The sequence below is a fragment of the Tachypleus tridentatus genome, chromosome 2 (assembly GCF_004210375.1).
Source record: "Tachypleus tridentatus isolate NWPU-2018 chromosome 2, ASM421037v1, whole genome shotgun sequence".
NCBI lineage: Eukaryota > Metazoa > Arthropoda > Merostomata > Xiphosura > Limulidae > Tachypleus > Tachypleus tridentatus.
The window spans coordinates 36,637,300-36,781,478 of NC_134826.1; the positions used below are offsets into that span (position 1 = coordinate 36,637,300).

The 144,179-nt window shown below is 34.0% G+C and overlaps 1 pseudogene across 1 annotated transcript; it reads right to left on the reverse strand.

Annotated features, from left to right (window-relative positions):
* Positions 1–3,331: 3,331 nt before the first annotated feature.
* LOC143240997 (ephrin-B1-like) lies at positions 3,332–120,363 on the reverse strand (annotated as a pseudogene). Its single transcript, XR_013022132.1, has 6 exons — positions 120,053–120,363; positions 13,624–13,765; positions 11,134–11,303; positions 9,145–9,249; positions 8,168–8,404; positions 3,332–7,837 (listed from the first exon to the last, which is right to left on the reverse strand). The product of XR_013022132.1 is annotated as an ephrin-B1-like (transcript).
* Between the last annotated feature and the right edge of the window lie 23,816 nt (positions 120,364–144,179).

Below are 144,179 nucleotides of genomic sequence, written 5' to 3' on the forward strand. Positions count from 1 at the left end.
TTGATGTTGTGGTGTCTCAAGAAGACAGTGGTGAGTCGGGCTGTGTGAGGACGGGCGTTTTCATGTTGAAAAACGTCATTGACGTTCATCATGATAGGTTGCACATGGGGCCTAAGAATCTCGTCGACGGTTGCGTACGGTCTGATCGGAAATCCTATGCAGCCCTGGTATGGTTGAGGCAGTAGACGTCGCAGTGGTGGTCCTATTCCGAAGGTGACGTAACTGGATGTTGCGATCTTGTGCGGGCGTGTTCACACGAGGTCTGCCAGATCTTGGACGGTCACGAGTTGATCCATGTTGTTGGTGACGATTCCATAGCCTTGTGATGGTGCTTGGGTGGACATTCACAGCTTTGGCAACATCTGATCGAGATTCGCCTGCTTCCAAGCGACCAACGGCGTTGTTGCATTGTGCTTCAGTCAGTCTTGGCGTAACTGTATTGCGTGTCGGTGGCTTAACACTGAGCTATGGAAACCGAGAACCCGTCACTTTTGCGTTTCTTGTTTTGAAGAGTATTACACTGCATTTCCAGAACAAAACAACTCTTTGATGGCTTGATTTCAAGTTTTGCCGAGTCCAGTATAGAATTGTATCACGTATATGGGTTACTTTTATGAGGTTCTAGAGTTTTTAGAAACGACATCAAAAACAGTTCTCAAAATTTTCTTGGATTATGATTCTCATTGCACATCTGTTACATGTTATATTTAATACAAGTACTTAATGCACAATAAGTTTCAGCATGAGTTTTTTCTTTATGATCACTTTATATTTGTTAGAAGTGGACTGGTAATTGTTAGCACTTCTTTGTATCTTTCTTACACGTTGAATAAAATAAAAACTATACAATGTTTCATAGTATGCATAACTTTTATTCTGGATCATGTTTATCATTAACACCATGTTACTATTATTATTACAGTAACTTTGAAGAATCGGGTCCATTTTTGTTAATCAATGGTGGTAGCATTTTGTATTTATTGTTCTGTAAATGACCGATTGAACAAGTCCACATACATAAATACTTAGAAAATTAGACCTGGCTTGCTATACATGTTCTATTTATAATTGTGAATTATTTCTTAATTAGTCTTGATTAATATCAAAGTTCAGTATTGAAGAACCCCAACCTTAAACAGGAACAGCCGTACTTTAAAACTAATCCAGATTGTTTATCTTAAAACAATGTGTGGATTTATTGTGAAGAGTATTTTTTCTTGACAGAGGGCGCTTCAACCATTCTATTTTTCATATCATAGTATATTAAAGTTTCATATCATTGTAAAGATTTTTCGTTCTCTCCCTTACACATATATCGTTTAAGTTTGTTTGCTTGGTATTAAGTACAAAGCTACACAATGAGCTATCTGTGCTCTGCTCGGCACGGGTATCGAAACCCGGTTCACAGCAGTGTTTCACTGGTGGTGCGCCCGGCATGACTAGGTTGGCTAAGGTGTTCGACTCGTAACTGGAGGGTCGCGGGTTCGATTCCCGGTCGCACCAAACATGCTTACCCTTTCAGTCGTGGGGGCGTTATAATGTTACAGTCAATCCCATTATTCGTTGGTAGAAGAGTAGCCCAAGAGTTGGCTGTGATGATTAACTGCCCTCCCTCTAGTCTTACACTGCAAATTCGGGACGGCTAGTGCAGATAGCCCTCGTATAGCTTTGCTCGAATTTCGAAAAGAAACACTGATGGTGGGCGTCACTTTAAATGTATAAACAAGTCTTTGTTTCAATACTTTCTGTATGACATCCGTAATACAATATCCTATTTATACTACATCTATTAGTACAAAAATTATTTTGTACGTTTAATATTCATCTTATGTTGTTCAACTGAAAGATTACAGAAAGTAATAAAAAATAAGTTATAATGGTTTTTTTTTCGTTATTCAAAATCCTTAGTGTTAGTAATAAGCACTAATGCATAAGAGATATTTAATAATTATTGATTTTGTTTAACTGGTTTGACGTTATAACGTTGTTTACTAACCCGAAACTTTTCCTGACACGGTTCTAACGGAGCTAGAATAAAATATTTTCTATCGCTGATCGATAGCTGCATGCAATATAAACAGGAACGTTATGATGGACGCGTTTATATTCGTAATTTTAAGGTTTGCGATGCGTTGTTACGTATACCCAATATGTATTGTGTGTGTTTTTCGTATAGCAAAGCCACAAAGGGCTATCTGCTCAGCCCACCGAGGGGAATCAAACCCCTGATTTTAGCGTTGTAAATCCGGAGACATACCGCTGTACTAGCGGGGGGGCCAAAATGTATTGAATATGATGCTGGGAAATTCCAATTTCTTATATAATCATAATGACTCTCACTGTAGATAGTGTATGATCAGCTATACTTTGTGTAAGATTAACAACGGTTTTGTTATAAAATTTATGACCAGTGACTGTTGGAGTTTTCAATTTGTAAGAGTTTGTACTTATATACCTGTTGATTTATAAGTATTTTATAAAAGGTATATTTGTACTGAAGGTTGAAGTTTTTGTTTGCACTTCCAACATTTAATAGAACCTGATGACAGGTTTAAAGTTGTATCTTTGTTGAAACGAGGCACAAATTTATAAGATTTCAACATATTTTCTAATTCTGCAAGATGAACAATGATAAAATGATAAATAGTTCAGTTTTTGTTTTATGCCCATTAGAAAAAATCTTTTCAGTTCTGAGAAATATTTATGGACAAATGACCCAGTACAAAACTACAAAATGAATTGTCTGTGTTCTGCACATCACGGGTATCGAAACCCGGTTTCTAGCATAGTCAAAAAATGTCCCGCTGTGTCAATGTCTCAGTTGATTGGAATCTTCTCACCTTCTTATTGAAGTTCAAAAGAAACACATTATTAAAAACTGAAATATGAAACGAAGACAGCTTAACAAATAAAAAATACTCTATGACAAAAACTTGTTAATTAAAAACCCCAAACAATGAAGTTTCTAATTCAAATTTCACTTTCTTAAGACATTAAATGAATTGATAAAATATTTGGAGAGTCAGGTGAGAAATATAGGCTTTATTCATGGATATGTGTTCCTTTACATCTATTTAGGGTTATTTTTCAATATTCGTTTTTTATTATATGTAATCCAGAGTAATTGGTATTTTTATTCTGATCTGTACTTTTTGTGACACGCAGATTAAGCGGTTATGTTAGGGGTCCCAAGGTTTAGGCATAACCATATATTCCAATATCTAAAGTTAACAACAAACAAACAAACAATCTTGGTTTGGAAATCGCTTCATTTTATGGTTTTTGGTTTGATGTATTCAACTGCAGACAAAATAACAATAAACAATGAACCTGCGCTAAATATTACGCTTTATTTGATGCTATCAAAGACGTACAAAACCCATAGTTTAACAGAACTGAACTAACACCAGTTGAGACAAACTAGAAGCTAGATGAAGCAATGTCAAAGCATCAGTTAATGGCCGAGGTTAATGTAAATACCCTCGCATGTCTCGTCCGAGGAGGACTGTCGTAGAAAACAACATTGCGTTTGGAAAATAATGAGGACACTTGCCATATATTTTTGTTGTACATCTTTCAGTTTTGTGGAAAAAAATATGGAGTTACACTAATTAGTTACAAAAACAATTAAGATGGAAAACTTTGCAAAGCTTATACGATAAATAATCATGCAACCTTTAGAGAAAACAATCTGCTTTGTTTGCTTTTTGAGAACAATTGACAAATCACACTACTGCGTTGGAAATATAAATATAAAATGAAAGTATTTGAAGAAATACTTCTAACTTTACTCTTAACTATACAGCTGTGCCACTTCTATAGAACACATACACTTTCGGGTTCATGTGATAATAAATAGATTATTTCCACGAATGTTTTAAAACACAGCTTTTCAAATTCCTCAAAAATATCCATTAAATTTCTGGTTATATTTCCATAAAGCATTGCGAAGTTCGTGTATAATAGCAACAGTGATTTATCGACACCTAATAATTTTACACACTTCAAAAGCCACAAAATAAACGTCTACAGTTAAATATACAAAACAACTATACAGTTTCACATTTTTTTTACAAACCACAAGCGTATTTTAGTCTTGTTTTTTTTTTCAAGCTGACGTTGAAAATTAACAAAGGTACTTAGAACTGGTTCATACATATTTGTATTAAGAAATGTTCATTTACTTTTTTATTTTAGTTGATAAAATGAAACAATTGATATAAGAATCTTACACACAAATAATCAAACTTTTGATTAAACACATTTAATTAGGCTTAACTGAATATTACTGGTAATGTTAAAACCTCGCCCGTAACAATATGAAATACAATACGATGTTAAGAAAAAGGGAGAAAGATTTTATTTTGGTTAACATAGTTTTCGAATCAACATCCTACATATTACAGATAATATATCTTTAATTTATCTTATTTCTTTCTTTGCGTGTTAACATAGTTATCGAATCAACATCCTACATATTACAGATAATATATCTTTAATTTATCTTATTTCTTTCTTTGCGTGTTAACATAGTTTTCGAATCAACATCCTACATATTACAGATAATATATCTTTAATTTATCTTATTTATTTCTTTGCGTGACACATTCAATTCACTTACACAACACAGTTAACTGAAATAATACTTCTTATAGTTAAGATCTGAAATACGATTTCCAAAATAAAGGGGCCACCCTAAAAGTAAATAAGAAAATTACTTTAATATATTCTAATATGATCAACTTATTGGTGTAAGATGTAACATTATTTCTTTCGAAAGGAAGGACAGAAGAATGGAACTAAAAAAGAGAAGATACAGTTTTATTGTGACTTTCAACCTTCTTCGTGTTAATGTATATGATGTTACCGGTACCTGTATGATGTTACTGGTACCTATATGATGTTACTGGTACCTACATGATGTTACTGGTACCTTGCACATCGAGAAGTAAAACACGTCAGATTTGTTTTAATGTTTTCAGTGACAAACCAAACAATGTGTCGTTTTCACATGTTACTTCTAGACCCTTGTTCTTATTTTTTGGTTTCTTAATCACGAATTACATCCAAGGATAGCAAGACTTTTCTGCCAATGATAAAAGAGAACAACGTTCGTGCTACTTAACAGGCTTTATGTAAGAAACGATCCAATAATCCACCTATTCGTCCAACCTAATATGAATAGACTCCAGTCGAATGTAACATATTACACTCGGTGGAATGTAACATATTGCACTCAGTCGACTGTACCATATTACGTTCCATTGTCATGATCCCAGAATCGGAATGTTAAATCATAATAACTTAAATATCAACAAGTAACAAAATGTTGTGCAAAAATCACTTGCGAAGTTTGCACCTTTCTCACCAAAAATTACTTAAGCTTCGTGACATACTCATAAACCATTAGGGTACACGTGCTAATTATGAAGTCTTGGTAGTTTATTTTCAAAGTTCTGGCTTATTCATTATATCATAAATATCTCTATTACGATGTCAATTTAATTTCTGTAGCAATCTCTAACAAAAAGCAGTATAAGATCTATAGTTGTTGTTTTTTTTCCCAATAAGTTTAAATCACGTGTATTGGTAATCAATTTCCAATACTCAATGAAAATAACTTCAAGTTTTACTATTATACACCTACACCTACATATTTACTCCAATTTTATTTTGCACAATAATTTTGTAAGAAAGTAAAAGATTTTATGTAAAAACAGTATGGTTCCACAGGAATACTGTTGCAACAAATATGCAACTAGTTTTGCACAGATGGAACAAGTTAGGTAGTAATTATTGATAACTTGAAGCCATTAACCAACTCTTCCTATTTTATAAAATACTCTAATTATTTTCATTTAATAAAACTGCTGTATCAATGAATGTGTATTTTCCGATGAAAACTTACAAAATATTTCAAAAATTCCATGCCTCAGTATTGAAAAAGTTGTGTTTTCTATAGTAACAGCAAGCATCAGTTCAACAACAAAAGACTTGAAAATAGCTGAGTAATATTTTACTCAATGTTATGTCAGTGAATAAAAGTGAACTTCTCTTCAGTTTTGAATATCAACAAAGGTTATTTTATCGAATTACTTATAAGGAAACGAGCGCTTGGGCGAAAACAACTATAAACCTTTTGTGTAAATTGTGCTTACTAACCGTTTTTTCAAACATTTTAGAGAACAAGAAACTAAGCTAATTCTTTATCAAAAACATACTAAATATGCTGGCATTACCGTTTGTTAAAATGTCTTCAATATTGTTTTTGTTTGCCGAAAGTTTTATTCAAGAACGTTCCAGTTAACTTGCGATGATCGATTGCGCTAGAAATTGCCTGAAACGGGCTCGCTACAATTTTTAAGGCACTGTGCACTAGATAATAATGACTCTATTTGGCACAATAAACCTTCATAACAATACAAGTCTTCTGCTTCACATATCTTTTGTTCTTACATTGTTTGTTAATCAACGTAAACACATGCTCTATTGTTTTATTTCAGTTAAAGATTTCGGGACGACTCAAAACAGCCAGAATGTACCAGAAGAAAAAGAAAAACAAAAAACCTACCGGAGTTTGACTTCTAATTAACAAAGGTAAACATTGAATTTGACAGGTTGACTGTAAGTTGAAACTTATTACAGTTTGTTACTTTATTTTTCTCACAAGCAGCTTGTGAAAATAAAATGAAAACCAGTCATTAACCAACAACATTTGAAACACCAGCGACTCAAAATGTTTATGTCAAAGTCTACTGAATAAAGTAATTTATCATTCTAGATAATTAAGCTGACCTTTTGAATGTTCCTGATTTATTTCTCTACATGTTCCGCATTAGCGAATTGTTTCATATTATACTGTCAACTTTATTAAAAGATGTGTCTATCACATCTTAAGAAAACTGTTTCTACATCGTCGAAGGAGGCATTGAGCAAATTAAGGCTAACATGCAATGGATTACATTGTTTTTGTGTTTACTCAGCAACATGGACCGTTATCAACACCATAATGTTAGTGCCGATTCAAGTTGCAGCTACTGAATAAAAGTATATATTCATTTATATAGAATCTTACACACAACAACCTTCCTTGAGTCATGTAAGTTACTCTAGTGATACAGCATAAGAATATAAATAATTATTTAGTTAGAAATGACTGTTGATGATCTACTGATTCCCTTTGAAATAAACGCTTTGTAGGTACTGAACAAGGCAACCAGTTTTAGTTCCTAAACAATGATTTTTGAGTGTGTTCCGCTTAAAAACATTATTGTGGTTTGAAACACTATAACCTTCTCCCTACACCAGTAAACATGTGCTGATAATTCCTACTTGTGTAAAACATAGATTTGACATTTTTACCTGTGGTTCCATTAATTAAGCTGTCAATGATATTAGATCCTGTTTTCGAAGCTTGTTCAGTACTTTTGTATCACTGCAGGCTAATAAGTCTTTCCACTGACAGAAGAGTACATCCAGCTAGTAAATTCATTGCTAACCCTAATATTTAGCATAATAGAAACAGTCTCCTTTCAAAGGACTTGAGTTTTTTTTCAGTGACCAGATATCTACTGGCATCGCTTAGGAAGCCATACTTTTGAAAATGTCTATGTTACATGGCACTATGGTACAGCTGTACACAGCGAAGGGCTGAAAAGGTTTAGAGTATAGTTGTCGTTAACCTGCTTAGTTCACCTTGTTTGAAGGGCTACTAACAGTAACGATACTAGCGACACCACAGTCAAAGTCACGCGACCCATACGAAAGTAGGGCGCTCTGTTGTTGACCAGTTCTTGGATTTTGGTTCTTGTCTGATTGGGCAGTTTGTCTTTGTCTTCTGAAACAAAAAATGGAAATAACTTCATGAAGATATTGTAACAATCACTTAATTTCAATACCCACTGATGAACAATCTTATATATTTTGTTATTTTACTATTGTGAATATTTAACATTGACAATGAAATTAGAATTAGAGAGTAAACTTTTATTAAACACCATATTAGATAAACTGAAAATGTTTATACTAATGTATAGGTAATAATACATGTAAACATACATTATGTATGCCCAACACGTAAATTAAAAGGGAAAAAAATAGAGAAAACTGTTCTAATCAGAGGTTTGGATTTTCACTTTTCGTTTAGTGCTAGTAAGTTCATTTTTACCTTTTTTCTTGGGAATTGAGTTTTTCTTGTCCTCTTTAGTTGGCACTTCAACAAAAGTTTTGATGGTTGGTGGCTTTGAAGGGAAATTTGGGCGGAACCACCGAAAGATGGCGTCTGAATCGATGGAAGTTGGCGCTGCGGTGGAAGTAGTTGTAGAAGTGGTAGAGAAGGAAATTGCGGGCTTACCAATAGGCAGAGACACGCTAGACACTAAAGAACTGGTGGAAGTGGTGCTCTCTACAAGAGATATGAATTGTTTTCTTAATATGAGAGTTAAACTTTAACACGCTTCATACAAACAAAGTGTTATAAAAGTCGCGCGCCATTATGAGATTTCGAAAGCCCGCCCTTTTCTTGGTCATTTTTGTATTTCATTACCTTCTCTCTCTCTCTTTTATTGTAATCATTGGTTAGGATATGAATAATTTAGTAAGAACGGATATACATGAAATTGTGTGGGGTCTTGAACTGGAGTATTATTGGAGCCGAACTCCTTGGTCAACATAAATTCGACTGTTTGTTTGTTTTGAAATTTGCACAAAGCTACACGAGAGCTATCTGCACCAGCCGTCCCTAATTTAGCAGGTTAAGACTAGAGGAAGAGCAGCTAGTAATCACCACCCTCCGCCAACTCTTGGGCTACTCTTTTACCAACGAATAGTGGGATTGACCGTCACATTATAACGCCCCCACGGCTGAAAGGGCGAGCATCCTTGGTGCGACCGGGATTCGAACCCGCGACCCTCAAGTTGCGAGTAGAACGCCCTAACCCACCTGGCCATGCAGGGCCGGAAGATCTTCGAACAGCTAGCTTTAAGAGCAAGATTTAAAAAACATACATGATGGAGTGCGACTCTTACATTACTTTGTGTAAGTAACAAAACTAATGAATGTTCAGTATCTAAGATAAAGTACAAAAATACAGGTTCTAAGCATTATGTGTTTAGATTCAAAGCATCCTTTACTGAACTACTTACGTTTAGAAGGGTCGCAACAGACTTTGAAGATAATCTTCATGTTATGAGTGGCACAGCGTCCACCCATGCGCTGATGAAGTCGGTCAATTCCTCCACCAGATGTAGCTAAACGAAACATCAAGTCATGTTAAGATAATTTATTAAATGTCGCGTATACATATCAAATAAAACAGAAGCAATATTAACTGGGCATCAACACAGCAAATCATCAGGTGAAGTGAAATTAAAAAAAGATATTATTGTGGTTTAATGTTAATTAACATTTTCGAGTAGTTTCAATACATTTAAAATCAAAAGTTACAATGATTATAAATATAACAGTAACATCATTCGTGAATGTTTGGCTCACAAATAAAACACCAGTATAATTGATATGACAATGTAACTCTAACACAAGTAAAGAATGTTTAGATTAAAAACGTAACACTAGTACAGTTTTAAAATGTTCAAGTTTCAAATGTTACACCGGTATCGTTCAGAAATGTTCAAAATACAAAACGAACTTAATTCAAGAAAGTTAACATTACAGAGAGTGTCAGAGCATCAAGTGGATAGGGCGCTTGACTCCTAATCTAAAGGTCGTGGTTTCAAATCACCGTTACACTAAACAAGCTCGTTCTTTCAACCGTGGGTACGTTATAAAGTTCGGATCAATCCCAATATTCGTTGGTAAAAGAGTAATCCAAGAGTTTGCGGTGGGTGGTGATGACTAATGGCCTTCCCTCTAACTTAATTAAGGACAGCTAGCACAGATAGCGCTCGTGAAACTTAGCGCGATATTCATTAAACAGGCGTGACAAATGAAGCAACTCGGAAATGGCTTTCAAAGTGCATTTGACCTGTCATTATGTTGAGATAGTATTCATAAAATATGTTGGTAAACAGAACGAATTAAATGCTGATCGTAACTCGTACTAGATGAGTTGGAAACACTAAGTGTCCTTTAAAAGAAAACCGTCTGCGCTAATAACATATTCTGTCTTCCATGAAGTTTTAAGGATATTTTGTTTTTATTGGTAATCATATCGGTAGTAGGAAAGACACGTGTTCATCTATTATTAAGCACTGAGACTGTAATACTAGATAATCTATTAGTGTCACAGATTTCTGTAAGGCAGAAATATTAAAACCTAGTTTGTCTTTTGTTAATATTCATTCATCACGTGCTTTTTTTTTTATCACACCAATGTTCTTACAAACTCTGATCAAAATGTCAGATCTAGAACATATATTCGTTTCACTTTCGCTTACATAAGCAAAGACGCTTTTTCTCAAGATTTTAATAATTTTACTTGGGTTATTATGTTATAAAAGTAACAGTCATTTACTTTATAGCCCTTCAATATGCAAGCGCACTTCACAATGCTTCATGCAAATACGAGATTTTTTTTACTGTTTTTACTAAGAATATTTTGTTTTGTTTGTTTCTGATTAAGAACAAAGCTACACAATGGGCTATTTGTACTATTCTCAACATGGTGACCCGCATTGGTCAGGTGGTTAAAACACTCGACTCGTAATCTCAGGGTCACGGGTTTGAATCCTCGTCACACCAAACATGCTCGCCCTTTCGGCCGTGGGGGGCGTTATAACATCTCGTTCAATCCCACTATTCGTTGGTAAAAGTGTACCCCAAGAGTTGGCGGTGGATGATGACGACTAACTGCCTTCCATCTAGTCTTACACTGCTAAATTAGGGATGGTAGCACAGATAGCCCTCGCGTAGCTTTGGGCGAAATTATAAAAACAAAAAACTCACCACACTTTCTAGCGGTGTAAGCCCGCAGATGTAGCAATGTATCATTATTAAAAGTAGCAAAATACCTGTGAACTGAATGTGAATGTATGTGATGATTATATGTTGATAGAACAAAAGGTCTTGTTCGAGTTCCATTGTTAATGTCAGTAAAGAAGAAATCATTTGATAAACAAGTAATAGTTTCACAATAACCCAGAGAAATATATGTAATAGCATCAGCGTACACTCACATATGAAATAATAATCTTGACCAGGTTTAAATTCCAGTCCTCCCGGTTGAGGGGGTAAACGAACGGAAAGTAATGGTGAAGTACATGTGTAGATGTGGCTTATCACAGACGGCTATAACTCGGGCATTGGGATTGTTGATCCGACAAGAATCGTATTCTTCCTTGGAAACCTGTAACAAATGTAGCATACAAAGGTTAGTAGTCCTATCAATGAATATTTTGCAACGATAACAGTAGGGCGAAACTCGTAAGAACAAATTATTCTAATATATCATGGATTTTATATGTAAATGCTTTAATGGGATGGAAGGTATACTGCAACCCGATAAACGACGAATTCACGGAAAATTGTGTTAGTCTTCATGAAATGCGTGAAGAACTTCACAGTTATCTGTCTATAATGGCTGTGTGAACTAAGAGTGAATATGAACACGTGACACATACTTATCTGCACTAAGTATGCTGCTGACACGTATCACATAATGTGTACTAGGTATGCTGCTGACAATAATCGACAGAAATAAAAAACAAAGCATGGAGCATTTATAATCACAGTTAAAGATGTTCTCTGATGGCTTAGTGTTAAGCTCTGAGGCCTATAATGCTGAAACCTGGGATTTGGTCCCTGCAGTAGCATCCCGTAACACAAGCCTATGATATTTTATTTGTCAGTTATAGATGTTTTTCAGTAACTCCTATACGGTGAATCTGAAAATGATATCCACTTTTCTCCATCACGTACAGATCTTTCACAAAACGCCATATGCACTTTTACATAAATGACTTGTTCTCGTTGAAATCGGGTCACATTCTGTTGTGCTTGAAATGTTGACAACCACTCGCTATAGATTTCTCTAGACCAATTGCGACGTGAGAGCCTTATCGATCATTCTTAAACACAAACACAGAAAACATAATAATAATAAATGTGCATTGTGGTAAACGAAATAATAATTTGATGTTATAAAGTTTTGTCCTCTCGGTTTGTGAAAAGTCCTGATGTGGTAGTGAAAAAATGAATATTATTTTCGAAATATGTGTAGCTGATTTATATAAAATCCGTTATTAAAACCTAAACAACTTTTTTATAAAGTTTAAATTTCAGAGCCTTTGTAATTTGTTAGACGATTTAAAATTCACATTTAAAATCAGAAAATTGTAACATAATTTAATTAGAAATTAAGTATTTAAATGTAAACGAATAGTTTCACTTAACTTTTTAATTTAAGTATCAGTTGGAACTGTCTTGTACTTTAGTCAAACTGATGAACAAACTTAGTGATACATTTAGGTAGTTGTGAATAAGACAGTACTAACAAACTACAGCATTAAACAAGTGAATGAAATGAATCTTAACCTTATCACGATATATTTCTATTATCCTTATAAACGATCATACATTAAGTGTTCTACTGGGAAGTTGCTATTTATTGAAATATATGTTTCAGTTCTATCTTTCATTAAATTTAAATTTTTACTAGAAGGAAAAAGTAAAATATGCAAATAAAATAAGTTAATAATTACATTTATGGATTTTTAGTAAAAAAAATTATTATTATTTCATTTCATTAATTATATTGATTAAGCTTTAATCTCAAAATTAAACAATAATTATACCATAAATTATAAAGGTGTCTATTCAATTAAAGTAGAGATTCAAAGTTTCAACAAAACTATCAAAAGAATTCAAATGTCTTCATCATAAACGATCAATTAAAATAAGCGAAATACCAAATTTTAATCCAATTTTCTTTATGAGAAGCTATAAAACAAGTCCGTGTAGTTTATGTCGGAATGCACAATGTTAATGGATTCCTTTGATAATTAAATAAGTTTTGGAAGATAGCTTGTACGTGTATAAAGGAAAACAAAATTAACGCACACGTTCATATTTAAAATACTGCTAAAAACATAAAGAATAAATCCTGAAGCAACTGAAACACAAAACAAATAAAAAAATAACAAAATCATGAAGTTGCTCTAAGACCGGTTATTGTTCCCTATCATATTTATCTGATTATGTCTTCTAAAATTGTGCCTACTACTGCAACTCTCATAACAGGTTTGGCTAAAGCTTACTGGAGAATAACTAAAAATAAAAGGGTTCACGTTATCATATTATGTCGGCATAATGAATTACAATAATCAAAATTTATGTATTTCTGTCTCCCCCTTGATAAGGGTTTTCTTATCTCCTTAAAACAATTTCTGTTTAATAAAAAAAAATGCACCGGACAATGCTCATATATAAACGCTAACTTGTATCTGTTTTAAAACCGTTTTTATTGTTTTAACAATACAGTAAATTATGGAATATCTTAGGAAATGACAAAAGAACTGGTAATATAGTTTATATATGATGCATAAAGGTCAAAAGTCCTTTCTAAATCATGGTTGTTATAAAGTGTGCTAATATTTTAAATGAATTGACAATGACAGTAAAATGAGAAACAATAAAAACCAAATCCCAAGGACCAGATAATAACTCACGTTATATATTATATATCTCTCCACATCTTCTTCTCGTGTCCCCGAAGTATAGACTGGACAAATAATGTTGACCTGGTCGTATTCAAAAGGTATATTTCCCTTGTTGACGTCAATAATGTGATCTGTATTGTCTATCCGAAAGCTGAAGAAACGAAAATAAATGTGAAGAGTTTTATATGAAAACGACAAATTAACATTTCGGCTCGTACATGACAAGTTTAAATTAGCTACCAAACACATTTTAATATTTATTGTGTTACAAACTCACATTTTAATATTTATTGTGTAGCACCTGAACTTTACTATAATCTAAGATTATCTTTTACATTTAATTTTAACTACTGATTTTGTTCTTGTCTCTGCTCTACCTTTCAATAGACCTAACTGTTGATTCGCTTATTTTTAAATGCGACCACTTTAGTTCTTAGATAGTGACACATATTACTGTATTTTCCTTGTCTTTTTGTAAACCCCCCCCCCCTGTGCCTCAACAGTAAGGTCGAGGACTTATAAAACTAGAACTCTATGTGCAAACACTACAACTGAGTCAGCTTAATACATAGTTTTACTCTAACAAAATCTGAATCATTATATTTTTCGTTTCAATATATTTTACGACTCTTGGTTTTTAGAAGCATTTCCAGTAATTGAGGTTGTACTTACCACAGCACAATGATGTCTGGACTCGCTATTATTTCAAAACATGCTATGAATTATTCTGTGAAAATACATTTCTTTATTAATGTACTCAATAGTCGTATACTTCTGGCAACAAGGAAATGGGGCAGTAATACGTTATTGATCACAGTTTTAACTAACTTTATCAAAGGCAGTGTTATTTCAAACCCTTGCTTAAAACCTGTAACACGGTCAATGCTACAATACATCTGTTAAAGTAATATATCGCCTGATGAGTAAGATAAAGATAAATCAATAAGACAAAATTATCTCACACGTAGAAAAAAACAACAACTACGTATACACAAACTGTCATTCTTACACAGGTTGAACAAGTTGGAAAAGCAGTTTACTGGTTAATTTTACAAGATTGTAAAAAACCTGAGCCCAGTAATTGGAACATATTAGCAAAGGTATTATAGTGTGAAAAAACCATACATATTACGGAAATAAAACATTTGAACTTAATGTATATCGAAACTTTTCTATAATTTTCTGTTGTTACTTTAGAGCAAAGCTACACAATGGATCAAACTTGGATTCTAGCGTCGTAAGTCCGTAACCTTACTGGTTGCCAACTGGGAGACAATTTGAATGCAATCAACAGGCTATATGTTTGAGGAATAAGGCAGTAATCTATATGTTTAAGGAATAAGGCAATAATGTGTATGTTTAAGAAATAAGACAGTAATCTATATATTTTAGAAGATTATGTATAGAATACTGTTAAAAACAGATAAAAGAAATGATCGAGTTCCTGAATAACTATGTTAGTTAATAAAAATTAATTAATTCTTCACAACCGGACATAAAAGGGAAGTGTGTATTTTTAAGGACGGGTGGGGTCTGTTTAAATGTTAATGAGTCAGCGGTACGAGTACGGACTTACAAAGCTCAAATCCTTGATTCGATTTCTCGTGATGGACTAAACGCAGGTAGTTCATTGTGTAACTTGGCTCTGGCCCGGCATGGCCAAGTATCGTAAGGCGTTCGACTCGTAATCCGAGGGTCGTGGGTTCGAATGTCGCACCAAACATGTTTGCCCTTTCAGTCGTGGGAGCGTTATAATGTGACGGTCAATCCCACTATTCGTTGGTAAAAGAGTAGTCCAAGAGTTGGCGGTGGGTAGTGATGACTAGCTGTCTTCCCTCTAGTTTTACACTGCTAAATTAGGGACGGCTAGCGCAGATAGCTCTCGAGTAGCTTTGCGTGAAATTCAAAAAACAAACAAACAAACAAAAGCGTTACAGTTTTTTTTATACCACATTGAGCAAATTGAAATAGTTTATTACAGAAAATTAGTATAAACTTTACATTAGAAAATTCACAGAGCTGGACAAAATGTTTCAAAACCTAAATCTGATTCTTTATCATATGAAATAGGTTCTTTAAAAGGAAGCTTATAACTTAAACTAATCAAACTAAACGAATAATGCTCAGTTTGCGGTGGGTGGTGATGACTAGCTGCCTTCCCTCTAGTCTTACACTGCTAAATTAGGGACGACTAGCGCAGATAGCCCTAGAGTTGCTTTGCGCGAAATACAAAACAAACAAAACAAAATAAGTATTTTGCACTGTTATAGTTTCATCTTTTATTTGTGTTTATTAATTTTATGCAAAGCTATACTAGGACAGAATCGTCCACATTTCTAAACTGAAAGACTAGGGAAGCTGCTTGTTAACTTTATTTACCGCAAATTCCCTTCTTAACTTCTCTTGTCTGGCTGTTATTGTTTGTTATTAAGCTCAAAACTACACAAAGGGATATTTATATCCTGCTCACCACGGGTATCGAAACCTTTCTTTTAGCAGTAGGTATAGTATAAGTCCACAGACATTCCGCTGTGCCACTGTGGGGGGGGGCTTGTCTGACTGAATAGAAGGGTTTCATCATCACCCTTACAGATCACTAAAGACCCCAAACTGAGAAATAACTGTCTTTTTAAGTGATCATAAAATAACATTCACAGATTGAACAGCTAACTAATAGCCATCTGACAAAGTTTATTTTCAAGTGTATACAATGGCTACAAATAATTTAGTTATGTGCTTTATACTTTCAGATAAAGCATTATTAAACGACATATTCTCGCATTGAATGTTTCAACTTTTTATTGTATAGGTTCTACAAACGAAGGTGAAATTAAACATTTAAATTAACGTTGATTTTAGAAAAAGATAGTAAGATTTCTTGCTAGTCAGGCTTCGCAGCAGTTTTTCATGTAGAGGTCAGTGAAATTATAGGATTTTGTTTTGCATCCCATGATTTAAGGGAGCATATAGAAAATTAAAATATTCTATAATTTTACGGTTTATATACCTCAAAGTGCAGGTCAAACCTAAATTTATGATTCCAGAAAATTGTTATAACAGTTAAAGTAAATGGCTAACGAAAGAAAACTAACCATTAAAACCTTTATTCAATTGGAATTATCCTATCGAACATTAGAAGCGTTGTTATCTTTATAGTGGTTTCTGCCCCAGGCCTACTTGGTTATCATTGGCTGAGCTGTCATATGTACCCAGCAGTTATTACAGATGGGTAAGAAGGGTGCATAGAAACGACGTACTTGTGACTCCTGGTGGCGCTGTCTTCAACAAAGTTCGTATTTTAATTAGGCAGACTCCGGTTGTTTGAATTCAACCTCGAAACTTTTCAAAAGGCAACATCCTGGTAATAGAACTCAAGCGTGGCAAGTAAGCGCTTTATGATTCAAAGGTGTCTCGTCTGTGTGAATAACTAACGAGTCACAAGAACTTAACACCTTTTGAGAAGCTTGGAATGAGGTGATAGAGGGTTAGTTATAAAGGCCTTTACAGCTGACTTTCTGCATGACAGATGTGAAAGACAGAGGTTAAGCCTTTTAAGCATCATAGAGTGACATCAACTAAGAAAAACGTCTAGAAGCTATATTAAGTAAAACATTAATATAATCTACGTGAAGCTAAGCGAATCACAGGACAGTTTAAATACTACACAAATCAAATATTGTTTGTAAACTTTCATAATGCAGGGGATTTCCGTGGCCTCTGTGACAACCAGAAGTGGAGAATAGAAATTTGTTTACTTAAAAGTAATTAAAATATGTTCCATTATTGAATGTACTTAGAATTTTGTCGATGTTCATTAATGATGTTTTTATATTTATTAATAGCATAGTGCTCAATTTTTTTCTGTGCTATTTAGCATTTAAATGAATTGTTTTGGAATTCAAGATTTGTACGAAGCAGCAACTTGCTATAATATTACGATTATACAAAATAATTTAAATGAAAACGAACGAAAAACATTTTAGATAAAATATGTGAGCCAACAATATGCCAGACTTATCTTCAGTTGTGAGAACTAAACAGCTGCAACAGAAAAGGTTCACTGCACACGTGGATTCCCCCCTGCGGCCAACAGGCAAACAAGAAAGATCAATGCAAGATTCCACACTCTAAAAGAAGTAAAGGAGCCAAAGCCAACGGTCTGGGATAAAGTAAGGTGAGACCAATGTGTTATATCTCATTTAAGAAAAATGAAGTTTGGGGATCTGGTATTCATTGTTAACTTTCTATTTTGGTGCTTTAGGGTACTGGACACACGCGGTCTTCTTCGCCTTTGAAGAAACAGAAAGAATGAGATGTTTTCTGGAAGACTGGCTTATCTGAATGCTGAGTCTGTCTGTACTGCTCCACCTAAGGGTTCGAAGAATTCACTCTGCATCAAAAGAAAGTGGGTGTTGGGGAGAATAAAAAGAAGACTCCAGACCGCCTTCCCCTTCTACAGAAAAATATCGTGTTCAACATATTTTGTCACTTGAAGAATAACTTAAAAAGGAAAATAAAATCATGGAACTTAAACCTTATAAAATAGAATTTAAAGTCTAATACGCATAATAAATGCTCTGTTGTTTTTTTTTTGGGGGGCTACAGAAAACCAGACGACAAGAGAGACGAAAACAATTTATTGCCTTGAATTTCCAGAACCTCGGGGGGCATAATCGTTTCTAAATTTCTTACGTATTCCCATTTGATGGTTCTCTCTATGCACTGATTGATTCAGAAAAAAAAAATCCAACTAAATTGTAGGTAGTAAATAATACTTAATAACCTGCGGGCAAAGTATGAGAAATAAAATCCAAATAATAACATATATACGGTATCCAATTCGGATTATATATTATTATTGGCATTATTGGCAAGTATGTGACAAAATGCAAACAAAAATAATTCGGTAATAACAACTCGTAGTAAATCAGTTCCTACTGTAATAACAACTAGCAGGACATCAGTTCCTACTGTAATAAAAAAAAAGCTTTCGAAAAAAAGTATTATTTCAAGTAGTGTACATCATAGTTTAATATACAAGGTTTTATATGCTGAGACATTCCACTTACTTATTTGTTAGTTCTTTTAAACACGAAGTTACACAGCTGGTTATCTCTGCTGTGCAATCACAGGCATCAAACTCAGAATTTTAGCGTTACGAAGCTCTAGTCACCTGTGGGCAAAAATGCCTCTACTGAAACATACTGTTAGCGACTAATTTTATCCTAGCTACACGCATTCTGGACTTGAATTGTAAAAATCCTATGTTGAGACACTTACAAAATCATGCAAGAGCTCCCTGGTTCTTGTCTTTCAAAGCTGTTTCATAATAACATGAACAGTATTTAATATCTGAAAAATTATTTCATCGAATTGCCAACTGCAAAGAAAAACGTGGGGAAACCCCAATATGAACAAACTAAGGAAAGTCAAGGTTTACAATAATCTTCCTCCAAAATGCCTGCAAGGGAGACTCCCCCTCCGTGTTTCTCTCAAGATTTTTGGAACTTAAAATATAAAACTGTCCTGCAGTCAAAACTCAATGAGCCATTACATATATGACATCACTATTTACTACTCTGACTCATCTGTTGACAAACTACTAAAGTTTGTGTCTCATAGTTCTATCTCATCTCTGCTGCAGGGGATCTTTAAAGCATTAATATAATCCACGTGAAGCTAAGCGACTCACAGGATAACTTTACACGTTTCACGAATCGAAAATCGTTTGGGCAGTTTCATTGTGCAGATTCCCTGTATATACGTTTCCATTAGCGGCCAGTTACTACGAAGGATACGGTGATCATGTGGGGAATGCACGAGACCTGTACTGGTTAGGATATTAATTAATCTTGTGTTTGTTTATTTTTCCACAAGTCGACAGGTGTACGACTTTCGTTACTGTAGAAAACGTTTTAAAGTATTCCTCGTTACATAAATAACTGAGCCCCCTAGTGGCCAAGAATATGTTTGCGGACTTACAACGCTAAAAACCGGGTTTCGATACCCCTGGTGGGCAGAGCACAGATAGCCCATTGTGTAGCTTTGTGCTTAATTCAAAACAACAAACAACAACATAAATAACTGATGATAGAATTGGAAACTGTTTTTTTTTTTTTCAAAATTAAAGCAGTCAAACCATTTAGTATTGGTTGGATATAGTAACAAATTGTTATATTTCTATTTCATTAATATCTCGTGTTAAATTCAGTAAAAAATAGTGACGTGCGCTATTCGTTTACTTACATATAAAGTTTGATGCAATCCTCTGAAGCCTCGTGGATATAAATTTCTTTTAATGCAAGATTCGGTACAAAATACGAATAGATATCAGAAACATAGAAGCCAAACACATACATAAACAGTTGTTCAGATTACTGTGAAATACGTGTCATTTAAGAAAGAGCGGCCGATCATTTAAAAAATGAACTTACGGATGTGTTATCAACTATTCACAAAATAACAGCTGAAATGTACAATCATAAATTAGATGATTACGAATATTTTGTTTGAAATTGTTCGTTCGCAAATCTTGAAAATGATTATTGGATACTTAAACAAATATTGTGTGTAAATTGAACATTAATCATAATTTGGAAAAGAGAAAAAGTTTTAAAACCAAAAACCACTCCTCTGGTAGTTCAGACATTCTGCTTAAGACTAAATAAGACAAATAGAAAAATAATTATATAACGTTATAAAATAAAGTGTTATTTCTTTTAGATTTTATACCGTTCTACCAGAATAATCCATTTACTTGTTAAAAATACGATGTGGTCCAACCAAGACTCTCTGTAAGGAAATTCAGTTAATACGAGAGACGTGTGTGATAATTAATTAGTAATGTTGAAACATGCTCATAAGTTATGAACTATATGTAACTATACTTTGTAAGCTTGAAAAAGTTCTGTATTATTCACAGCACATGTCTATATGTCACTGACTGTGCATACTAGCGTTCACTGTGTCAGGAAGGTGATGGCGCAAAACATGCAAAAACAAACAAAACCTTCACGTCAAGAGAAAGTGCTGTTAGAATGTGATAAAGGTTTACTTGAGAGAACTTTGAAAAAGTGCCAGAAATCACTGTTATAAAGTCATTCTTAAAGTTTGCACAGTTTGTTCGACATGAATACGGTCATTCTGAAAAATTTGGATATTAAAACTTTACGTTATACAAGAATGTTTGATACTGTATCGGTTGAAGTTATAACAGTGACTACTAACCATGAGGTATGCAATTCGATTGCGACAGTTCTGTCAGTTGTGAAGAATTATACAGGATCTATATGTATGGACTGCGTTATGTGCATTGAGATGTGAGAGAATGACAAATCTAAACACCTACCTGCCTGTTGAGAAGATACCAAGAGATCTAAAATGAACATGTTTTATGGGCAATGGAAAAGTATCTCAATATTTTTCCAGTAGGATTGCGCCCTATATGATCCGTGTCTGGTATGAAATTTTCAACAGGATCAACGTCTTGGACGGATTTATACAGAGCCAGATTTTAATACTTACAGAATATCTTTGAGGCATCTGGAGGATTCAGCTCAAAATGTCAGGTCCCAACGTTTCGGTCGTTACCAGTTACCAAGGGCTCTAATGTTTCACAAAACATATGTACACAATAGCAGCAGCTATTCTGATAAGGTTAGTGTTACAAAAAAAACCTTCAAATACGAAACATTTCTGGATGTTTCTGACATGCTATTGTACAGCTTTCAAATTTTAAATACAACAATACTCGTTGTCTTATTTTGTATATTTACATGCTGGTAAAAGCATGTGAATTACACATAGAAAAATATATATTACAAGGAACCTCTTTGGTCACTATGTGTAACTAAGTCTATGCATGATTTTTGACATATCAGCTGTACAGAGGAAATGTTTATACCTGTCAGTTGGAGGTGTGTTCTCAACAATCTGATGTACCAAAATGTCAGAACTGTTCAATGAGAAAGGAAAGAGGCTAGAGTAAGGATTACAGAGTAATAAATGTGAAACGCCAAAGAGGAAATATATTTTAAACTTATTTACTTAAAAGCTTGCAATGCTACAAAGAACAAGATTATTTTGTTCTCAGAGTGGGGGGTATTTTATTCTGTAGGGATTATTTTCAAACCATACGTATTTTTGTTGTAATGACAAATATATTTTGCAATTTTTATGTTCTAATTTTGAAAAGTTACAACGTTTATTAGCATAACATCAATTATTTTTTTATCTTCAAGAGGTAAAAGAACGGCCATTATACTAAGGTAACCACAACCATCAAATTTACTTTCTTCGAGCTGTGTTGTCCAGTAAACGCCGTAAGTTGTCATGTCTTTAAGCTCAAAATGAGAAATACATTTCCAATTAACTACGGATGAATTCAGATTTTGCTGTATATTTTTATATACATTTTTCAAGTAGCCCACGGTCTCACATTGACAAGTAAAACTGACCATGACAAATAATAATTTAAGAAGTTTAAGAAAGAAAGGTTTACTAAGGACACAGAAATACTTTACAAAATATAGATAATTATTTACATGAAAAAAATGTTAGATCATTGTGCGCGAGAAACTATTATAGAAGATTACTTTTACTTAAAATAATTGAATATAAACGTATTTTAAAATATCCTAAAACAGGTTTTAAATACTGACAGTTAATCTTAATGGACGTTGCAAGAAAAAAAAAAAGAAACCCATAGAAAGCCATTAACTTCACATTCTTCTTGTGAAACAAACCTAACACATTCATTTTATTTTAAAAACACAACACATTTTAAATGGGCCAACGTTACCTTTTAGATAACAGGCCACTAATCTCTTAGATATTGTCTTGTAACGCACGTAAGAAAACCCATTACACCAGCATTAGCAGGGAGGTAAACGACGCGATCCTTCGTTCAAAGCTTGTACGGTGCAAGAAAACCGTCTCTGTTCCAATGTCATACTACGGAAGTCGTGAAGTGGTTCTAACAAATGCGTGTTTTAATGCTTTAGCACTGTCTGTAAAAACGATTTCGTTTCCAGAAGATTTTTGTTTTCTAAGCAAAATCTGTGAATTCATATTTACTTTCGGAAATAGTAGAACTGTCAATAGAAAAATAATTACTTTTTTCCAAGTAGCATTGAATTTTGTATCGAACAAGAATTCGTGGCTAATGTGTGTACGTGATTAATGCAAAGAATATTAACCCTTAAGGCCGTGTTTTACATAAAAAATCTTGCTCAAACTATTAACAAAGACATTCAAAGATAAGCTGTAATCAAATGGGTTTTGTTTACAAATCAGTGTAGAGAATTAATTTGGCTGTTTTACTAAAAGAAAAGAAAGAAACACATACTCAAATATACGAGATTGTTGTAAATGGAATAAGTTTAACGTTTCATCCAAAATATAAAATTTTATAAAATAAAGTTACTTTTATGCTCTTCACTTAATGTTGTCAGATACCTTTTAATATGTTGTCTGACACGTTCACATTATGTATAAAATAATCCATTAATCCATATTCTGGTAATAATGGAAAAAAATATTGTTTTTAACTTTAGTTAGTAAAGTATCTACTTATTCATTTTATATATCTGACTAATAACTGCTTTTGATGTGTTTTACCATACACTCTTGCATAATAAATATACGTGAAAATACCCAAGTTGCAATTCAATTTTGGAAAGTTATAAAAGACTTAGTTATGTTTTTTTCATAAATTGTTACAGTTGTAGAATAAAAAACGCTTTATGTAATGTAGATAAAACAGGCTTAATCATTATATTTGTCATGTAGGAATATAAAACGCGATACTAACTCTCTTCAGCAGACATAATTCGAGTTCACTTAGCAAATTTAACTAACCAGAAACCTCTTAAAATTGCTCTAAATTCATGCAGTTAATTAAAAACTTAACTGATCCGAAAGTCATCAACTTTTGTGTCTTTATATGCAAGTAATTAATTATGTGAAATTCCAGACTTATTTTAGGCATAAATTTCCAAAAATGTATTTGGGATGCTGCTGGTGGTGTTATATTCATAATGGAGTTTTATGTAACTCATTATGTAACTCATTTTTCAATACAAGTTTTTCCTTTTTGTTCTTAAGCATAAAACACAATGGACGATCGCGGGTATTCAAACCAGATTTTTATCTTTAATTGCATTTTTTAAAACTAGTATTAAGGTACAAATATTAGTCGAGGGTCTTTACAATGAGAGCGTCAAATAATAAAACCACTTGTTTGAATCATGTTTGTTTCAGCTCATAGCTGTGTTGTGCCCACCATGCAGGAATAGAATCCAGAACATCAGCATTATAAGTGTTAGATTTGTGGAATTTCTTGTGCAAGTACAGCATGTGGAAAAATCAGTTCCATTATTTTATTGGATAACTTTGTAATATTTGATGATGTCTCGTTAGTTTACGTTACAATTAAAACCAATTCCAATGCTTACATTCCTGTATAATAACTTAATATATTATTAATATATATACACACACATTTCTTTATAGTTATGAATAAACAATGTGGAAATACAACGTTTCACTTGTTTTTACAATTTTAATTTTGTAAAATTCATAAGAGAATTTAACTCAAAGATAGAATAATTTATATTATAGCGAATCATTGTTACATGAAACTAAATTCTAACCTCCACTATGATTTTCAATCACAACGGTTAGAAACGGTAGTCACTGATCACAGACGTGAATACAGGCTGACTGAAAGTTTACTTGCTTTTGTTTTTATGTACATGAAGTCTTTTTTTTTCGTCAAGACGATGACTGAGAAAATATGCCTTTGTTTTCTTATGTTTCTTAGTATGGTATGATTGGGGCGCTTGATTCGCCGCCCCACCATACATACTTGCCCCTTTCAACCATAGAAGCGTTAAAAAATGAAAGTCAATCTCATTTTTAGTTGGTAAAAAAAGAGTCGCCCATGAGTTGGCGGTGGGTAGAGATGACTAGCTGCCTTTCCATTAGTTTTTCACTGCCAAATTAGGAGCGGTTGGCCCAGATAACACTCGTGTAGCTTTGCGAGAAATTGAAAAAACCAAAAAAACCTCTCAGTATCTAATTTTGTCGAAAGCATAATATTACAAAATAAAATGGGATAAAATACCCTAATGATCACTCTCATGATTATTACGTGTACTTACACAAAGTTATACAAATGGCTGCTTTTTCGATGGATAGCTTTTAATCCGTCTAATGTACGAAACGCATCAACGCAAGTATCTCTTAGACTCCAGGAAAACTAACCTTTTAGCCTAAATGTACAAATTACTTAAATTAGGGATAATAATAAGATAATAGCCTAACAGATTGAGGTATAACAAATTTAAACTGATACATAAAAAGCAAACTAAAATACACAGCTAAGTCACAAAGTTACCAACTGTTCACCTTATTACGATGTAATATATATTTTAAGTGATATCTACATGTTTTGTCACAATAAAAGACAATTATATAAAACGTTCTTTTTAAACTTTACGTTCATTGTAACTCTGAGGAAGGAAATGTTAAAGTGAGAGATCAGTCACAACGGGAAGGTTAAAACAATAACAACAATAGCAAAGTGGCAGATCCACAGATACAGATACAAAAATTTATAAAAAACTTATTTAACGTGCGTTAACCAGTTGTTATGTCGTATATTCATTCCTTTGAAACGCCAGACATCACAACGTGACATCATAAAAGGACAAAATATAAATAAAGAGCGTTTTTGTAATCCCAACATTTAGGAAAAGTTACTTTTATGACCTTTTTCTTGCTCGAGACTTTCAAAATTATAACTGGGGCTTTAAAAAAAAAACATTTTGTTGATACATGACAATTTCAATTGTCGTGGAACAAGTTATTTCCTGTTTTAGCTTGACCTAACTAAATATGTTTGATATCAGATTCATGCAGTTTACGCATTATATATCTGATTTATCAGCTGTTACTGGGTATATTTGTAAAATATTAAAGCTAATAAGTTCCCCTATATAGGACGTATAAATTAGCAATTATACGATTACGCTGGTATAAAACATTGGCATTTAACATCTCTATGCATCTAACATCATAAAATGACCTCGCCGCCCGTTTCTATGATTAACTCTACTTGCTTCTTGTTCAGATATGAAATAGGATTCTGTTACCACTTACTCACATATCTTCTAAATACCCAGAGGAAAGGTTTTGAAACAAACAATGTTAAAAAAAAACCCGAAACAAATAGGTTAAAATGAATTAGGTTATATAAAGTTCAAATAAGTATATATTGTTATTCGCTGCAATGCGCTATCTTTATTCTGTACACGAAAATCCATTTTTAGAGTTATAAGCTAACGGGGGACAAATATAAATAGGATAATGTGGACTGTAAATATTACAATAACTAGTTGAAAATGGTATATTGCAGTAACAAGTAAAAACGATATAAAAATTATAATTAATAGAAACGGTAACAAACAACACTCATACGACATTTCGCTAACATTAAAGTGTCGACTCTTTCATTATACGATGTACTAACGCATTAAATACGCCTGACAAATGCCGTACAAATCAGCCCATAACATTAATATACATAACAATATTCTTTCGTTATATTCATAACAGGCTTAACATATATAACTTTTACATTAACTATTTTTATAGCTAGTAATTTTACTTTTTAATGTTATCCTTAGGCACACATATGCATCTTTTAAACTATTTTATCCGTAAGGGAAGTTTCAAGCTGAAATTAGCACAGGCCCTGCTAGCCAGACGTCCCTGAACTCAGGTAGTGGTACTTCCGACAAGTATATGTCTAAATGTTTGTATGCTTTCTTATAACAAAGCCACATCGGACTATCAGCTGTGTCCACCAAGGGGAATTGAATCCCTGGTTTTAGCGTTGCAAATCCGTAAACTTACCGCGGGGATATACGTTTAAGAGAAGGCGTAATTTAGGCATAACTGAACACTTGAACTTTGTTCTAGTAAACAACATCTTACCAACAGTTATTTAAATGACATTGCAATCAGAGATTGTTTTGTCAGTTTTTAAATAAAATATTCATATAAGATACGAGTAAGAATAAGTTAAAAAACTCCTCGTCCTTCGGTAATGCTTTCTATGATTGAGAAACAAAATCACGTATCTCTAATATAGCATTAACAGCTCTGAATATTTCGTCTGTTTCATATAAATAAGCATCAATCTTTCTACCTATAATAAATACTGTTTTCTTAAGGAGGCCATCTTTTAGAAATTTTAAATAAGCTCCTTATGATCTGTCGTAATGTAGAAATCTGCGATTTCCGGGTTCGAATCCCCTTCTCAGAAATTGCTCACCCTATCAGCAGTGAAGGCGTTATTATGCGACGGTAAATCTCACTATTCATTGGTAAAAGAATGGTCCACGAGTTTGAGGTGGGTGATGTTGACTATCTCCCTTTCCTTTAGCCTATCACGGCTTAAATTAGGGACGGTTAGCGCAGACAACCTTGAAGTAACTTTGCGCCAAGATTCTGAAAAAACCAACCTTGTGGTAATGTAGTTATTTGTCATTAATTTACTTATCACCTAACTCCTAAAGTATGTCTATAATAAACTAAGTGATTTTGTTGTGTTTATGTAACATGTATTCAAGTTATAAGGCAACTGCAGAAGTGAGGAACGCATCTTTCATTCACTCATCCATTTCTCTCTTTCCATCTATTTGATCCTTAGAAATATTTCTCCTTAGCGATTAGTCCCGAGGGACACCACATTACGTCATAGCACACCTCGGTATATATATCTAGTATTGTATGCTGATGTGTGGCGATTAGGGAAATTGGCCATGAGGCTCTGAATACTCGAGAAAATTGATTCATGGATCCATCTGCTTGTAAGTATAAAACAAAAAAGGAATCATGTTCCTTTGTTCTTTATAACAAATGGGAATGCATAAAGTGTGGTAAGGTTAATATTTCTTTGTACATAAACCCACGTGTTTAATTGCGTTTACCTTGTTTATAAAAGAATTATCAATAGAAAATTGTGTCCTTGGATTTTGGACATTTATTATATTACTTTACAGTGATTCGTGTGAACTATTCCTGTACTTACCAGTTACATCATACCCGAACGTCTGTTGTATTGTCTCTAAGTGCTAACTAAAATACGATTAAACAATCTAACACGTTAATGAACCTGATTATTAGCCTAACGAAAAAACATTCCGTCTCGTACTAAAAGATATGTGAAAGGTTTTATTTGCGTCTTAGAAATACATCTTAAATGTAGTAAATTCGTAAGTTATTCGACTTGAGTAAGTAATGCGTTTAAAACATAAAGTCATTCTAGACAATAGTTTTAACTATACCATTAAGTAGTCCTTTAAACAACATGGTTTTAAGGTTGATACTCGTTAGATTTAATTAAGATCGCGATGCAAAATTTTGATATATCTCAATGGGTTGTTTTTCGTGATTTATTGTAATTATTTTGATATTTGTAGAAAATGTAAGAAAACTGCAGAAGAAACAAAAATAAATCCGACTCTAAAGAACGACAAACGTTGACGTATTATGTCATAAAATATTTCCTATTCTGCACATATCACCATTAAGCATCTACATGTATAAGGGAAAGGCACAGTTATTTAGTCATGCAAGTAGTTTCAAACTAATAAAAGAACGTTACCCTCACCTACACAACTGGTAGCAGAGTAAAACATTTAACATGTGGGGAAAATAATAATACAGTATCACGTCATCACTGTCTACGTTCCCACTATAAAACAAAGTTTTGTATAGGGTCTTAAAGCTTAACTTCAAAAACGCCCTCGAATCTAAAAATTTATAGTTCTAGTTTGTTCAGAACGCGGATACTAGTACATTAATAATTTACAAGTCATTCGAACAACAGATATTTACGTGTAATATTCCACTAGCTAAAAGAAATTTGGTTGTGACACACTTCCTCCCTAGGGGACCGTGACTGGAAAACACGACGTATCCATAAGCCACTCGCCAAGGTTTATTGCAGTGGATATTAACGTCCCTACGTGTAGGTGATGTCCATACTTTGTCGTGTTTTGTTTTTTCCTCGTATTATGTAAAAATAGGAAATGTGGACACTTCTTCTAGAAAAAATGCAATCGCTGAACAGAATCAATTTTCTATTATTTATTTCACTCTTCCAGAACCGTCATCCTTCTTCGATTCTGATTGCTATTTGACCAGGGTAACGTCACTCTTCATGGACTTTTTGCTGAGATGTACAGTCAACCATTGTTCTACGGTCAATTAATACACATCCTGCGTTTTCATCTGTGTCATTCCGCTAGATCGGAGTTAACTGTTTGACTACGGCAGAAATTAATATGTTAAGGCTTCTTCCCTGTTGCTTCTGACAGCCATTACTGACAACCAAAAGAAAATAACATGTTTTATTATTTGTAAAACTAAGAAAATAAGGGTTAAAAGGAGGAACGTGTTTCACCAACGTTTTATTGTAGAAGTAACGTGTACCAAATAAGACACTTGGATGTTTTAAAGTTGGATTTTCGTTTAACTGCAAAAAACGAGAACCTTTATATTTCTACTAACCAATAAGTTTTTAGTGAATCATCTGAAACCGGAATTATAGTGATAACAGATTATGGTTATATCACGTCCTACATTAAAGAAACTTCGCTATCAAAGTTCCACTAGCTGACCTAAGTCGGCTCTATATATATTACATTTTATTACAGGCTAATATGTTATTCATAGCAAAATGAAGTAGTTATAAGGGTTACAGGTTTAGCGGACTCTAGTACCTTTCCCAATAGAACCGAACAAATTCAACAAAATATTTTATAATTAAGCTTATAAAACAGACAACTGAGAAAATAATCCTTTCAAGTTGCACCAATCAGAGACGACTCCATATTACCATTTGAACATCAGGCCAGCAACTACGAAAATATAAACTCTCTGGCGCAACACATAAAGATACTATGTGAATTCACTGCACGACAAAACTGTTAAAAATATACAAAAATGTTAACGTTATAGGGTTTAGCTATAAAAAAGGTAGACATGATGTTAATTAGAAATGTCATAATGCAGTACTGGACGGACTAAAAACTGACGAGATAATGCGTGATAAATAAATACTTAATTAAATTAGCTAAATACTTAACGACTGTTTAAGCATCACAGAGGTTTGAGTGTGTTCTGTTGAAACGATTTTAAACACGTAAATCAACAAGTCAACTATATCCGATATGCGTTAGGGAAACGATATGTAAAGTTGTTTAACGTTCATAGACAATGTGATGTTACCAAAAAATTGATCGTTTTGGGGAGTGTGATGTAACAGCCTTTTTAACACCAAATACTTATACAACCAGATCATAAGGATATTTCATATCTGCAATTTTTAAGGTGGATATATCCAGTTGTATTTAATGAATGGTATTAAAAACCAAAGGATCGTGATTCAATTTGGAGCACAACGAGCATCCAGGAAGACACCTGAAATACGTACACTTCAGTTTTTACATGAAGGGCGAGATCACTGGCCGAAGCCGTCCACGTGACCTAGGCAACAGTACGCAACATAACAGAGAAGTATATGTCAGGAAATGAGGGGAACAGAAAAGGGGTTCACTAAGATAATATTTACTGTCACGATTCCGTTCAATCTTCGTATATCTCAAGCAGCTGGAGAACGAAACAGTTATCAATGCTATTCCATATCGATCAGGTCGTCAAACAAAGCGCCTACGAATTTTTCTATACGATCTGTATAAATTGGCGCTGGGAAACTGCGGTCTTCCTACAACAGATGAATTATGGAAACCAACGTGTAATATTGACATGTGGGCCTTGCAACATTAAAATAGTTCTGTAAGGATGTTGACAATCAGCACAATCGTCATATAAAACACAATGGGATGTTGTGACATGGTCTGTGGCGACGTAGTGAGTCTCCAGAATCGTTTAATAAAATGTACTCAACCTCAGTACTACTCTGCATCTTTCTAAATCGATAATGGTGCAAACGTACATTGAAAACTGAAAAGAGCTGAAGATATGTGAAAGTATGAAATGTTGAACAGAACGTAATAAATAAATTAGAAGTTTTCACAAAAATAGCCAATATTTTATACTGTATTAAAAAATAATATAATTACAAAATGAGTAACGCCAGAAGCTCAAACAAATTTATGCCGTATTCTACGAGATGCACAAAGATAAAGTTTATAGTAAGATACCTATTTGAAGATGTATAATGTTTTTGCTTGTCTGTTTTTGAATTTCGAGCAAAGCTACACGAGAGCTATCTGCGATAGCCGTCCCAAATTTAGCAGTGTAAGACTAGAGGAAAGGCAGCTAGTCATCACCACCCACCACCAACTCTTGGGCTACTCTTTTACCAACGAATAGTGGGATTGAACGTCACGTTCAGCCCCAGGGCTGAAAGGGCGAGCATGGTTTAGTGTGACGGGGATTCGAACCCGCGACCCTCTGATTACGAGTCGAGTGCCTTAACCACCTAGCCATGCCGGGCCTGTTGCGTAAGTCTACAGACATGCTGCTGTGTCACTGAGGGTTTGATAAGTTTGAAGGTAAACGTATGTCATTTTTTAACGAATCTTGGTGGAAGTAAGTTATAAATAGATACGTGGACTCAGTAGATAGCCCAATGTGGCTTTGCCATAAGAAAACACACACACACACAAAAAAATATACAAAATACGATACCTTTTTAAAAGCAATTCTTTAAAAAAAACACAAGATATTAAAGAATTTTTAACTCCATGAATTCCAGCAAAAAAACTTTAAAATAATTTAAAGAAAAGTGGGTGCATTAATATTTAATTACACTAAAAAATTCCACAAAAATTATAATTAAATTTATCTCTATATGGCAGAACACGTTCATACAAGCACTATTCTTATTTCTTAGTTTTTCTATTTACTTCTTTTCAAACGATTTATTTCCATGAGATATCTTTTAATCCACGCCCTCCACTGGTGAGCTTAATTATTTAAATTCTGGCTCAAGGTGTTAGGGAAAGCAGCCAGGGGTGGAACCTACCTCTCCTACTGTTATCAGGTGTTTCATTAACTGATATGTCATTAGATGTCAGGGAAAAAACATTGAACGAAACCTGTATGCCAGAATAATGCACGGTCGCGCACCTTGTGGTGTCAACAAGAAGCATAAATTAACTCGACTTTATTAATGGTGAGGCGTTTCCTCGATAAGTGCTATGATAACAAACAATCCAGTTCGTCGCCTTGTTTTTCCTAACACCGTTTGAAATTCCATGTACACAATGAGCAAAAGTTTCTTCCTCTCGTCTCGGTTCATGCTTATTTTATAAAGAAAGACTGGCAACATGCCTTCTAAAGAAATTATTATTACTCATTCATTTATAACGGCAGAATAGGTAAAAGTGTTGAACACTAGTGTTTCGCTTAAGTAACTAAGTGCTGTTCACAGAAACGCTCAATATTATGTGCTATTCCAAAACACGAAAATTAATAATTTTGTCACTCTCACATAGTTTCGGTTAAAGACTGAGGGTTTTAACTCACGCACATTTAACAGCTTTCTTTTCTTCACTTATTAGATTTCTGGCATTGTTAAATATTGCAAAAGAATAAATTACTTTAATTACTACTCTAGCAAAGTTTATGTAGTGTACAGATGTTAGTGTAGATAGATAGATAGATAGATAAACGTACGAATAACTTATCAAGAAACATGCCGAAGTTAAAAATGATTGATTGCTATATATCGTGTTGTGAGTTAATGAAACTAAATTACAGGTTTCAGATGTTTAAACTTTTAAAAGATAAACTGAAGTGAACACTAGGCTGATAGTGAGATACGTGATGAACCTATATCCTTTATTTCCTTCCATCACTTAGCGATGTGGTTTATCACGTCGGTTATTTAAGTTAATATATATTTATAGCACTTTTTAAAGCCAGTTATCTCAATGTTTTGATTTACATCAGTATCAGTTATTCTTCTGACTACCTCTCTCGATTATTTTCCTCTTTCGAACTAACCAAACAAAAGATATATTCTATTACAAGTTTTGATTTAACCTTAAAATCCGTAATTATTACGCAAATATGTTACTAGGCACTTTCAAACTAAAACATATTTGTGAAACTGCTTTGTTTTCAAGAGTAAGTAAAGTGCAGACAGACCTGTGTCATATCTTTCACATTGGCCCGGCATGGCCAAGCGTGTTAAGGAGTTCCACTCGTAATCCGAGCGTCGCGGGTTCGAATTCCAGTCGCACCAAACATGTTCGCCCTTTCAGTCGTGGGGGCGTTATAATGTGACGGTCAATCCCACTAGTCGTTGGTAAAATAGTAGCCCAAACATTGTGGTGGGTGGTGATGACTAGCTGCCTTCCCTCTAGTCTTACACTGCTAAATTAGGGACGGCTAGCGCAGATAGCCCTGGAGTAGCTTTGCGCGAAATGCAAATCAAACAAACAAACAATATTTCACATAACCTGTATTAATAAAAAACGTTTCACCTCCTATACAACGCTTTGCTCGAAAGTATAACATGATTTGTTTCAGGATTTTAAGTAATATATCCTCATTGTTTACAGCGCTTATTGCCAAAATTCACAATTTATTGCTAACTCATATTCTGTAACTTAACACTGGGTTACCACAAGGTTCAGATATTCTGTGACGTAACACATGTCATACATAAGGTTAGAACTGTTTTTGATTTGCTGTTAACCACAAAGGTACACAAGGGGTTATCTGTGCTTTGCTCCGTACAGGTATCGAAACTCTGTCTGTAAAATTGTATAAGCCTCAGATTGACCGCTAAGCTACAATGAACGGAGGTTTAGATTACCTTTAGAAAATTTCACCTCTTATTCGCTATCCCTGGACAAGAATGTGATATGATGAAATGGAGACATATAACAGTTATTGTCATTTTCTCGCCATATAATATATATATATATATATATATATATATAGATATTGGACACACATAATCAACATTATTGCTACCAATTTTTTCTTTTTTCTGGTTTATTTTTCGCAGATATTAAAAATTTTGGTCATGAGAAAAACAAAATAATAGTTTGGTTTTGAAATGTGCGCAGAGTTACACGAGGACTATCTGTGCCAGTCGTCCCTAATTTAGCAGTGTAAGATTAGAGGAAAGACAACTAGTTATCACCACCCACCGCCAACTCTTGGGCTACTCTTTTAGTAACATATAGTAGGATTAACCGTAACTGTTGGGAAAATGGCTGAAAGAGCGAGCATGTTTAGTGTAACATGGGTTCAAACCAGTGACCCTTGGATACGAGTCGAGCGCCTTAACCACCTCACCATGCCGGCCCAAAATAATAGTAAACAGTTTTCCCATTGGACAGTAGTATGAAATAAAATAGCACCATTAATGCAACGTACATTTTATATACATAACTGAAAAGGCACTTTTACCTAATACTACACACAGCAAGACACAACAACGTAAAATCAATATAGCACACTCTTTGTGCGCTTAGTACAACAATATTCTGAACATGTCATCTCGCGCAACGATGCATATATCGATAAAAAAAATAGCTTTATTTTTGAAGCGTTTCGTTCGATTTATCGGTATTGAAACGTCACGCAACAAACTATTATACATTATTTGGGTTTGGATTATTTGCGTCATAAATTAATAATTTAAGCACATACAACTCTGGCAATTAATCTATCGTCATAAAATATACTTGTAGAGTTACATTGTTTTAACTATCGCTTTGAGTTTAAGTGAATAAGGTTTATAAAATTACTGCACAAAATAAAGTTGGATTAGAATCTGAATAAGGCGGAAAAAATGTTATTGATTAAATATTAATTTCTTATTAACTAACATTTCTTATTTAATTAACAATTTCTTTAAATATCAATAAATTCTCGGATATTTTGTTACAGTAAGTATTGGTTAAATATATTCTGTTCTTTATTCTGCCGTCATTATTTTTGAAGTTAAATTAGATTCATAATTTGTAGAAATATATCTGTCTATTAAGTGCAAAATTCTACTCTTTAACGGCCCGGCAACGCCAAGTTGGTTAAGGTGTTCGACTCGTAATCTGAGGCTCGCCGGCGTTGAGCAGGATGATTCGACGAATTGTCCGGTAAGACACCAGCCGATCGTCGAACCAGATTATGGTCCTTACAAACCTTAGAATGCAGCTCAAGAACAATAAGACGGCATCTATGAAAGGCTTTAAAAACCGTAAACGTCTTCAAAAGCTACGTCTCCTTCCACACCACGAAACAACTCGGTTAAACTTTGCTGAGAAGCACCAAACATGGGACGTAGAAAAGTGGAAGAAGGTTTTGTTCTCTGATGAGAAAAAAGTTTAACCTGGATAGTCCAGATGGCTTCCAATGTTACTGGTACACTAAGAATATCTTGAAATTCTCGTTCCGTATCTCTCAGGATCTTTTAAGAAATTTGTAATAGCAGTTTTACTACACCCAATATCACCAGCGATGGCACGTTAAGATTGATCTTGCTTTTGCAGCTCGACAATTCTGCCACGTTCAAACTCTGTCAACTTTTTAGCCTTTGCCATGTTTTTACCCAATGTAACACAGGAGATGTCAGTGGGAGATGTTGACAATGCTAATGCTTGAACAGAAATGACTAAATTTCGTTACGTGTTTACCGATTAACGCTTCGTTTCAGTATGATCTTAAACTTTTGACCAGCTAGTATTTAGGCTAATTTCATAGCGTTCATAGTTTCCCCATTGAATGCTAAAAAAAAAGTTTTTTATTTTTATTTTCCCTTTTCTTATTTTTAGCTTTTGAAGCTCTACTCAAATAAGTGGTTGAGTCTAATAACGCAAAATGCATATTTTTTCTTTATGTTCATTGGCCTTAAGATTTTGACCAACAGTGTATAATTAATGAAATACATGTTCACTAAGTCTAAGCCAGGAAACCTGCTTAAGCCGGAAATTTTATTCGGTCCCGTGCGATTCCACCTTAGACAGGTATTACGTTATAAAGATATGTGTGCTTGTAAGTCCGGAATGTACATTAACTCATTTCTAGAAGAGATTATAAAGTTAACTGGCATAAGCCTACAATTTCTGAGTTGGTTTAACACAAATAACTCTTTAGAAATTTGAGAAATATGTAGACTAGCAGTTTAAAACCAGATAGTGGTTATTTCTCAATCGAATATCCATCTACTGAACATTGCAATGATTCTTATTTTTATTAACTGATTTGTTAATGCCATTTGATTCCAAGTTGTGATTTAATGATAGTTTGCTTACAGGTATAGACGATTCAAACGTGATTTAGCATCTTATGAGTGCACATATTTCAACGGAGGCCAATGGTTTCTGAAAAGTTCGGTGTTTTTTGTTGTTTTTTTTTACCATATAACTTAAGAGAACATTTAGTGTAATGATTTAACCATGAATTTAGATTGGTTATTATAACACGGTGATTGAATATCTGCATGGGCGATCTATTTACTAAAAGAAGTGTTGTTATTTTTTACGGTGTGCTGGCTTTCCTGAAAGGCTGAGAGATTAAGCTTCCATTACAACGTACAATATTTGGTTACGTTCAACATGAATGTTACTATGTTCAACAAATCAACTATATAGCCAAAACAGAGACTCCACGAAGAGCCTTGGCAATAACTAACAAAAAGACCCGGCATGGCCAGATGATTAGGGTGCTCGATTCGTAATCTGAGGGTGCCGGATTCGAATCCCCGTCACACGAAATATGCTCTCCCATTCAATCGTGGAGGCGTTACAAGGTTATGGCCAATCTCGTTATTCCTTGGTAAAAAGTAGGTCAAAAGTTGAGGGTGGGTGATGATGACTTCCCTCTATCTAGTCTTACACTGCCAAATAAGGGACGGCTAGCGCAGATACTTGTGTAGCTTTGCGCGAAATACAAAAACGAGCAAATAAAACAAACTTAACATAAAAACTGCGAAACATACATATACGCAGATAAGGGGAAAGAGCATCCTCAGCAGTTTCCGCCGCCTATCCGAATAGCGCATGGGTGACGCAGCTTCCATGTGTCCTCAATTCTTGAAAGTGCGCGCCTTCGCTTCCTGAGCCCTGAACACTAACTATTAGGCCACACCTGGAAACGGGTGCACTTCTATCATCAGAGCACATGCGTGTTTGTGTATGTATGTGTCTATATATGTGTATGCATATATATATATATATATAAAGGTTCCGGTTACTTTGGGATTTCTAACACTTGAAAGGACGAGTATCCCATGATAGATCACACGTACGAAGACGCGTGCACATAAATCAGATTAAGTGTAACTCAGTGAGGTAGAAATTGAAGCATATGAGCCAAAGTTATAAGCCATCCATTAGCAGCCCAGACAACAACATCTTAAAAAGACTACGTTCGATGACAGATTCGAAAACTCTATTGCAAGGATAAAGACTGGAATTAAGGTGTAGCACACGTGTAGTTATTGATTTTTTTATTTTTTAGACTCGGCTTATACCCACACACGCTAACAAAGACAGAATATGCGGTGGGTTCTTACAAGAGTGTGCCATTTGATAATCCCGTCAGTATATCGAGTTTTACACAGTTGTTCTATATAATGGCCTCTATACCCAAACATTTCAAGAACAATATGGATTACGCCGAAAAGTAAAAGAAAAGATGTGTTTTCCAACAACTTCTATGTATGAACACGAACAAGAGTTATGATAATGTGATTATTTCAGAAAGGTGATTCCACATTCCGTGAATGTCGATACGTGTAGATTTAGAACAAAATCAGTAACACATTCAGCTGACACTTTTTCCAAAAACCTAGACTACAAGCGTAATTAACGTACAATGATTAAATCACCCACACACTCAATTCATATTGTCAAATCATTAGCTGTATCAAATATATTAACATTTAACTACGTCCACCTTTTGTTTTCGATGAAATCAGACTCTAGATTGGTTATTAACATTTTCGACTTGTGAATCTGAAGATTCAAGGTTCGCGTCCAATTGCCTTAAATTTGTATCCCAAACTCTATATACATTGATGCATTATAAGAGTATCTGTCATATCCCATTATTCGGTTTTATAAGCATAGCCCAAGAGTTGGAAGTGGACGTTGTCAACTAGCTGTTTTCTCTGTGTCCATTACTTGTGTAGCTTTGTGAAACATTCTGGGACACAGAATCATGAATATGAATAATAATTCTATAGGTATGTTTTACGAGGGCATAAAATGTTTTGTAAGAACAAAGACTGTGTGAAATGAAAACGAATTTTCTCTCACAATACGTTATAACATAATGGAAATCCAAAACGCAGGTTTTTTTTATGAAATTATTAATACAAGAGAACATCAATCTTCTTTTCGTCTCTAAGAATGAAGTGGATCTACTTTATTTGCTGACTTCCAAGGTGGTTAATATACATGGCCGACTAAGATATCTTATTACGTCATAAAGCTCAAAGTATCACAGTGTTTGTTTATTAAATCCATTGTGAAATAAAAACGAGTTCATGTTTTGGCTCGTCTGCTGAACAAACTTTACCTTTAATCAGAAACAATGAGAAAATTAACAAATCATAATCGAATTTTAGTGTTTTTGTAATTACAGTGTACAACTTAATGAAGGCTTATTCTCCCTATATGTTCATGGCTTAGAAAGTAAGGGTTCTATGGCTATATGACATTGAAAACGTTATAAGTAATAAACTATAGTGCAAACATTTAGCAAAGCCTTCTAGCCAAAAGTAAGTAAGCCTAAACGTGAAACTCAGTTTTAGAAAGTGCCGCGCAGATAGCCCTCTAGTAGCTTTGCACGAAATTAAAAGAACAAACTTAGAAAGTGCCATTTTTTAAAAGAAAATATACTGTGGTTTAGAATAGCTTGCTAATGAATGAACCGCTTTTCGTTTCTGAAATAGTAACTTAGAACCTATGAGGCTTAAGAAATTAAAGTTTCTTATACCGAATGGTTGTGTACCTTGCAAATTACACCAATAACCAATCTTCCGACATCTTGTATAACTTTTTAAATTACTATAACTTTGAAATAATTGCTATTCTGTTGAGGCCTTCATTGCAAAATACACTTTCAAATTAGTTGGCGAAACCTTATGCAAAAAACAAAACAAAAAAAAGGAATCACTTCAGCATCTCTATTACACCGTCTCTTCAGCATGTTTTTTTTTGTCTTATGGTTGAATAAAATACGAAATAAATGTAACTGACGATTATGCCAGAAATATTGTTGAAAAAAGAACCAAAACAGTTTACATTAAAATAAATTCCAAGCTATAAAGGTGTATTTTTTGAATAAAAAATCGTTTCAAGTCTCTTAATTTATTAAAATTCACAATTACTGCTTTAAAGTTTTCATTGTTTCTAGAAATTGCTTTAGGTGGTATGCATTAAAATTATGCTGTGACTACGATTACTACAAGGTTTTTTTACATAGAGTTTTAGGTATTGAAGTTTTACAATAAAACTCCGTATTTTCAAACTTCGTGTCATCTTTACTTGACCATCCTTATCTGAAACACTTGTCCACGTCTCAGTCAATTCCAAAAAAATTAAATATCTAGTTTTGTCCTCTTACGGAAATGTAGTTCAGCCATTTACTTCACTCAGTAAATGAAGTTTTAAATCAATTATTATATTCATGCAAGACAATTGTGACCAAACATAAGGTATTCAATATGAAGCTCAAAAAATGATAATTGTTATTTTAAATCCATACACAAATTTTAACGTCCTAACTGAGCTTTATATTCCAAGATAACAAACCAATGACCCCTCTCACCTAATGTTTTTATAAATACAGTCACATAATAACTAATATTTCTCTACAATTCACACTCAGTGTATAGCACAACATATGTAATGAAATGTAATCATCAGTGTCGAGCTATACTTTAACTGCTATAACAAAACATGAAACGTATGTGATATCAACGTGGTCGCTCATGTCGAACTATACTTCTTTAACTGCTACAACAAAACATGAAACGTATGTGATATCAACGTGGTCGCTCATGTCGAACTATATCTATCTATTCACAAACAAGAAAAACATTAATCATTGCAAATTTGTTTACATGATTTCAAGTGTTTGGACTAAAGCAGTAAATGAGTTCCAACTGTAATCGATAATAAAATTATAACTATTGAACTGATCGTTTTCGCCGTAACGTTACAGTTTTTATTGCATTGTGTTGTTCGTAACATGCGTTTTTACGGTTCCATAAGTACACGGGGTTTTTCGTTTTATGAAACCCATAACAATCAATCAAAGCATAATACTAAGACAAGATATAATCGGTCTAGGATTTCCTAATTTTACACATTACTGAAATATTACATGTTAACTATGGCCTATTATTTAACGTTTTCCAGTATTAATAATTAAATATTTAATTATCTTGTGCACTATATTATCGTGTTTCAACCTTACTCAGGCGAACTCACTTAGAGACACGCAATGTTTTTCTGTTTGTTTATTTTCAGAAAATTCAAACTATATATCTGTATACTAGCAACAAAATATTATATTCCAGTTAATACCAAATTTATTCAAAAACCAGGCACAAAACTGAGGTCTATGCTATGTAAAAACTACACTGACAAACACCACACCAACATTATTTATAAAATAAAATGTGATAACTGCCACAACTTCTATATTGGAGAAACAAGTACAAAATGGAAACCAGATTCAAAGAACATAAAAAGTCATCTTCACACGTTTTCGAACACTGCAAGTCAAATAAACACAACATAAACATAGAAAACACTCAAATACTAAATAAAGAAACAAACATAAACAAACGCAAAATTAAAGAAGCCTTACTTATACAACAACTTAAACCCAAAATAAACCAATACAAAGGAACACCTTTATACCTATATTAAAAATATATATCTGTATACTCAGTGATGTCGAGAAACCCACTTGTTGAGAAATTTATATGCAAAAACGGCTCGTTTGGGTTGGGAAAATATTTTACATATAAGAGCGAACAACGTTTCGACCTTCTTCGGTCATCGTCAGGTTATTTTGGGTTTAAGTTGTTGTATAAGTAAGGCTTCTTTAATTTTGCGTTTGTTTATTTATTTAATATTTGAGTGTTTTCTTTGGTTATGTTGTGTTTATTAGACTTCCAGTGTTCGAAAACGTGTGAAGGTGACTTTTTATGTTCTTTGAATGTGTTACCTCTTTCTTTGTGAACCTGACGATGACCGAAGAAGGTCGAAACGTTGTTCGCTCTTCTATGTAAAATATTTTCTCAACCCAAACGAGCCGTTTTTGCATATAAATATCTGTATACTGCTTCTATAAGCAGTTGAGATCACAATATGATAAATAAAGCATTAACCTATTCTGAAAAAGCATTGTTTAGATTATTGTAGGAGGAAATACGGGTGAATATTTCAAAGAAATATCCTCTGATGAACCAGTCTGGAAGGCTAGTTGATTTAACCAAACGAGCAATGAGAGAAAAACCTTAACCAGAAAATTCAAGTTCCAACACTTTTGATGACACCCAAGCATACAGTCAAACAGACGAGGTTTCGGTATTGGGGCATGCACCGAATGAGGTCTTTTCAGGATCACCTCTCTCAAATGGGTGGGATTATCAGATTTGGTACAGTTAAGAAGATTTTTTTTGTACTCTTACACTAAAGTAGGATTAACCCCACCTTTCTCCCTACCCATCCCTCGTAGTCCCTCGTACTCGTCCCCACCCTTGAACACAGAAAATGTGTTCTGCCCTAGTACCCATAGGTGTAATGATGCAAGCTTACAAATTGGTTTATTCTTCTGTAAGTAATTATAATTTTGGATTTATTTTTACACTTTACGGTTTGACAAATGATTCCATTGGTAGAGCTAACACCGACGACCATCGAGTGAACAAATAACAAGAAGAAATGACTCCTGTTCCATAAATTCTTAATCTACGTATTTGCCACTAAATCACACACGCAAGAAACAATGAATGAACATAACCAAAACAAAGAGCGTCTCGTCTTACAGAAGAAAGATTAACACTAGTTCCAGAAGTAAGAACATCGTGTATCGCAAATCTTGGAAAACTGGAAAATAAGACTATGTGGTTAAATCAGATAGAAATGTCTGTTATAAATAAACCGCGCAAAAAATTCTTTTAACGAACATCATATCTTCTTGACAATAAAAACATTTAATGTATAAAAAGAAAATATATGTTTCAAGTTGAGTATAAAGCTACACAATGTGCTGTGTTTTGTCCATAACGGTTATTGAAATCCGGTTTATAGTGTTGTAAGTCTTCAGACATACCGCTATACCACTGGTTGGACAAGAAACTGTAATACGAACTACTATGTAAAAATAAAATCGGAATCGTCGTAATTTGAGAACTTTAAATCAATTTCGAATTTTAAAAATATTCTATATTAATGCAACATCTTTTGTGCAGATACTTGGGACTGCAGCGAGCCAGAGAGAATAAGTAGTTTTACATTTGCAATACCTTAGATTTTAGAGGGGGGTGGGTTTTCTTTTTAGCAAAGACACATCGGGCTATCTGCTGAGCATATCAAGGGGAATCAAACCCCTAATTTTAACGTTGTAAATCCATAGACTTACCGCTGTACTAGCAAGGGGGGCTTTTAGAGAGGAATATGATACTTAGGAATAAAGGTCTGGTACTAGACCTTGTTAAACGGTGGTGTTATTTTTATTTTTTACATTCTTTTCTGTTTAGCTTTGAGGGAAAGTTAAAAAGGATGTTAAGTCTTTTTCATTATACATTTAGCACAGCTATTATAGACAATAAGGCTACAAATCATTGAGTGTTCTGTACAAAATTGTTGTATTATGGCTATATTTGTCTTTATATTCAAATATAACTCAGCTTTCTACGTCTAAAATGAAAAAAATATTATTAACTAATATACAATAGCTTCACATAGAGATTTAATCAGACTCGTATATTCAACGAATCCCTGCTGTCGACTGAGGAACGGAGTGTCACATTTAATCAGTTATTAATAAATTAATAAAATGTTCTTAGTAATTAATCACGGATGGATGATGGAACACCCGATGTTTGCCTGTTGCGTGAGAACATTCATCTTCACATGGTTTAAGCAGAAAGCTACACAGCTAGTTTTACCCTTCTATCGAAGAGACCTGAAATAACCTTACTAGACAGTTCATAGCTCCCATTTATTATACTTAGTATACGAAGAATGTGTGCATACTTCTTAGAGATTACATTCAACGATGAAAATTATTCCCCCATATATCTATTTCCTTTTCAAAAAAATTGTTATTCATACTTTTGGTTATTGTGAGTTAGTTTATCACAATGCAAAATAGTTTGAACTTTGTTTCAACTTTTAACTAATTATTAGCTTCCTACTTAAACCACCTATTTTGAAATATATATGTTTTAGCTGCAATTAAAGTGACAATTTTCTTTGTTGTTGTTTTTAGAACAAGACCTCTAAAGAGTGTGTGATACAAAGACAATTGAAAATCTCGTGTTAAGGAAATACATCCATCTTATCTTTAACTTTGTTTTTTGAAGGGGAGAAATAATATTAAATGTGGATATTTTTTTAAACAAACAGTTCTCATTTCGTTTGTAAGATACTGGTGGCGCTTAAATTGTTCCCCAAATAAGAATAAGAAATGGTCAGTGACATTAATGAGTCAAATATTGTTTTTATAAAAAGAAAATATGCTATAGTAAGCTTTTCTCCAACACACAAGAGTCACATAAGAGTGAGGTTAATCAGTCAAATCTTGTTCTTTATAAAAAGATGCTACAGCAAGTGTTTCCCCAACACACAAGAGTCACATAAGAGTGAGGTTAATCAGTCAAATCTTGTTCTTTACAAAAAGATGCTACAGCAAGTGTTTCCCCAACACACAAGAGTCACATAAGAGTGAGGTTAATCAGTCAAATCTTGTTCTTTATAAAAAGATGCTACAGCAAGTGTTTCCCCAACACACAAGAGTCACATAAGAGTGAGGTTAATCAGTCAAATCTTGTTCTTTATAAAAAGATGCTACAGCAAGTGTTTCCCCAACACACAAGAGTCACATGTGAACTGTATTTACAGCAACAGACGCTCTTATCTTGCGAGAAAATGCTGAACTGTAATATCTGTAAAGTTTATCTTATAAAGTTCTTTGAATTCATAAATTAATATTCCAGAAAAAAAAAAGAATAATTTGGTCCGTTAAGGGTCAAATTTAGTTAAATATTATATAAACGTTTAAACATTATACAATATATACAGATTGAACACGCTGATCGTAACGTGTGAAGACAGATTTCCTGATGGAAGTGACAAAACTTCTTTTGTACAGTTTCAATTATTGCACTCCATATGTTTCCAATAAATTATCATTTAAAAATCAGGTTTTAAAACGTATACATGCGCATTTAAGACGACTGTTTATTTGTTAGATTCGTGCAAAGAATTTTCATGCGATAGACTAGAACGAAGATAACTTCTCTTGCCAGGTCGCTTGGTTCTATCATTTTAGGAACATGAAGCTTAAATGTTTGGCCATTGAAAATCTTTCGTAACAGAGCATTAGAAACACTTGACCTGCATGGTGGGAATCATGCTTTTAAAGAAAGTTTTCAAACAAATGTAGGAGAAAACTTATAAGTATAAGGCGACTATGTGTGTATCTAGTAACTGGTGATGAAATAAAATGATAGTTACAACTTCTAAAACACGTTGTTTTGCTTATAAGAAAAAATATAATTCGCTTTAAAGACAAAAGAGACACAGTTGTAACGCATCTAACCTACAATTTAAGTTAACATTATTTGTATTTCCTTTAAAATTAATATGTGTAGAACAAAGCTGCAGAAGGGTATTATTATTATTATTATATTTCCAATTTACAAAACGTCGTTGAAGAACGTAGTACACGAACTACTTGGTGAGTTTGAACAAGAGTTTCTAGAACGGAAATTATCGATAATTTGGACCTTCAGTGATGGCGACATATTTTTGACCATAACATTATGAACGACCAGTGACTTTTAGAAAACATTATCATTTGTATTTGAAAAATACATACGTATCGAAAGGCAAGACAACTTAGTACCTAAAAAATGGGACAGACAAAGATAATTCCATAGATGACTTGTATTACGTGTAACACATGGAACGACTTGATATTTTGTTAGATTCATTTATAATAAAGAATGTTACAGTAAAATGTTTTGTATAATTATATTTCATAAATTACTGAGCGAAAGATGATACCGTTTTGAAGCATAATGGGTTGACAGCGTGAGTAAAGATATATAGAGCGGATAGTCGATATGGGTCATAACTTTCGATGATGAATTTTTTGTTTCCTTATTTGGGCACATCACTGTTCTCACCAACATCAAGAGTGTGAAAAAAACACACTTCACCCCAACCATTTGTTGTTTCTTTTCATCACATATTTAACAGCATGGTGGTTGGGTGTGTTTTCGTAAAGCAAAGCCACATCGAGTTATCTGCTCCATCAAATGAAGGGAATCAAACCCCCAGATTTTAGCATTGTATATCCTCAGACTTACCTCTGTCACAACGTGGTCTAGTGATTGGAAACTTATCAATTTTCTCATCAATAAGGACTGGCATGGCTAAGTGCTTGGGTGCTCGACTCGTAATCTGAGGGTCGCGAGTTTGAATACACGTCGCACCAAACATACTTGCCCTTTCGTTGATGGGGCGTATGTGACGATCAATTCTACTATTTGTTGGTAAAAAATAGCCCAAGAGTTACCAATAAGTGGTGATGACGAGCTGCCTTTCCTCTAGTCTTACGCTGCTAAATTAGGGACGGCTAGCGCAGATAGCCCTCGTGTACTAAAGCCGCAGCCGAGAAAGAAATGCCGTTCTCAAGCCATCCAAACCTGACCTCCTTACCCACACGACAACCACCTAAAGAACAGATAAATGCAAGCAAGAAGACATTTTCCTAAATCTCGATGACCATCCAATACACGCCTTACCATCCTTCCAAATAAGACGCCTAAATTGAGGACTGAGACATAAATTTGAGCACGCAGTAAACGCTCATGAAGCTAACCAAGAAGATTCTGAAAGCAGCCTACCCCTCCTGGCACATCTCAGCCAAGCAAATATCTCAAATAGTGACAATAATAACACCATCACCATCTGAATTACTTTTCGCTTTTATTAGACTTCCATTTATAAATTCAGAAAGTTCCAATTTAGATTCTCAATTTAAACAACAACCGACTAAAATTAGAACGACCGACCAGATAAAATGTTTTTTTTTTCTCGTAGCAATACCTCTCCATCAAGCTTTCTGAGTATTGGATTCGTTGATTCCCTTCCTGTTTACTTGTATCCTGTGATCCTTTTATTGAAGTTAGTTTGGAAGACGACGAATAATATCCTCCAAATGTAAGAATATTAGACGACTGTTTGGCCTTTCCCAACTTTCTTTGCATCTATTGTCCCAATGGGGTAAAAGTCGTTTTTTTTTACTCCTCAAAGTTTTCCGACCATATCCGTCAAGCCACGACGGGGGGGAAGTTAACAAACAGTTTGAAACGAGGAAGATCTGCGCTAGTACCAAAACTTCCTAGACAGATACAGTCCATTAACAACGCCATCCAAGTACACTCCCCTCTGTCTAAATCGTCTCTCAACCAAGAAGTAACGAAAGATACTAACTGAAGAACGTAAGGTTTTTAGTCCTTTATCGATGGAAACTGGAATAAAATCCTATTTGGATCGCTCGTATAAACCTGCAACTATAAAGATGAAAGGATTTTGTCAGATGTTATTACATTTAAAACTAGATGTGTGGCTTTGTATTTTGCTACCATGAAACGAATGAATCATTTTATCTTGAGAGTTTTTCTCTATTTATACTTCCAATAATGTGAAGAAACAGAGTAATATTTTATTGTCTTTCAAAATTTATAGTGCGTACTGAAAAGATTTATAAATATTGATATAAAAAATTTAGAAAAACGACCTATAATTCGGATATATATATATATATATATATATATACAAGACTTTTCTTTTTTTTAACCAACATATCACCTGTGTATACAACTGTGTACTTTAACAGTTGTGTATATGAAGGCGCAAAGACGAAACACCGGTTAAAATAAAAATATTCTTTTATATATTTTGATTATAAAGGTAGATTTTTATGAAACTTTTTTATCGAACCAGAGTAGTCTGTGGTAAATAAAATATTTATTGAAAATCGTGTTTCAAAAAGAGTAAATTACCAATTTCAAGCAATACCAGGTCACGGTGACTAAATAAAGAGTCACTTTTTTCATTTTAAAAACCTCGATGCATCAGCAGGGAGTTTAAGAACATCATAAATGTAAGTGTAAATGATTTTTAAAAACTATTGTTTTAAGCGTTGAGGTATCAGAAAATCATTTTCTTGGAAAAAAATATTAAAATTACCCGATCTTTAGTAGCGAGAATAAATCATCTAATTACTACAAACTCCTTTCATTTGCTATTTTTATTATATTAAAGGACAGATGAAATATATAAGATTAAAACCTTTGTACAAAACAAGAAGAAAACATACGAATCAATGTGTAACATGTGATGGCGGGACGACTGAAACGCACTTGGCAACGATCCCTTCTCGCACCGGGGATCAATTCCTTATCACCGACGTAACCCATACATCATGCGGAGTAGACAAGCCACGGCACTGGTCTCGTTAGACCAGCAGAGCTTTAAGAGGAAAGCCGTGACGAAAACCTCTTTTCAACCTTCCCAATGAAATGTATACAATTTACGGCGATGTAGTATAGCTGTAAATACCCCGGCTATCACCAATCAATGATAAACCTTTGTTTTATCTCTAGTGTGACATTGTGGAGATGTAATGTGAACCTGTTACTGTGACACAATCAGTGGTACTGCATAAATACGTGTAATACAGAAACTTTGCATATTGAACAGGCACGGTAAAAAATGGATAGCTGAAAAGATAAGAGAGAAAATAAGGATATGGGAGAAAAAGACATAGTTAAAACTGGTTAAATAAAGCCAGGCGAATAATAGGATAAAACAGGGCAAATAAATAACCTTAGAAATGGAAAGGATGGAAAAAAAGCTTGTGCTGAAACAACTGGGAAAAGAAAAACGGAGAGAGGGAAAAAACAGTACAGGAAATATCCAATAGTAAGCACGTGGCTGAGCTACCCATTAAAAATGTTTGAGGTCTATTATGTTCTACTTGTATCTAAAATATACCAAACATATAACAAGTTATTAGATGTAATAAAATCATATCTACATAAATAATTTAGACGGTCTACTTTTTGTTATGTTCTAGTCTGTAATGTCCTAACATGATAATTCTCGTGTGATACTTTTATATTTAGAACTGTTATACTCAACGTAATAAGGTATACATTCTTTGCAGTTGTTTTAACATGAAATCATTCGACTACAGAAAACACGGTTTATCCTATTCTAAGATACTCTGGTTTTACTGAAGCTTTTAATACATTTTGCTATTTTCCTTTTTTTATTTTTATAAAAGGGGAAAAAATGTAATGTGAATCGGTAGCTATACGAAAAAGAACGAACCAATTAATCATTCTTTTCAGTTCAATAACAACCATGGCAAGCCCTTTGCACTTACTATGATGGATCAGTCTCTGGAACAACGCTTAAACTGTTGTCGGTTATTGTAAAAAAAAACTGACAGCCATTTCCTAAAATTAGTGTTATGCACATCGCATTAGATATTTGAAAAGTTAATAAATATAAGTGAAAAGAGAACTCGAAACTAAAGACTCTTTTCATTTACAAATTTTTTCCACTTTAAAATATCTAATACTAATTGTTACAATATAAAATTATTACTGTTTCATGGTTTCCTTGCGACATTGTAAATATGTGATAACCTTCCATGGTATGGTATTTATATCTAGTATTATACAACATGCTGATCATGGTCATAATAGAAAACTTTTGTGGACATTAATAAATATACACCACGAATTTAACTGTTAACAATGGTATTACCCTCCTGGGCGTATACCGTTCACTCCAAATCCACGTACTGCATCTGAATGAATAAATGACCAAAATAATAGAGGAAATTTTCTATGTACAGTATAGCGATGAACCAGCAGTGACTAGCAATACAAACTGTAATAGTCAGAGAATTTCAGAATATATATCGATGGTTTTAGGGTTAAGCTAACCAAATTATAAGCAATACAAAGGTTTGTGTTTGTTATGAAACATCTACTTTGAAAAGAAAAGACAAAAGGTGTATAGTAACTGTTGTAAAGATGCCATAATTTCTGGATTATTTTTTCTTTGTTATGTTATAAATAAGAAAGCCTTTTAACTCATAAACGTTTGCTAATCCTAAATGAATGTTACTGATTTATTTCTATATTGCACCACATTATTCAAAATCGAACGTGAACCATGTTATATACCATCATCAGTTACCCTAGAATAAGGCATTAATTTATCAGATTAAATATATAACTATATGAAGAACAAACAAAACCTAAACTAATATATTACTGCAAAAACAAACTAAAGAAAGTATCGAGAAAGTTACTAGGCTCCCTCTAGTGGATTGACCCCACTCGCTTTCTTATTTGGCAACACTTCAAGTCATATAGCTTTCATTAATAACATATATTTCTTTTATATAAATATTTTATATCAACTATTTCTATACGCTAGTTTAGTTCACTTGCGAATTGTTATTCTTATAAAAAGCCGAAAATGTCAGTTACAAGAAATATTTGCAAAATAGATTTTAATGTATTGAAAATATAATCATCAAGTATTTTCGATCATATCCATTTATAAAGCCCACAATATGAATACATGAAGGTTAAACGATGTAAAACGAAATAGTAAATGAATGTTTGCCAGCGACTACTCATAGGTAAAGTTTTGTAAAAGAGAAACAACTTCAATAAATCTTTGTTCCAGATAGAATTATTACTTTTGAAGCCACGTTTATGAGCTCTATGAAATTTATTTCAACGTTAACTAGTTCAAAAACGAAGAGATGTTTAAAAAATACAACATTCAGCTTGAAATTAGAAAATATTGCACAAATATCTATGCAGAAAGATGTTCAGAAAATATGTCTTTCATCAGTTTCTACATATATTTAAACTAAAATTCTACCAAGATAACATTGTGTAAGCATTTCTTGTGTACCTACGAAGAAGAAAGGTTTATATTTCGAAAGCGCTCGGGTACTGGGTTTTATCATTTGGCTTCAAGACTTCTTGAACCTCAGTATTTTTCTGAGATCATCAACCTTTGTGTAATAATTTTTGTACTTTTACTACTATGTATATTCACTGGAATATTTGCTGTTTTGACCCGAGTAAGCAACATAAGCAAAGAAACACTGAAAGATTCAGCTCAGAATTTCAATTTGTTTGGACAAGAAAGTGGAAGAGGAATTCGTTTGTGTGAGTTTTGTGAGAATCACGACAAGAATGAAAATGTAGCAGATACAACGAATGACGAGCATAGAGAGTGATTAAAGTAACTCTGGTTGCAATAACATTCACGCGAAATGAAAGAAATCATTTTCACTTTCATCATGCAACGCAAACACCGCGCGCTTCCTTCCTTCTACTTACCAGAACATCCTTTATTCTTGTAACTGTAGAAAAGATTGCTGTAACTCAACACAAGTTACGGTTATTAGTATGATCTCGTAAACATCAAAAGTATGTACATATTACATACCAAATATATAAAATCTAAATAGAAATTATCTTACACAAAATATTTAATAATTATAGAAAATATGCCAACGAAATTTATGTTTCGAATCCCTGCAGCTACTGGCACGAGAAAAGGAAAGGAAACAGAAGTTTCGGTATTATTTACGTCTTCAACAATAGGTGTCAGATTTCACTAACGACTTTAAAATATAATTATTATCAATCTCTTATCAGAATTTGCCACTCCTAACATCAATTTACTGAACAAAGAAAGCATATATCATGTTCAAATGTAAAAATTACTGCAAACTAATTAAGTACGTTAAATAAAAATAGTTTATAAGAAGTTTGATCGTTTTGGACAAAGAGAGAATCTATAAATTCATATGCTCAAAATTAATGGCTGCTTGGTAGGTAACCTTGTAAGTGTTCCAACATTGTAGCCATGATTCATACGTGAAGTAAACTACAGAATGTAATCATTAAAACTTTAATAATAATGGCGCGTAAAGGGATTTACGCGAATTTTTGTTTTATTTTTGCACGAGAAACATTCTAGTAATCAAACAATGAACGCCCCCCCGCTAGTACAGCGGTACGTCTCCGGATTTACAACGCTAAAATCAGGGGTTCGACTCCCCTCGGTGGGCTCAGCAGATAGCCCTATGTGGCTTTGCTATAAAAGGAAAAACACACACAAAAAACACAAACAATAAAGTTACCCAGGTGTAAACGTAAAAGCTTGCAGGCGTGAATGTCAGTTAATTAAAAAGAAAAGTAAAATATGCTGTAAAATCATCATTCGTTACATATTTCGTTATATTGCACATTAATGTTCCGAAACTAAAATAAACATTATTTGAAGGGTAGCTGGTAGTTGAATAATAGGTTGAAAAAGGTACACGTATACATAGACGTTAACCCATTTAATTCATTCGACCATCAGTCCGGTCGTAGCAGCTGCTACTTTCAAAGACGACAGGATAATACAGAAGTTAGAAGGATAAGACCAAGAATTATATAGTTTCATTCAAAGGAAGTGCTTTAAAAATCCACAGCCGCCTGAGATTCATGTTCCTTTATAGAGTAGACATAGAGCCTACTGAACCGGACAAAAGCAGCTTCTGTGTACTAGAACGGTAGCGACAAAAACTCACAACCACCTTCCACTTAACCCTGGCCTTTTCCCAACGCTCAGTTCGTTGAACACTAGCTTTAATCACATAAGATTCTGCTCTATTCGTCTAACAGGATTTAAAGCTTGATTTTCTTTGTGCCAGAGGGCAAAGCAAGGTCTAGCACAGTGGGCTTGTAAGAGAACGCTAGTTAATATTTGCTACGTTTTAACCAGATGTGCTGAAGAACATGAAATATCAGAACGTAAGATATTTCGTAAATTCGGGTGATTTAACAACTGTTCTGTTGTTCTACACGTGTACTTTGTAAGAAATCATGATTCAATTATTAAGCACTAACAGATGGCCTACTGCTCACGAAACGGAAGTTTGCAGATAAATTGTAATTTAAAAAATTATAAGAATTTTTTTCCGAAATCCAGTGCAATAGTTAAGTGTACAAATATTTAAATCATCAATAACTAAAAAAATACGTTCATTAAGTAAATGCAACATTTTATTTGTGTAAAACAAAGGTGTCATGAGGATTTAACTAAATGACACAACTGTAAAAAAAATTGATCAAAGATCAATAAGAAGAGATGCAGAGTGACGCTTGTGTAATAAAGGTAAAAACTGGATGAATGGGGCAGTTGAAAGAGACGTGATTCCCTCATCAGGCTGTGCAAGATGTAGTAAACTCAACAGTTTCAGGTATCATCCACGCAAAACTAGTTCAGGCTCACCATAAAAGACCTAAATGAGATACACAACTTCAATCAAATGACAAATCGGCTGTCGAGTACAGGATAAGAGGCTTCATGCAAGATAATGCCCACGATTTTATCTCTATTCCTCTCTCCTTACCACCCTAGATTGCGTCATCAATGAATACCACATGATTTCGAATCTTTTAAATCGGCGATCATACACTTTACATCTTACCATTGTTTCCTCTCACGCGCACAATGTTCCACTAAACGGTTATCAAGTGTAAATGCAGTGCTATAAACATACAGAGTTAAATAAACTAACTACAAATTATCGTAGCTATCTCTTTGGTGATTCAAGAACAAACCAAAGTGACTTCAGAGAGCAACGAGTTTATTCAGAAATTGGAAAAGACTAAAGGAAAAAAAACAACAAATCTTTGAATATATTTGTATCGACGAAACTTCGTTTTTACATCGGAACAGAATTGTCTGGTGACAGATACGTTAATTACTTAAAAGAAAAAAAGTTAAAATGACAAATGATTAGTTACACTAATCTAATTTCGAATTTTTACTGATGTTATTTTAGTGCGCTCTGTCCACCATAGGGAATCAAATCCCAGATTTCGCGGTTGTAAATCTGTGAATCTACCGTTGATCCGTCGAGCGACACATTTATCCTTGAAAAATAAGTTGAAATTTAAATTGCATATGTTAGTTTTAAATTAGATTAAAAATGAATTATAATCCCCTCTTTAACTCGATATTTAAAATACGAATCAGTTAAAATCCTGCTTTGTTTTGTTTTTCAGGAAAAGTGATTCCAAACGTTTAGAAATTTCCATAAAGAATATTGTCTTTTTTGTCATAACCAAATCTTATTTTGTAATTTATATGTATTATTGATAAAATAATACAAGCTTAGAACATCAACAACTTGGCAAATAATTTCAGTATTACAAATTAAGCAGAACAGGTCACTGAAATGCGTGTTTTTTCAAGTTTGATCTACCCACAGAAACAGCAGAAAATATGCACTTTTGACAACTTGATGACAAGACTGAAAACTAAGATTATTTATTCTGTCCCGAAAGAACAGCTTTGCTAGTTAATTAGATTTTTTGCCACAGTATCTGCCATTTTTATGTATTACCCAATATTATACACGTATAGCAGAATATTCTGCAAAGAAAATCACATAATACTTTTTTTTTTTCAAATGAAGTGGAAAATCTGAAACGCGGAAGGACAGGCATACCTCTCCTTTCTTGTCATCTCAATACCTAATTCATTCTTAGATTGATACGATAATATTAATGTACTCGACCGCTTATATTAAGCATTATCACTGGCACTTAACATTACCTTTATATATCTTGCATGTTTTCTAAAGGCACTAGACCGATAACACAAAAATCTTTACAGAGCTCTGTAAGGTATCAGACACCCACACTGAAAACTTAAAATCTAAATAATTTAAAAAAGGTAGGGACACGTTGTTTGCTATGTACTTTATGGAATCCAAGAGCAGTGTTAGCAACAGTGTGAAGAATGACGTCAAATTACACTCGTGTACGTGCACCTCACGTACTGTTCTGAGACAAAGATGTTCGACAATTACTTTTGATGATTCCGAGGTTCCATTCCATCCAGGAGATGCTTTACTCTGAAGATGCTGAATCAGTAATATCTCACACCGCAGTTCCTAGTCTGCCCTTAACCACAAAATATCATTAACCCAACCTTTTCTGCTGATCTCAAGGATCTGTAAGTGAAGTACAGCTTTTCCTATCTTTACAGATATTTAAAACAAAATATATGCGTATACTACTACTATTGTAGTATCCCCGTTCCACTATACACGCTCGCCCTTTCAACCATGAGGACGTTATAATAAACGATCAATCCCATTATTCGATGATAAATAAAAAAGCCCAAAAGTTAGCGGCGGGTGGTGATGATTACCTGTCTTCCATCTAGTGTTACACTACTAAATTAGAAGTGGCTAGCGTAGGTAGCCCAAGTGTAGCTTTGAGCGAAATTGAAAAACTAATATTACTGTAGTAACTTGGTTACCTTTTCGGAATGTAATAAATGTGTTTCTCTGATGCTTTCTGAAGCGGTTTGGAATTTAAACCAAAATTTGATAAAGGTTTACTTGTTTGTAGAATTTCGCGTTAAGCTAGCTGCTTAAGAGCTGTTTGCACTAGCCGTTCCAAATTTAAAAGCGATAGACCAGAGAGAAGGGAAGTTAGTCAATATCATCCACTGCCCACTATGGCTACTCTTTAATAACAAATAGTGGCCTGGCATGGTCTTATGGCTATGTTGTTGACTCGAAAACTGCGGGTTTCGGACTCTTAATCCCCGTCATCAAATATGCTCGCCCTTTCAGTCGTGGAGAGAGTTATAATTTTACAGTCAACCCCACTATTTGTTCGTAATAAAAAGTAGTCAATGAGTTGGGGTGTGTGGTGTTGATCTATCCTTCCCTCTTTACTAAGTTACGAACTACTCGCACATATAACTTTCCTGTAAAACTCAAAGAAAACTAATAAATAGTTGGATTTATCGTAAAAATCGTAACGGTTCCACGGCTAAGCAGGTTCGTGACGGGATTTGAACCTGCGACTTGTAGGAAGTGAGTTCAGTATCTTAACCACTTGGTAATGCCAAGCCCCTTTATAATGGAATCAAACCATTTGAAATAAATGTATAATTTGTTATTCTTATTAAAGACTCTTTCGTATTGTTTGCTATATTTTTGTAAATTTAAATTTGACAAAAGAAAATGTATTGCAGTACTTGCAACATTCGGGGTCTTGTTTTTTACATTATGTTTCAATATATTCAAACTATAAAAAAATGGTTTGTTGGTTTCAAAACTTTGTAAAAAAGCCACATACTTTAAGGACACCTGAACGTCCCTGAATTGCTAGAATACATGGAATACAGCTATTCAACAGCATTGTTGAATCGCGGTTTTCATGATTCATCATTTCACAATAAAACCAAGGTACCACTCTGTGAGCTCATTTTTTTCTTTGTTTTTATTCTGTTTTGTGGAAACAGGTCGCGGGCGGATCTTAAAACCTTGGATTCACAATACGGATGCCCTAAACACTTAGTCAAGCCAACACGGTTTTTAGAAATTTTTTCGCTGTCGATGTATTTCGATAATTAAAACACAAACAAGCCATGATTTTTACAATGAAATTACAATACGTAAGCAATATGCTGTGCACTTGTTTTCACTTTTATTAGTGACTATTTAAAATGTAAGCGAACAAATAAAAACAAATGAATTTGAATGATTACGTTGTCATACATTCTTTTAAGCAGGCGTTAATAATGTTTTAAATACACAGGAAACTACTCAATTATCAGGTTGTTTTTTTTGTTTTTTTTAGTTTCGCTCAGGAAAAGCGCAAATTGCCCCAAAGAAAATGAAATGCGAACAAATATAAAAATGTAAGAAAGAATGTTGAGTTATTATACGCATTCTAGTTTTTCACAGAGCATTCATCATACGATTTGTTGAAAAAAGTGACATCATAAAATGTTGGATATAGTAAAATACAATGCTGGCCAAAATCTTAAGGCTAATGGACATAAAGAAAAAATATGCATTTTGTGTTGTTAGACTCAACCACTTATTTGAGTAGAGCTTCGAAAAATGAAAATAAGAAAAGGGAAAATAAAAATAAGAAACTTTATTAGCATTTAATAGGGAAAATGTGAACACTATAAAATTCGCCTAAATACTAGCTGGTCAAAAGTTTAAGACCATACTGAAACAAAGCATTAATCGGTAAACACATAACGAAATTTAGTCATTTGTGTTCAAGCACTAGCGTTGTCAACATCTCCCGCTGACATCTCCTGTGTTACATTGGGTAAAAACATGGCAAAGACTAAAAAGTGAACAGAGTTTGAACATGGTCGAATTGTCGAGCTACAAAAGCAAGGTCACTCTTAACGTGCCATTGCTGGTGAGATTGGGCGTGGTAAAACTGCTGGTGCAAATTTCTTAAAAGACTCTGAGGGATACGGAACGAGAATTTCAAGTAATCGGCCCAAGAAAATCTCGCCGGAATTGACCAGTAGGATTCGATGAATTGTCCGGCAAGACACCAGCCGATCGTCGAACCAGATTAAGATCCTTACGGACGCAGAATGCAGCTCAAGAACAATTAGACGGCATCTACGAGAGAAAGGCTTTAAAAACCGTAAACGTCTTCAAAAGCTACGCTTCCTTCCGAACCACGAAACAGCTCGTTTAAACTTTGCTGAGAAGCACCAAACATGGGACGAAGAAAAGTGGAAGGTTTTGTTCTCTGATGAGAAAAATTTTAACCTGGATGGTCCAGATGGCTTCCAACGTTACTGCAGGATAAGGATATCCCACCGGAGACATTTACTACACGAAACTGTGGATGAGATTCCATCATGATCTGGGGTACTTTCTCCTTCCATGGAACAATGAAGCTTCAGGTTATACAGGGGCGTCAAACAACAGCTGGCTACATTGGCATGTTGTAGAGAAAATCCTTATTGACTGAAGGCCCTCGCTTGTGTAAAATGACTGGATCTTTCAGCAGGATAACGCTGCAATCCACAATGCATGCAAGATAAAGGCGAATAACGTGATTCTTTTGGACCATCCAGAGTGTTCGCCCGAACTGAATCCCATTGAAAATGTTTCGAGATGGATGGCAAGGGAAGTCTATAGACATGAGCGTCAATTCCAAACAGTGCATGATCTTTGTGAAGCCATCTTCACCACTTGGAATAACTTTTGACCAGCTAGTGTTCAGGCTAATTTCACAGTGTTCACATTTTCCCTATTAAAATTTCCCTAAAACGTTTTTATTTTCCCTTTTCTTAATTTCATCTTTCGAAGCTCTACTGAAATAAGTGGTTGAGTCTAACAACGCAAAATGCATTTTTCTTTATGTTCATTGGTCTTTGGCCAGCAGAATATCTTTTACATAAGTTTGGACTCTAAGGTTGACGGTGAGTGTTATTTACTTCGAAATTAGGGACAGCTGGATGGGTTAGCCTTCGAGTGACTTTGTGCAAAATTCAACAAGCAGTTAAGACTTGTGCTTGAATAACCCGACATTTTAATATATATTACTGTAAAACCTATAAAATTTAGCAGATAGTTATTTCAGCCACTGGTTAAAAGTAAAAAAATCCAAGTTTTCTAAATCCAACAAAACCAATAATATGTACAACAATATAGTCAGATAAAAGTCCTAACTCGGATTAACATTTTTCTTTTGTCAATAACTATTCTGATAGATTTGGTCATGTTAATTAGAGAAAACGAAAGTCTCTTTAAAAAAAACGAATAAAACAAAACAAGGGTTACAGCAAAAACCAATTACAAACCGGCTAGTGGAAGATGAAAAGACGCACGACATCGGTACGACAAAGTCATGGCTGCTGACCCTGTTGACAGGAGTTAATGAAAGTTACTTGATCCTGAACGCTTATGAATATTCTTGCTAGTAATTACGCGAGTTCTCTGCATCCAATTATGTATAGACTCTTGAGTAAAGCCCGGAAAATTTAATGAAACATGAAACGTGCTGAGTTTTCTATCACGGTGAACAAAACAATTGTTCCCTTTCCTCACGACTTTCGAGTTAAGCTTGCCTCCAGTTTAACAATGAAATCCAATACGGTAAAATCTTGGTCTCATTAGATCCCCGTCGAATGCTAAATAAATGAAAGCCAGGATGTCAGAAAAAGAGCTTAGGTGGATTAAAAATGATATCCACCTTCGATCCCGAATCACGAAATACAATAAAAGTTCGATTTGCCCAAGTTTACAAAATAACCAATTCGATTGTTATTATTTTAACGATTGTAAATCCAGAATCCTAAGTGTTTGTTGTAGGAACACATCATTTAAAACGATCTATTCTCATAAAACTCTTTACTATTTGTTTGGTTACAGAACTCTATGTTTAAATTGCTTTTTCTTCTAATTTGTATAGTAATGAATAAAGCGTATTTAAATTATTTTATGTTTATAAATAGTAATCTATTAGCATATTATATTTTAATACACGACAGCGTCATTATGTTTCTTCCTTCGACCAAGTCTTTTTTAGCTTTTAATAAAAGAGTGTTAATCCATTGAGCTGTGAGCTACATACTTAATACAAACTACACTTATCTTGCTGGATCAGTGGTTTGGTGATTAAACATCAGGTGAGCATAACGCAAATAGTCCATTATGCAACTTTGAGCTTGGCCTTTCCAAATATTTTTGATCAAACAACAAACATACTGTAAGCATTTCTGTGATAACTACGTACAGTAGTAATAAAATACAATAATACAATGTCGTGTGTAGCAGTAAGTGAAAAAGAATGGTAAACAGTACCAGGATTCTCGAAAAGATGGTTATGGCCAGGTGGTTAGGGCGCTCGAATCTGAGGGTCGCGGGTTCGAATCTCCGTCACACCAAACATGCTCACCCTATCAGTCGTGGGAGCGTTATAATGTTACAATCAGTTTCCCCTATTCTTTGGAAAAAGATTACCCCAAGAGTTAGCGGTGGGTGGTGATGTCTAGCTGCCTTCCCTGAAGCATTAAAGGACGGCTAACGCAGATAGATCCTGTGAGAGTTGCGTGAAATTAAAAAGAAAATTGAAGGGAGGGGTTTAATGTCGTATTTCAGAAAATATGAAAAGCATGTTTAAACATTTAAAAACTTTACAGAAACGAGCGTGTCAAAAATAAAACGGTCAACTATAAAGTAAAGTCTAAACGTTAAATACAGTGTTTCTCCTATAAGTATAACACGAATGGAACAGTAAACATAAAGAGATCAATTTCTTCCAGTATGAAATATACAAATATACTACACTGTTTCAAGAAAGCAATGCCGCAACACTTTCAAAATTAAACAAACGTATAAAAATGCAACCCCCCAGGAAAAAACACAAGTTCAAAAACACGATATTCATTGTGTCTTTGAACCCGAACGAAAATTATGTACAAGAACAAAGAAAGATCACACAGCTATATATTTAACTTACAGCTTCATGTAATTATAAAACATGATGGATATTACATTGGTAGAAGTGGGTTCACATACTGTCAGTTTGCACGCTAACTTATTAAACCAAATAAATAGTCTGCAAGTAGTACACATATGAAACTGGTTTCATGATAACACACGTAAACTTTGAAATAAAAATATCAAGTCGTTAATGTGTCAGTTGTATCTCAATCAACCACAGAGTCACAGAGTCAAGTAGTTAAATCTTATCATTACACACTGATAAAATAACACGCAACGAATCAAGGTGCAAAACGACATGAAAGAAACTGAGAGCTCGAGTTACCTGTTGAAATATGGTAATCTTCGAAACATGCAAAAAATAAAGAATTAGGATCTTGACAACGTTAATATATAAACTGCATAAATATACAGACATGAAAAACAAACGAAAAATAGAGAGAGACATAATTAAAGTATATACATGATGGTTCAAAATTATCTTATTTTAAAATATGATAATTAAATAATAACTAAAGAAATACTATCGTAAAGTTTCAAGAACTTGTAGCCCAACTCAAAGAGCTTTACTGTCATGTTTTACCACGTAAAATGGGAACTGCAAGAAAAGGTTGAATTCAATAAGTTAGCCAGACATCCCGTCACTAAACTTCTTTCTTTGGGGGTATGTTAAGGACATCATGTATCGCACACTTACAGCCAACTTCACAGAGCTGTGGAGATGTTGCAAAGAACTTGGACTGAAATCGAATAAAATTAGACGTGCTGAGAGACTAAACGGTGACATGCCATTAAGAACTGTTTGAGTTAAGTTACAATATATTGAAAACTGCATGGTTGTATTTCTTTAGTTAATTAATTATAATAGTTTAAAATAGGGAAGACGGTTTTGGACCACCTTGTATAATTCTGTGTATAATAAACATACATTTTCTGATATTCGTAGCTATTCAAATAATTTGTCGTTATGAATCAACAACGTGTATAAAACCTTAAATACGCATCATGCAAGACTGCGTGAATTTTACTATGGATAATGCATTTAAGTAATCAATGTAGTTATATAATAAGATAAAGAATTTGTTAAGGCTGAAAACCATTTATAACATGTATGATGCGAGTGTAGTGGTTTTAGTATCTCGAGATGTTCTATTCTCTTCGTATTTTATATATGTAAAATGTAAAAATGGTTCCTTGCTGCATATCATTATTTTTTTAGATCAAGCTGCAAGTTTTATCCTCTCATTAAAATTTAGAGATACTTTTGACCGGAGTCATATAAAAAAATCAATGTTGTTGTTGTTTTGAATTAAGCACAAAGCTACACAATGAGATATCTGTGCTCTGCCCACCACGGGTATCGAAATCCGGTTTTTAGCGTTGTAAGTCCGCAGACGTGCTGCTGAGCCACTGGAGGGCTAAAATCAATGTATAACTACGTTTATCTTTCTCATGACAATTTGTCACGCACTGCAAGTATATTAAATATGAAATACCCAAAGTTTGACTTAAATATGTTTTAAGCCACTTTATTACGCACTACATGTGCATTAGGTAAGAAACATATTAAGTTTACCAAACAAACCCCCAAAAACATGTTAAAACTGGCAACCTTAATGCATAAGGACATAGGAAATTATTAACTTTAAAATCCTCAAAACAAACGGCAATTAATATTCATATACTTCAGAGTATTACTTCAATTCTCACTATCAGAGGACAAGTTATAAATATAATGTTCCTAATTAGATCGTTAAAGAAAAAGAGACTAGCTTTGAATCAAATTATATTTATACATATTTTAATGGTTTCTAACGAATATAAGAATACTTTACCTTAATTATCGTTCTTAATAAATTATAATAAATCCAATAAAACCAAGTCAACTATAGAAGAAAACCTCAAAGCCCAAAGAAGAAAAAAAAAATTTAACATGTAATCAAACACGAATACTTAAAGCTGTTACTTCAGCTTTCACCATCAAATGACAATGTGATAAAAAATGTCCCTAATTATAACATACTGTTCTTAAAGCAAACGGATTTAGTACTGAATAAAATGGCTCGACATGGCCAGATGGGTTAAGACGTTCGACTCATAATCTGAGAGTCGCGGATTCGTGTCCCCGTCGCACCAAATATGCTCGCTCTTTCAGCCGTGGGGGGAGTTATAATGTGACCGTCAATCTCACTATTCGTTGGTAAAAGAGTAGACCAAGAGTTGGTGGTAGGTGGTGGTGACTAGCTGTCTTCCGTCTAGTCTTATACTGCTAAATTAGGGACGGATAGCGGAGAGCCCACCAGTGGCTCAGCGGCATGTCTGCGGACTTACAACGCTAAACACCGGGTTTCTATACCCGTGGTGGGCAGAACACAGATAGACCATTGTGTAGCTTTGTACTTAATTCAAAAACAACAACAAATGATAGTGCAGATAGCCATTGAGTAGCTTTGCGCGAAATTCAAAACAAAGTGAATAAAATTATCTTTATTTAAATTTTCAATTATTTCAAACATACATTTATCCGAATTATTATTCTCTATGAAGCCAATATAAACTATATTTATCTTAAACAGATTAATTTATACATCAGAGAAAGATGGTTGGAAAGGAAGAACATGATATTTTTCATAATTCGTTAAGTTAATTCATGAGCTACAACAAATGCAATAATGTGATTCGTACATTTTCGCGATAAGTTGCCAATAACGTTCAAGTGTAACAGTTCCTAATCTATGACGTACTTCTCTCAAGTTGAATTAGAATAATTAGAAAAAAATGGCGGAACTCAAACATTTATGTAACGTTGCCTAGTAACTGTGTACATAGAGCGGTTTCAACCGATTGCTTTTCACAAGTTAAATTACAGAATTTCAATCTCAATAGAATACCCAGTCAACGAAATCTCTCACACTAAGATCTAGGCAGAAAATTAATCATCATTAGGTATTCTTAATTATGCTTTACAGAAATTTCCTTCGTTACAGATAATCAAGCTGCAACAAGGTAATTACTAAAAAAGTAGTTGTCGATCGAAATTAGTTGAATAATGAAAGGACTTCACTGAGTCGTGAATCAAATGAATAACAATGCAAGTAATCGGTATCGGTTTTAATATCTAATTTATTGTTAAAACAAGTGACTGCCGTTAGCTATATAAAGTAAAAATATACAATAACAGAGAAAATATAAAATCCTTAAGGTATAGCATTTCGGTTTAAATATCTAATTTATTATTAGAGCAAGTAGCTGCCGTTAGCTATACGAATTAAAAGGATCCAGTAAAACTGACGGCTTTTTGTTCTTGAGCGATACAATGGCCTCATATATGTATCATCCAGTACGAGTATCAAACACTGAATTCTAGAGTTATAAATTATAAAAGAGATTACCGCTGAGCCAGCAGAGGGTAAGGGCAGTATTAAGAATGGTAACATTTATTTTAGAATATTTATAACAACTAAAGAATAAAATATTTTGATAAGGAGTTTAGTTAGTTATATATAGTTCTTACGTTCTTAATTAATCATTTTGTTCCTGTTTATTTTTAATATTTGTACAGCACTGATCAGAGGATGTCTACACTAGCTGTTTCTAACATTGAATTATACCCCCTTCTCTACAAGAAAAACATTGGGCTACTCCTGTCTGACTGGGCCTGGCATGGCCACGTGTGTTAAGGCGTTCGACTCGCTGGTTCGAATCTCCGTCGCACCAAACATGCTCACCCTTTCAGCTGTGGGAACGTTATAATGTGACGGTCAATTCCACTATATGTTGGTAAAAGAGTAGTCCAAGAGTTGGCGGTGGGTGGTGATGATTAGCTGCTTTCCCTCTAGTCTTACACTGCTAAATTAGGGACGGCTAGCGCAGATAGCCCTTGAATAGCTTTGCGCAAAATTCAAAAACAAACAAGCTAACCTGTGTGACTGAATTCTGAAATTTGACTGTCACCCTTTAATGCACCCGCATCACCAAAGTTTAGCTAATGAAAGACCAAACTAAAATAAAACATTAAACATCTCTGTAGGTGTACAGTTACTATCAATTCTTAAAATAATTTGTTCAGAGGAGTATGATATTTTCACTTATAAAGGAAGGCCATTTTCAGCGGTACAAACCCCCAGAGATACCACTCCGGGATCTTTTATTACTTCCTCTCGCGGTTCAAAACATGTAAAATAACGATATGATAACGAGTTTTGTTGTGTTTTTGGAACAGGTTTAACATTTAAATAAATAAAAAAAATTACAAACGTCTATTGAGGAATAAATAGCACACCTCTATTTTAACTTTGAAAAGTTTATGCCCGAAGAACGAGCTGTCAATACATTTTATGTTTATGTCTTTATGTGACTATATGCATCTCACTACGAGGCTAGTCTTGTTAGATAGACATTCTCGAGACAAGCAGAATAAAATAAATAATTCAAGGTCAGAGGTAACGCCAAGTCCTGTTTTTCATTCTTTACTGATTCAGCTGTATGTGTGTGCAGTCGCGCTCATAACTAACTCAGAGGTAAATCAAAGAATAAAAAATGGGAATGGATGAAGTAAGAGATAAAGAAACGAAATAAGAGATTCATCCAGACAGCGTTCAGTCTGGTCTCTTCTCATGGGTTGTCAATGAATTTTCTGGCTTGTGAGGGGCAGATTTATGTGTTGGATTTTAATTCCATCGTTTGTCTTAGAAGAATGAGAATCTGTCAGCTTGAATACCTCAATCATGTAGTGTAGGAAGGAATGCTGGGAAGAGAGGAAGACGTGAATGTTTCTGGCTAACAATAACTTCATGTATATTTTGACATACTGTGTATCCCAGGGTAATATTTTAAAACGTATAGTAGGTGAGCAGTTTAATGGACACTATGAACCTATTTGTCGTATCAACAAAACGCTTCGATGTACCTTTCATGAGAGTCACCCGATAGGTCAGTGATAACTTTACGTACTTACAAGTCCGGAGTTCGATACCCTGCAGTGAACACAACAGATCAAATTAATGTGACTTTGAGCTAAAACATAAACAGCAAATCATTCGAAAGAGGGCGTCGTATATATCGTAAATTTTATGTTGTAGTTTTAGTACAAACGTGAATAACAAACCATTGGCTGTTTGTACGGAACTAACACAAATTACAAAGGTTATAAAAATTATTGGTAAATATTCATATACATAATTATGACAAAGTTGAATATACACTTTGTCCCTTGTTGAATACGTCCAAAGTTAAAAAACAAACAAGTTCACATCATCATAGTTTACAACTTTAAAAACATGTGAAATTTAAATTTTCTGTAACAAACGTGTAAGAATGTATTAATACTTTTGTTTGAAAAACACAAATTGTCTAACACTGTAACATGAATTTTGTAACATGTAAGAAATTTAATACAATATTACTAGTATTAAGAGCTGAAACTAAATTAATGTAGATATTAATACTTAATCGTATGTCACACCTGGGCATAAACATGTTTTTCCGCGGACAGAAAGTTTTGTTGCTGTTGTTTGTTTGTTCAGAATTTCGCGCAAAACTACTCGAGGACTACCTGCGCTAACCATCCCTAATTTATCAGTGTAAGGAGAGAAGACAGCTAGTCATCACCACCCACCGCCAACTCTTGGGCTACTCGTTTACACAACGAATAGTAGGACTGACCGTCACATTATAAAATCTCCACGGCTGAAAGAGTTAAGATTGTTTGCTGAGACGGTGATTCGAACCCGCAACCCTCAGATTGCGTGTCCTGGCGTCCTCACCATCTGGCCATGCCGGGATAGTTTCTATTGAAACTATCGTCGTTTTTAAAGCAAATAACTATTGTAGGTTCTACACTGACAGTTAAAACCACAATTCAGTGCCTCATATGTTTATAATATACATGTATGAAATATATGTGCGAAGAATTTTTCATCTTTAATATTATTGCTTGTTTTCTGCAAAGTTACTTTGTCCAAAGTCCAGAGGTATTAGGTAAAAAAAAAAAGATTCACCTACACTTCATATTTTACTAGTTTATTTTGTAGCAGAAAGTAACAACAATGGGATATCTGTGCTCTCTCCTACAGCTTAACCTCTCGTCTTCTAGTAGCCTGGGGTAAGTATGCGGACATATAACGCTGAAAATGGTGGCACATCACAGAGAGCCAATTGCGTTGCTCTGTGTTTAGCTACAAACAAATTTAATCTACTTTTGGTAATGCCGTGTTAGGAAGCGTTAATGACTTTTCGAAAAATTAAAATCCATGTCTCACACAAATCATAGAAGTAACTTTATTTTGTAACAGATAATTTGTTATATCAGCACTGTTAGGATCTCGACTAATTATATACAAGTATATCTATTGAACAAAAACAGGCCTGGCCAATAATGCTGAATCTATGATAAACTCATTTTGAATCCAATGTAATTAATAATATTTCTGATTTCCTAGAGTTATTGAAATGCAAAGCGTAATGTTCGAATAGGTACAATTTACATCAGAGATCCTTTTTATAAACTTTAATTATACCGGGTATAGAGGTAAATCAGTTACTAGTGTCGCTGATGTCGAAAGCACAAAGACTTTTCAGTAATATGATAGAAGCCTAGTGACGTTGAAACGTGGTTGAGGTACTCTGTTTCCACGACATGAACAAGATTTGTTCGACAACCCCCTGCTGGGGCATCAATAGAGATACACGTCCCTAACTACCCGCTTCGAGACCTGGTGACAACGCTCTGGTCTACAAAAGCCCCTTTTTCATGCACAATTTCCTCTGTTTCCATAGCAACGGGATGAGATGTCAGCGATCGTAGTCTGTCTGTGATCAGTGAATTGTGACAAAGCTGATTACAGAACACCTTCTCCATTAATAATCCGAAAGGATTCCAGCCCATAGGCACATTCATGGTGAAGCTCTGTCCCCTTTTACGTGTAATTCTCAATAATTTCTTTTTGCTTGTTGTGATATTGGTGTTAGAAGAGAACTATTTGGAAAGAAAGTTTCAGTAGACTGAGGGAAAGAAAATCAGACCAGGAACTCCATACAGAAATCATTTATACAAAATGATGCACGATTTGAGCGACAAAAGTTACATAAAACAGTCACTGGCAATAAAGATTGAAAAGACGTCCTGTAATAAAGGAATAAAAGTTAAAGGTAATGCAAGCCTTCAACTAAATCATGTCTTGAATAAACAAGTTGTCGTTTAACACTAAACTTTCCCTAAATTATCTCACGAGATCCAAAGACAACAAAATAAAGATTAAGTTCTTTAATATTTTAATATTTATATATCTTTGAAAATGATGAGATCAGAATGTAAATATAACTGATATCTCATCTAAAAAAGAAAGTCTTCATAATTAAAGGCTTACACAAACATACTCACAAAGACTACACACTATCCGATCCCCCTATAACACCGTACACGGTGTTATTGATGATACCTTAAGTAATTTTCTTTTATACAAAATCCACAATACAAAAATTCAAATATACACGTAAAAAGTTTCCAATGGAAGGTGTACTGGAGAACCATGAGTGCATATATGTGATACTGATGCATATACAACAAACAGTTCTATTCAAGTCTTTTTTTTGAGCCTAATCATTCTTGTAATTTCCATTTCAACACCGGAGAATCTAGAGGATAAATCCATTATTTTATTTTGCACAATAAGCCCACAGGGGGAGAGGAAATGATACTAAGGAGAATCCAATAACACCCAGAGGGAAGCTTATCCTATTACCTTGTGAGGATCATGAAAAAGTAGGTCCTGCAACAAAGGCATTAGAAAAAAGTCTTGGCGACCCACTAAGCTTTCTGGCTTTCCAGACAGCTGCTCTTGGCGTATAATTATGTGAAACATGAGACTAATCTGGCGTTCGGGAGCATCCATTGCTCTCTCCGTCTATTGATGCTGGTAAAACAAAAGCTTCAAAAATACATAAGGAAAGGCTAATAACGGTAAAAAAACCAGTTTCTGAAGATACAGACAGCAGACTAACATAGTAGAAGACAGATTAAGGTTTTTATGAATCGCAGAGTACAGAGAAAGCTATGGTAATATGTCCTTTAAAAGAATTTTGAAAAGCAGCCAGTGTACATAAATAAAACTCCTTTTTTCGAAGTTACCATTTATGTTTCCAATAGAAGAAAAACAAAAGATTAGAAAATTTAGCTGGTGCTTTGAAAATCCTACTTTTCGGGTTTTAGTAACTGAATGTTACTAGAAGACTGAAAAATATTGCAATTTAATTTTGTAAAAATCAATTACCTTACAAAATCAAAATATAAAATCAGTGTATATGTATACATTCAAAAATACCCATCATATTATTTAGTTATTCAAAAAGGTTACACGTTACTTTTCCTAAAGAATATGTGTAATGTCAAAAAAATTAATTTTACATTACGAGGAAAATACACAATACTGCGTAAAGTATAATCTAAAATAAAAGTTAGATCCAATATTAATTATAACAACAGGTTTACGTGGAAACAAATTTCCTCACTTTAACCTGTCCTCTTCATTTTAACTTTACTTTGACAAATAATTGTCAAATTGTCTTGCTTGTTAGCCTGAATTCAATGATAATTCAGCTGTTTTTGAAAACAGTTTTTAATTTAATGAGCTATGAGCCACACTGTTCATCCACGCTATGATTCGGGTGATAAGTAAATGCTTTAATCGAGATAACGATCCCTAGCGTCAATATTTATCAGTGAAGCATGTGATAGCCTGATATAAACTTCTCAAAATTCTGTTTAAAATAAGTATACAAAATACCGAAACGTTTTTATAAGTAAATCATTTTTGATCAGTGCATATTAAGACATAAAAGTTATTAGACAAATAAAAAAAATAAAGACATTTGTGAAAAAACAAACCACTTGTTACTTTATCTTCTTACAACACAAGATTCAATAAATTTATTTATTAAAAATAAAGTTTTATTCACAATGTTAGTTTAGAAAACTTCAAAATCTTATATTTAAGGTATCGACGTTCTATTTGCTTTAAAGAACATTTTTCTCTAGTTCTGGTCTGCAAATTTGAGTTTTTCTGACAAAACACAAATACAAACAGTTTTGTACATTGTTTTATTTGATCTATGCAGTTTATTCTTCCACTATTTAGATATATATCATCCCTGTCTTAACCCCCCCCCCCGAAAAAACAACTGGTAATTGTGTGTTTTAAACACAAATTCATATTAATAACAAAGTATGTTTCTGCTATTCGACCAGAAATGGTTGACTTCTACATACTAAACAAAAACAACGAAATAAAAACATTACTACAGTATAAGAACACAAAACAACGGTTCAGCAGGCTTTTCAATCAAATTAAAGGTACATTAATCAATGATTTAAGTACTGCTGTTAGAGTTAACATGGAATGAATCTAATCACTGTATCGCTGACAAATAATACAAAAAAAAGCTTTACTTAAAAGACCATTGGGGTTTTCAGTGAATTGTTATGCCAACCTACAAACATTTATTTTACAAATCGCAAAGTTATTATGCAATAACTTCAGACGACAAAACGAAGCTACTGTTATGTACAAGGTTTATAAAACTTAAATTCAGAAGTCGTGTGACACTTCGTGATCATGTTGTTTTAAAACATTAAAAATTTAGAGATTGTGTTTTTACGCGTACAAACTCTAGCGTACTTTGTTACTGTTTTTAAGACAGACTTGACATATAACCTTTAATGAATATATTAAAATCTTTATTGTTTAAGATGTTTCTGAACGTTTGGTGAACGAAAGCAACAACCAGATGAATTATTATAATGAAATTCAACAGTACTTCGAAACCTGACTCACATAATATCTATATCATTTCAGTGCACCTTTCTTAAATTCGTAGTTTGATAAGACAAAAATTCTATATTTAACCAGGTGACCAGTGACTTATTTTGACACATAAGTGATCAACTTTTTACATCTATTCTATAATATGTACAAGCTAGTTGTGCTATGTAGGAAACCTTTGATTTCTATCAATCTTCTACCCATTCAAAACGTATATAGTCAGGAGGGCCTGAGGCACGAAAGTACTACACGTCTTAATAATTAGGAAACCGATGTTGATGTTCCACTTCACACGTACAAGGCGTTAACTCATTAGTTATACAACTAAAAATAAGGAACTTGAGATGTGTCGCTTCCTGAATCGAAGCACAGTAATAAAACAACTGAGTTAGACCCTGTAGAACAATGCAAAAAAATTAACAGTCGTAAATTGTATACCCAATGTTACTTTTTTAATTATCAGAAGTATTAAAATAGAGTAAACATTCTAATATACAATGTAGAATCAACTGTATAGTATTATTAATATCGAGACATAAATAAAAAGGTTCGTTTCCGAGTTAAAACCGCGTACCATAGCACGAACTACAAGTATTTATTGAAAGATGTCAAAATTAGACTGAGTTCCTTTGCTCTTATAAACACTAGCAATATTGATGCGATGATTTTTAAAACACCCTTTTAGATATTAACTCTTCAGTTTATTTAAATATTATGGATTTGGTTTGCTTTGGTGCAGTTTCTACAATGCACGCAAGTCATTATAACATTCCATTTCTAACAGCCTTTCAGTTCAACGTTTATTTATATCTTGATGAAGTGATTTGCGAAATAAACGAGTAAATTCAACTTATATATTATATTAACAAAAAACCATAGCATGATTAGCTAAAATTTGCCGTTTCGAATAGCAGGGGTTGATGATGTAGTGCGTCAATCAATGGTGCCATATATTAGTTTTAATAGATACAAAACAAACGTTTTAAATTAATGTTATTAAAATTGCTTAACAAAAGTAATACACGTAGTACGTGTTAGTGTAGTTAAAATGTTTTCACAACATTTACTGTGGTACAAGTGTTTAATAAACCATTTCCAACATGGCCTACACACACATCAAATAAAATAAGAAATACACCTGTGTTATTTATAACTCAAAGTAAAGCCTAAACAGTCTTTTGAAATGCTGTTTGTAAGATCTGGGCTGCAGTTACCAACAGCTCCAGTAACTAGTGCACGTTTCAATAACACACGTATCTTCCTTCTCTTTCATATCAAAGGCTGTTTGAGGTTATCCAGCTTTTCCAATTATAATCAGCAGTCAGGTTTTCTGCACCTCATTGAGATATATATATATACATCCTTTTGGATCTAGCATAGATCTAGATGAGTTGATATAACGGAACTGTAGTTTCTGAGCTATTCATTGAATAGGGTTCTCTTCTCCAATGGCAACAATTGCCTTTTATATGAAAATAAATAAGGCTATTCGTATTTCCTCAGTGTTTTCTTTTTCCTTCACATAAAGGTAAAATATACTTTTAACTTTAGATTTAAACATTTACGTGCGAGTAAATGACTCGGTGTCTACAAGATGTGTTAAAAAAAAAAAAGAACCCATTACAGAAAAGAACATTTCAGATCTAACACAAGTAGCAAAAACTTGCATTATTCCTTGAGTCAAAATGTTGCTTAATACTAAATGTCCACAACATTTAACAAATAATAACACTAGAAATGTCGGAACAATATAGAGGCAAACATAGTTCTTTTGTTTTGAATTTCGCGCAAATCTATTCGAGGGCTATCTGCGCTAGCCGTCCCTAATTTAGCAGTGTAAGACTAGAGGGAAGGCAGCTAGTCATCATCACCCACCGCCAATTCTTGGGCTACTCATTTATCAACGAAGTGGAATTGACCGTAAATTATAACGCCCCCACGGCTGAAAGGGCGAGTATGTTTGGTGCGACCGCGATTCGAACCTGCGACCGTCGGATCACGAGTCGAACGCATTAACACGCTTGGCCATGCCGGGCCCGGCAAACATAGATATATCTTCATATACGTAAAGAGCTATGGATGAGTTTTATATATAGAACTAAGGGTAAGGGTATGCCCAATTTGTAAAGCTAATAGTATGACCTAGTTATAGTAGTAAGGGTGTGAATTACTTATAGAGCAAGATATGGTATTAAACTCATGCTTTAGAACAACTCGATAAATCAGTAAAAGAAGATAAACAGGTTGACAAACTAATTTAAAAATACTTTTTACGTTCAGTTTGGCCTGTTTTGAAATAATTTTAACTTTGCACTGATTTTAACGTTGTATATTTATTTATTTTTAAAGCCTTAATATTGTAGGAATATATTGGAGTACAATAAATATAAAGATTAATATTCTAAGAAATACACAATTGTAATACATCTTTTAACGACCTCGACCTTCATTAGATAAGACAAATGTTGCATAATACATGACTAATGCCAGGAATTATTTGATTGTTTGTACCTGTAATGACCTCTAGAAAGATAAAGTCCACAATAACGTAGATATTCAAAATTTTGCGAGTCAGAATTCTGAGGTCACAAAGTTAGTGAATGCGAAACTATTTGATCATCTAGCTCAACGGAACTTGCTGGGCTTCTACAAGTATATTTTCTCACATCCACTAACACATACGAACGAGTAGGCGAAGATAATAGCTTAATACGATAAAAGTGTGAGATAAAACCTAATCTGAGAAACACCACGACGCTTGGTTTTATCTCACACAGATTACAAGTGAACACTAAAACTACCAAACAACAGATAACGAATGCTATTATGGCTCTACACAATTCCAACAAAGGCATAATACATTTTTGGTAGACTTCATGGATAAAAACAAAACCAAAACTAAGACCCAGTTCAGTCTGCAACTTTCATAACAGCCAGTACAAAATCTAATATTTCTAACACCCTATTTCCTCCACTTCAGAACGAGCTTTATTTAGCTTATCCTTTTTAAACAGCTACTATACCTAAAACCCTATTTCTTTTATTTCAGAACAAGCTTTGTTTAGCTGCTGCTTTTTATATGCTACTATATCAGCACGTTTCCTTTACTTCAAAATCTGGTTTTATTTAATCGCTTCTTTTACACACGCTTATAGTGACTTCTGCAGAACTAACCAGCAAAGGTATAAAACAAAAGTGGGATTTTTGGTATTAACTTTCACTAAAAATTATTCTGCAATGTCAAAATATTTTAGTTGATATGGAATATTTTCATGTGATAACATTGTAAAAGCTTTAACTCAAACGTGAAAAAAAAACGAAGCTTTAGTTAGATGCGTGGCTAGAAAAGCCTTTCAAGCTTTCTGTACAGACTAACGAAAGGAATTCAGAACAAACTGTCACAGAAAAAAATTAAACGAAATAGAACCCTCGAAACAACCTTAATTAATAATGTTTTGTTAGAAACTAGATCGTTCTATTGAACTCTTAGCTTCTTCATGTTATGGTAAAAAAAAAAGTCAGACCAGAAGGTAATTTTTTTTAAACAACACTTTATTGGATACTTTGAAAATGTTAAAATATACGACATGCACTTCTGTTGAGCTGTTATATTGACTACTAGAGATTGTTTAGAAAAACATAGATGTTTTGAATGCAGGTAACACTTTAATTACGTTTACAACTGAAATGGGCCCGGCATAGCTTAACGGGCGTTCGACTCGTAATCTGAGGGTTGTGGGTTCGAATCGCCGTCACACCAAACATTCTCAACCTTTCAGCCGTGAGAGCGTTATATGACGAACAATCCCACTGTTCGTCGGTAAAAAGAGTAGCCCAAGAGTTACCAATGAGCGGTGATGATTAGCTGCCTTCCCTCTAGTCTTACGCTGCTAAATTAGGAATGGCTAGCGCAGATAGCCCTCGTGTAGCTTTGCGCGAAATTTAAAACTAACTTACAACTAAAATGTAACGCCAGTGTTTGTTTGTTTTGTTTGAATTTCGCGCAAAGCTACTCGAGAGCAATTTGCGCCAGCTGTCCCTAATTTAGCAGTGTAAGACTAGAGAGAAGGCATCTATTCACCACCACCCACTGCCTGTTGGGCTACTCTTTTACCAACGAATAGTGGGATTAACCGTCACATTATAACGCCCCCACGGACGAGCATGTTTTGTGCGACCGAGATTAGAACCCGCGACTCTCGGATTACGAGTCGAACGCCTTAACACGCTTGGCCATGCCGAGCCTGCAACGTAAGTGTGTTATAAATTGCTTATATTGTTTCATTAATATGATGGGTTTAAAGATTCAAACATCAAATATATTTGATATAGAACTTATTATGCTACCAGCTGTATAGTATGTAATGTGAAAAAATAATCTTGTACATCCTATGCATATTAATGTATACGAGCACATATACGTATAAAGTAACGTGAGAGTTTTTTCTCGTCTTTATGACTCGTATAAGTTACACAATGGGCTATCTCTCCTCGCCCACCACGGGTAAGACTGAGTTTTTAGCGTTGTTAAATCCGCAGACATACCGCTATACTAATGGAGGGCTCGTGTTTGTAAAGCGTATTTCCTTATATTCCACAATACACATTTCTCGATACATAAGACAGTAGTTTCACCTCAATATTATCCAACGTCATTGTGTGTGTGCGTGTGTGCGTGCGTGTGCATTTTTATCTGTTTCTGAAACGATAACTTTTTTTATCAATTACCACCACACTTGACACAGTAATACAAGATGTCAAGTGGAATTTCATGAAGGGGAATAGACCCCCCATATCTGATTTCATATAGATAGAATACTTGAAAATATGTATTTATTTTCAGTATTGGTACCTTTCTTTATGTATTTTGATTTTACGTTTGGTGTTTATTAATTTTTTAACAATGAAGCACAATTTAATATCCCCTGTTGCAAAAACGAATTTTCAATTCTCCAGCTAATGATATATCGTATTACTTCGAATTTTAACACGTACTTTTTTTCAAATTTTTCCGAACTGGTTTCGAGGTATTATTTTTCACTCTTCGAAAGTCTCGAAAACATTATTTTCCTCGAACAACAAAGATTTTTAAAAAAGTTCTGCATTAACAAACAGACTGGACTATATTTAAAAAAAAAATTAGCTTAGAAAGACTAAAACACAGGTACAAACGTCAAATTTGCCTATGTCAGCACCTCTAGCGGTGTAGTTGGTTATCACCGTTCTCAGCCTTTGTCTGTCTTTCTTGTTGTTCAGACGCATTTTATCGTGTTATTTTCATTGCATTTTTTACCCATGGAAAAGCGTTTTACATACGATGCCAAATTTAAAAGAACAGTTATTTTTGTGCGCCGAACAGATTGGAAATCGTGCAGCCGGTAAAAAGGATACACTGAGTGAGGTAAATGTACGTCGTTGGCATGATGTGAAAAAAAAAAATTGTTTTCTTGCAAGAAAAGTACAGTCATTTTCTGGCCAAAGAAATGGAAGACATCCTGAAATTGATGCTGTTCATTTAACGTATTTCAGAGAGTTACAAAATAAAGGACTGCCTGTAACAAGAGAAGTCTTAATATTAAAAGCAAAAGAATGTGCAGGAAATAGTGGTATATCTTTCGAGGCTACTCATGGCTGGTGTGAGAAATTTATGAGAAGAGAGGGTTTATCATTATGGCGAAGGACAACAATTAGTCAAAAATTGCCGCCATATTTTCAAGATTTGGAAGATGGAATACAAGATGACATTCTTTGATACAGTAGTGAATCAAGTGATAAAGATGCTCCAACTTCCGAATATAACATCGGAGTAACATTCTGATTAAATAAAGAAAGCAGGAAGAAACATTATTGTAATGATAATTTTAAATTTCCTGTGTATTTGGTATTTTATTATACATTTTTGATTCGCTAATAAACTCTTTTAAAACATATTTACTCCTTTATAATTATCATATTTTTTTTCTCCTTAAAAGCCCTTTTTAAAAGTATAGCCCAAGAGTTGGCGGTGGGTGGTGATGACTAGCTGTCTTCCCTCTAGTCTTACACTGCTAAATTAGGGAGGGCTAGCACAGATAGCCCTCGAGTAGGTTTGTGCGAAATTCAAAAACAAAGACAACAAAATTAATAGTTCCAAGAAACTCCCCCGCTAGTACAGCGGTAAGTCTACGGATTTACAACGCTAAAATCAGGGGTTCGATTCCCTCGGTGGACTCGGCAAATAGCCTGAGGTGGCTTTGCTAAATGAAAACACACACAGTTCCAAGAAAACGCCATGCGTTTAACATCAAGCAGAACAATTTAGATTCTGTTGTTGTTTCTTGATGACCAGGAACCTTTATTGAAAACAGCGTTTGTTAGGCACTGTTGACCATAAACCTTTATTGAAGAGTTAAAAAAAGAGTTTGTTAAAAAATAAAAAAAATCCCGGTAGCGGATTTGTGCCTACCGTCTTCATTTAAATGGCGGTAAATAAAACTGTCAAAGTTAGTAGATCGTTTGTTAGTTGTATCAAACACCATATTTTTAATTAGCGCAAGGAATGTTTGGGGTGCCGCCATAGGCAGTCAACATTTCTGATAAATATGTATGTATCATGAACAGCATTCACGCAACAGGAACGTAAGAAGCCTAATAAAGTCCGCACAACTAACTAAACAAAATATATACCAAAAAAAAGTGTTAGCGTATTTATTTATCCAACTAACTATTTTATTGATATCAGAACACTGAGGCTTGGCATGGTCAGGTGGTTAAGGCGCGCAACTCGTAATCTAAAGGGTTCGGGTCCGAATCCCCGTCGCACCAAACATGCTTTCAGTCGTGGGGGTGTTATAATGTGACGGCCAATCGTTGGTAAAAGGGTAATCCAAGAATTTGCTGTTGGTGGTGATTGCTAGCTGCCTTTCCTCTAGCCTCACATTGATAAATTCGGGACGGGTAGCGCAGATAGCCCTCGTGTAGCTTTCGCGAAAGTAAAACAAAAAAGAACACTTACCTAAAACAATGATATACCAAACCAAGCGACTAAACGTAAACACGTTTACGTATCCAACCAATGATTTTACTGATCAACAGATATGTTTATCAAGAACACCACCATACAGTATGAAGAACAAATTGTCAAAAATTATAAAAATAAAAATAACATAATTAAATATTCGTATGATTTAGTCCCACAACTGTCAGAACTGGATTATATCGCGAGCAAAATAGAAAGACGTGTTGAAAGTTTAATATAATTTATAGTGTGCTTAATATTCTCTTTTGTAAAATTCTTGCTTTTTGTCTTGCAAATTATTTAAGACATCTCTGTATAGTATATAGATACTTATCAAAATATACTTACATATATGTATAGAAATAGTTTAAAACAAAGTAGTTTGGCAATATTTACAAGTCCGTGTATTTTGTGCACAATTTCCTAAGTAGTAAAATAATCGATGTGATTAAATCAGCCTTTTAGTAATGGAATTATCCATGGCTTCCTTCTTGTCATAAAGACCCAAAATGTATTGGGCGTACGTAGTTCCATTAAGATAACATTTTATAATGTCATTATAATTGGTAATCTGTGTTGGATCGTCAGTTAAGGCTCGGTGCAACTCCAAAAATGGCAAAAACAAACGGGTGTGGCCAAGTGGTTAGCGTGCCAAGTGTAAGAACCCAAGGATTCGTGGTTTGTATTTCATTATCACGAAAATGCGCTCCGCTCTAATAGAGCACTGTAATGTTGACTGATAAATTCAACTTCATTATCAGATGAGAGTAGCCGGAATGTTGGCGGTAAATGTTGCTGATTAGCCGCCTTTCCTGAAGTGTATCACTTCATATTTTGGTGTGGATATGCACATATAGCATAGCCCTTGCATAGCTTTGTGCGATCGTTTCATACAAACAATTATAGATAAGATAAGAGACAAAACTAAATCGCTTGTTTCATATATCACAATTCTAATCTGACTCGTGAACTAGATTTGTGAGTTTTAAGGAGAAACTGAATAAATTACACAAAAATGATAAGTAAAACTTGTGAGGGTATGTCTAACAATGTTGATTTATACTATTAAATAAAGCAAAAAAGTATTGCAGATCTGATAATTACTACTTCTTTTGAAGTGCCTGTAATAATTATTACAATACAACGTAAGAGTAAATTTTCTAAAATTTATCGCTTATTATGTTTGCTTAATCTGTTTAGCTAAGTTAAGAAGTTTTTAATGAAATCATATTGTAGTGATTATCTAATTTAAAGTAATTCAAATCTGACTCGTGATGGGATTTGTAAGCCGTTTACAAGAGACAGGATACATTACTAAAGAAATGACTGGTAAAAACTTGCGAGGGAAAGTTTAATAATGTTGGTTTAAACTATTAAATAAAACAAGATTCTTAAAGATTTCGATTCTTACTTATATTACAAAACAACAATCCAATTTATTATATGAAAAATATACGTCACTTTAAGTATTACTCTGAACTTGTTATAACAGAAGTATAATTTTCTTTATAAGTCACTGAACTGCCGCTATCCCAATAATCGCATACTCAAAAGTGCATATATCGAATCACGAGTGCAATGCAACTGGCAGTGTTTCATAGAACCTAAACAATGAATACTCTAAGTGTATGAATTGATGGTTGTAGTTATTTGGAGTCAGCTATTATTTTACGAAATAGTGCTTAAGACATAAATATTATTTATTTTGCTAATTTAATGAAAATATATAAGAGTAAGTGAGAATTTGAACATAGTTCAATATTAATGGGGAGAAACTAGATAAAACAAACTGTGGATAACCACGCTGTAAGTATAGCTAAAAATAGGTTAATTAACCACGCTAGCTTATTTGACAACAAAAAACGACCATCCTTAGTTAGAGAAATCAGTATTTTGTTGTTTGACTGAGGGTAGGGCAAGACACATGCGCAAAAAAATTCACTTACTCTGGAGCAGAAAGTGGTACTAGAGCCAATAGCTACGCCATCTGGTAGAGAACTTAGTACTAAAAACAAAGGTCTAACGGGATTTTAACATTTCCTATAACGAGGATTTTGAATAGTACTAGCCTACCATTTCACTGCCAAATGTGTTTTGCACCATTCTCCAGTTCGTAAAATAACAATTTAGATACATGATTCATTATATTATTTTTTATACTCTCCCATTAGTTAAATGTAATTATAAGAAGGAAAAAGCAAAAACAACAACAAAGACGATTACTATTATGTGCAAGTTTTCGTTTTCATATTAAGCGTTCGTTCAAAAGGCGAGACGGTTTCGTGTACTATTTAGTGCGTAAGACTTATGCACGGCAAATTTTAAGCATTGCGAGAAATTACAACAAAAAAACAAACAAATAATTTACTACTTGCAGTTAGTTCTCCATCGTTTCTTTAAACATACCTGATAACAATTCTGATACGTTACAAATCTTAAACCAAAACGCTGGATAGTACGTATAAGGATGCGATTCACAAATTATTTGCTAAACGTGTTTCTTTTCACTTATATGATGTATTTTTCGTAAATATCGATCCAATGGAGACAATGTTGCTACTGATTTAAAGACATTGCTGAGCTTGAAACCAGGGCTTAAAAATAATTTACTTTGAGCCGAAGTCAAGAGTATCAATTTCTTAACTCTAAATCCATCTTTTCACCATTTTTTGGCCTCGGTTTGGTTTGTTTTGTATTTCGCGTAAAGCTACTCGAGGGCTATCTGCGTAAGTGTGTAAGACTAGAGAGAAGGCAAACAGTCATCACCATCCACCGCCAACTCTTGGGCTACTTTTTTACCAACGAATAATTGGATTTACCGTTACATTATAACGCCCCCAACGTCTTAAAGAGCAAGCATGTTTGGTGTGACGAAGATTATTTTTGGTCTCGACGCGAATTATTTGGTAAGTTTCTTTTACTATGTTATTCACCTCACACCTTCCTACCACATTTATATACCTCAAACTAGCAAGATAAAAGAAAGAAAGCAACTCCTGCAGGCCAGACTTGATCTGCGTTTTTGATGATTCACTGTCCATAGTTCTATGACAGGTCAATGACACTGGATAGATTATGCAATCCGAAGAAAATTTAGTCTCTTCACGGGTAAAAGAATATATATATATTTATAGTGGAGTACTCCACAAAAGATAAAGATTCTTAGTCGTGATGACTATAGCTGTGATTCTAATTTTCCCTTAATACATAAATTATAGTGGTACCTACCGCTGGTACTCTGATGCAGATCTGTCTACGAACAAGCAGTTCATTCTGCATGCTGAATCGTATCCAGTGGGATCATTAGAACTGGTAAGTAATAAGTCATTTTAAGTAAAATTCACTTTTCGCAGCCATTTTGAGACGCAAACTGGGTTGTCGTTGATAATAATTTAAGAGGAACATTAGGGGTTTAGCGGAGAGTAGAGAACGTGTAATAAATATTCTTTAAACTATCATTGTACATAATAAGAACTCTTACGATTTAATGAAAATTTGGATCTATTAAAAGCTAGTTTGTTAAAGGATTATTTCTGGATGCGTCGGTTAAACATAAGCACTTTTTAATAAAGTTTATGTAATGATAATTTCAGTAAATAAGCAGCACTTCGTTTTAAATTATATGGGTAGCTACAAATACATTACGTGTGTTCTTTTGCATAAGATGTTGATTCAATATGCACATTCGAAATTGCAAAATACTCAATTTGTGTTAGCAAATTAACCATGTAGTGGATGTTCACGAATCTCGTTCTTCAAACACTTGGTTTATACAAACCTTGTATTCTCATTATGTTCACTAAACACGACTTCTGTTTCAATCCAGACTCGCTAAAGAGTGAAAAACTTGAGAAAATAGTAGTCGATTTCACTCACCCATCCCAGATTTAACTCACCGAAATTAAAATAAATACAGATGGTTTAGAATGTTATATACATGAAAACATTTTTATTATGCGAATCAACAAGCAACGTGATAATTACAGCTGATATAAAGCTACAGTGGGACTCCATGTAACAGATAGTCGTGTGATACCACATGAAACTGATCGCTAAAGGGAATAGTATGTGTCCTTTCTGACAAAAAAAAAAAATGTGTTCCTAGATACACAACACAAAAGTGTATTCGGATCGAGGATTTATAAATTCCGATGTGGAATCTCAAGTACGTAATTACATTGCAAAAAAAAAGGAATATGGGTTAACTTGGAACATCCGGGCCAGTCGGAAGAAGACGCGCAATAAATGGCACCAAAGCTGCGGTAAGCAAAATGCCCGTCTTGTACACAGAAAAAAGTTAAATTAAAAAAAAAAAACATAACGGTCAGTTATAAAAGCCGCCCACATTACACAGGCAACAGTGAGCAAAATAATCAAGAAGGTTATCCGTCAATAAACAAGGCTAATAGAGTACGGATTCAACAAGATAAGTCTTTCAGTCATGTCTCCTGTTCAACCATCGCATACCTCAAACAGCTGAAGGAATAGAGAGGGTATTTATACTATTATTCTCTAAGACATATTGGTCAAATAACTGTGCATGTGGATTTTTGCGGAATTAGACTATTGAAAATGACACTGGAAAACTGTCGCCCCTATACACCAGACGGCTTATGAAAAGCAGGGCAAGAGCACATGAAGCACTTTAACATGATTTTATTACGGTGGAACTCTACAATTACAAGCATGCCGCATGACCGTTTGATCCTGCATGACTAAGCATAACAACATGGACTGTGACGACTGGACAACCGAGGCTCTAAAGTTTGTACCTCTGTAATAGAAGGCAACTTCTGTTTTCTGAATCGCAAAAGGGATTTCATCCACTCTGTACTGAATAAATACCAAAACCGGTTCTATTAGTTAACGAAATAATATAACTTAATAAAGGTTTGAGACATAGTGTTTGTTTAGAATTAAGCACCAAGCTACACAATGGCTTATCTGAGCACTGACAATCACGATATCGAAACCCAGTTTCTAGTGGTGCGAGACCGCAGACATTCCGCTGTACCACAAGGGAGCGAGGCATAGTAAGCCTTCTCATGTAACAGTTTTGTGTCAAGCATTATATCTGAGGATTAATAGGAATGGTGAAATACGAAACAGAGAAAATGTTTTTCTTAATATAGCCAACAAAATTCTTCTTTTTTCCAATATTGAGAAACAGGTTAAGTTTTATATAAAAAAATTATCTAATATCAGTTCTGACTAATTTTTCAAACCAAATTGTATTCGATACTATCTAGATACTTCAAGTCAAAATAAATTATAACTTACTTTTTCCAAGAGAAACAGCAGAGCAATTTAATTATGGGTAAAAAAAAAAAGATTCGTTGGTGTACTTACCTAGAAAAGGAAAAAAAAACAAATATAGTAAAATATTATGTGCCAGGTGTATAAAAAATGTACTAAATACATGTTAGTCAATATGTTGACATGAGTTAAACAGATTTTACAAATTTTATGAAGCCTTCTTCTTGGTAACAAAACCATCTAAGAGACATTTAACCACAATCGCAAGTTATAAAATTAATGTTTGAAATTTAAATGGAGCGGAAGAACAACATTTAGATATAACCAGTTTTTCCCCTTGTTACTAAGATTCTTTAGCCTATTCATTAAGATTCAATAATGAACCAGTATACAAATTAGGGCAGGTTCGATGCGTAATCGTTATTTTCCTAACCGTCTTTTATACCATAGCTCTCTAGTCAGATGTTGTAATCAACTCTAATATACTTGAATGCAACGTAAGAAAATGTTAAGATTAACTACCGTAATTCAAAACTATGTTAAACCAGCCAGGTGCTCTGATTACGTGGTATGTTGGAATGTCAAATAAAAAATAATTGCTTAAGAAAAGGACATATTTTGTTTTCAACTCATAACATTTCACAGCTTCAGACGTTCATAAAATCGTTTACATACGTGTAAAACAAAATATGTTCGCATACTCACACAAGAAATATATTTTAATATTAGAAACTAAATACAATTACTTAAAAACATACAACAGATAATTTTCTAAAATATTCTATTTTGAAATATTTAATAATAAGTTAAAAAAACTAGCAAGTTAATTTATAGAAGAAATTACAAAACGTTCAGAATTTGAACTAATATCACTTAAAACTGGACTGAACAAAATATCTTTAGCTGGAAACGCACGCGGTTTAGCATGAAAACTGCCGAAATCAGTGTTATCAGAATTAACGATGCGTTATCTATTTGAAAGTAACAACAAAAGTAAACTTGTGGAATTAGATCCATATCGACTTTTGGTCCGCTTGAAATATTTTAGACACCATCAAACCGCGCTCTTATCTACTAAAGACAACTGAAACGCGGTAACGTTTATAATGATATATTGTGACGGTATTTCCTGTAAAATGGAGTCGGGTTTGTCTTGGTAGCTTAGTAAAAAAAGAACTGTGAATACGGTTGTCTATGTTTTGCTTTTCGTTGTCGCAGATCGGCCCGGCATTGAACACACACACACACAAACTGTTAAATTAAGCTTTCTTGCATATAAAATTTGAAATATGTTCTGAAGATTTTGTTATCCTTACATAACACACAAGCTCACCTACACACGAACATGTGTATGTATTATGTTCAAATTACGAGTAACAGAGATTAAACTGAAACCAATATTTTACGTGTATGTTAACAGACGTGGTATATAACAAATTATTCCAGTTATGCGTTAATTTAATTTGCCATTTACAAAACCGTGTAAGCATAAAGTAAAAGACAAGCCACAATTTTTACTGCTTTTACATGTTTGAATGACGGAGACCACATGCCTCACACCAGTAGAACCAACCTTTCCTGAACTTGCTCTATCTGCCAGAAAGTTGGTTTAACACACACACAAAACTCATGAACAAAGAAATTAAAAATATATAAAACTAGAATTCTTGTGTAGTCCTATTTGAACCATTTACATACTATTCTTATAACTCGTCGGATACCTCTTAATATTAAACATTATACAGCGTTGTTATTAGGAGCCTAAGTAATGTTACGTATGTGAACCATACCTTCTACAATGCATAACTCGTCGGATATCTCTTAATATTATACACTATACAGCGTTGTTATTAGGAGCCTAAGTAATGTTATGTATGTGAACCATACCTTCTACAATGCATAACTCGTCGGATATCTCTTAATATTATACACTATACAGCGTTGTTATTAGGAGCCTAAGTAATGTTATGTATGTGAACCATACCTTCTACAATGCATAACTCGTCGGATATCTCTTAATATTATACACTATACAGCGTTGTTATTAGGAGCCTAAGTAATGTTACGTATGTGAACCATACCTTCTACAATGCATAACTGTCGGATATCTCTTAATATTATACATTATACAGCGTTGTTATTAGGAGCCTAAGTAATGTTACGTATGTGAACCATACCTTCTACAATGCTAGCACTCTAATATCGTTTAAAATAAATTCAAACAAAAATGGTTTTAAATGTGTATTTAAGATAGCAGTGTTGGGTTACGAGGACATGCTCACCTTAAGATAACAACGTTGAGTTATAAAGACATGTTCACACGGCAATCCCAAAGGATTTGCCAATTTTAGGTCACTACCAACAAACAAATTAAAACAAATCAATTTTGAGCTACTATGTTCATTAACTACAATACCAGATCGATTCGTTGATGGTTTTCGTCACGTCATATCAGATACGTCTAGGTAGTACATCGACCAAACCATAGGTTCCACGAAAGCTATTTCGTGCACACCCAAATAGCAGACTACTATTACTATATTAAAACACACCCACAGTCATATTCACTTATCTCTGTGTTTCTGTCCCTACAGCTGTCTGAGTGTTATTAAAGGAGTATACTGCGTATGGAATATTAGCTACAATATATTAAAACTCTGTTCCCTGATAATCAGACGCGTTAGTGTTTTATTACATTAAAATAACAAAGATTAAGCCTAGTATCTCACGTTCTTAGTAAATCGAATAATGGAGCGTTAGATATTTCTGTCGAATTTCGCGCAAAGCTACTTGAAAATTAATTCTGGAATGACAAACTAAAGGGGTGATAGCTAGTTAACACCACTCGCCGCCAACCTTAGAGTTACTCTTCACTAAATCACCACACTTAAGTCAAAATAAAATCAAACGTTGGATTAAGAATATGTTAATACTACTCACAGTAAGAATTCTGATTTTCTATTACATAAATGAATTGATCATAACAGATCTGAATGAAAAGATAACTCGTATGCTTGTGGTCAAAACATGATGGAGACCTTTATAACCAACAACCCAACCCAAATGTACTGAATACCACAGTATGATGAACTCGCTTTAAAATTCATTGTATGATACAGTTCATTTGTTTTTTATAGTTGGCATGGTACAAGTGATAACATCTTTCTTTCAGTCTTCGAAAATGTTGTTTTCATCGTGTCTATATAAAATAAAGCATTAAAATGCAAGAACGTCTATTTAGTTCTCAAATAAAAAAACAATTTGCATATCTAAATAACGGATCCCTTGCCATTATGTCGCCACACTAGTATTGAGCATCGTACATGTACAAAGTATTTTTTCACCTTAAAGTTCAACAACTCCAAATCTGTTTCGTGTTTTTGAAGTTTTGGACTTTTTGATTGTATCTTTATCTGGAAACGATTTGTTTTATTTTCTTTGTTTCGTTTTTACAATTTCGTGCAATGATGAGAGACACCGCTGTAACAGTAACCACTCACATAATTTTGAGCTACTCTTATCATTCCTAATTGTGGGATTCCATTGTCACTCATATATAACATACCCAAAGCCCCAAATGGGGAATGGGTACTCTGGCTAATGTGGTGTGAATCGAGAACCCTCAAATTAATAGTATGTGAACTTTAATCTACGTCCGGCTCCATTTTGTTTACAAAAAGATACAGCCCAATGTTAAGAAAGTGATAAAACTAAAATTGTGTATGTAAGTACATTATATCTATTATAAAGGTATAAAAAAAAAAGATTGGTGCGTATTTGCAGCATAAATTTCTACCATAAAGACGTTTTAACAGCTCTAATACATTGAGAATATGTTTATATATGGTAATTTGGAATATTTTAGATAATGAAAAGGGTTTTTTCTTCTCACAGTGTATTTTAGTAAATAATTTTCTGTTATGATGTTATACACTTCTTTTTCAGTTAAAATGCAAAGAAATTATTAAATTCAGATTTCGACGAGAGGCTTTTAATCACACCTGATTCTTTTGCTGTAACAGAGATTTTAACAACTTACTTAAAACTTATTATTTTAAGAATGAGTTATGACGTAGTTTAATTATTTTGCTACTCACTTTATACATTAATAATGGCTTTTGGGTCGGACGATTCTCCTTCGTTATCAGTTTTCATTTGGTGGATTAGTGTGTTCCTTCATATTGGCTTGGGATCTAGTTTAGAATTCCTATAGTGCCCTAAACACCCTCTTATGTGTGTTTTTCTGTTTCCACGATGAGCATTGGAAATATATACTCCCATAGGCTACTTAAGTTTAAGCTGAAATAAAAATAAGTTCTCATTACCTGAACAGTTTCTGACACAGCATTTCAAGTTCCGAAGGCCTCTTTTTGAAATTCAGCGGTGTAAGGGTAAGAGGAAAGAACAGAATCAAATAAATATGACACTACTCTATGATTTAAGATCAATGGTTCTAGTAATTTTTCGTCTATGGCAACTTGTCGACTTTAAGAGACTACCGGGAATGGTTTGCATATAGAATAGGCGTGCGTATACCAGCATATAGCAAAATGCATGCACAAACCACTATAAATCCCCGCCCTGGCCGTCTGCTAAGGCTTGATTTTTTTTTTTAGTGAAAAATTAATGATAGAGCCACGACTGGAAATCGTGCGACCAGGGGAGCCATTGGACGGAGAGACCTTCACTGAATACACGTTGCTTAGCAGGTCGGGCAGGCTGGCACGTCGTACCTAGATCCCCTGTAATTACCCCAGCTGACACCTCTTACTGTGCAGACCTTTCATTTCGACAACACGTCCTCACAGACATTCACCACAAGCGCTCCGGAATGTTGGTATAAAGTATTGTATTGTCAATTGTTGCTCAAGAACAGAAAATGGGTTTTTGATTGGTATCTATATCCAACAAAATATGTCGGAAACAAAAGTGTATTTCTTTTTTTTTCTTTAAATTACATAAATAGACGAACACTCGTCCATTTTAACTGTGATAGATACTTAGCTTCTTCTACTGCTTTGGGTATGGGCTGTTTCTGATTCTACTAATTGATCTGAATATTGCTTTGGAATATCAAAAAGGCAAAATAAATCATGGTTTTTGACTTAATTATCCAAAGAAATGACCAGGTTTACAGTTTTCAATGCCTAGAAAGATTTATTACACGGAAAACACAAGAATGATATATACGTTCTCCGCAGCAGTGTGGCAAGCCTGTCTCATTATTGAAAAATATATAATTTATGGCGTCAGTGGCATACTTTAGTGGCTTTTAGAGCTACTTTCTTAAACGTGAAAACAATTAATTAAAAATGTTCAGAGATCATATCCATATTTTTAAGATCATTTTGTGATTATTTTTCTAGCGAAAAAAGCAATGTAACATATATCTCCTGATTTCTATAGTTACATATATCTCCTTGATTTCTATAGTTAGATCTTGCTAGCCGTCCCTAATTTAGCAGTGTAAGACTAGAGGGAAGGCAGCTAGTCATCATCACCCACCGCCAACTCTTGGCTACTCTTTTACCAACGAATAGTGGGATTGACCATCACATTATACACCCCACGGCTGGGAGGGCGAGCATGATAGTTAGACTTGCTATAAGGCGAAATAGTGAAATGTGTATCCCCTAGAGATACACATTAATATCTAATTGTCTATTTCGCGCCTGAGGCAACAGTAGTTCGGCATTAGGGTTGAGGTGTTATAATGTTAAAATCTTGGTTTGATCCGTACTTTGACAGAACGCAGATGACTCATAATTCCTGAATTTTACAAAAAACAAATGGAAAGCAACAGAGAAGTAACTAATCTGATAAGACAGTCGCCTCCATGCGGCAGTTTAGAAAATATTTAGTTTTCAATTTCCTGCAAAACTAAATGTGGGTTATCTGCGCTAGCCATCCCAAATTTAGCAGTGATAGACAAGAGAGAAAGACATCTTGTAAACATTACCTGTTCCCAACTTTAAAGCTACTCTTATCAGCAAACAGGAGGATTTACCGTAACATTACAATGCCCACAAGGAAGATAGGGCAAGCATGTTCAGTAACAAGGATTCAAACCCTCGACCCTCAGATTGCAAGTCGAGCGTCTTAACCACCAGGATATCAGTAAATAAGTCATACTAATGAACCGTTTCACTAAGTGATTTACATGTTTGTAACTCCCTAACAAAAATGTTTAAAACTAACGTGACGTATACACATCAATATCACAGATTCGCTTTGTCTTCAGTGTGATTTTTTCTTCAATTATTTTACACGCCCTTTGCATTTAAGTTATTTGTTACTGTGATTTACGCATATTGATTTCTCATCGAATGATGATTTATTGATTCCAATCGTAAAATTAATGTTAAACATAATCGTCTCCGTCACTGGTATTTTCAACCTTCATGCGGTACATTAATTACACACCCTGTTTAAAAACTCCTAAAATTCGGACATAACCATCCATGATTTAGGGTTATTGACAAGAGGAAGGTCAAATGTTCAATAACACTCACAGCCTAATAAGTATACTGAACCGAAGAGAGGGATTATCTGTCACGCTTATAATGTCCCACCAGTCACTTGGTTCGAAGTTCGAGGCGCTACATGCTGCTGAACACACTGAACATTTTTAATCCGGCCATTAGTCCGCAGTAAATATATTCTCCAAAATCATTATCGTCATAAAAATTTTATAGACTTAAATATATGGATCGGATTTCAACTCAAGTACTACGCATATTTATTAATTTGGCCATTTAACTCCTGCTGATTATAACAGCTGTGACAACTACCATACCACGCCTTATCAATAGTCAGCAGATGACAAGATAAGTAATGTGAGTGGCCGAACTTTACTTAGTAGTCCTATATTGCAAAATATATGATGAGCACTTTTGAAAATCGCCTATAATCGAACGTCATCTATTTTGTATCCACTCTACAATTCACTATTAAACGTATGTTTAACCACGATCACCTACTGACAGTCGGTAGGTACTAATGCATCTTTTTCTGCAGAACCAGTAAAATGCCAATTGATTGTTGGTTGCCGTATAAACAACATTCAGACTACACCCAGTAGACTTTGTATTTAAAGCACGTAGGGAAATTAACTGGTATCAATCACATAAAGGTCCATTTTACTCAAGATATGTCCTTCTAATTCCTAAAGTAATTACGTTGCTTTAAGTGCCAACAACATGAATTCTCTTTCCATCCTTTCATAAAACTCATGCCCAAACGTGCAGTCCTTCTATTGAAATGTACAGTATAATACCCAGCTTCAAAGTGACTCACTTATATGACAGTTATTATATTTTAAATTAAAATAAAATATTTTCATAAAAATTGGAACATAAACCTAAGTGTTTGTTTAAAGCTGGATAAAATTGCTGCAAGCAAAAGCTTTCAAAATCATTAAATACAAAATCGGTTTACTGTATTATATGTTTATATACTTGAACTTCTCTGTATAAACTATTTCCACCAAAATATTAAACATTTACAAGCTTAAAGTTACGAGTGTTGATACACGTACTCACAAAATCTTTGCGAATTCGATAAATTATGGCATGTTCCTTTACGTTTATCGCTTTTGAAATCTACCGTAAGACATGCGTGAAAAATATAAACAGAAAGACAGACGCGCATCTGTTATAATTATAGCTTCGTGGAAATAGCGTGCTCTTGGAAGCAGTGTTTGTTTTTCACTACCACCTTGCATCTGGAAATATTTGATGGAAATGAAAACTTACATATACTGCACGAGTCAGCTACACAACTTATTCATTACAAACAGCCTTTACTTGACTTTTTCAACAGTCCATGCTTCATTTGCTGATACTAATTGAAAAGTAAATACAGGCAGTTCAGTGTACAAGTTTATGAGCATCGACTGTCAGACCTCATAAAGATTTAAACAAAACCAAGAAACGATTAAATAAATGCAAAGTTAGTTAACACACACACACAATACACAGATCTCAGAATACTGATGGCTGAATGTTGAACAAACTTTAATATCAATTCACAGTTTATATATTTTTTACCTTTTTAAAATATAAAATCTCACCAAACGTGACTAAATTAAAATCTATCGTCAAAAGTCACGCTTACGAAGTCTGGCACTATTTATGAGGACTATAAACACCAGTGTCATGCTCACGAAGTGTGGCACTATTTATGAGGATCATAAACACTAGTGTCATGCTCACGAAGTCACTATTTACGAGAACTATAAACACCAGTGTCATGCTCACGAAGTCTGGCACTATTTATGAGGACTATAACACCAGTGTCATGCTCACGAAGTCTGGCACTATTTATGAGGACTATAAACACCAGTGTCATGCTCACGAAGTCTGGCACTATTTATGAGGACTATAAACCCCAGAGTCATGCTTACGAAGTTTGGCACTATTACAAGGACTATAAACCCTAGACTCAGAAGAGACATATTTTAGATCTAACTAAACCAAAAGTGAACTTACAAATTTTAAATAATTCTAATGTAAGAAAAAAAACTATAAAAATACATAGTTTATGGTAAAAAATATAACACAATGTCTTCTTAGAATATTCAATAACCTGCAATTTCAAAAACAAACTGACCATACTATTAAATACAATTCTAAATAGATATTTTAACATAAAACCAATGACAAAATTTACGCTATGTTCGAGTATTAAAATGTCAAAGTGTTGATATAGTCTTACTAACAATTTTTATTTAAATTTTACCAATTGCAATGTGATGCCTTACATAAGTCTAATTATGTAACATTAAATAATTAAATAAAGTCCCAAGAAAATCTAACTAACATACAAGATCATTAAAACCTACCATTAATCTGTTCTTTACGCAAATATTATGTATGTTTTGTGTTAAATTATTAAGAAAGTACCAATGTATCGTATTTTAAACAACTACCATGATTGTCGCAAAGCTTAATTTGATTAAAGGCTTTTGTTTCTGGCGAGATCAGCGTCTTTGTTTCCCACCAATTAAAAAAAAAAAGTTTAAAGGCGTATTTTTGTACTTCGATCTTAAAAAGTCGGGAACTTCCATGTTAGGACCCAATACCATTTAGTTTAGGTAAGATAACATTTCCAAGTTGCCTTCATCAATACAGATATTTATTAGAATACGAAGTACTGTGTAATTCATTGTTTTAAATTGTTTTTGACTTTAAAAAAAATCAGTAGTAAAGCAGAGTCAACGAATGTCCTTTGCTCATGCGTAGACATTTTAACTTTGATAAGAAATGCGACTGGCAATCATATAAATAACAAACGTTGGAAAATCGTTAGAAAAAATATTATACCCAATGGAACATTTCTTAGCTCGTAAAAATTAATTCATTCAATTCTAACTACATATAGATACATATACGTCTGCCTGGAGGTACGGTTACGCACGTTTCTCAGAGTCTTTGTACTCTAACTGTTTGATAAAAAGCTTTTAATTGAAACATGGGGAATAAAGTCTCTTATCTGAGGTTTAACGTCGTAAAACTACTTGTTAAGTAAAGGTATATTAAAACAATTAAAATATTTATATCCAAATGCACTTTAACACGCATTCATTTCAATGAAAGATAAAACTTAACAGTAATAAGAAATATATGCTGTATCTAGTTCAGCAAACTGACCTTGTCATACTTTTCTTATCTGTAAAGTGACCATAATATTTTTATGACATCTCGGCTTATACGAACTGGAACGTGTTTGCACTCACTCGATCATTAAGTTTATAAACGTTTAATTGATAGTACACTGTAGACGAACTTTATTAATTTCATTCAGGCATCGAATTTAATTTTAAAATGTAGTTTCAATGTTTATTTGAAGAAATAATTTATATCTGCTGACAATCGCCTATTACACCTATTATCACCTTTTGTGTATTTAACGACTGAAATTTAACAGTAATGTTTATACACTGAAAAAAAAATATTTTTAGGTGAATGGTATAAATGTGACGAAAACCAGAAACAGCTAAACACAGGACTAACAGGAACAGTAATAATACTACAACAAGTAAGGAAAGCTGTACGAGTAAGTGATTCATCATAACTTTGTTCTAAGTGTCATTGCTGTACAAGTTTCCATTTCATTTTCTGGACCTTATAGATTACTTTTACTTAGAGTGTTATCCAGCTAAGAAATATATAAAACTACCCTCTGCTACAGCTTTAGAAAGTTACTAATCCTTCCTCCACAAAAGATTAGGATTATAGATGCACGATTGGGCTACTATAATATTCGTCACTATGAAATGGAAGGTGGTTTTGGCAGCGAACTAGTAAAAATACCATAAGTTTAGCTATATCTTTTACAAATACCGTATTTTCCGCCTAATAAGACGAATTTCTGGCCCTAAATTTTGGACCTGATTTTTGGGGGTCGGCTTATTGGCCGATCACTCCTTTCGTAAATTTCTTCTTAGGAAATGTTTTTTTTTTAAATTACCACAGGCGGTAATTTTGTCCCATCAGCAAAGCACGTTAAGACTACAGTGAAACGTTGTTTCTGGAATTTCATTGGTTACCTAATTACATTGAGTGGAGCCAATAACGAATGACATATTGATTCCATCTCTGTCTCAATACGACACGTTCTGCTTTACTACAGAACGCCAATGATCATACACAACATGCATGCTGACGCTGAAACGAGACTAAGAAATCATTTTCAAGAAACTTGTCACTTCTTAAAAATGGCTTCGGCTTATTGGTCGGTAATAAGCAAAAACCCTCATTTTCAGAGATGAAAATTGGCCTCGGCTTATTAACCGGAAAATACGGTAATAATTTTACCTTTATACTAAGAAGTTTGGTAGACCTTTAATGTTTAATCAGTAGGGTGAAGTCCAAAGAAAAGTATACCCGTTTACATTGTATATCGTACGAGTTGTAAACGCTGTGAAGTCTTAACAAAGGTATGTCCATTTTAGGAATGACAAAATAATGCGTTTCGAAAGAGTTCAATGTAAATAAATAGCTTTGAAGAGAAAAGGGCAAACTGTATAAAACTGTAAATACTAAGTTCTAGCCTTATAAATTTATACATGTGTAGTTTATTTTTCTTGTCAAGTTTGAAATTATTAAACTTGATATTATAAAGGTTACTAGAATTTTTTTAATTGCTACATAAAACACATTTATTCTGGTGATAATATATCATTACAGATCAGTTGTTCCTAACTGCTTCTATATTTTACTTATTAGTTTATACAAAGGTAAGTTGAATGCAGAAGGAAGTGTTACATACGTCTGTATCATAACATATTTGTTACAGATTATACTACTTATAATTGCATATTAATGAGATTCATTGAAGTGCGTATTCCAGTTGCTGTATAATGTTAGCCCCCTAGTGACTCAGCGGTATGTCTGCGGACTTACGATGCTAAAAATCGGGTTTCGATACCCGTGATGGGCAGAGCACAGATAGTCTATTGTGTAGCTTTGTGCTTAATTAAAAAAAAACAAAGAGAGAGGTGTTAGCCTTTTCAGTCATGTCATTTATTTGTATTTGGTAAATATTGACAAACAATTGAAAATATGACTGGGAAAGCTGTTTGTCACGTGAAAAAAGAACAGTATGAGAACAATAGCGAAATAAAGCAAGGGCAGAGCACGAGCACACACAAACAAGACGACGGTCGTATATCTATAAAGGAAAGGTATGCATCTGAGACACCCCCAGTGTAAGACGTATTACTGATGTACCACCAACCCAGACCTACACAACAAGGTTTATGGAGAACAGCAAATCGTTTTTGTGTTTATCCTACAGGTCAAAAGCAAGAAGCCAGTAATAGCCTCCGCGGGGAATCTACAGAGTAGACAAACACGTAGTTCGTAGTTAAGTACCTATCAAGATTCTAGTTCGATAAGCGACACCAGGCTGGGCATGTTCAAGGACAAGAAACATGACTTGATTTTTCCAAGTTAACCCGTTTTTGTTTTGTTTTTCTGAAATAGAAAGTATGGAGTTTTTGTGTACCTTTTTTTTTTTTCAGAAAGACGTGAAATGAATAGCAAACATAAATATGAAGAAAGTATTTCACAGATTTAAACCATTAATATATCATTGTATGTCCACAATGGCAATTTTTATGCTGCATAGTTTGTAAGTGAGAACATACTTTATTTCAACATGAAAATAACTGGAAAAGTTTAGTTAAAAGAGCAGCGTACTGTTTGGTTGAAGGAGCTGAATAACAATAGATCAGTAGGGCATTGATGAATTTTATAAAAAATAAGAATATACAAAAAATGACTGAAGCTGAAATATCTATCCAAGTTATTATTTGATACGGAACGTATATACACACATGTTCGCAAAGCATTTTTCAGGTTACAAGAATACCTAACAAACAACAGAGAAATAGAGTACAACGTTAAGAAGTATAAAGTAGACTTAGCATTGGTCAATTTTTTCATAAAAAATATTACTTTTATAACATTACATTATTTCAGAAAGAATATTTTTACCTGTGTAAATCGTGTGGTGTTGGTTCGCTTTAAAAGAACCGTCAGATAATAAAATGAAATATTTAATTTGTACAGACAAATCTCTATCTATCACTCATGTTGTGAAACATGCACTTTTTATTAAAGTATTCTGTAATTCTAGTAATAAACTAGCTTGGATGTGACTGTTTTCCAAAAAGTCATTTGAGAGTTAGTGCCATGGCTGATTGTTTTAGCGTAAAATTATATAACGGGCTATCTATGAACTGTCCACCGCGGAAAATCAAATGCCGGATTTAAGAGTTCCGGGCCGAAAAACATACTGCTGAAACAATAAGGGTGTATTTTTTGAAGTGTAATCACAAGATTATCGTGGGTTAACTTTATATTTGTAGTTACATTATGTCTAACTTCAGTTTAAAGTATCCATTGCTACCTTGAATAGTTTAATCTACTTCTTAGTAAGTTACTTTTAAGATTCCTTATTTCACAAATCGTTGGCGATATTTGCTTCAGTGCATTTTTTTGTCAAATAAACATTAACTTTCATCTTCGTAGTAAAAAGAATAATATTGACGCTATTCATAATTTTGTGTGTGTGTGTGTGTTTTCTTATAGCAAAGCCATATCGGACTATCTGCTGAGTCCACCGAGTAGAATCGAACCCCTGACTGTATCGTTACAAATCCGTAAACTTACTGCTGTACCAGTACTCATAATTCTATGAATTATGCTGCATGTGCTCTAAAAACACGTATAGGTTTCATTGTTGTCCAAGAGGCGATAAACTAGGTCATAGACACTGGAAATCATAATTTTACTAAATATATCGATTTATTTTTTCTACACATTTAAATATAATATTGAGTTGGTATTGATAGTATGAAAAAAATTAATGTATATGTATAACGTGCCAAACACACAATACAAACTAATTTAGTTTATTGTAATCAAAGGGGCGCAGATAGCCTAGTTACTTTGCTCCATGAAACACCAAACCAACCATTGTAATCAAGGTGACAAATTCTTGTTTGGTAATCTCATCAGTTTCCGAAAGAAACAAAAATACAACCTCCGTGAATAAGAATACACATACAGATATTAGACTGCACAATATATGTATATATATTACACAATATGTAATTGGATGCCAACTAGTTATACATATGAATAACTTTACGTCAGCAGCATTTAGTTATGTCTCCTTGAGCTGTACTTGACAAACGTCCTGAGCACCCTTCAATGGATACAAATCTCACTACCTAGCTTACTGGATAGAATCAGACTTAAGCAAGCCAACGAGCAACAATTCTTTTCATAGGACAAAGGAAAAGCCCTGGTATGTAAAAATAAAAAGATACAATCAGTAATATGCTCGACTGAACCTAAAAAAACAACATTTTCACGTTTGGACTCCGTTCAACAAAAACTCTTTGAAACTTACACTTGTAGGATAGATGTTTCATAGTTTTGAAAGAAAACACATGACTGACAGACTTAAAGTTAATACAAAACACAGAAAAAAATCAGAAATAACATTTTGATAAAACCGGTTTTTCTAGTTATCCTACTAGGTTTCTTTATCACATTTTTCTATCAAACAAGAAAAAGTTCCTTCTCAATGAGATATGCAACACATTAGACTCTAAGTAACTTTAAGAGTGTATAAGTGATGAATTGAAATTCATTTCATATATTTCAAATAGAACAAAACAACTTATTTTTCTTTAAAAAATAACCTATAATCTCAAAACGTGAAAGAAATGTAAGTGCTAACTCAGCAAAAACATGTTTCAAACGTAATAATAATGTGATCATTTACGTTGATGTGTTTCACAGCTGTCGAAAAAGCATCGTAGAATGCATTTAATTTACAGTTTATATAGTTTATCTCAAGCCAACCACGATCTTTCTAATTCGTTATTCATTTTTACATTAACAACAAAGAAACATTAATTTTCAAGAAGCTAATACACGTATTTGATTAATGGGTGCATTTTGTGATCTCTCTTCTTTGGTTATCTGTTTATTGTTGTTTTACTTTTTACTTAGTCAAACTATCGAAAGTTAACATTTTCAGATACCACACTATGCACTGGTTAGAAAAGTAAAAACAACAGAAAAACAAGAACTATCACCCGGTAAGATCTGACAGACGTGGTATAATGCCAACATCAGAACTGATCTAGAGCAGAGACAGACATGGCATAATGCCAACATGACATTAAACAGTTGATAAATGAATACGTGTTCAAACATGATGACTGCATTAATTCTGAGCTAGTTAAGAAAAAAAAGAACTCAGAAGTTTAAAGAGTGATAAGGTTCCCGGACCAGATTATGTTCCTCCAAGAGTTTTGAATGAGGTTAAAGATTGGATAATGTGAGTCACTTGCTAACAATTTTTGTAAGTCCTTGAATAGTGGGTTGGTACCAAAGGATTGAAAGTTAGTTAATGTTACTCCTCTTTTCAAAAGTGATAAATACAGTCCCGGTAATTAGACACACATTAATCTTACATCAGTTGTGTGAAAAGTTTTGAAAAAGTTTGATAAAAGGTACTTTGCAAAAATCGTTTAACAAAGGTTAAATTAAGTTCACTAAGGGAAACTCTTGCCTAAGAAATATTTTAACATGTACTGAAAATGTTACTGCATACGTGGACGATGGTAAGGGTGTAGAGATTTGGTGTATCTGGATTTTCAGAAAGCATTTGAAAAAGTGCAACATACAAGGCTTGTAAAGAAACTTCTCTACAGGTGTGGAGGATAGGTTAACCAATTGTATAAAAAGTGGCTTGATAGAAGAAAACAAAGGATTGTTACAAATGGATTTCAATCATATTGAATCAATGTTGCAAGTGGTGTATCTCAGAGCTTAATATTAAGACCTTTGCTCTTTGCGATTTACATCAATAGCATATATGAATGAATATTCAATAAATTACTAAAATTTGTAAATGATATTAAAGCATTTGGTGTTGTTAGCTACAAAAAGAATACTGCTGATTTACAAAAATATTTGGATCATTTAGTGGGTTGGGCAAGTAAATGGCAGATGAGATTTAATCAAGATACATGCAAGATATTGCATGTGGGTTATCATAATTTGAATTATAAATATAATTTGAATCAGATGAACCTAAATGATCTAATAAATAAAAAGAATGCTGGTGTAATGATAGGTCAGTCTCTTAAGCCATCCAAATAGTGTTCTGTTGATAGTAGTAGAGAAAATAGGATTTTAGGTTGTATCTATAAAAGTTATAACTTCATTTTATAGGTCACTGATTATAGCACATTTCTAAATTATGCTTTAAAAAGTATTGAACTATTGGAGAGAGTTCAGAGAAAAGTTAATAGAATGAAGTGAAGTGGTTGTCATATGATGAGAAACTGAAATCTTTCAAACTGTTTTCTCTTGAAAGAGAAAAAAAAATTGATAGTGTTGTTACATCATTTTTTTTCATACTTAACAGTGAGAAGAGTATGACTAAGTAAGTTTTGGCAGGGTAAGTGTTATTATATTTATCTAAACGAGTTTTGTTATTCTGATGAGGTGGTTGACCTTTGATATGGGTTATCTTCAGATCTTGTAGAGGCAGTAAATCTTATTTTACTGTTTTATTATTTTCTTCAAATACAAATTTTAACAAAATACATAACACATTTGCGCTGCAGTTGGGAATTAACAAGAACTGTTACCTCAACATTATAGTTAGTTTGCTAAGTACAATGACCATTGCAACCACAATATGGACCTAAAGGGACAGTGCAAGTGTTTCTTCTGTTTCTCAAATCAAAACTGCGGTAATAAAAATGGATTATATGATGGATCACTACTGCTATCACAAAAGGTATGCTTTACAGATATACCAGGTAGGGGCGATAATTACAGAAGGGGAGTTATGAAAGGAGAAATGTTGTTGGTATGAATGGGAGATTCGTGTAAGCTAAAATAAGTTTTAAATTCTATTTAGGCAAAGACTTTATATTGGGCTCAGACTTACCAACACATCTGTTCGTTTAAATAACATGTACTTGCATTAGTAAACTAAAAAGTATTGATTCACTGATGACGATGTCTCTGCAATGGTCAGTACCTTCTTTTTAATGTGAAATTATTACTTTGCTGTAATTATCCAACAGATGTAAAGTATTCATTGACTGTCTGTTTCTTTTTAAATTTCGCACAAAGCTACACGAGGGCTATCTGCGCTAGCCGTCCCTAATTTAGTAGTGTAAGACTAGAAGGAAGACAGATAGTCATCACCAACTCTTGGGCTACTATTTTACCAACGAATAGTGGGATTGACCGAACATTATAACACCTTCACGGCTGAAAGGGCGAGCATGTTTGGTTCGACGTGAATTCGAACCCGCGACCCTCAGATTACGAGTCAAACGACTTAACCAGCAGCCATGCCGGGCCTTCCATCGACAGTATTTCAAGATATATACGCTGCTGGCCAAAATCGTAAGGCCAATGAACATAAAGAAAATATATGCATTTTGCCTTTGCCATGTTTTTACCCAATGTAACACAGAAGAGGCCAGTGGGAGATGTTGACAACACTAATGCTTAAACACAAATGACTAAATTTCATTACGTGTTTACCGATTAATGCTTTGTTTCAGTATGGTCTTAAACTTTTGACCAGCTGGTATTTAGGCTAATTTCATAGTGATAACATTTTCCCTAGCAAATGTTGACACAGTTTTGGTTTTTTTTCTCTTTTCTTATTTTCATCTTTCGAAGCTCAACTCAAATATGTGGTTGAGTCTAACAACGCAAAATGCATATTTTTCTTTATGTTCATTGGCTTTAAGATTTTGGTCAGCAGTATATATGTATGTTAAATATGTTTTTCAGATCTGAAAATCATGGCCTAATATTAACATAGTGTTCAATACCAAACAATACATTCATAAAGACAGATGGAACAGTGTGTTCTCGACAAGAAAGTAGTGAGAAGTGAAAAATGGCGTCCTGAAGACTGCATAAGTGCATTTATTTTTTCCAGTGAAGAATATATATATATTTGAAAAAAAAACAAAATCCAATTTTACTTACAGCTGCTTTGGTCATATAGTCACTTTATAAAAATGGGCTGTAACTGGAAGTAAATCGTGTTCCATTACCACTTCTCCTATCGTCAGCATCAAATTCGTTTTCAAACAAAAAAAAAGCCCACCAGGAATGGCATTTTTTACCACTCTGGAAACTTTGGCTTTTTGTTCCAGAAAGTCCCCCTGTGAAACAGCGATACGTTTTCGGTTTTACAGTGTTAAAATTAGAGTTTCGATTCTCGTTGGTAGACATAGCAGATAGCCCGATACGGTTTCTTCCCTGAGAAAACACACACATTGTTCCAAAAAAGAAGCTCGTATTCACATTCTCAAGAAACAGAGATATATCTGTTACTTACGATGTTATAAACAACAGTCACGTTAAATCTCTACTTAAGTTAGCATTACTTTGTTCTTCAAGATAATCGATATTATTCTATATGAAGATTTAGATAACGTTCGTGAACTGTGGGCTATATGGGCTGATCTGTCAAAGGAATCATTCCAGAAAACGTTTCGAACTTCTTTAGAAAGAAGCCCCCAAAGTGGCACAGCGGTCTGTGGACTTCAAACATTAGAAACCTGGTTTCGATACCCGTGGTGAGCAGAGCACAGACAGTCCATTGTGTTTAACTTCAAATTACAACATAGTCTCCTTTAGAAGGAGAGATTATAGCCTATTTCTAAATATTCACATTGTAATATTTTATTCAACGGCTACACATGCACACAAAAAACTATTGTTTGTTTCATTGTTTTTTTTATTTCGGGCAAAGCTAAACGAAAAGTTGTCCCTAATTTAACAGTGTAAGACTAGAGGGAAGGTAGCTAATCATCACCGCCCACCGCCAACTCTTGGGCTGCTCTTTTACCAACGATTAGTGGGATTGACCGTTATATTGTAACATTCCCACGACAGAAAGAGTGAGCACGTTTGGTGTGATGGGGATTCGAATCAGTGACCCTCGACTTACGAGTCGAGCGCCCTAACTACCTAGCCATGTCGGACCCACACATAAATTAAATTGTCTAATAAGAACTTTCTGGGCAAAGTGTGAATCATGTTGAGTTAGAAAATAAGAGTTTAAATGATACAAATTAAAACAATGAAATATAAAAAAAATTCTCGTTGATTTTCGCTTCGCTTTATTAGTTAAAACTTATTAACCTTCAAATCAGCAGAGACAGGGGATTAGATTCCGTTCGACTTAGTTATCATTATTCTATAATTAAAACTTCTAATTCCATTCATCCTGAAGCTTCAGAAAGTACTTGTTTTATTTTCATCACAATCCTCTTATATTGAGATATACAAAGAAAATCACAGTAATTTCATAAAATGTCAATAAATGCTTCACTGCTGCAATGTTACGTAATAGCATGTAACAGAGTTTGGAGACGTCTTGAACAACTAACGAAGATAGCCTTACTTCAGTAGCAAATGCGCAACGTTTTTATAAGGTTTGGTCATCAAAATGAAGTAAGAAGAAATAGTCAACCGTTTCCAAAACTGAAAATGTATGTTTGTAAAATAACTTATTATTTACTTCAAAATAAAATTCATATCATCCATTAACAAACGCTAATGCTCCAGTTAATAAATGATATAAGCACTGTTCTCATGGCAACAGAGTTAATGTACTAGGTGTATAATAAGTATACTATATTTAGTCTACTCAGACAACATTCACCACTTCTAGTCCAATACCAACGCGATCCTCACTTCGCTTAAGGCAATGTCAATAGGCAGTCCTTGCACTGGGACTTAACTGTTTACACTTCTAATAGAAAATTTGATTTGATCTGGTCATTCTTCGTAACTGCTGACTTAATATCGAGGGAACCTTGTGATCACAAGAGAATATAAAAACCACAACTGTTTCTTCAAGCATCGTAACGTCTGTTTATTTTATATCGTGAGCCACTGCTAAAGTCAAGATTTTGATAGCTTTACCTAACATTTAAGAAAACTGTACAGCTACACTTCTCGTTAAAGACATTGTTAATAACGACAGTAAAAAATAAAAGTATTTGGCGTTTTAAGTTGCATGATGTTTAACCACCGAATCTTAACGTTATAAGCAGCAGTATAAGGTACATATGAGTCAAAGAATAGCTTATGACACTACAGTAAGTATATATTTCTGATTTGCTTTCATTGGGATTGGATTTTTTTGCGATTAAATCATACAAAGTGACGTATCAAAGATGACAAGATCATTCTTCGACCATGAATCTGTTTTAAAGTATGATAATTCAAGCCTATAGGCAAGCACTCTTCAACTTTGAGTAGGAAGAAATATCGTCATGACTTCATTGGGTAAGTCAGTCAGTCAGTTTTACTCCCAAAATTTTATTGTATTCGTTTGTGGATAGCACATTTCAGTATACTGAGGCCGGAAGAAAGCTTTCAACCATAGAATTCTGCCAGTGAACACTATAATACCTGCTATATTTTACAACATGGAAATTGTTTCCTACATTTCTAAATTATCACGTTATGATCAAAATAGAAAGTATATTACCAGCCTCATAGTTCATAAAGGGAGTCTGAACATTCTTTGAAATAATTACGAGTAAAATGAAAGCACAAATGAATCCAACCAAGGTGTCTTATATCTCAGTAAAATATTGATGAGATGATACAAATGAATCCAACCAACGTGTCTTATATCTCAGTAAAATATTGATGAGATGATACAAATGAATCCAACCAACGTGTCTTATATCTCAGTAAAATATTGATGAGATGATACAAATGAATCCAACCAACGTGTCTTATATCTCAGTAAAATATTGATGAGGTGATACAAATGAATAGGCATTCTAAACCTGGTTAACAATCTATTTCACACACATTAGTAGGTGTAATCAAAATACTATTTCTTTTTCCGGTATATTTTTTTCAGCAACCTAAGCTTTTCTGTTTCGAAAAAACGTAGATATTATTTAAGTAAAATATCTTTTTCTCCAATTAAAAGAAATATAGAAAATTTATAATACAAGCTTCGTGAAATAGGAGTGTGTGTGTTTCCTATAGCAAAGCTTCATCAGGGTATCTGCTGTGTCCACCAGGGGAATCAAACCTCTCATTTTAGCATTTTAGTGTTGTAAGTCCGTAGACTTTCTTACACATTCTACTGACGTGTATAATTTCTAACTCTTATGTCTAAATTTACATATAAAGTCGTCAAAACACCTATACAAAACCTTGAAAAAGCTATTTTAGTATAACGGCTTTTAAGACGTCTTTGATGATACTATTATTTTTCTTAAGAGAAGTGTCTGTGTGAGGAAAAGAAATAAAAACAAATTAAATGAAAATTGAACATGCTCGGTTTAAACAAAGTGATTTATTTTACTTAGAAAACTTGTTCTGTTAACATCTTAAAAGAGGAACCCAAGCCAGAAGCGATGTTTCTGGAATTAGGAACTGTTAATCCAGTTACGATTCTTGATTATTTTACGATCCGGTGCTTATATAAATGTAATGAGCAGCCTTCTTTCCAAAGGAGAGGAAATTATTATATGACAACAGTAGAAACAGAAATAATTTATGAACTGCTTTACTTTCGATTTTATAAGGTCCTTCACAGCTGAGAACGCTCACTGAAGACCGTCAGGAACGTAGTCCAGCCTATTGGAAACAATAACAACAGAATATTAAAAGAACCTAACATTGGAACAGGCATGTCTCATGCATTTCATTTACACATGTGCGTATGTATTGTGCACAGGAATCCTCAGGGAACGAAAGGAACCGATCTCATCACCCGGGGTCCAAAAAAAGTGTTACTGGGTCGTATCAAAGTCGTATGCACATTGTGAATTATCTGTAGCTTGTTCAAGATTATATATACTTATTACATGCATGCTAATAGATAATTTACAACGTTTGTTTTGATAATATTTACTTTGATTAAGAGGTAAAAGAAAGATTAATCTAGCAATTCTTTTGTGTTCTGTCTTTCTAAGGTAATTCACAAAGCACACTAACACATTACTTTACAGATTTAATAAATAGATATACTAACTGGACAAAAACTAACGCACATATTGTATTATTAGTGTTAATAAAACACATTGCCACAGCTATTTTTCAAGTTCAATCCACAGTTTTTCAAAACAATAAGATACATAGTTTACGTGAACGCTTTCGAATGCCTGTCACGCGTTGGATTTAAAACGCAGCCTTGATAGGTTGAAAAAGTAAGTTTGTGAAACTATGCTATGCTATATACTATAAAAAGTTTTCAAAATGTTTAAACTCGGATCACAGACTAAGAATTGTACATTGGAACACCACTCTATCCGTTAGAAACGTGTTATGTTTTAACAACAGCCTTAACATCAAAGCTACACCCACCATACGTTTCAATCACATACGACATTCTAATTTACGAGTTACTGATTGAATGGATTTTTTTTTTTATCAAATTCTCGGCTTCAGAACAATCCGTGAAGGCTCTTAATTGGCTCATATCGTAAGGGCTACACTAGTGAATCTGATAAAGGAAATATTTTCGGATAATTGAACTGTAGGCAACGCAATACATTAGAGCAAAGAATTAAACCTGAGAAATAAAACTGTCAATTATACACTGGTTCTGAATTATGCAATGGTGATAAAAGAGTATTAAAAGAAGTCAGTTCTCTGATTAGTCTTCCTCGAACTAATAAAGCACTTCTTCTAGGCTTTCTAAAAAATATACCGGCAAATACATTGTTCACTACAATACGAAATCACTCGTGAATCTAAGCTGTGTCACTCAGGTCTGAAAATATGTATATTAAGATAAGTTAGGTTTAGAGCTAGCTACCTGGATAAGGTTTAAAAAGGGAGAAAAAGAAGCGAGAGAAGTTGTCCTCGAAAATAGCTCCTAAGTTCTGCGCAATTAACCTCTACCTTTTAACAAATACATGTTATAATGTTAACTTTCGTTTTTTACTGTTTCTAAAATTAAATTGTTCATAGCGTTTCAGATGTGTTTATTTAGGAATTGCTGGTGTAGGATATTTTTATCTGTTTCTCAAACTAACGTAAATTCGTTATTTAATCAAAATTTTACGAGCTAATCAATGCAGTTTTCTAATCACACGTCAAACCTATGTGCAGTAAACTCGGTTTCCTTTAATATTTATTTTTAAAACGTATTAAATATTTGAATTTTTTCCGAGATGTTTACTTTTCTTCGCAACAACATTGCTCTCCTAGAAATAACGTTATTCATTAACACAGTCCATAAACATAACAGTAAAATCAAAGAAACAAGTACTACAACTCCTACAGCGCTCAAGTAAATGAACTGCAACCATGTCAAAGTAGCATATAAATCAGGAAAAGCAATCTATTGTAAATTTTCGGTTACCCCAAAAAACAAAAAAAAAACCTACCCACTCTCGCCTTGATCATAAACGAGATGACTGCTATGAATAGTCCAATTTCCGGCAGTGAAAAAAAAAAAAATTTGATAAACAATATGGTGTGCTACCATAAAACTAAAATAATTTCTATTTTTTGGTATTTCTAATATTGTGCAATACATGCAATAAACGACCAGGCAGGAGGCTCCCTCCCCCAAAGTTCAGGTATAACCCTCCCTAACTTAGGCTTGCTGATTAGATAAGAGATAAGGAACAACCAATCAAGCGGCAGCACCCTACGTTGCTTTTTTTTTTTATTACCATATACAAGAATTACTGTCTCGGCTATAAACAGCTCCCACATAGAAGTGAGAGTACAACGCATCCCAAGTGGTATATCGCGATTCGTACAGTGGACCTTTCGATTCGCAGTCTGGCATATTGTTTGCTTGTTTTGAATTAACGCAAAGCTACACGAGGGCGATCTGCGTTATTTGATGTATTACATAAAGAAACTTAGCATAACATAAAAGCATTCGCTTACAATAGTGTATGTATGCTGTAGTCACTAAAAGCTGTTAAAGCTCTCGACTAACAATCTAAGGTCGGGGATTCGAGTCTTCAACACACCAAACATGCTCGCTCTTTCAGCCTTGGGAGTGTTATAATGTTTCGTCGGTAAAAAGAGTAGCCCAAGAGTTGACGGTGGGTGGTGATATGTCTAACTGCTTTCCCTTCTAGTCCTACATTGCTAAATGAGGGACGGCCAGCGCAGATAGCCTCCGTGTAGCTTTGCACGAAATTCAAAACAAACAAACACTGAAAGTTAGAGCTTACATGTGAAACATTTTATGGACCTTCTGCAACCGTTTCAGATACATTAGCACATTACTCTTATGCATAATTTTCAACTTATTTGAAACCGAAAGTTTCCTCCTGATTAACGTGTAGGCTCTGACATTAACTTATTCGCGTCTCGTAACCGCTGGAACAAAAAGAAAAGTCGTTCACTACACTTTAGAGTTATGTGTTCGTTAAAAGACTCACGGACAAATTTCACTATTAAGTCTGACAATGATAGCAAGAGCTAGCAGTGGGTGGTGTTAACTTGCTGTCTTCCCTCTTGGACGGCTAATTCAAGACATAAACAAGCTTCCTTGCATACTTTTTATAAAACGTAACACAAAGTTGAACTGCACCATATCAGTTATCAATATCTGTAGTTGTTTTTACGTAGAACTCTTTCATCACTTCAGGTTTGGAAAATAATTACCGGATCTTTAATTAAACAAAGACTAAGTAACGCTAATATTTAATTTTCTTTTTTGGCTCAGTGCTACTCAAAAGTAGCATACATAATTTAAGCACATCATATGCAAATTACTTCTAATAACATAATTAGCATTAACGATACCGTAGGAACCCAATTTAATATTAAATGTATCGAAACTTGTTATTGGAGTAGAGGGGTCGATTATTCTTAACAGAATAAATACATCGAAGTATGTACTACTGTCTAATGGTTGTTCAATAGCAATGAAATAAAACCTAATATAGACGAATCAAAACCTTTATCGGACTGGATCCCTCCATTCTCAGACCTTACTTATCATAATGTTCTTTTTAAATATGCTATTTATGTAACGAGCAGCTATGTTCGGGTTAAAGGTGTGTGTGTGTGTGAAGTAACCAGGGTATAAAATTAGTATTTACATTATGACAAACAAATAAATAAGTAACATATTATTTACGCTGAAGTTATTTTGTAGACATAAGCAATCAAAGAAAGAGAAACAAAAACAAAAATAGAATTTCATTACACAAAAACAGTGAAGAAAACTAAAGGTGATGACAAACATCACATAGAACAGAACCAAAAAAACAAAGAAAAAACTGCAATAAAATGAAAGTGAAAAAAATTGTATGTGATTTTAAATGGTATGTGATAGACACAAAGAAAGAAACTAAAAATAATAGAAAGAATTTTAACACAAGGGCCCAGCATAGCTGGGTGGTTAAGGCGCTCGACTCGCAACCTGGGGGTCGCGTTTTCTCGTAATTCCAAATATGCTCCCTTTTTCAGCCGTGGGGGTGTTATAATGTAACGGCCGTTGGTAAAAGAGTAACCCAAGAATTGGTGGTTATGACTAGCTGCTTTTCCTGCTAAGTAAGGAACGGTTATCGTAGATAGCTCTCGTGTAGCTTCGCCTGAAATTCACAACAGACAAATTTCAATATAACGATACTGCAAAAATAAGATGACGTTTTTCTCCATAGTTGTGTATAACAACATTTACTGTGAAATAAGGAAACTGTAGAAACCCTTAATTTCACAAATAATCTTGTATTTACTTTAATTTTCATTCCATTTCTATGTTTAATCTATTTCAACAGATATCTTGTACGCATGTGTTACAGGATACCTATAAATAATTATACGTTTTAAAACGAAGAAAAAATAAAGACAAGCAGTACATTAAATATCTTAAAACTTTCAGTTCAACTAATGTATAAGCCTTAGTCAATAAACAGTGCTAAAATAATGATTATTTAAAGAAAAAAAGCCCATTCACAGAATTTAAGTCTGTTGTACATAGAACACACTATTTAACTAATGGCCTATAAGCATTTCACAATCGCACTGTGAATTGAGAGAAGTGCTGTGAGAGAAAATACAACCGCTTCAGTAAATGATTCATTGGATTTGTGAATCTGGACATGCTGGAACACTTCTTCTCGTGATTAGAATCAAATGGTTTTATTGGCAAATGTTTCTTTCAGCAGTATCTATTCTTTTCTTTGCGTCCTGTCTAACCATTGAATTGGACAAGCGGGATTATTATCTTGCTCTCTAAACCTAAATAAAGTGGACTTTTGGCTGTTTGTGATTTCAACCGAAGTCCAACTGCACGTGCCGATCAAGACTGCGTCAAGTAAACAACTTGTGCATATTACTTTACACTAATAATAATGAAAATCCGTGCAAAACTGAACCGAATCCTGTAGAAATGGCAGAAGTCTTCGAGTGAGTACATCAACAAGTACAATACTGTACGTTTTATCTTTCTTTTCGTTTAAACAAATTATGCATTGAAATATTTCCAATAGCTTGTATTTAACTTGGATACACACCGCTAATTAACAAAATCACGTAAGGAATACTAATATTTATTGTTTATTCGTTTAATAAAGGCTGGCTGTTTTGTTTATTGTTTTTATTTTGCTCAGTATTTATTCAGCAAAGTTAGTTTAAATTGTTATTTAAGCAAAATGTTAACATAATAAAATACAGGAAGTAAAACCATTGAAAGAAAAAAGGTAAAATTACTTCACATTTGAACTCTGACATTTGAAGGTATAATCTTAACCTTCTTTCAATTGTTCTACGAAATTATTTAAAAACAAACTCGCTTTATAAATTATAAACTGTTCCATTAAAAATCAATTTATAAAAAATGAAATAAGAAAACGGATAAAATACAGAATATGATAAATGTGTATTTTGAGTCGTGTGACACATAAAAAAAGTGTCATATAATTCTGTTGATAACTTCCTGTTGGGGATGAAACTTTTCGCTATATGTATGTTTTCCTTGACTGTTATGATTCAAGTAGGTTGTAGTTAGATTCTAACTACGATGTTCTAACGCGGCACAGAACACGCTACGAACGCCAAGAATATGGTACCAACCAATCAATCTTTACCGGAATATGACAGATACTAAAAGAGTTTGTGGCTGATTGAAGAATGATGCACGTGAGGCGTGGGTGCACTAGGTACCTTAAGCATACAATAGCCGGTGGAGTATGTAATCACGACAGAACCAAAGGATATACAACAAGAGTTATAGAAATTATAAATGATCTACTTCTCTGACCATAAAGAAGTGCAAGGTAGAACTGAAAGAAGAGAAAACAAGTCAAGAATATAAACTTTTTTAAGTGTTAATCATAGTTTTCTACAAAAAAAAACACCATTTTACTTTTAAAACATTAGAATAATATAATAGTTTCAAAGAATATTTCAAATCAAATGACAAGTCTGTCTTATTTAATGTTAATTCGGAACAGAAAATGATGGTCTGGTACTTCTCGCTTATTTTACTGCATGCCTTCTCATGAGGAAAAAGTTATTTCCTTGTTAGAGCAACTGAGCCGTGCATATCGGATGTGTCTTACATATCTTGTATTCAATACTTTATTCCCTGAAATTTTTGTTTACTAAGTGAAGAATTCATAAAAGTTACATACATAGGTTCCTTCACTTTTTCTAAAGAAACTAAGCTTCCTAAGTTTTAATTTTAATATACGTTTCATAATAAGATGATTTGCAAACAAGTAACACGCAACCACCTGATATTTTCTACGATTCTTAACAAATGATTTCGGTATTTTTAGTTTGAACAGCTGTAAACTTAGGAACTTATAACGATAAAATACCGGGTAAGATAACGTTACTTTTGTTTAAGCGGAAAACTAGAAAGATAAAGCACATATATATATATATAAGCTTCACAATGTTTCTTAGGAACAAAGTGCCCATGCGAGTTACAAGAAGCTTGATGTGGCACATTAGCTAATCTTAAGTATTGCACTCTTTTTGAATCGTCTTAAACCTACCTTGGGAGTTAAGAAATACCAGCAAATGCTCTCAAAGCAACCTAAATTTTAAAAGCTACAAAATAATCTCATAAATCATCAAATGGATAGCGTAAAGAGAGTTCTGTTGAAAGGGGATAGAATTGAAGCAATATCCATATTGGCTAAAGTACAGCCGCATGCTTTCTAACGAAACAGATGTTGTATGTTACTTCATTTGGTGAATACATTATTTAAAACCACACAACGAAATATTTGCAACTCATTCATTAATGACTACGCTGTTGGCATTCATTAGAATATTTCTGACCACAGCTTTCTGAAAAAACAAAATAATAATAATGTATAAACATACCAAGAAAAATAACTGAATTGCGCGACCTTCTGAGCATCGGGAAAGAACTTACAATCTAAGAAGATAAAACTATTTAACAGTTCTTTATATCTATAAACGTTTATCTCAAGTGTTATTTTAAAAGACTAGAACATTTCTTAAATAAACATAGATATGATTCTGATCTAAATTAAAAGGGAAAATGTTGGAACCTTAAATAGTCTTTACCTCACAAGCAAGAGCGATAGAATTTTTATAATGGTTTTGTTTTGTTTTTTGAATTTCGCGCGAAGCTACTCGAGGTCTATCTGGGCTAGCCGTCCATAATTTAGCAGTGTAATACCAGAGGGAAGACAGATAGTAATCACTACCCACCGCCAACTCTTGGACTACTATTTTACCAACGAATAGTGGGATTGACCGTCACAGTATAACGCCCCCACAGCTGAAAGGGCAAACATGCTTGGTGTGACGGGGATTCGAACCTGCGACCCTCAGATTACGAGTCGCACGCCTTAATCCACCTGGCCATGCCGGTCCATTTTATAATGGACTGAAATACTTTTTCTTATATGGATTTCTGAAATGGTAGCACTCGGACTATAAAAACTCAGTCAAAAAAATAGGTATTTTCAAATTCAAACGTAAACCTTTTAAGTATTAAATAATGAAATGAAGTTAGAATAGCATTTCGTTTGAGGTCATGATTAATAAATGCATTTAACTGTAATTTTTAGAACAAATTATGAGGTGAAAGGCCATGTCATCGCGTTTGCTGAATTGCATTCAAACTTTTATTAAACTACTATTTATTAATTTGTGTCAAAAGTTTGGAATAGAATTGTGGATATTAATTCAAATTTTAGTACTGTAGATTAGTTAATTTCTTAATTTATAAGTAAACATTAAAAAACACACCTAAATATCGATTATTGTGAGTCGTGTGCGTCGGGATAACGAGAAACCCACTTGAAGTAAAAATGTATCTCAAGACGGCTGGTATGGGTATTCAAGCTTTTATTAAAATAAAGTAGAGAACAACGTTTCGACCTTCTTAGGTCATCTTCTTTGTTAACCTGAAGAGTCACGTGCTATGTTGAATGCAGCACTGGGTCATATTAGATATGTTGTGATGTCAGAATACTAAATCTGTAGTTTCGTACCAATTAAGAGCTCATACTGCTGATATTGACAAGCTACAATATGAAATACGAACCTCACATCTTTCCAAATTTTGCTGAGATATCACTTACGTCCTGAATCAAACACAATAACCACGTTTACTTTTTTTTTCCTTTCTGGAAACGGTATTTTTTTTACATTTACATGTAAGTTAAATTACATTATAATTAAATATAATTAAACTATAATTACATTATAGTTAAATCGCGCTTTTAAATTTATTTCTAAATCAGTTAGTATTTCTTTTTATTTCAACAGAAAGATAAGTAAAAGATAGAATTTTTAAGTCAAATACGTTTATAAAATTTCCTAGTTTTGTGATACATATATGAGATGTAAATAACCATTCGACAGCTTAGAATGTCCATCAACAAATGTCCTCTTAGTAGTTTTCTCAGCCATTTTAACGCGATAGATGACGTTTCGTTCTTTCGAACTAAGATTTCAAGGAGGTAAGTTATGCCTTTAATCTGCTCGAAATTTCATAATTTCTCAGACCTATATGCAGTTTAGTTACTAAGCTTGATAAATTACAGTGGAATTTTATAGTATTAGTATAGTAATTCATGATTTTTTTATTCAACTGTTTATATAAAACCTAAACATATATATTTTTATTTCATATCTTTCACGAACGAAATTTTAAGAAACTTTGCAACATGCATTAAGGAACAACCGAATACAAAGGACAGAGCTAGAAGAGATAACTGCTTGCTTTAACTTTTATTTACTGTTCTATATCAAGAAAAATTAGTTTAATAACTTATTTCTAAATAGCAATAATCCATACACATATATAGTACAAACTAATTTAAGTCTGACTGTATATTAAAAAAAACTTTTTTTATTAAAACAAGGCCAAGACAGGGACTATTTGTAAAGACTAAAGGTCAGTTTTATGTTATGGATAGAGTAACATGAGTCCATGTGCGCCGCGTCAATGGAAATTTTGTACTGTTAGTCAGGCACAGTTGGAAGATTAATATTATAAAAATAACATATATAATAACACACACACACACACACGAATATATAGCATTATAAGACTTAAGCTATTTAGACTAAACACTTATATTTTTGTGCAATCATTCTAGAACGAAGAACCACAATTTATATTTGTATCTAAATATTTATGGCGGTTACGATGTCGGTCAAATTGACAGAATTAGGGTAGAGAAAATAATAGACAAAATAAAAAGTCCTGCTGAAAGCAAACATTTGAAATGTATTTAGGATGTTTCAGAGATTACTCAAATAATTTGAGATTTTTGGGGAAGAGGGTTGTTTTTTAAGCTTAACATGAAAAACACTTTGCACTCGGAGTAGTACCGAAACCGGCTCGATATTTTCACAAACATCAGTAGTGGAAATGCTTCATTAAAAACTCGATTTTTTATGTACAGGAATGTACAATTATTACTAAAAGTCTACCAAATACATAAGATTGCTTGCAATTGAACTCTGGATTCTAGTTTGTAATCCTTAGATTACTGTCTCACTGGAGAACACAAAATGCCATAAGAAAACAAATTATATGTTAGAAATTTTCTGAGAATCAATGTGCTAACAATATTTTTAAAATACTTCGTCACAAGCCGTTAACTATTTCACTTTAGGGTCGCCGACCTGGCAGTGCCTCTTGGACACCTGGAGCAATAGTTCTGTAAGATACCTAGAACATTGGCGAAATGGGCATAATATGATATTATAGGAGAAACAAAAAACTATTTCTTTAAATATTCTTTTTAATTCATGTTATTACACATACATATATGTTCCTCAGCATTTCTACCTCTATCATATCTTCCAACTACTTCAACACTTGAAAGCATATTCTTTTCATACGTTTCGCCTTTCTAACATTATGAAACATTTTTTAACTCCTTGTTTCTGGTACTTCTGTTTCAATAACATCGCTCAGTGCTTTCCCTTATGTTTCATAATTTCATTCCCTTTTCTTATGCTACTTTGTGCCTTTAATGTTCGTATCGTCCTTATAGTTAAATCGCGCTTTTAAATTTATTTCTAAATCAGTTAGTATTTCTTTTTATTTCAACAGAAAGATAAGTATAAGATAGAATTTAAGTCAAATACCTTTATAAAATTTCCTAGTTTTGTGATACTTTCTGATTATTCTTATTTTTCCAAGGTCCTTTATTTCAGAAATTTAAACTTGGTCAAGACGAAATAAAGAAAAATAAATTCCTAAAACACATATGCGTCAAAACCTTATACCTTTTCTTTTAATTTATAGAATATATTCTTCTATGAAAATGTAATGAACTTGTAAAGAAAAATTACTAACATGCGTAAAATATGCGATTTTTATCAATCATTGTTATTGTTATCGCTAATAGTATTCGAACACCGAAAATCTCAAGATTTTCCTGCAACAGATTCCTGGATTTCGGTACTAGCAAACCAGTTTCGAATACAAAATATTCACTGTACTTTAGGGTGTGAGTGCGTTATAAGTGTGACCATCAATCTCTTTGCATAAGTGTAGGCTAGCATGGTACTTCTGCCTTCCGTCTAGTCAGTGGCTCAAAATTAAGGACAGGTGGATAGGCTTTATATCTTTACCAAAAAACACAGAATATGATCATCGAAGTCGATTACTATTTTTAAATCAGTTTTATCACTTAATTTTTATCATATATTTTGGACCTCAATTTGAAGTTCTGAAAAGCTTTAATTTCGTGACATGGATACCCTTGTAGTCAGCGTACTCTGAAGTTAAATCCAAAGATTCACAATTCGCGACCCTTATCCGCAAAATTCCACTACACACTTTCGGGCCATGGGTGTCCTAAGAAAGGTCAGTCGAATCTGTCAGACAAGGGTATCCCAAGGGTGCCCGGCATGGCTAAGTGGTAAGGTCGCTGGACCCGTAATCTGAGAGTTACGTATTCGAATCTCGGTCACATCAAACATGCTCGCCCTTTCAGCCGTGTGGGCGTTATAAAGTGTAGGTAAATCTCGTTTGTATGAGTGGGTGGTAATGACTAACTGCCTTCCATTCTAGTCTTACACTACTAAATTAGGGACGGCTAGCACAGATAGCCCTCGAATAGCTTCGCGCAAGATGCAAAATCAAACAAACAAAGCCCAAGGGTTGTAAATACATTTCCTCTTCTTTATGCAGCTTTGTGTGAAATTCTAAAAAAAAAATATTTAGTGGTTAAGGGTAGGATTCTAACTGAGATTATTGTGTTTATAAAAGCAGGTGTTATTGTTTATAGTCTTCAGTGCTTTTCGCTCCCACTTCCTTATATTGGGGGGAACACTGATATACTATAGGCTTGTAGTTGTTTGTCAGTTTTCGCTTCTTCATCACATATGATGTACTTTTATTCAGTCACTGATGTTACTATACGACTAATTTGTACGTGAAAATTACGTTTCTTTCCATACATAGATGTTATATGTGATATAACTTTAAACTCTGATAATTTTACATTTTTGTTTTATATTTTAGTATTTGTCATTTCTTTAATGAAAGATTTTATTGGAACAATCAGGCTAATTCATTCGATTTCTTTGAGAGAAGGAGAGAGCTACTAGCAAATAGACTAGACATGCAGAACTAATTAGTAAAACATTTACTGAAGTCCTCTCCTCTCTCTAGCTCTAACCTCCCTACATTTTTAAAACAAGTCTTCGTTATTTCTGCCTCCCTGTATGTTCTTTTTCCATCTTCCTACTGTTTGCTGAAAACCCAAACCAAACGCCAAGTTATAATATCCTTGAGCTCACTCGCTTCCCTGACATACACTTTCTTTGTGCTCTCTATTTATCAACGCATGTTTAACCAAAGTGCCTAAGATTCTGTCCTTGTTTGCTTTACCCCTAACCTAAGACACCGATGAAGGTACAACTTGTGTGAAATGAGAGGAAGTGGAAGGGGAACTGAAAGATAATGGGGAAAGAGGAAGAGAACTTGTATGATGCTGTTTAATGTTTGCCTTTCTCTCCGTTTGGCTCTCTCTGCGGTCCATATTTCATGCCAAAACAATGATGGTGTCATTTAGCCGTTTTGAGCTTGGGTCAACACGTGGCATGTGACAAGGCTTTTAGTTCAGTTCCCATGGAAATTGTCTTCTGCGCTACACATCCAAACATTTTTCCATTACGTCCTTCTATAAAACAGGGTTCCTTCGTTTTCAAAAGCATGCTAATGTATAAACACGAGTCCCCATAACACTTCTGTTGTTTCAAGTTAATACATTTATCGTGATTCTCGTATCAGGTAAATAAACTTAGTTAAACCACTTTATATTCTTAGATCTTACAATAACAAACGCATCACTTTAAATCGGAAAATGTAGTCGAAATAAACAGTTTGGTACAACGAGCAGGGTTATTTATTTTAGCATATAAAAGCTGTTTTGGTTTCACTTCATGAAACTTGTTAAAACACTTTTCTATTTTTGAAACTTTATGCTCTCCGTATACTTAAAAACATCTTAGACACATTAAAAACACCTCCATGTATTTTTCATGAAGAATATCAGCATCTCAATAAATCTGTTATTCTAAAGATAGACCCAAAGTACTCATGTTTTGTAGGATTCTTGACAAAGTTTGAATTAAAAAAAGTATACATACTTAAAAGCCCCGTAAACTGAGTAGTTACTACGAAGTGACTGAAGATATACAGCATGCATTTCTATATGATTTAGAAAAAAAGAAACAACCAATAAATGTTATTGTAGGATAATTCATGACTAAAGATTTAATCCGCCAAAGTATAACATTTTATAAAAAAACAACTAAATATATCGTTATTGTTTGTAGTGTTCGACAATTCTTCTTTAAATGTCATATTAAAATGTTTCTCAATGTATGCAATGTTTCTGTCAATAATCAAACTTAATCTATTATCACTATGTAATAGAATTGTAATAATTGTAATAATTTATTGGAATATCATGAATAAGTCTTCTAACTAATATTTCGTATGGAACAAAGCCTTGTCTTACACTCCTCTTTACTTTCGCTCAATAAATTGTTATTAATAAATACATAAAATATTAAGCACTTTACTAAAAATAATTGGTGACAGAAAGAGTCCTTAAGCTTAAACGCAGGCGTGCAGGAAAATATACACATGGTTGTTGTTGTTTTGAATTGAGCACAAAGCTACACAAAGGGCTATCTGTGCGCTCTGCCCACCACGGGTATCGAAACCCGGATTATAGCGTTGTAAATCCGCAGACATGCCGCTGAGTTACTGGAGGGCTATACAATGGTGATACGAACATAGTGAGAGTAACTTATAAAAAACAATATGAAATTAAACATCAAACTTACAAAAATGAAAATAATTAGCAGTAGAGAAACACTTGTCATCCAGAAGAGCTAAAACAGAATCCATTGTTGTATAAATCATTGCTTAAAGAATAAGGCAACAAATAGCATCAGTTTCCAGTGACAACACAAGTGTGAATGAAAACAACAAAGACTTTACCTGCTACTGTTGCTTTCCGAAGTTGTTGGCCCCTTTCAATAGCTCGCAGATACAGTAATATCTGTTGTTAGTGCCTTATCAACTTATTGGCCCCTTCTACATCATGCAAATACAATAATATCTGTTGTTAGTGCTTTACCAGTTTATTTATCCCTTATACATCTTGGAAATATAATGTGCGAAACGTTTCTTAATTTTTTTTCTTGTTCTCGAGTATTGAAATAATTTGGCTTAGTACTGTGATCAGACTAACATCCAAGTCAGAGACATCTGGATTTATGGCACAGCAATACCTGATATAAAATGTTGAACAGAAGTAGGGAAAATAATTAACAGTACCTCCCGCCTACACAGCTATTTTAGCTGAGTAGCGGATATGGCTGCTATCGTTATAACACCTGCACAAGATTTACAGCTCAGCACACGCTAAGATACAGCTCATAAGAAAAGCCACAGTCTTGATTGATTTACTGAAACTCCGAAAACAAAGGCAACCATGATTAAAATGAAAACGATAAGGCATTGATTTATTTTCCCTCACAACTGGTTATTTATTAGGAAATTTAACTTATTAGTTAAGGGAAAAAAAACGCTATTTAACTGAATAGAAAAAGGAAAAAAAAAGAACACCTTCATAAAAGCGTAACCATAAACTAGTGTAGAATTAGTAATATCGCCGCCCCCCCAGTGGCTCAGCGGTATATCTGCGGACTTACAACGATAAAAACCGGGTTTCAATACCCGTGGTGGGCAGAGCGCACAGATAGCCCAATGTGTAGTTTTGTGCTTAATTCAAAACCACAACAAGTGATTTCACCACTTCGAGGTATTGAATGTATGAAACTTTGTAACAAACTATATGTATTTCTTTATTGGTTCACATAAAAACGCTCAGAGTTGCTTAAAACGTTGTGTTTAATTTGATAAAATTCTTTAGATGTCGCGATAGCAAAAGGAATGTTCGAACCACTAGATTTTAGTATTTGCTAGAGAAAAACCACTCGGAAGTGTTTAGTGCATATTATTACAACTAATTATTTATCATCATTTATGCATTTCGCTCATACGAAAACAAAGATAATCAGTCCTGGAGTTATCAAGTATAGGTAGAAATCATTTGTGTATAAAAACACTTACGGAAAATGTGTTATACGTTTCATGTTTTTCTCTCTCGCACTAGTAATCACAAACCAAATACAATTTAAAAAATTATCTGTAGTATGTAGATGGAATGTAGCTAGTCCTAGAAAAAGACCCCGAACACGATACGAATTTAGCAAAATAATAAAACAATAGACTTAGATATGAAAGAGCTCTCAAGGACCTTTTAATTATACGCATTTATTGAAGCATCTGTTTTGTGTATTTGTTTCTAAGCCGCAAATGTTAAACTGTAAAAACACCAGCGTAAAAACAATAGGCAAGTGCACCGCCATCACACCCTAGGTGCTGACCTGGTAAAGCCTCTTATCCGTTTATGAATGACTCATATGTAGCATGCTTTTGAAATGAGCATAACAGTGGGCATTACTGACAGTTAGCGGCATTCATAAAGGTTTGTACCACATGCTAGAAACACAGTAACTGTATACAAACTTATAGCAACTTTCATAAGACAGCTTTCTAAACATGTGATGACAGCAATGGACTCACGCCTATTTCGCTTCACTTGTTCGTTCACAGAATAATCAGATTGTACTACAAAAAGGCCTCTAGTTAAGAGAAGCTCTTTCAAGTCTAAAGCATCCTATCATGTGTATCACTCTAAGTCTAACAGAACTTCAATAAACTACGTATTGAAAATCTGCTCGTTTCAAACAAGTCTCTTTGCTTTTGTTTTTCACTACCCATAAATTATGACATCTTTTACACCATATCTACGTTCAAAATCGAGGTGCAGTGACATCAATAAATAATATCATTACTCTACTAGAGCCCAAGAATGGGTTGTAGAAGAAAATAACTCTAGTTTGAAATTGAAACTTCTTTACTTTTTCACAATTATGAGAAAACTATACAACTATAATTATCAGATCCACAAGAGACTGATACGAATGGCCACGCTATCGATCTTATCTTTTCTTCGGTTGCTTTTTATTTAATAAAAAATGGTTGACGTGAAGATTCATGGTACAGCCGCCGCTGCCATGTTCCAAGAACAAATCCTATATCTCAACTATACTTAAATGCACAGTAAGCACGGCAACTTCAGGTCAGGTAGGGACCAGCGTTGGGAAGGAAAGCCATTCATCGGTGGAACACTGGCGCCGCTCCCCCTGGGGCGATGTATCTGCGGTTCGCCGAGACTGAAAACAAGCAGAGAGTCGGTACAATAGCAAACCTTCGATCTAGCTGAAGTACGGCTTGATTACTGACATTCAGAACAGATGCTAGATCCCGTGTGCAAGCAACCGGTTCCAAATTATCCGCCCCACCCCCTGCGCCCCGATCACAGGATAAGAGAGAGGAAAACAAAGGCACAGAGGTGTTGTGTTCCTCTTATCATGGTAGAGGGTCCGAACAGTGTTGAGCCGACAGAAAGCTACGCAAGGTGCTTTTGTTCAGTAAGTGTTTTTTCTATCAAAGCTGCTAGTTCATGTTCAGAGAAATCTCTAGCTAAACATCTTCATAGTCCTTAAGCTGATTAATTGTGAAAAGACCTTTAATCTCATACATCGGTCTTTGAACACCTCCATGGGACATTCATTATATGTTAGTCGACTTTCAAGGAAGTATATGATAAACGTATTACACTCTTAGACCTGAGTACTGTCGCATCCGAATTGTATTTATAATACAGGAGAAACAATTACATACGACGTGAAAAAGTTCCTTGGAATTATGTACAGTGTTTCCTTATGGCGGAAAACATGTCAGACCCAGTAAAAAAAACATTCCCAAGAAAATCATTCATATGAAGTAACTACCAAAAGAAAAAAGTACTTCGACTTCTGAGTGCAGATGGCTTTCATAATAACTGATCAAGAAGACATGAAAGTAGGTGCAGCTCTTCAGGTTAAAAATACACATTTAAGCATAATAGTTGTCCTGTTGATAACCTTGATACAAGCACGTGTACATATATATCAATACATATGTAACCTTCAAATGCTGTGAAAATGCAAGATAAGACTGTGAAAGGGTTTCTTCCGACCCTTTAATAACATATTGATGAACGATTTACAAAAAAGACGTGGAAAATGATATTGAATATTTTGACTTTAGTACTGGTAAAAAAAATCAATAATATCTTCATAACTGCGAATCAAAAAAGGAAAATTGGCATAAGGTTTACTTTTGTTGAACATATATTATCGCTTTTCTAATAAACAGATGATCAACACTTTGGTACCATCTAGCCTCTGTAGAATAATTCAAATATAACAAAAGTTAAAAATGTGTTGTTTTTCCTAATCCTACTTTTGTCAGTTTATTAATCATTTATCGTTCTCAGCATGCTAGAGTGAAACTCCAACACCATTTCGTGATGACGAGAAACCCACTTGAAGTAAAAATGTTTCTCAAGACGGCTGATATGGGTATTAACACTTAGTTAAATAAATTAGAGAACAACGTTTCGACCTTCTTAGGTCATCTTCTTGTTAACAAAAAGGTTAACAACAACCCGTCTCTAACTTGTGTTATATTTGAATTATTCCACAGAAGCTAGATGGATATACAAAATGGTGCCAAAGCGTTCATCATCTGTTTATACAAAAACCGATGGTATACGTTCGAAAAAAGTAAACTTTATGAAAATTTTCCACTTTTGATTCGCGATTAACAGAAAATTATTGTTTTTTTAAACATGAAAACCCAAAAGGTGTTTTACCTATACCAAAGATACCTTTTAACTCGAGCTATAATTTCATTCTGTATCCAATTAATATGACTACAAGAGGCAGTTCCGAGAACCTGAAAATATCGAAAATTCACAACAACCAACATATAAGTTCTAAAAAGTCCAACAATGTCAGTAATCATTCTTTCCACAGGAATCACGAATGATAAAAAAATTGGTAAATTGCAAAACAATAAATCTGGTGACACAAACGGGTTCACCCCTGTAGAGGTAAACTTCCCAAAAGCACGAGGGTTAAAACGAGTTTCTCGTTTTGTTGTTTATTTGTAAAAATAATGCTCGACAGACTTATAATAGACTCAAAGTTCATAGATAAGTAACAATCTCACAGCACGGAACATATAAAACACTTACATTGGGTTGGAGGCGTTCCAGTATATGCCGTCCAGCCTGACACACACCACATCTAGAGTAACGATGTCCAAAAGGGTGAGAAGGAGAAATACTACAATCCATGGCATTGTTACGGTAACACAGGAGTTTTCTCTTGTACTTAGTTGTGGTGACAGTTTCACCACTTCTTTATTAGAGACTCGTAGTAAACATGTTACGTTCTACTTGTTTCAGATTAGACAGGACTCTTCTCTCTACAAGTTCAGTTCAACGTGTGTATCAAGCTTTATTCGAGAGCCTTGCGCGCAGAGAAGTCTGCTTAGCCTCGACACCATGGTAGAGTAGGACGCCACGTTAACCTCCAATCAAAAGAAAGCACACAAACGTCGAGTGGCGTACTTGCTTCTAGCACGAGCGGCGGTGGTTCCACCCTGTAGAAAAATATACCCCCCTTTTTCCAACAAACCATGTGGCATAGCCTAACATTGCAGAATTTTCCCAAATACACCTTCTGATTGACAGAATTCCAGATAAGGTAAAACATCCAATATTCTCATGGAAAACACATCTTTCGACACGTTGTTGTTGTTCAAACAATAAGCTATTTCATGCAATAACAATTATCTTCACATATTATCACGCTTCAAATGATTTCTTACCTTCGCCAGCTCATATTTTAAACCTAGTATTACCAAAACAACTAATTTAATGCTCTCATCATAAGCTAAGCCTCCAGCTAGGCCTCCAAAATGTTTTTTTTAATTTACTTGAGTGTTGATATATATATATACATACGTGTGAAGACTGGAAAAAGCCGTTTTATTTACTATCTTCAAGCAAGCAATATCACACATCAATAGGTCCCCAGTGGCACAGCGGTATGTCTGCGGACTAACACCGCTAAAAGCCGGGTTTTAATACCCGTAGTGGGCACATCACTGGCAACCCTTTGTGTAGCTTTGTGCTTAGTTCTAAACAAACAAACCCAGATCAAAAAATAGAAATAAAAAACGGTGCATTTTATTAACAGCCCAGTTAACGCGTTTATGAATACAGTCAACTAAAGCATTTAAATTTCAATCGAGGTGAGAAATCACTGTGTTAGAGTTTGTCTCTACCTACCTTGTTCTGTCTGTTAACAGTTCCTGCATTACAAGAATCTCTTTCTTTCACAGAATGTACAAGTGTCCTTAATACGAGAAATCTCAAGAAACTAAATTGCAAGTTAGTTATGTACTACAGAATGTGATACGGACTAGAAGTTGGTATGTCTACTGTTGGTTTACGTAAATCTACCACCTTACTTTGTTCATAGACTTTCACTATATTCATAGACACATCTTGGAGCCCAGTAATAGCAAATTGTGCAGTTTACAATTATCCCAATATTTCAAATATGCATTATTTAATATAATAAAACGACAAAAAAACGCGCGAAAACAAACAAACTTTCTTTTCATTTACATTAAAGTTGAACTTTAATGAAAGAGGAAAGGTTATACTTTATTATTTTCTCACTGCTCTTAGAAAAACAAAAGCTTTTAGAGTGCTAAGCCACAGAAACAAACTTTTGAAGCGACAACTATTTGGTAGATTGTGTTTATCTTTCACACTTCTTTTCTCTAAAGTAAAACGTACGCGAATGTAGTGTACCGTTTTGTTCAATTGAGCACTTGATACCATTCCCAAGACAAAAAGGAGAAGTGGTTTGTGTTATGTTAATAATAATAATAAGAAAAGTTGTTGCCATAGTGACCAAATGTGTTGAAACGCCAGTAACACTTTGAAATTATATCAAGAAGGAAAAGAGGCGACGACTAAAATCAATACAATGACTAAAGCATTTCAGCTTTCACTAATTTATTTTTATAATGCAATTACATGACTGTGGGTATCGTGAAAATGTTGAATTATTTACTAAGTAACAGACGTTACTTGCGAGAAGTACTCGAAGTAAAAGTAAGATTCTACACGTGCTGCGTAATTTAGGCGAACTTCAAAGTTACCAGCTGTATAATTAAAAAAGTAAAAAATAATAATAAATTCAGAATTTCCCGTCCAAATATCCTGGAGATAGAATAGGGCGTACATTTTGTACATTATTTAACAGTAAAGAAGACAACAAACTGACGTATGATTTCTCCACGAATCACACAATTGTTGTTATTTCGCAAAATCATTTTATATTACAAGTTAATGTTAAAATCAAACTGCAAGACGTGTATTAAAACTAAATCATACATATTTATTTTTCAAATATAACGTTAACTTTGAAAGCAAATCTACTTCCATTAATCTACACAACATGATAAAACATGTTTACCATTCAGTTTGCCAAATATGTCGAATACAAGAAAATAACAATATAATACTATATAGTGTTAAAACAAATATACACTAGTGATAAATGAACTTACACTAATTTTGTATGATGTGTTGTTATTTAAATGAAATTCATAAAAGTTACACTCATGAACTTTACAACCTTATCAGCTAGTTACCGTTAACAATCCCATTTAAACCATTACTTCATAACGTTTAATACAGCAGAAATACAGCGGTTAGTTTTATAAATAGTTAAACATTCTTTACTTAACATAATGGCTTTTTTCAGAATGGCCACTTTTAAAATGTTCCGACCAATATTATTTAAAACATTATTTAAATACAGGTTGTATAACAAGCAAGTTATTTTATAAGACTGTAGTTTATAATTTGTTTAAGACTTCTAATAATAAAAGGTGTATGTTGAAACAACTCATCCGTATTGTTTCAAATTTATTATGTAAACTCATATAAAGTGCCAATAAATTTAGCCTGTGATTCTCTATTTTATAAGACCTTTTCCAACAAGTTGACTTTTAGAAAATTTAACTTGGTTTGTTTGTAATTAACCACAAAGCTACACAAAGCGTTGTAAGTCCGACGACATGCCGCTGTGCCACTGGGTGGGGGCACACGAAAAAATTTATGCTAAAATTCTACATATCAAATATCGGACAACATGTAGTATCTTGGCGTTGTTTACAAAAGTATTTAAAGATTTTAGGAACTGTTACTGTACATAACAAGATTAGAAAGTTTCTATGAAACAGCCCAGCACGGGATAAAAATACTTAAGTAAAACTTAGTTGTCTTGAAGTTGAAAACTAGCAAGGCAGAACTATGTGCTAAATAAATAATTGTAATCAACTTAATAACACCAGCCCCCCCCCCCCGCTAATACAGCGGTATGTCTACGGATTTACAACGCTAGAAGAGGGTTCGATTCCCCTCGGTAGGCTCAGCAGATAAGCCGATGTGGCTTTGCTATAAAACAACACACATAAACTTAATAACACTGATTAATTAACTTATATTTTACAATTATGTAACTAGTATTCAAATTTTATGCCACACCCAGTGCTAGTAAGACCTTTCTCAGATACAATTTAAGCTTGCTATATTACTCAAAGTTCACGAAGATATAGAATATTCTGAAATACGTTGCACTTTTAATGCCCATGAGAAAATCGATGAAAATATGCAGTGTGATAATGGCACATACTACAAATGAGTTGTTTTAAGGGCTACTTTAATCTCCACGACTTTGCATGTGAAGAGACGTTGCTATATTTCCTCTTGAGCGTTTCTAAACGTATATTTCACAAATACAAAACACTGTAGCTACAGGATATCTAAAACAATATATTACTTCCTAGTCTATATACACAAAACCAAGATTTATGGAGAGAGTGTGAGAAAGATTCTAATAAATTCGATATCGAGGACTTGTATAAAAACGGTGCCGCATGTGTGACGTACAATATAAGTGTTTACAAAGACAACCCACATAGATATCTAGTGTTAGAGCAGTTATCAAAGTCCTCGAAGAACCGGGACATTCAAATGATTAATGGTTATACAAACTGTCAGTGATAAACATTATTCATAAATTATCCAAGGAATGAATATAAACTAACCAAACCAGGAATAATGGCCCGACACCAAGTGGCAGTAACAGAAAAGAGAATAAAATGAAACAAATACTTCCTGAGATCAGAATCCTACAGATTGTAAAAGTTCAGAATTACTAATAGTCTCAGATCTGACTACAATTCAACTCCAAAAGTGCTTCACTCCCACTCTCTTGAATACCAAGAAAAACAATTAGACCATTCTTATCAGTTTGATTCTCGATGATATAAAGAACTGTTATAATTGTTAAAAATTATTCAAAATCCATAATTTAGGAAGTAAGTAGATTTCTGACTATCTTTATTCAAATTTTAAAGAGAAACTTTAGAAAGTGCTAATTTTTTGAAAATAGTTTTTGAAATTAAACTTCTGTAAACATTAATAAGTTATCAATATTTTTTTCTTTCCTTGGGTATGTGCATTTTCAGTCAATCCGAAAATAATTCAGACGGAAGCTCAGTACATGACAAACATGTTTAATCTAAAAGACAGTTAAGGTTGATAATCGGTCAAAGTAAATCATATTTTGTAATACAGAGAATTATTTGTTTACATTATTAAAGATTCTTCTTAATTGAATAGCGTGTTAAAGTTTTGTTATGAGTGGTTTTGGTTTGATTTGAATTTCGCGCAAAGCTACAAGAGAACTATCTGTGCTAGCCGTCTCTAATTTAGCAGTGTAAGACAAGAGGGAAGGCAGCTAGTCATCACCATCTACCGTAAACCCTTAGGCTGCTCTTTTACCAACGAATAGTGGGATTGATCGTAACATTATAACACCCCACGGCTGAAAAGGCGAGCATATTTGGTAGGATAGAGATTCAAACCCGCGACTCTCAGATTACGAGTCGAGTGCCTTAACCACCTGACCATGCCGGGCTTTCGTTAGGAGTGAAAAAGGATCTCAGTGAGTAAACTGTTATAATTGGAACAAATATACAACGAAATATTGATTAATAGATACTAAACGTTGCATCAAAACGATCTGCTGGAAAATATCTGTAAAATATTGTTATATTTTTCGCTGAGAAAGAGTATATTGTATACACATTATTACATTAACGTTAAGTGTCTTTAAAGGAACTTAACGCTCACGAACAACGTTTCGACCCACACTAGTCCAATCTCTTGCGAGCATTGTGTGTTGAGTTACCCACAAGATCGGTTGGTTTACTTTGCCTTTTCTTATTGCGACTAGCATTGCGTATTGAGTTATCCACAAGATTGGTTTATTTGCTATGCTTTTTTCTTACTGCTATTAGAACTGCGTGTTGACCTACCCACAAGATTGGTTTGTTTGCTTTGTTTTTACTTACTATTAGCATTGTGTATTGAGTTGCCCACAAGATCAGTTTGTTTGCTTTGCCTTTCTTACTGCTATTAGTATTGCGTTTTGAGTTACCAACAAGATCGGTTTTCTTGCTTTGCCTCTTTTTACTGCTATTAGCGTTGCGTATTGAGTCATTCACTAGATCGGTTTATTTGCTTTGCCTTTTCTTATTGCTGTTAGCGTTGCGTAGAGTTACCCACAAGATGCATTTGTTCGCTTTCGATATAAATACGTTAGTGTTCCGCACTATGGGGGCCCTTGGTGTGTTATAAGAGTATCGGTCAGATCCAACACCTCGATTAGAGTAATGAGTGACTTTTCGTAACTGCCTTCGTTTTGTGTATCATCTCGAAATTTGGGACAGTTATCGAATATATAAATAGTTTAAAAAAACCTACAGAACCCAATAAACATACAGGTGAGTACATATATATAAGTTATTATTGGAAACAGATCTAGAGTCATAAAATATTTCCTTAATAAAATATACAAGAAATTCGTCATTCATACCACTGCTCTTTTAACATTGAACTAAAAGCAAAGTTATCTCCTATCAACAATTGGTTTTTAAAGTTTTAAGACCTAATTACTTATACAATACACGAAACAAATTAACAACTCACATTTGAGTAATTTTTCATGCACGGATAAAAGTAATAACACGCACCAGGTAAATCATTAAATCGGGGAACCTTTTGTCAGGGTTTTGGTTTTTCCAACAAGTGTTGGTAATCTCCGTATCATTAACTGCCCCTTGAGTCTAACTAATGAAGACGTTCTTTAACTTATAAGTCATATTTTAACTCTATGCGTATGTTCCTTTGATCGTGTTTGTTAAATAAACGAGGAACATCTGAACGTAGACTACATAGCTATTGGGTTGAGGAATAATTCGTGAGCGTTTTTTTAAGTTAAAAATATATTCATAAATGAAACGCTTTCGCAAAATATTTCATGTCATTTGGTAGATAATTTTTTGTTCTAATAGATGGTGTGTTTGATTTTCATATGTCTTTAATTTTTGCTTTCATTTTTAGCTCATTAAATGGAATCTCAAGTGGACAAAATCGAGCATTTTCGACACCATCTGCTTTTCGCATTTAATTTCTTGCAATTTCGTTTAAAACAATGCATACTATATACCTAGGTATTACATGAAATAAAGTATCATAATAAATGTTTTGGGTGTAATGTGTTCATGCATTGAAGTATTGTATAGTCTTGCATGTAATGCTTGAATGAAATTATTTAAAAACGCTCACGAATTATTCCTCAACCTAATACTTTAAATTTTTAACAAGTGTTTTTCAGTTCTCGTTATTTCTCATGAGATTTGTTATAAGTAGGTCAAAGATGAATACAGAGATTTCACAAGATAAACAGAATCATTCATCACTATATTCTTTTTCTCTGATGTTCGAATGTAAAAAAAACAACAAAACACTTTGGCTGATACGACAAGAATATATTGTTGTATTCCAAGAGTCGACACTGACAGGTAGAGAAGTTGGGTTACGTGAAAAAATATTTTAGTGAGTGACAGGTAAAGACTTGGAAAAGTCATATATAAACAAAACTCATATTCGCCTATCCAATACAAATACACAACACTTCTGAAACTACATAGTGCTTATTATAATCAAAGCTTGCTGACTTTCGGATAAAACGAATATATAGTGTCGGAAGTGTGTATTACGTTGATGGTAAATTTACCACCTCTGTTATTGTTTCTTAAATTTCTAAATAAGATACGTTACCCACAGCCATCATGATATTTAAAATAAATCACAAAAACAATATACAAACTTTTATATTTGTACAATTGTTTCAAATCCATTTACATGCACATTCGATGAAAGGCAATACTTATTTAACAATACACATACGTGTTGGAACGTGCGTGGAAAAAATATTTACGAATTAAATGGATTCTCTCAAACATTTTTTTTTGTCTACCCCTGTTATTTAGTAAGAACTAAAATAATTATATAAGGAATACTGCCATATCCACATGTAAGATCACTATTCACAATTATAAATATTTAATAATGTAATGTCGATATCACCAGGTGGCACTGAAATCAGAATGTTTTACTTACAATAAAATTGTAACTGTTACTGAACGAAATGGATTACCTGTAGTAAAAAAAAGACTAGGACATCTTACATCGATCGGATAACTATATTTTTAGTCTATTAAAGCTATAATCGTAACAGATATACAAAGAAGGAATTAGTAGTATTGCAGTACGTGGAAATATAAGGATGAATAAATATATATATATATATTATGAAGGAACAAAATATATAATCGGCTTGTGTTGGTGAGCTCGATTCTGTAGGACACACAGAAAATGCAAATTGGAATATAAATATAATTTAAAACAACTAGTCCCAACAAATCATGTTTCCATGTTTCCAGCAGTCAACGTGCTTTGTTTTAGATTTACACAAACATCATAAAGGCGTCGGTCGATGGATGCAAATTCAATTACCATACAACACTGGAATAGCTGAAGCTACCCGGCATTACACTTATCGTTTAGAGCATAGGGCGGAGTTACGTCCATTGGGACTTTGAAGTGAATAAAGACACACTTTGCAGTCATGACGCGTAGATAGTAATAATTGTGGCCGTTTAAAACAACCAACAGCAGTGAGCTAGAAAGAAAATGAAACAGATTTTTTTTTAAAAAAAAAAGCAACCAATGCACATAATTTAACTAAATATCACAAACTCAACTATACAAAAGATTTGCCTTGCAAGTGGCTTCGTTTTCAAGAATGGTCGCAACATTTTCTTTCAGTTCTTGTTTCGTACTTAAGTACGTTTGGTTTGGTTTTTGGAATTTCGCACAAAGCTACTCGAGGGCTATCTGTGCTAGCCGTCCCTAATTTAGCAGTGTAAAACTAGAGGGAATGCAGCTAGTCATCACCACCCACCGCCAACTCTTGGGCTACTCTTTTACCAACGAATAGTGGGATTGACCGTCACATAATAACGCCCCCACGGCTGGGAGGGCGAGCATGTTTGGCGCGACTCGGGCGCGAACCCGCGACCCTCAGATTACGAAGCGCACGCCTTAACGCGCTAGGCACTTAAGTACGTAAAAAATATATTATTAAGTGAAACACAAGTAAGATATCAAACAAAATTCTACATAAAAATGTGGCCCGGCATGGCCAAGCGTGTTAAGGCGTGCGACTCCTAATCCGAGGGTCGCGGGTTCGCATCCCCGTCACGCCAAACATGCTCGCCCTTCCAGCCGTGGGGGCGTTATAATGTTTCGGTCAATCCCACTATTCGTTGGTAAAAGAGTAGCCTAAGAGTTGGCGGTGGGTGGTGATGACTAGCTGCGTTTCCTCTAGTCTTACACTGCTAAATTAGGGATGGCTAGCACAGATAGCCCTCGAGTAGCTTTAACTTTTACTGAAAAACAATCTACGTGAGATATTGGTAAGATAAGTTATTCAAAAAGTGTCTAATGTAACTTGATAAGTCATAAGCGGCCAAAAATAAAAAACAAAGTACCTATTTAAGTTCTACTGGTGAACGTTTTAGAGTCAGAAATTAAAGAATGGAAGTAACATGGATTTTTTTCAAAAAATGTTCATATGACTTTAACTATATAGTAGAAAACAAAATGTATCTTGTTAGCCATGTATTTGCTCAAGCGTACTCGGTACTAGTCTCCAACCTAACATTATATGTTAGTGCTAGAGGTGTTATCCTGGTATTGTTAAATAGCTGATGGTGTTAGTCCCGTATCAAACATTGTATCGGTTAACCTGTTATTGTTGGATGTTAAAAAACGGGAGAAAATTCCGACGGGTTCAAACAACTTTCGTAAATGTGATCTTTGAATCTGAAATGTTAATATTAAGCCTACCTTTGATCAATCAACTTATAAAAAGTTAGAAACTATGCAAGATTTAACTTCTGTAAAAACGATGTTTATGTTCAACGAGAACATAGACTTTGTCTTCATCACTATACATGATGAAATATTTGGCACAGAATAGAACCAAATTCAATAATTGTGCAGTCTTTCTGAAATTGATCAGGTATAACAGCTTTGACAGTTTAATAAGTCCACTGGTGGCTCAAAGATAAGTCTGAAAGCTTAATACGCTAAAAGTGATAACCCATTGTGTAAAACCACTGGTGGTTGAAAAGTCTGAGAGCTTATAATGCTAAAAATATGGTTTTGATACCCGCGGTCGAAAGAGCAATGATAGTCCATTGTGTAACTCTGGGTTGAACAATGAACAAAGAAAGAAAACCAGTTTCATAAAAACGAAAGGCGAAACTGAATTGTGAGACGTTAATAAGCGAACATCTCATAAAGATAAAACTGATTTTCATCTTTGGTGTATATTTTGAACATATGTTATTATAAATTACCAATGATATATAATTCAGTTGTTTATAAAATAAAATTAACATCTGTCACTAGAGAAATAATGTAAAAGAACAGAATTCCAAAATAATATTAAAAAAACACAATCACATTACTTGCCAAGATTGTAAAAGAAAAGCAATAACCAAGTATTAAATGTTCAAACTTAAGGCGGAGCAAGCTTTGGATCACAGACACAAGCGTCATAACAGTGTGATGTAGTCCTTACCCCATTATCATATTCAAATTAATTGTAAAACTGAAAACGAGATCGCACTAAAGGTGAAGAAAAGACTTGTAACTGACAAAATGCCACTGACCCCTTACTAGTAATTTAAGTGTTTGGAAATGTTCTAATAATGTGAATAAAATCCCAGAAATCTGACCTTTTACTAGTAATTCAAGTGTTTGGAAATGTTCTAATGATGTGAATAAAATCCCAGAAATTCTATAACTGGTGACTGAAGTGTTTAACTATGTTAAAATGAATTAATTTTCCCTTTTCACGAATATCAGATGTATATAAGATTTATTGTAGCGTATGTTATATACTACATAAAAAAAATATGGTACTCGTACGTTTTCCGAAAGACAGTTTACTAGATCTGTTGTGATAACCGAGTGGAAGTAAATAATCTTTAAAAGCTTGAAAATCATTCTGGTAAGAACAAAATCCCAGGTGAGTTTTTATCTAATAAAAAAAAAATCTACTTCAGTGCAACTTACTACGAAAGATAAGATCGAAAGTAAGAACCGTTTAAAGGTTGAGAGTTGATTCTACCTGTTTGATTAGTATGTATATATATATATATATACATAGTAAGATGTGTTATTCATCTGTCTTGTCGACAATCTTCAATTGAATGAGTTATGACGATTTTTATAGAAAGAGAAATGTATTGAAATAACTGCTTCAATAGGCAATAATTCATGAATTCAACGATAAGCTTTTTTCAAAGGTTTCAATTATATACATATATATATACACACATGGGTTTTACATGATTCAGTTCTAGATTATAGGTAATGGAGATAAAGGACATATCAAGAAATAGGTCTAAATTAGAACATGTCACTATTAAACGTTATTAAGAAAAGGTCTACAGCCTTTCGTAAGATCTTATCAATAATACAAGTTAGTTTTAAAAGTATTACAAAAATAGCATATATATAAAATTAATAATGTGAACTCACACGTAAAAGAGTTGACAGATTATGTTCTTAAGTCTTAAAATAAGATAATAGTTACAAGGAAAAACTATAAATATTATTTTGCATAATTAAGAACGACAGTTCTAGAAAGTTGTCACATACAGAAGAGATGTGCATGTATGTCATTTGTTCTATATATCAAACCAAATCAACTACAAGCTTACAGAACTGTACGAATATAAAGATGACTGGTTCTAATAAAAGACTGATCGACTGGGCAACGCCCATCCTATATTGTAAAATCTGATAAAAATATTTATTGTTACCTCAAAGATTGTTCTACATGGTGTATAGTTTCAAAGGAATTGTCGTAACCAACTATTAAACCAAGCTGAATCAAACATATCTGTTAAAATGTGTTTTTGTTAGCCTTTAAAACAAATAAAATTTACCAGTCACGATGGTTTAATTGGCATCCAAGTTATGTCGAGACACTTAAGTGTGGTATTAATAATCGCTTACAAATACACCATTACATATACAGAACTATTCACAACTCTGTACTCACTCAGATGTAATACATAAATATATAAAAAGTTTGGGTGAACATTTTCACTGTCTACCAAATCGTTGTTTCCTATCTTTTGATGTCAACGGAAAATCAGTGCTAATAAGTCAATGATTTAACAAAACTAATAATTGTGGTAAAATTATAGACTAATTTTTCAAAAGTAATCCGAAAAACTAAAAGTCTTGAAAATAAACAAATTAATAAATATAGGAGACTATATTAATTAATAAATACAAGATTCCTCAATATCATAACAAAAAATCAATAAATGTTACAATAAAGTATCTGAAATAAAACGTATGTAAATCCTTTATTAAGCACAAATATCAGAGATTTTAATCGATTAATTAATTGAACAATGAAGTGGGCTAATTTTCACAAAATTATCTTGGCATGACACAATGACTTTCCCACACAAGTTTATTTTGAAAGACTGTTGAAATAAGTCTGCTCGGCCCGGCATGGCCAAGTGTGTTAAGGGATTCGACTCGTATCCGAAGGTCGCGGGTTTGAATCCCTGTCGCACCAAACATGCTCGCCCTTTCAGCCGTGGGGGCGTTATAAAGTTACGAGCAGTCCCACTATTCGTTGGTAAAAGAGCAGCCCAATAGTTGGCGGTGAGTGGTGATGACTAGCTGCCTTCCCTCTAGTCTTACACTGATAAATCAGAAACGGCTAGCGCAGATAGCCCTCGAGTAGCTTTGCGTGAAATTCAAAAACAAACAAAAACAATATGTCTGCCAAAGGCACTCCACCAGTAGGAATATATCAATAGAATTCACTCTACCAATACGGATACATTTCTTAGAAATATAAACAAACCTACACTGATTATTGAGATCATTCCAACGTTTCTTCGTCTGTATATAATACGATCGTACATTTCTTGAGTCTTTGGGTGATGTTAAGATTTGTAATAATGAAATCGTACACTTCCTGTTTGCTACTGTTAGTAATAAGTTTATACAGTTCTTGTGTCTTTGGTTGATGTTACTACTGACAAAAGTACCATCAAATAATTCGTGTGTCTGTGACTGATTCTAGTAGCAATAAGTTTACACAGGTGTCATTCTTAGAGTTAGTGTTGACACCAACAGTAATAAGATTAGAGTTCTTGTGTCTGTAATTAATACTGACACCGGTAGTTTACACAGTTATTGAGTTCTTGGCTTGTGCCAATACTAATATCAATAAATTCATATATTTTTGGTGTCTTTTTTGTATTTGTATCTGATTCCAAAAGCAACTGTCACAGTAAAAGGCAGTTGCTTATTTGTGATTGATGCCAACACTAGATATGATAATACATAAATTTGTGTCATTTGATTTGTGTTAAAACTTGTACTGATATAATTTTAACACGAAATTATAATGTGTAATTTTTGCATTTTAAATTTAAGTAGAACTTACATATTTTTATGTTGTTGGTTTAGTCAAACTATGAGGAAACTATAAAATATCATTAATTTCATTTTTCAAAAAAAGTCAAACTATAACGTTACTGCTTACATCTTTATTAGGAAATAACTATGGTGTATATTGCGATATTTTTATACGTAGTGTGTATTTTATCTATTGATATTATATTCACGCATCTTTGAAGTACTTGACTGACCGCTATCTTTTGTTATCATTGTGTGATAACGTTTCTCTTTATTTCAAATCCGAAACGCATTTTTTTTTCCTTTTCAAAATCGAGATCACTGTTGAGCATACACGTGTTTGTGAAAATATTATTGAGTATACACACGTCTGTAAAGACATTTTTTTAATAATTCTGAAACACGCTAGTGTCAAAAAAATCAGATAAGAAAACTGTGGTTCGCTATACTCCAGTGAGTTTAAATATTTCGTATAAAGCTTAACCTCACAAACACCTATATTATAGTTTTTATCGTTTCATAGTACATTCAAATTCACCCGGAGCGGCCTCACCCAGCAGACACTCAAGCAAGCACTAAGAGGTTATAATCAGTCGCTATCTTATCGTTTCCGGGTGATTACACCGCTGACAGTGTTCTCCAAGAAATTTGAAATGAAAGAAAGAAACTTCGAGGAGCGGTTGAGAACTGAGACATTCACCTCTGCCACGACTGGACTTCATTTTTCAGGCCAGTCCCCTCTACCATGTTGTCAGTAGGATTAGGCCCAGATGCATCAGTAAACACGAATTTCAAGCAAGAGACTGTAGTACGTTTAGGCTATTTTGAAATATTTGGGGGCGGGGGCACTGCGTTAGTCAACAGCTCGAAATCTAGTGCTATGAAGGTGATAAATAAGGATATTTTTTCTGGTGTACAATTAAAATGCAATGTTACACGTGGTTAAAATACTTTGCAAAATATGACACAAAATTATGTTAAGTAATTCATTATACTTGTTTTTATTAGTATATTATACTAATTTTATACACGAAAACTAGCTACCGAGTGTTGCACGGGCATGACACTAACGCCCAGTCTTTACAACGCTGTTACTGTTGGCTTGAGCACAATGAATTTTAACCCTTAAACGATAGCTATTATCAATTGGTGCTTCTGCCTACAATATTCCCGCTGTTTAAAGGTTAAATAAGCTACTAACAAAATCTTTATCTCTGTGTATTGTACAGCTTAGGACTTTAGTTGTTGGAAACATGGATTTTAATCCACTAGTACAAGTTTAGTAAAAACTTTAAGAGGAAAAAAGTAACAAAAAATATTTTAATACGTGAGATACAAGCGTAGAAACTAATGTTAAAACTGTATATAACTGAAATTAATATTATAAACAAAGCACCAGATGAAACTTTTAACAGCCATCTACAAATCTCTTATATATAAAAGAACGCAAGTTAAACTTAAAATTGCGGGTTTAATAGAAATAGAAGATGTCAAATAGAATTTGAAATGTATTCATAAATAAGATATACTAGACAACCTTTGATAGAAATGCAGCTCCACAGTAAACAAATGTGAGCATCTCTCACACCCGAGTTTAATGACCTTCAAAGTAAACCTTCTATCACGGCATGCGAAGAATAATCTCACACTCTTTTGCCTTTATTCTTTCTATACCGAATAAGATCATTCAACTTCGTTATTCAGAAATATCCCAGTTTAATAATAATGTTGGAGTGGTACGAATGCGCAATGTGCACATTTTATCGTGTATAACGTTTTCATATTGTTCGAACATGACCATTCATAACCAATGCGACTGATCCAACCTTTCAGATATAATATTACATATATCTCTGGTATGTCAATGAACTACAATAATGTAACTGTGCTTTCATATATAGTTACTCAATATAGCAATATATGAAAACAATTGTATATGGTCCATTTTTATTACCAGCTGTTAAGTTTACAGAAAATATCGTCTTTATGACCGTAATTCTTCACATATGAAGTAAACAGCCTATAGATATTAGTGCTTGAATAAATAATCATTTAAAAAATTTTGTATCTAAGCTATACTTCCTGAATTTGTTAATTAAACACATGTAATATCAAATTAACTTGCTTAATGAATATACATATGTAGCTCTTACATTATCAATAGTGATTTCGACATACAACTTTTATGTGATGAATAATGACTAGATAGCACGTGTTAAGAACTGTGTTTTATAATTTCTTGTTTCAACTTCTTGCTCCCACTATAAATTCTGTTTTTTACTCTTCATGTAACACTGATGGACTAATCTTAACACAAAACATTTTTTCTTGTGTTTTTCAAAATTCTTCTTATCAAATATTTCAATAGGATATCCTATATTTCGGCATTACCTAAAATATTCTAATTATAACTAAAGTCCTGTACACATATACATATAAATAAACAAATATCCCAAAAACTATTTTTCTAAATCTATTCAAAAACCTAACTTTGTGACTTCGATGTTTTACTACCTGCAGTTTTACTCTTTCAGTTTTTCTTATATATGCATGAAGTCGCCTTAAAATTATATAATTTTAAATATATACTCTTCAAAACAAGAAACGCAAAAGGTATATTTTTGTTATTTTAAAGAGAAATATATGTAATAACGTTACAAGCTCAGAGTATGTGATGTTACACGTGTCAAGGCACTGATTGTCAGACCAAAATGACAATAAAAGTTGTGCACTTTGAAAACGGGGGAAAACAATGGATTTTTCGCCAAAACGCATTCTTGTCCAATAAATTTGTTTGAGAGATCTGCATGTTATGCAAGTGCAACATGTGCAAAATCCCTATAAAAGTGACGGGTTTTCGGTTTCCATAGCGTTAAGCCACCGACACGCAATACAGTTACGCCAAGACTGACTGAAGCTAAACGCAACAACGCCATTGGTCTCTTGGAAGCAAACGAATCTCGATCAGATGTTGCCAGAGCTGTGAATGTCCACTCAAGCACCATCACAAGGCTATGGCATCGTCACCAACAACATGGATCAACTCGTGACCATCCACGATCTGGCAGACCTCGTGTGACCACGCCCGCACAAGATCGCAACATCTGGTTACGTCACCTTCGGAATAGGACCACCACTGCGACGTCTACTGCCTCAACCATACCAGGGCTGCGTAGGATTTCCGATCAGACCGTACGCAACCGTCTACGAGATTCTTAGGCCCCATGTGCAACCCATCATGATGAACGTCAACGACGTTTTTCAACATAACGCCCGTCCTCACATAGCCCGACTCACCACTGTCTTCTTGAGACACCACAACATCAACGTTCTTCTCTAGCCCTCCAGATCACCAGATTTAAACCCCATCGAACATCTTTGGGACGAGTTGGACCGACGTCTGCGACGGCGACAACCTCAACCGCAGACTCTACCTCAGCTTGCAGCAGTTTTGCAGGCTGAGTGGACAGCCATTCCTCAGGATGTGATTCATCATCTCATCGCTTCCTTGGGCAGGAGATGCCAAGCAGTTATTGATGCTCACGGGGGCATACTCGTTGTTGACGTTGAGTGACGTTAAACTTCACCTAGTGAGCGTGAACTTCGCCTTTGCAGAGTTTGGATGTTCAGCAGTGAATGTGCAAAGTTTCACACACGTCATACAGAACTACCAGGAATAAACTTGTTAACAATTTGTCTCATATTTTGCCTTTTACGTTTCTTTTTTTGAAGAGTATATATACACAATTACAAATACAATGTAGCTAGTCGTTTAACTAGTTTTATGCCACACCCATGGCCCAGCATGGCCAGGTGAGTTAAGGCGTGCGACTCGTAATCTGAGGGTCGCGGGTTCGAATCCCGCTCGCACCAAACATGCTCGCCCTTTCAGCCGTGGAGGTATTATAATGTGACGGTCAATCCCACTATTCGTTGGCAAAAGAGTAGCCCAACAGGCGGTGGGTGGGGAAGTTGCCTTCTTTCTAGTCTTACACCGCTAAATTAGGGACGGCGAGCGCAGATAGCCCTCGAGTGGCTTTCCGCGAAATTAAAAAAACCAAAAACAAGAAACAGCCACACCCATAATGATAAGAAAACAGCTTGTTCTGCCTCTTTTCGAGTATCTATTACGTAAATAAAGAAGCAAGTTTTTCCGTTTATGCAAAAAATTTATACTTGAACTGTCTGTTCTCTGTATAGCTTCAGTTTTTGTGAATCATAATGGTAGGTTGTGTTGTTTACTACAATCGTAGGAGGACATTTTTCCGTTTCGGTTAGAAAAACTAATGGTTTCGCTCAAACGTTATCAAAATCAAGATCAAACGTAAAAAAATATATATTGTTAGCTTAATTGTTAGAACACGGATAATTTGTCAATTAAATGTATTTTGGCCCAAAACACTAGCTTTAAAATTACATTACTGAAGTCAAACATCAAAACACCTTTAACAGTTATGAACCTCAATGGAACAGTTATCACGATAACGCGTTAAATAATCGAATGTGCCCTAAATCTTAGGGTGTTGAGAAACCAAAGATACACAACTAACTTCTTAATGTTTAGGAAATCAAAGACTGATCTCACTTTGATTCTTACTGTGAATATCTTTAGAACGCAGATTAATTTATCTTTTGAACATCTAGTACCATAAGAACTACCTTTAACGAGTATGTGATCTTATTGCATATAAAATACTCCCTATACGCTTACACCGAAACTTACCGTGTACTAGCAGTGGATATCTGACAAAAAAGAAATATAAAAATAACGGTTTAAAGTTTTCTTCCTAAAGTTACCAAACAAATAAAGTTAATGAGCTTGCATCAAGATTGTAATAAGGTTTCTAATGAGAATTTTAATCGAGCAACACTTTTTAAGATTTTTAATGAATGTAAATATACGCTTGTACAGAAAAGAAGTTCGAAGATTTATAATTATATGGGAAGTTAAATCTGCAAATTCAGGATTAAAATAAAGATAGAAATGTTCTCCATATGATTATTTATCAGTCTAGCTATATATATTTGTGTATATATGTATATATCGCAAGTTGCTTTTACCCCATGTATATGAATGCGTTAGGTTCTTCAAGCATTCTGTACATAGCAGCATGGGGAACATTTTAATGCAACAAACAGAACATCATAAACTAAATCCAAGACTTGAGTATCTAGACATTATATGTGTGCGTGTATAATGAAATACTATTGTGTCGTTGCGTGTTTCACTGACACAGCACGCAATTTACGAAAAGGACAGTAGCTAAATAAATGAACTTAATGATACAACACGATTATTCGATAACTTTATTATGGCATAGACCATGAAATTACACTCATGCAAGTAGTTTGTTATTCGGCCTATACGCAGACTTTGAACTGCCCGGAAGGAATGTGCAAGAGCACGTGAAATACACACACTTCATACGTTTCTTTATCTGGTGCTGACTAGCATAAACGTGCTTTCTTTGAAATCGACGAGTCTTGTTTCTTCCGCGTCTCAGGTTGTTTTAGTTTATATTTAAATCAGTTGTATTTACACCTTAAAAAAATGAACGGGTATTTGTTACAATGAGAACTAACCAATAATTTTTATGTCTTTATTTTATTCTGGTTAAAGAAAATTGTCTTTAGGAGTTCTTATAGAAATGAATCATTTCATGTAACGAACATTAGTGCAACTAATAACTGTTCAGCGTTTAAAATGGATGCAGCTCACGCGAAATTTTCCGAGTTGCAACTAGCTTCTTCAGTGACAACTTTCAACAAAATTAATTTATTTACATAATTTACTGAAATTAAAAAAAGTAATATAATATATTTTGATCTAACTTTAGAAATAATAAGGGGGAATTCATCGGCTTGATAAAGAAAGCTGTTTAACCCTTTATGCACTAAATTGCTTGTAAATCCATAGCTTTTTCTTTATATTTGTCTGTAATAATATGAGAATTAAAAAAAGTAGATGTAAGAAAAATTAGCATCAGAACTACAATAAATCTTAGCCCTTGCTGCTGGGGCGAGCCTATGTATTTTACATGGAAAACGAGTGTTTTTACTCACTTTTTGATCAGTTGAGTACACTTTTATAACAATCAAGGACATAGAATTACCCACCCACCCTAATACTGTGTTGTTTGTGTGTCACACTGATAGTGGATGGTGTTAAAACAAATTGGTAATTTTAGGGTTAAGAACGTTTGATTGGTTTGGGCATAACCTGGTGGTTAAATGCTCTACTCGCAATTTGCGGGTTCCGATGCCAGAACCGGGGCTCGAATATGCTAGCTCTTACAGTCTAAGATGCGTTATTATGTTTCGCTCAATCCCAGGTTTCGTTGGTAGAGAGTAGTCCCAAGTAACTGCTGACTCAATGTTTCCTTATCTCTAGTCAGAAGCTCAGAGTTAGGAACAGCGGTAGATAGGTTCAGTTAATAGCTTTTCCATAAACAAAACAAACGTTTAAGTGCAGGTAATGCCATTAATCTAGATAACGTATTAACTTTAAATTGTACACTGTCTTTGATTAGGAAAGGAAACATTATTGGGCAACATATAAATCGTAAACCTTTAGAAAGAAATTAGTAATTCAACCCGACACGAAATTCAATATTATGCTTCATGAGAACATTGATGAAAAACAGTAATCGTAAATGATTACGCATAACGATAACTGATATCTAAATGTGTTGCTGTCTAGTTTTTGACTAATACTCTCCATTACATGAAAATCCTAATATGTATATGAAACATTTTTATTTCACAAAGAAATCTGGCCTACATGTGAACGTAATATTACTAAGCGTACGTGTAAAAAGCGTCCAATTAAATATGTCAAACAGAAACCAATAAATAACAAAGAATTAGTTAAGAAATAATTACAGAAAATAAGAATGAATAAGGTTTTCCCTTTGTTTCTTGTGAAACTTGAATTTTATTAATAATCAAGATACTATATATAAATATTGTGATTAAGTAGATTTCAGAGTTTAGTAGAATCTCAGTTAAATTGTTTGTTTTTCAATTTCGTGCAAAATCTATACGAGTGCTATCTGCGCTAGCCGTCCCTAATTTAGTGGTGTATAGTTTTTATTTGTTTGTATTTTGAAGTGCGCGCAAAGTTACTCGAGGGCTATCTGCGCTAGTCGTCCCTAATTTAGTGGTATAAGACTAGAAGGAAGGCAGCTAGTCATCACCACCCACCATCGACTCTTGGGCTACTCTTTTACCAACGAATAGTGGGATTGACCGTCATATTATAACATTTTCATGGTTGAAAGGGCGAGCATGTTTGGTGCAACTGGAATTCGAACCTGCGACTCTCAGATTACGAGTCGAGCGTCTTAACCACCTGGCCATGCCGGGCCAATTAAGTATGTAATATATACTTAAATGTTTGTTTTTTTTACCTTGTAGGTATTAATTAGAATAAGCTTTTTTCTTAAGCACTTGTTCTATTCTATATGAAATGTGAACATCCATACAAGACTCATAGAAACAGTCAAGCAGCCGATTAGAGTTGTTAGGTATTAGTTATTTATTCCACAATAAAATATTTCGAACGCTAGTTTCTGAGTAAACAAAACAACTTTTGTACTTAGTGCAAAGTATTGGGTAGATATTCTATATCACCGTGATTTCGGGAGAGGGAAAGGACACAAAAACCCTGTGGGTCACCGCCTACCCACTTATGTTATTCTCTCGTTCGGTCTTAGCCGTGACGTTGCATGAACCACATTTGACAACCACTGCTGCATCAGACTTTCGCTGATTCACCTCATGAAAGACAACCACTAGCGAAATAACAATAATTAATATTTCAATTTATCCATACGTATTTTCACATCATGCATATCAGTATTATTCACAAAGGTACTGTTAATCCATACAACACACTTGTTGATGTAAAATTACGAACAAAAGAAACTGAAAAATTAAAATAGCAGTTGCGACTGTCTGTTCTTGATTTTAGTGCATAATTACAGTACTGCTTGGATCGAATGCCGAATTCTTGTGCTATAAACCCACAATCTTATCGCTGAGCGATAGGGTTCAGAAAGTTACAAATAACAATAAAAACTAATATAGGGGAATAATGGATGTTTTTTGTTGGTTCTTTTTTATACGGAAAGTATATTAAGAATACATTTAACCCTGATCTTCTCACATCACAACTAAAAAATAAACTTTTTTATTATTTGCATTCTGTGTCCAAATACGTCATAGAAATTCGGAGGTTATCGTCGAATTTCAATTAGTTTATACACACGTGAGCCAGTGACGTCAAATTTGGCATAACATTATGTATGGTATGATACACTAACGTAGAACAGATTGCACACTATTTTGGAATAAATTTAAATTTTACTGTTTTACATACATCTCTGACAAGAAATGAATATGAATTTTGATCTTAATAACATTCAATCTTAACAGTCTGAACCAGTCAAATATCTCTAGAAAACAACGTAAAATACCCTGTCTGCCGCCTCCTACCCACTATAGTTTTCTCGTGTTTGGTATGGATCCGTACAATAAATCAATTTTCATTTGTATTTTGTACTTAGGTCAAAAGTTCCTAAGGTATCTCCCACTGTTCCTAATTTTGTACTACTAAACAAACGGAAGGCAGCCACTCATAAACACACTCAAGCTTAAGCTAAAGTATTGATTGTCACTCTTATAACGTATCCATAAATTGTGTGGAATATATTTCATGGTATCGCATTGATTCCAACCTGACACTGGCACACACTAGATGGCAGCACATGTATCCATTTGTTTACAATCTTATGGGGAAACGACCAAAACAGAAACATTATCTTGGTAAAAATGACAAAATACTTATTTAGATGTTATCATAATACATTTTGTATGTATATGGAACTTAGAATTTTTTATATTCTTTCAGAATTTTAGCTTTGTTTCTATAGATTTGTTTCGAGTTTTTAATACAACCTATACAATGCGGTATTTGTGCTATGCCCACCACGAATATTAAAGCCAGATTTTTAGCGGCATAAGCACAGTTATTTGAGGCTGAGCCATCGAAAAATCTTTATTCTAAAATATATTAATTGACAAATTTGTTTGTTTGTTTTGAATTTCGCACAAAGCTACTCGAGGGCTATCTGTGCTAGCTGTCCCTAATTGAGTAGTGTAAGGCAAGGGGGAAGGCAGCTAGTCATCACCACCCACCGCCAACTCTTGAGCCACTCTTGTACCAACCCGCTAACCCGCAACCCTCGGATTACGAGTCGCACGCCTTACGCGCTTGGCCATGGCGGGCCATTTAATTTTAAAAGAAGTCCATCAATTGTTTGTTTCTTAAATTTCGCGCGAAACGTCTCGTGGGCAATCTGCTCCAAGAAGGTAGCTGGTAGCTAGTCAACACCACCAACTCTCGGGCTATTCTTTACCAACAAAAAGAGGAATTGACAATAACTTTATAATGCCCCCACGGCTGAAAGGTAGAGCATTTTCAGCCACAGGATTCAAAATCACAACCCTCAAGATTATGAATCGAGCACCACTAGGCCAGGCCAGGCCCTCTCTCGTTGATAGAAAAATAATGTGAACGGTTTATTTATTTCTGTTTATTTTTGAATTTCGCGCAAAGCTACTCGAGGGCTATCTGAGCTAGTCGTTTCTAATTTTGCAGTGCAAGACTAAAGAGAAGGCAGTTAGTCATCACCATCCACCGCCAACTCCTCTTGGGCTACTCTTTTTCCAACGAATAGTGTATTTAGTGTATTGACCGTCACATTATAACGCCACCACGGCTGAAAGGGCAAGCATGTTTCGTATGACGGAGATTCGAACCCGCGACTGAGCGCTTTAATCCCTCTGACCATGCCAGGCCCATGTGAACACTTTTTTCGTTTTAACACAGTGGTTCTTAACTTTTTCATCGTCTTACCCCCTGAGACTCTCCAGGGTATTACCGTGACCCCTATAATAATTTTTGTAATGGTGAATATTGCATAAAGGTAGAATAAAATAAAAGTATATAAACATCCTAATTTATTGAAAATGTTACAAATAAATGACTTTGAGAAATGCTACAAGTGTTAAACAAATGTAAAATCCATGGAATTGCTGAACATACAAAACCTACTTATTAACTCAGTATGAGGGTTGATATAATGTATATATATAATGAGAAAATATACTAAATACGATGGAAACTTTGATATTTAAATTTTAAGTTCGATGTATTAATATTCTATAGTTAAAAATTTAGGTAATTCAAAACGTTGTAATATACGAACATTTTTACCTAAAATTAGACAGGTGGTTGCGCAACAAGCATCTCGACGTGGTTCAAATGCCGCACTTCAGCGTGTTTCTCATTTGTGGGCAGTTCCACAAAAACTACAAATTGCTCCGTGATTTTCCCAATAATTCCCAAACATTCCGTGACCCCGAGAAATCTCAAAGGACCCCCAGCTTAAGAACCACTGTTTTAACAATCAAATTTCGCATTCGTTTGTTACAAAAATAATGTTATAACATGAACGTGAAGACAATATTTTCATCCTTTCATAAAATTTAGTGAAATTATAGTCTTTAAAGAAAGCTTTGATTGATGTAATGACTATTTAGTGCATTTTAATCTTTTTTTAAAAGTATTTCATGTTAATTTCCTGCACATGTTTAATACTAAGTAGACCCTGATGATCACTAACAATGCATTTTGATGTTTAAGTAAAAACGTAAGAAATTAATCAGCCTTTCTCCTTACCAGCTTGATTTTTCGTTACGCTCTAAATAGGTGGCGTGTTCTTCTTGGAAGTTAATATTAATTAACGAATGTTTAATCTCAACGTATAAGTATATAGTACAGTGTATTAATAGCAATAAAACCTAGAAAATGTATCGTATAGCGGTAAGCTACTAATATTAAACAAATTATTATACTTAACATATCACAATTAGATACTTTAAAATGAAATAATTGGATATTACCATAAAATGCCTATAATTATGACTAGAAAAATGTGGATACACACAAACTTGTCTACCTTATTTCTCTAAACATATTAATATTTAAAATCTGAGATGTGTTGTTGAAATTCGTTGAAACTCTACAAGACCTCCTGCTATGCTAATTTTACATGCTAATGTATTTTAGAAATGTTTTACTTGTTTTCCATTCTCAAAGTGTAGCATCTATCGATTAACATTATAGCTATTAAGATGCTGTTTAATTTACGCTTAATGAAAATTTTAATTTATTCGCTACAACAATGTGAATACCACGCGATCTCGTTAAACATATTTTGACTGAATTGTAGTTTATTAATGATAAAATCAATGCCAACCTCGTGCGTTTGTTTCCATAAGACTTTTCGCA